General features: G+C 40.1%; 1 protein-coding gene and 1 pseudogene across 2 annotated transcripts; one reads left to right on the top strand and one right to left on the bottom strand.

Annotated features, from left to right (window-relative positions):
* ELOVL4 (ELOVL fatty acid elongase 4) lies at positions 48,965-81,156 on the bottom strand. 2 transcript variants are annotated; one of them, XM_021092097.1, is made up of 7 exons: positions 80,697-81,088; positions 77,154-77,174; positions 57,998-58,185; positions 56,330-56,410; positions 54,300-54,471; positions 53,122-53,249; positions 48,991-50,957 (listed from the first exon to the last, which is right to left on the bottom strand). In XM_021092097.1, the coding sequence occupies exons 1-7, from the start codon at positions 80,794-80,796 to the stop codon at positions 50,682-50,684; spliced, it is 966 nt and encodes a 321-aa protein (XP_020947756.1). In that variant the 5' UTR covers positions 80,797-81,088; the 3' UTR covers positions 48,991-50,681. The 2 variants fall into 2 exon arrangements, with proteins under 2 accessions (XP_020947766.1, XP_020947756.1); XM_021092107.1 differs by lacking the exon at positions 77,154-77,174 and having other exon boundaries at positions 48,965-50,957; positions 80,697-81,156.
* LOC110260711 lies at positions 114,837-116,998 on the top strand (annotated as a pseudogene).

Below are 117,376 nucleotides of genomic sequence, written 5' to 3'. Positions count from 1 at the left end.
TGAGCTAGGAGCTGTAAATACATTAATGAATATCAGTAAGTGGATACAAACCCTAGTCTCTTCTATTACATTCTTCTATTCATTTAGTCAAATTCATCTGTCTTTAAAATATTTTAATAAGGAGTCAAAATATACAAGTATAGAACTAAGAGCATGGGCTCTAGTCAGACAGATTTGAGTATGAGACTCAAGTTCATCATGGCAACTTGTGTGTTCATGGACTTTTTTTTTTTCATGGCATTGTTAAAATACAAAATTCGACTGAGTAAATGTCAAGATCGAATTGACTTTTTTCAGCAGTTCATGAATTGGGCAGCATCTCATCTAACAAATAGAAAGGAGTTCTGAAGAGCTGAACAAAATGGAAGAATTTTCTGTGCAGAAACCAGGGAAGAATAAGGAAAGAGCAGATCATTTCAGGCAAGGTCATTCTGTAGGGACAAAAGAGGTCTATCAGGTGGGTTTTCTCACTAGTGCTGACCAGGAAATTCCAGACTGATCAATTAAGATTACATACTTGGGGAAGGTTGCAACTGCAATAGTTTTGGTATTAAGTCTCAGTGTGGTGACATAGGCTTAGCACAAGTGATTCCATTTGGGGCCCATGACCATTTTTTAACCAATCATCTTTGATCAGACTCTTAGCTTAACTGAGTGATAGTGATAAAAATTTAAGGCGTTAGTACTCAGCTACTGCTCTGAAGTTCTTAAAGTCTTTGTTGATACTTTGTGTTGTATGCACATCTCATGACGTTTTTTGCTTAATCTCTGTGATAGTCACAGGCCATGACTTCAATTCACAATTTTTTTTCTATCACCACACCTGTGCATATGGATGTTCCCAGGCCAGGGGTCAAATCCAAGCTGCAGCTGTGGCCTACGCCACAGCAACACTGGATCCTTAACCCACTGAGCTACAGCGGGAACTCACAAGCTTATGATGTTTAAGTTGGGCATTCTTTTCATGATGTCTCAGTCTTAGGGAGATCATTTTCTTGGTGGTTAGTGGCTGTGAACATGCAATTAAAGTTTTTGAGAGAATATAGTGCATTAGGGAGATTACTATGAGTATTATAAGTGGGATAATTCCCAATGTCTGGAGTGCACTCTGGAGGCTTGGCCCCCAAGATCCAAGCCAATCAAAATCAAATGCATCAAAGGAAGACCCCATTGAAGGAGTCAACTTTTTAAACTCAGTGACTTGATCAGTGATCTTATGTAATAGAGTCTCAACTTCCCCAGAAGAATTCATCTATTGGCAGCAGCTTGTGTTGGCCAGAAAAGTAGGGTCCTGACAAAGGAAGCAAAATCCTGGATTATAAATGCCTCCTGACAATTCCCATTTGAATTTGTGGCTCAGGACTGGGAGGTTGCCAGTAAAATTTTAAGCATCTGTGGACCAGATAGGCCATTTTATTCTGTATACTCCTTATTTTGTGTCTTTTTTTTTTCTTTTTTGCATGGGATCTAGATGCAATGTTCCCCAAGTTTGGGGTTGTTAACTGGAGACAGGTAAATGGGCCAGGGATCTCCAGCAGCATGGACAGACATGGGTTTTTTGATGAGAGATCCAGCACTCTGAAAAGTCACTCCCCTAGCAATGGTTTGGGAGACACAAATGATGGCATTTTCAGGCCAAGGCCAGAGTCAAGAAAAGAGAGAGATTTAAGTTTAAAGTATAAAACTTCAATCCAGCATCTTTGGAGGATGCTGTCTACCTCGATGTTGATGACTTCTCTTCCTAGTCAATTCGATTTAGAGATCTCCAGCTGACCTATAGGACTTGATATGAGATACATATCTAAGGTTCAAGTCCCCAAAGTTTGGCCGTCACCTGGGTAGTGAAGAAGACCTGGTATAGTCCCTTCCAAAGGAGACTGAAGGGTAGTTTTTGTTCTTAGGGATTCCAAATCTTTTGGGAGAAAATTGGAAAGGTTAGTTTGGAGATAACAAAATAGCAAGATATTTAGGAAAACTAGAAGACTTATAGCAAGCTATTTGGGGAAACTAGAAGAATTCAGGACTCACTTCAGTTTCAAGTATATAACAAAACCTCAAAGACAATTGACAGGATTAAAATCTAATATAGACAAAGATAAAAATTTAATTTTTCTCTCTACAATTACCATCATTTTTTTAAACAAAAGATACTCATAGTAAAACTCATTTGTTGCATTGAAGTTGGTCTGATTATTTGTATGGGTACAATGAGAAGTGAATAACCATACAAAATTTTTTTAAAAAGACTACTTTGCTGGAACCTTATAAACAAGGTACCAGGTTGATTTTTCCAAGGGATTCCTTAAATAAGTCTGGTCATATCTACACCTCTCTCAAATAGGACATTTTAGGCAAAGTCTTGGTCAAAGCCAAGGTTTCCAGTTGTGTCCTGTTACAAGGAAAACAGACTCATATTGAAATTGTGATAGATAACTTAAAAGAAGCAATTTCCTTAAGTGTAGAAAAATAAAACATTAAGAAACCAACATTATTTCGCACCTATTAACCCCAAATTCCCAGTCCATCTCACTCCCTCCCCCTCCTCCTTGGCAACCACAAGTCTGTTCTCCAAGTCCATGAGTTTCTTGGACCTGTGGAAAGGTTCATTTGTGCCATATATTAGATTCCAGATATAAGTGGTATCTTATGGTATTTGTCTTTCTCGGTCATGTTGTTGTACAGTAGAAAATTGACAGAAACCAGCTATAATGGAAAAAAATAAAAATCATTAAAGTAAAAAATAATAAAAAAGAAACCAGCAATATTTCAAATAAAAGTCACAAAAATTATACTCATCCTCCTCAGTTCATTCAGTCCCAAAGTAACTTTTATTCTGCTCAAATCCAGTTTTTCCATTAGTTCTGGAAGTTCTAACCCAGTTTAGTTTTATAATCTTAAAGTTATCAGAAACTTATACTTGTCAAAGTCCTTTCTATGAATCTCCTTAAATAGGACACACTTTTACAGTAACACTTTTGCAAAAAGTGTCTAAGACAATGACCATCTGTAAATTACAAAGACTTCCTAAAGTGCCTGATTACAGTTCATTACCATGGAATTAATGAGGAAATTTGGTTATTTCATGATGCACAGCACTTTAAAATGGTTTCTGCTTCTTTGCAGAACAGATACTGACTCACAGACTTTGAAAAACTTATGGTCTCCAAAGGAGACAGTTTGGGGGGTGGGAGAATGCGCTGGGGTTGTGGGATGGAAATCCTATAAAATTGAATTGTGATGATCATTGCACAACTACAAATGTAATAAATTCATTGAGTAATAAAAAAGGAAAAAAATAAAATGGTTTCTGGAATTATGATGGTAACATTATACCAGGACATATCAGACTTTGGGAATTTTATACAACTCCTGGAACATTTAAAACATACAAATACAATGTAAAGAAGGCTTAATATTACTTCTTATTTGACAGTACATCCCATGTAATTTAAAATGTCAAATAAGTCTAATTTGTTTAACATCTCCCCTTCTATTAGGAGGGGAGAACAAATTTTTTGAAATGTTCCAGTGACCATTAGGAAAATCCCAGACTTAATTATAAGTCAAAAAGACTTCAGGGAGTTCCCTGGTGGCTTAGTAGTTTAAGGATCTGGCATTGTCACTGCTGTGGCTCGAGTTGCTGCTATGGCTCAGGTTTGTTCCCTGGCCCAGGAACTCCAAAACAAAACAAAAAAACAAAAACAAAAAAAAAACAAACAAAAAAAACCTTCATTTAGGATTTGAGTTGAGAAAGTTTGTCCAAAAAATAAAAGGTAATAGGATCATAGGTGCTATGAAAAAACATCTAATTATCCATCTAACCATTGTAACAATTAAAGACTTCACAGGCAAGTAAAGTTAAATAGTTGTTTTTTTTTTTTTAACTTAGCTCTTTAAATAGAGAATATTCATCTTTCTTAAGTAACCAAAGACCTGTTAAAGACAACACAGGAAATTAGTGTGACAAAACACAGAATTTTGTTTTTTAGGCAGATTATTTTAAAGGTAAAGATAAACTTTTACAATCTCTTATCAAGAGCAAATCAGTAGTCTAAGAAAACTTTATCCCTTTAACAGAAAGAAAACCAAATTCTAATTTTGCATGAGTTTACTTTTCATATTAAAACTCATTCACTCAGGAGTCCCTGTCATGGAGAAGCAGAAATGAATCCAACTGGGAACCATGAGGTTTTGGGTTCAATCCCTGGCCTTGCTTAGTGGGTCAAGGCTTCTGTGTTGCCGTGACCGGTGGTGTAGGTCGAAGATGTGGCTCTCAGATCTAGCGTTCCACGTGAATGTGGAGTAGGCCGACAGCTATGGTTCCAATTAGACCCCTAGCCTGGGAACTCCATATGCTGCAGGTGTGGCCCTAAAAAAAAAAAAAGGTAAAAAATCCCTCCCAAAAAACCTCATTCACTCAGTTAAACTCATTCCAATATTCGATAGTCCTGACCATGTATAAAATTCCTTACCAAAGATTCCTTTTCTACAACCTTAGTGGTTTAAATTACATATATTAGAAGTTTAACCCTCAAAAACCTTAATTCTGATAAAAATGAGGAAGTAAGCAATTATGAACTATTTCTTACATTCTGTGAATTTTGTTAATTACATTCACATTCGGTGAATTGGCAGACTTATAAATACTTTCTATAATTTCTGGAAATGTGGACTTTCTCATTGTAAATTTCTCAGCATGGCACAAATATGATTACTAATAGACTCAGATATATTTAGTTCTATATAAGAAAGCCAAAAGTGGATAAACCTATGTTCGGTAATTAATGTTGAATTTATCTTCTTTGGAAATGATCTAGATATTTAATGACTATCTATCATTTAATTTGACTTAGCAAAACTTTAAGGTTTCAGGTTACCAAAAAGAGTTGAGGAAACGTAAAAAAAATTCATCCAAAACCTTTTATCCCACTCACATGTATTTAATTCTCTTGTTTTCAAGAATTATGTTTAGATTACTTATGAAAATTGTATCATACCAAGTTATCTTGCAGACAAATTGTGTAGCAGACATGACATGAACTCATTTGAGTAGTAAACCCAGGTAGCATAAAAGTGGTGTGTTTGCATTTTTTTAATGTGAATAACTCTAAAGAGATGTCTGTTTTAATTAAATCAATGAACTTAAACTCGATCTTAATTATCAAATATTATCTCAGATCACATGACTTGAAAAGCATTTGGATTAATTTTTATGTCTAAGAATTTTATAAATAGGTGCTTAATTTTCTTTCAGCTAATTAAATAGAGCTCTTTTACAAATTATTTTTGATAATACTATCCAGAGGTAGAAATATCACATATCACACTTCTATTAGACAGAGAGAGATGGACAAAGATATAGCTTCCATTTAAAAATTACTGTCATGAGGAGTTCCCATCTTGGCACATCTGAAACGAATCCAACTAGGAACCATGAGGTTTCAGGTTAGATCCCTGGCCTTGCTCGGCGGGTTGATGATTCAGCATTGAGGTGAGCTGTGGTGTAGGTCGCAGATGAGGATCAGATCTGGGTGTCTCTGTGGTTGTGGCTGTGGCTCTGATTAGATCCCTAGTTTGGGAAACTCCATATGCCATGGGAGCAGCCCTAAAAACAAGGCAAAAAAAAAAAAAAATTACTGCCATGAAAATTAGCACAACACTGTAAATCAACTATAATCAAAAAATAAAATAAAAAATAAAAATTACTGCTGTGAATCAGGTACAGTAATACAAAACTCACTAGTTATAAAATAAATTGGATTTAAGTTGGTTTTTTTTTTTTTTGGTAGATTGAATAAGTTAATGTTACCTGCTCATACAGTTAAAGCTCTTCACTCATATTTGTGGAGGAGACATTTAAAAGATTTTTTTATTCACCTAAGTTTCAAATGGCCTTTCCTCTTCTAGTTTTCTTCTGATAAGAGTTACCTCCTGAAGTTTGTAGGGCTTTTACATTTCAAAGTTACAGAAAAAAAAAATTCAATTTCCTCCAAGAAGGACTTTGGTTTCCTAAGGCAGAATTTTCACAACGCTTGTAAGCCTTTTGAGATAAATAAATAGGGGAGGTTTGGGATTAATAAAAAGGAATACATAGATTATGGATTGCTTCTAGAGTTGCATTTCTAGTTTTGCAAAGATTTGTAAGATAAGGACAGTTGCTCTCAATTCCTTGAAGAATGGATTGCAGCCTAAATGATATCATAGGCTGATCCACCCATCCAACTACATTATCCTTAATTTGTTGTTGTTGTTGTTGTTGTTTTTAATATCAGGGAGATGTCTAACTGAGATAGAAATCAAAAGATTATCATGTTCTGAAAGTCCCTACTGTGGTTCAGTGGTAACCAACCCGACCTAGGATCCCGGAAGATACAGGTTCAATTCCTGGCCTCACTCAGTGGTTTCAAGGATCTGGCGTTGCTGTGGCTGTGACAAAGACTGGCAGCTGCAGCTCTGATTTGACCCCTTGCCTGGGAACTTCCACATGCCAAGGATGTGGCCCTAAAAAGCAAAAATAAATAAATAAATGAAAGTATCTATGTTCTGGATTTAGAGTTATTTGTCTTTGGAATGTTTTAGTAAATCCTTTCACAAAGGCTTTAGAAAGTTTTCCTTTCCCCCTGGGTACACAGGTTTATTTTAGCTTAGGAGAGGAAGCCTAAAAAAATTCCTATCAGGCTCTGAAGATCAGCTTCCAATTTCTGACCAACAGCTGACCACAGAGTTACTTAAAAAAAAAAAAATCCTTTTAAATATCTTGTCAGGTTTCAGCCAGGACAAACAATAAATATTTCTGGCAATATCGAACAGGCGTCCTCAAAGAGGGTGCAAAAGATATTTTATATTCCTTTCTCTACTAGCTACTACAGACAAAGATTTGGGAGAGCTGACCTTGGTAGGAATTTTCACCTTTAGCTAGCTTTTGTCAGGTTTCCCATCATCCCACTTCTGGAGCTCCCGTATCTACCAGAATATGGCAAGGTTTTCCAATTAATTTTAATTTTCATTTTTCTCCGACTGTTTAAAGGAATAACATAGCACTTTACCAGAAAATCCCACAGAGTCCCATCAACTTCGGGAGAGGCCCACACAGGAGTCCTCCTTCAAGGACAGAAAAGGGGGCATCTGCAACACCCCCAACTTGGTGAACTTTTGTTTACAGTTGTGTAATCTCTTCAGAGTGGGAAGACAGTTCAGACTGAGGATTGGTAGAATGAGAGTTAGTAGAACAAGTGCTCAAATAAAGGAGCACAGAGGGAAGCCGGAGGAGTTGCACTGGTCTTAGAGTCTTTTGCTTTAGGTACCTCTTATGTCTTAAATTGTTCATTAGCCTTTTTGCAAAGAATCTCTCAATGAAGCCACTTTGGAATCTTTTTTTGTTGTTGTTGTTAATCTTTTTAGGGCTGCACCCACAGCATATGGGGGTTCCTAGGCTAGGGATTGAATCAGAGCTACAACAGCCGGCCTACACCACAGCCACAGCAACTGGGGATCCAAGCTGTATCTGTGATCTACACCACAGGTCATGACAATGCTGGATCCTTAACCTACTGAGCAAGGCCAGGGATTGAACCTTCGTTCTCATGATGCTAGTCAGATTCGTTTCCACTGAGCCACGATAGGAACTCCTTACTTTGGAATCTTGAAGACTTGGGGGGGTCTCTGCATACCAATTAAAACATATATCTCATTCTATTTGTGTAATTTGGAAACTTACTTCAAGTGTACCTCTTTATTATTTTCTTTTTTGGCCATCTCATGGCATAAGGAGTTCCTGGGCCAGGGATCAGATCCAAGCTGCAGTTGCAACCTATGCTACAGTTGCAGCACCATCAAATCCTTTTAACCCACTGTGCTGTGACAGGGATCAAACCTGAGTCCTGGAGTTGCAGAGATACCACCAATCCCATTGAACCACAATGTAAACTCCTTAAGTGCACTTCTTAAATGAGTTTTTTTAGTTGGAACATTCCTCACCATAGCCATTGTAATTCCCTGAGAGAACTGGTAAGACCCCAGCTGCAAATGGAGTTCAGCCCACATTAATGATCAGCCATATCTGGAGGCCCCTGACTTGATAATTACTAAGCTAAGATCTCAAGGCCAAAATAACAATTTTGTCTAATGCCAGGGTTTTTACTATAGTAAGATTTTGCCATTTTATATCTAGAGCTTTCAGAAAGACATTTTAAAAATATCAAATAGGCAGGTGTGCTGGAAAATGACATGTTTAACCTTTTAGAATTTAAAAATCCTTTTTTTTTTTTTTTTTTTTTTTTTTTGCTTTTTTTTTTCTACGGCATATGGAGATTCCTAGGCTAGGGGTCGAATTGGAGCTACAGCTGCTGGCCTATAGATAGCACAGCCACAGCAATGTGGGATCTGAGCCATGTCTGCGACCTACAGCACAGCTCACGGCAACGCTGGATCCTTAACCCACTGAGTGAGGCCAGGGATCAAACTTGCAACTTCATGGTTCCTGGTCAGATTCATTTCTGCTGTGCCATAACAGGAACTCCAAACAAACAAACACCATTTCTTTTGGCTAAGTCTTTTGGGTCTCTTGGAGCCAGATTAATACCAAAAGAGGGATGTGGGGTTGACAACTTTGTGGTATCTTAAAATATGTCTCCTGGCATGGAAATTTTCTTGAGTTTGGAGTGTATTCTTGGTCAATCTAACCCATTCCATTATGAAATTATCCTAACACAGGAGTCTTTGGGGTAGGTGGCAAACACTCCAACAGCTTTTTTTTTTTTTTTTTTTTTTTTTTTTCCTGTCTTTTTAGGGCTGCAGCCATGGCATATTGAAGTTTCCAGGCTTGGGGTCAAATCAGAGCTGCAGCTGCCAGCCTACACCACAGCCACAGCAACTGGGGATCCAAACTGCATCTGTGAAACACAGCCATAGCAACGCCAGATCCGAGCTGAGTTTGAGACCTACACCACAGCTCACAGCAACATCAGATCCTTAACCCACTGAGCAAGGCCAGAAATTGAACCTGTGTCCTCATGGACACCATAAGAGTCATTTCTGCTGAGCCATGATGGGAACTTCCTCTAAGAGCTTTTAAATACTTGACTCATGTCCATTGGTTTTGCAGCTTTTTTGTTTTCAAGATTCCTATTAGCAATGACCTTTATTTACACAAATAAGACAAACAAATGTGCTCTGTAACATACCAGCAGTAACCAAGAGAGGTCACTGCAGCCTGTTCAAGAGAAGACCATCACCAATTCTCAATGAATGTGGAACTTGGACCTGGGGAAAATACTGAACCCTGAGAAAGCAACCCCCCCAAAAATGGGGACTGTGAACTGATTCCAAATGAATAGAATTGCAGCTGCCACCAGCAGGTCCCCATGTGGACTATGGGTACAGAACCAAGGACTGGGGTTTTCCAATAAAATGAGGAATTGTATACCTAACTATCAGCAGTTTCCAAAGTGCAACTAGGGATTCTAATCAAATGGGGAACTGACTGGAAAGTCATTATATCAGGAACTTGATGCAAAGAGAGTAAAGCTCAGAAGTGAGAGGAACTTACCCACAGCCATGGGAAATGGTAAGGAAGACAGAGAAACTCTAAAGGGTTCTCAGATAGCATATCTGTGTTTCCTCATTGTTCCTGAAACCATCAGAAATTCACTTTGAATCCTGACACTGCCATTAAATCTGTTAAAATACTGAATGCCTTTAAAGATCTAATTGGCTTTTTTTTTTTTTTTTTTGTCTTTTTGCCTTTTTCTAGGGCTGCTTCCTGTGGCATATGGAGGTTCCTAGGCTAGGGGTCTAATCAGAGCTGAGGCCACTGGCCTACACCAGAGCCACAGCAACACAAGATCCGAGCCATGTCTGCAACCTACACCACACCTCATGGCAATGCCGGATCCTTAACCCACTGAGCAAGGCCAGGAATCGAACCCGCAACCTCATGGTTCCTAGTCAGTTTCGTTAACCACTGTGCCACGACAGGAACTCCCTAATTGGCTTTCTTTAATGCTTCATGAATCAGGCAGCATTCCATCTAGCAAAAAGAAAAACCATTCAAGGAGCTGTATAAAATGGAAGACTTTATAAACAGAAAGGGAGGAAGGACAGGAAAGAACAGATCATTTCAGGAAATGTCACCTTCCTTTAGGAAAAAAAGGGGTCTATCAGCTGGATTACTTCAATAGCACTGACCAGGAAATTCCAAACTGATTAGTGATTAGATTCTTGGGGGAAGCTGAAGTTGCAATTAGGTTAGGTATCACATCTTAGTTTGGTGACATGGTTTTAGCACAAGTGACTCCGTTTTGGGCCTGTAGTCCCTTTATTTAACAATATGCATGTACTACTGGGCCTTCTAATCAGTACCCCTCCCCATAATGCTTATAAGTACTTGCCTCAGTTCATTGAGCTTAGCAACTGCTCAGAAAGTGGACACTCTTATTTTTTGTCTTTTTAGGGCTGCACCTGAGGCATATGGAAGTACCCAGGCCAGGGGTCGAATCATAGCTATAGCTGCCAGCCTATGCCACAGCCACAGCAATGCAGGATCTGATCCACATCTGTGACCTACACCACAGCTCATGGCAATGCTGGATCCTTAACCCAGAGAGTGGGGCCAGGGATCAAACATCATGGATACTAGTTGGGTTCGTTACCACTGAGCCATGAACAGAAATCCAGAAATTCTTATTAAGTAATAATTTGATTTTCCCATGCATGTATACACAGACTTAACTTGCCAGAAGCTGAGTCCTCCTTGAGCTATCAGCTGGGTTGAGCTTAAGAAAAAAATTTTTAGGAAGTTCATGTGTGGCACAGTGGGTTAAGGATCTGGAGTTGCCACAGGTGTGGTGTAAGATGCAACTGCAGTATGGGTTCAGTCCCTGGTTCAGAGAACTTCCACATGGCATTTGTGCCAGGAAAAAACAAACAAACAAACAAACAAACAAAAAAACTATGACATTTATAATGGATAAACAACAATGTTCTACTACATAGTACAGGGAACTAATCCAGTCTCCTGAGATAGATCATGATGGAAAAAAGCAATATTAAAAAAAAGAATGCATATATATGTATGTATAACTGAGTTGCTTTGCTGTACAGCAAAAATTGGCACAACATTGTAAAGCAACTATAATTTTAAAAAATTGACAAGAGTTGAAATTGATGTGTGACTCAAAATTGTTGAGTAACAAGCAGAGGATGTTAAAGTTAAGCTTTCTCGGAGTTCCCGTCATGGCTCAGTGGTTAATGAACTGGACTAGCATCCATGAGGACATAGGTTCAATCCCTGGCCTCACTCATTGGGTTAAGGATCTGGCATTGCCGTGAGCTGTGGTGTAGGTCACAGATGTGGCTCAGATCCTACATTGCTGTGGCTCTGGCATAGGCTGGCTACAACTCCAATTAGACTCCTAGCCTGGGAACTTACATATGCCTCAGGTGCGGCCCCAAAAGACAAAAAAGACAAAAAGACCAAAAAAAAAATATATATATATATATATATTTCTCTTGGGGAAGTTCCTGCTTTGGTGCAATAGGTAAGTATCCAATTGCTGTGGCTCAGGTCACTGGGAAGGTGCAGGTTCAAGCTCTGGCCCAGCACAGTGGGTTAAGGATCTGGCATTGAGTGTTTTGAGGGAATGAAAATATGTTAAACCTAAAATTGTTCTTTTTTGAACTAAAATATAAATTAACTATGTCTCATACTTGAAATTAAAAACTTCAATAAAATAGGAGTAAGTTTTTTTAAATTGGAAACTAATCACTAACAAAGTAATATATGCAGCACATTTTTCAAAATATTAGAATTTTAAAGCTATAAAATAATATTTAAAAGAGCAAGGAAAATAAAAATAGAAAAAAGTATAAAATATGAAAATTACTAAAGTGGACAACAAATAGCAGTTTTGATATTTTTTATAACTTGCAATAAATGGAAATGGATTAAAATATTTTATTAAAAATGAAAGGTTTTCTGACTGAATAAGAATACCAGATGTAAGTAAATGCCATTTCAAAAAGATATACTTAAAAACAATAATGTTCAAACATTTCAGGATGTGTGAAGAAAAATTAAAAAAGGAAAAGAAGATGTAGCAAAACCAGGTGGAGTTAATATAGGGTTCAACAATTAGAAAAGCTAAATAGGATTTAGAGGTAATAAACAAATGATAAACAAGGATTTATGTATTTATTTATTTATTTATTTTCCCACTGTACAGCAAGGGGGTCAGGTTATCCTTACATGTATACATTACAATTACAGTTTTTCCCCCACCCTTTCTTCTGTTGCAACATGAGTATCTAGACATAGTTGTCAATGCTATTCAGCAGGATCTCCTTGTAAATCTATTCTAAGTTGTGTCTGATAAGCCCAAGCTCCCGATCCCTCCCACTCCCTCCCCCGCCCATCAGGCAGCCAAAAGTCTCTTCTCCAAGTCCATGCTTTTCTTTTCTGAGGAGATGTTCATTTGTGCTGGATATTAGATTCCAGTTATAAGTGATATCATATGGTATTTGTCTTTGTCTTTCTGGCTCATTTCACTCAGGATGAGATTCTCTAGTTCCATCCATGTTGCTTCAAATGGCATTATGTCATTCTTTTTTATGGCTGAGTAGTATTCCATTGTGTATATATACCACATCTTCCAAATCCAATCATCTGTCGATGGACATTTAGGTTATTTCCATGTCCTGGCTATTGTGAATAGTGCTGCAATGAACATGCGGGTGCATGTGTCTCTTTTAAGTAGAGTTTTAAACAAGGATTTAAAAAATTTAAATAATATAATTAAAAGTCTGAATCTTTAATTTTATACTCTGGAGAAAGTACATAATTTTAATATAGCATAACAATTTTATAAAAAAAGTCCAATGCACAGAAGTTGCTTGGACCAGACTCTCTACGACAATTCAAAAAAGCAGAAGTTAATAACAAAACATTTAACAACAGCACAAAAACAGCCACTTCTAGGGATCTAAAATCACTCAAATTGCAGGTTGAAATAGAAGTTGTCACTACAATTGCATATTGTTGAGAAATTGGATATAATAAAAAATTCTAAATACTGCAGTAAGAGAACATGGTAAATGAGTAGAGAGAAACCAATTATTTTTTAGAGAGTTAATAAGGAGGGATTATGAGAAGTTCAGGCCAATATGGTAGAGTAGGAAGACTCTGGGCTCACCAACACTTACAGGCATAGCAAAATTACAACTATTTACAGAGCAACTATTGATGAGAAAGACAAGAATCTAGCAAAAAAGATCTTTTTGCAACTAAAGATATAAATAAGGAAGCATAAAGAGATGGGTCGGAAGGTCAGAGTCAAAGTGTGGTCAAGATAAACACCCTTGGGTAGGAGACCCACAAACAAAATGACTGCAGTTGCAGAGGTTCTCCCCAAGGAAGTGAGGAGTCTGAGCCTGACATCAGGCTCCCCAGCCCACAGGTCCTACACCAGGAAGACAAGCCCCCAGAATGCTTGTCTTTGAAGGCCAGTAGGACTTAATTTCAGGAGACCCAGAGGCCTATAGGAAATAGAGACTCTACTCTGCAAAGGAACAAAAAAAATCTCACATGCTTTGGGACCCAGGTCAGAAACAGTATTTGACAGGGGCCTGGCTCAGACCCACCTGCTGATTTTGGGGTACTTCCCAAAGAGACAGGAAGCAACTGGACCTCCTCCTGGGGACACTGACACTGGTGGAAGCCATTTGGGGGAGCTTATTCTACCATGTGGATGCTGGTGTTGGCAAGTGCCATTCTGGAGTCCTTCCTCTACGTTAGCACCAGGACCTGGCCCTGCCCACCAGCCTATTTGGCGCTGGTACCGCTATATCTTGGGTGGAGCAGCCAGCTGGGCAGGGACATATCCCCACTCACCAGTAGGCCTGCTGCCGTAAGACCCTTTGAACTCACAGCCACCTTGGGACATAGCCCTGTCTACCAGGGGCCCAGGACCTTGCCCCACATACCATCTTCAACATCTCCTGAGCCCCAGCTATACCCACCATCAGGCAGACACTAGCCCCCAGAACGTGTGGGCCTCGGCCACACCCTCCTGCAGACCAACACAGCTCTGAGACATATTGGGTCCCTCAGCCAGCAGCCCCAGCATCCAGCCCCACCCACCAACAGGCCAGCACCAGCATGAGATACCCCAGAAACCACAGCCAGCCATGTCAGGAATGGAGCTCACTCACCAACAGGCTGAAAGGAGATTCAAGAACCCTGGCCCTGCAATCACCAGAACCCAGCTTTGCCCAACAGTGGAGTCAGCACTAGCCCTGAAGATCCCCTGGGGTTCCTCAGCCAGCTACCAACCAGCAGCCTCCATGCAAGGCAGGGCCTGGCAACCAGCTGGACTGGGGGACAGCTATACTTACCAGACTGCCCACAATAGTCAGCCCATCACAACAGAAAGACCCATACAGACAACATAGGGAGGCATCCCTAGAAAGTATAGCCCTGGAAACCAGAGGGAGTGTGCTGCTGGAATATGCTCAGTATCAGAAAGAAACAGCCCAATTAAAAAATGGGCAGAAGAGGAGTTTCCATCATGGCTCAGTGGTAATGAACCCAACTAGGATCCATGAGGATGCAGTTTTGATCGCTGGCCTCACTCATGGGTTAAGGATCTGGCATTTCTGTGAGCTGTGGTGTATGTCGCAGACATGGCTTGGAGCTGGTATTGCCGGTGCTGTGGCGTAGGCTGGCAACTGTAGCTCTGATTCAACCCCGAGGCTGGGAACTTCCATATACTGCACGTGTGGCCCTAAAAAGAAAAAAAAAAAAGGATGAAGACATGAATAGACATTTTTCCAAAGAAGACACACAGATGGCCCGCAGGCCATGAAAAGATGCTTAACATCACTCATCACTCATCATCAGGGAGATGCAAATCAGAACCACAATGAAGTAGCACTTCACATCTGTCAGAACAGCCATCATTAAAAAGAACACAAACAACAAATGTTGGAGAGGATGCAGAGGAAAGGTACACTGTTGGTGGGAATGTAAATTGGTGCAGCCACTATGGGAAACAGTACGGAGGTTCTTCAACAAACTAAAATAGAGCTCTCAAATGACCTAGCAATTCCATGCTGAAGAAAACAAAAACATTAATTTGAAAACATACATGCACCGCAGTGTCCATATCAGCATTATTTACAACATCCAAGATATGGAAGCAACCTAAATGTCCATCAACAGATAAATGAATAAAGAAAATGTGATATATTTGTATGTATATTGGAATGGAATATTAGCCATAAAAAATTGCAATAACATGGACAGACCTAGAGGGTCTTTACTTAGTAAAGACTTTACTTTACTTACTTAGTAAAGTAAGTCAGGCAGAGAAAGCCAAATACTGTATGCTATCACTTGTAAGTGGAATCTAAAAAATAAAATAAACAAAACAGGGAAAAAAAAGATTCAAAAAGAGGGACTTGTACTACATGACACTGAACATTATAAACCCACAGTAATTAAATCAGCTTTCCTCTAACTCTCTTACACTGGATACCTAATCAGATTTGACCCTCCCTATTGCCCCAGGCATGTGAAAGTTATGGGCCAGGGATCAAACCTGCACCACAGCAGTGACCTGAGCCACAGCAATGACAACACCAGATCCTTTACTGCTAGGCTACCAGGGAACTCCCTCCTCTTTTTAATTTACCTCCTCAGTAGAAGCACTGGACTCCTTCCTGGATTCCTGATACCCTTAATCAGAACTGGTTTCCCCTGAAAGACTTGAAAGGTAATTGTGGAAGGATGGAATGAAGGAAAAATGATGATGGAAATGGCCAAATCTTTACAAGCTACAGTAAAGTTTCCTGGTCATAGGGTTTGACTCTCTAAACACATACTACTTAAAATGTAGTTTACTGACTGCAGGATCAACATCACCTGGAAGTTTGTCAAAAGTGCACATCCAGGGACTGCACCCAGACCTACTAAATCACTCCCTGGGGGTGGAGCCCAACATCTGTGTTCAACAATCTGTCTCTCTTTTGGGTGGGGGGGCTCACCCATGGCATATGGAAGTTCCCAGGCTAGGGGTTGAATTGGAGCTAGAGCTGCTGGCCTACAGCACAGCCACAGCAACACAGGATCCAAGCCACATCTGCAACCTACACCACAGCTCACAGCAACACTGGATCCTTAACCCACTGAGCAAGGCCAGGGATTGAACCAAGTCCTCATGGATACCAGTCAGGTTCATTTCTGCTGAGCCACGATGGGAATTCCCAACAATCTCTTCAGTTATGGTTACACCTGCTAAAGTTTTAAAACCACTGCTCTAGACCTTTCTTCCCTTTACAACTCAGCTTTATATGATACATAACCAAGTCAGTTTTTCACTAATGGGGCCAATATATTTTTTTAGATAATCCACAGTTTGGGGGTCTGGATGGCAGGCACAGGAAATGGGAGAGGTGGAGGTGAGGGGAACAGATGGAGGTCATAAGAGATAGGATTCCATGCTCATTCTAAGGAATAACATTTTCTCCATCCTGTCTCATATGAATGGAGATGCTAAACAATACTTTTAAACAAAATTTAAACCCAGCATTGAACTGGGTAACCAGGCAAAGGACAGAATCTCAGACAATGATCTCCCAATCGTACCTGGTGTTTCTGAGCTTCCCTTCCTCTTCTCCCCCTCGTTCTGGCATCTACCATTATCAACAGTGTATAATGGCTTAAATACTTCTTCCACAGGGTGACAATTTTCTTGCATTAGATTTCCAAGTTATCGGAGTTCGGCTCAGCAGATTAAGGATCCAGCATTGTCACTGCTGTGGCTCAGGTAACTGCTGTGGTGTAGGTTCCATCTCTGGCCGAGGAAAGTTTGCATGTCACGGATGTAGAAAAAAAAAAAACACCCCAAGTTCTGAGGAAGAGGAAAGTTTGAGATTGTCTGTTACACTGGGAATCCTCTATCCATATGTTATACAGGATTACCCATGTGAGCCTACCTTCTCAGAAAACAGATACTTTAAAGTAGTCTTGGGCAGGAGGGATAAATTAGGAATTTGGAACTAAAACTATTTCTGTATATACATTTTCAGATTCTTTTATAACTGAATCACTTTGCTATACACCTGAAATTGACACAATATTGCAAATCAATGGTACTTCAATAAAAATTTTTAAAAAAATAAATAATTTTTTAAAAGGGAGGGATAAATTAGGAGTTTGGCATTAAAACATACCCTCTACTGTATGTAAAGGAGATAACCAACAAGAACCTACTGTATAGCACAGGCAAATATACTTAAGATCTTGTTTTAATCTATAATGGAAAAGCATTTGGGAAAGAATATATATATATTTTTCAGATTCTTTTATATATATTCTTTCTCTCATGTGTATCTATATATGTATATATTTATATATGTATTTCTCATATACATATAGATCATAGATACAGATATATATGTATGACTGAATCACTTTTCTGCACACCAGAAATGAACACCACATTGTAAATCAACTATACTTTAATTAAAAAATAGTAAGTAATTAATTAATTAAAAAATGAGCAAAGGATTAGAATAGTCATTTTTATAAAAATGATATGTAAGTGGCCAATACGCATGTGAAAAGTACTCAACATCACTAATCATTAGAGAAATGCAAGTCAAAACTACAATGAGATATCACCTCATACCAATTAGGATGTCTACTATCAAAATATTAGAAAATATTTTTTAAAAGAAATTCAAAAGTCCAAGACAAATGTGTGTTGGTGAGAAGATGGAGAAATCAGAACGTTTTGTATACACGTATAACTGAATCACTTTGCTGTACACCTAAAACTAACACATTGTAAATTAACTGTATCTAAATAAAACTTTTTAAAATGAATAAAAAGTTTCCTGTCTCATGGGAACCCAACTAGTATCCATGAGCATGAGGGTTTGATCCCTGGCTTCACTCAGTGGGTTAAGGATCTGGCGTTGCTGTGAGCTATAGTGTAGGTTCCAGACACGACTTGAATCTGGTGTTGCTGTGGCTGTGGAGTAGGCCGGCAGCTACAGCTCCAGTTTTACTGCTAGCCCAAGAACTTCCCTATGCCACAGGAGCAGCCCTAAAAAAGGCAAGAAAGAAAGAAAGAAAGAAAGAAAGAAAGAAAGAAAGAAAGAAAGAAAGAAAGAAAGAAAGAAAGAAAGAAAGAAAAGGAAGGAAGGAAGGAAGGGAGAAAATAAAAATTTTAAAAGTAGTCTTATGTGAGTGCGTTTCCTGCAATAATATTCACCTTTAAAAATTCCCAACTCAGAGTTCCTGTCGTGGCTCAGTGGAAACAAATCTGACTAGCATTTATGAGGACGCAGTTTCAATCTCTGACCTCGCTCACAGGTTAAGGATCAGGAGTTGCCACAAGCAGTGGTGTAGGTTACAGATGCAGCTCAGATCCTGAATTGCTGTGGCTGTGGTGTAGTCCAGCAGCCACAGCTCTGATTCAACCCCTGGCCTGAGAACATCCATATGCCACGGGTGCGGCCCTAAAAAAGAAGAAAAAAATTCCCATCTCGAGACTGGAAAAGATGCACCCATCTTTTAAACTTTGGGGAGTATATGAGTCATTCAACTCAGGAGTAAGGATCCTAACATTTCCCTTCAAATGGCGTAGACCCACCCAGCAGGAATGAAGAGTTGTAGCTACTAATCTGTGACAAAACAATTCACATAGGATTCCTCATATTTTCATGAGGAGTAGCCAGGCTTTAGGAAATCCAACATTGCTAACGTGATGTAGTAATTTTGCTAGAGGCTTGGCATAATTATTTTGAACAGGTCACTAGAATTTAATTTGTCTTTTGGGTGGAGTCTAGCAGAAACCAGCCAAGTATTTACACAAGCAAGAAAAGAGTAGGAGAGCTTTTCAGCATGTGATAAATACTTTCATTCTCTTGGGATAGACTATGATGGAAGATAGTATGAAAAAAAAAATGTGTGTGCATATATGTGTGTGTGTGTGTATATAAAGAATGTATTTATATATATATATATATGACTGGGTCACTGTACAGCAGAAATTGGCCCAACACTGTAAATCAACTCTATTTAAGAAAAAAAAAAAAACAAACAAAACTGAGAACTATGTCTGGTCTTTTATGATGTAGCATGATAATGTGAGAAAAAAGAATGTATATTCATATGTGTGAATAGGTTACCTTGCTGTGGCCTCACTCAGTGGGTTAAGGATCTGGCATTGCCGTGAGCTGTGGTGTAGGCCACAAACGTGGCTCGGATGTGGGAGACCACTAAACTGCTAAACTCTGCAGAAAGCAAACTTGGTAGTGCAAAAGCAGGATAAGCCAAGGAATCCTTGTGATGGTGAAAGCCAGATAAGCATGTTTGCTGACGCAGAGTTCTAAAGTGCAGGGTCTCCTGTCAAAATAAAATAAGGGGCTTATACATTAACTATGTTGTTCTTTAGGCAACTGCCCTATATCCAAGATGTATATACCCAAGACTTTTATTGCTAGTAGTCTCCCTAAATCTCACTGAGATAGCTTCGACACTCCCCATGCCTGCTTTTGCTCACTAACCTAAACATGTCACATTCCCGGATAAAAGTCCTGTGGGCTAAAGCCTAGGGGCCTTTGTTCAGAGAAACAGAGTCCCTCCTGGTCCCCCACTTTTAAAATGTAAAAGAGTCTCCTGTGTTTTATATGCCTGGACGTCCCTCTTTCAGGATCTCCCGTTGACCTGCAGCATAGGATACAACACTCAGATCCTGCATTGCTGCGGCTGTGGTGTAGGTTGGCAGCTGTGGCTCCACTCGGACCCCCAGCCTGGGAACATCCATATGCCACAGGTGCAGCCCTAAAAGGAAAAAAAAAAGTCAGTGAGACTTCAGAAATGACTTTAGAGGACATGTAGATAATCTTGTTCCCTTAAAAATCATTGCTTACTATAAATGAAAGATGCTTTGCCTTTAATTTTTGAACTATTTGGGTGTTGTATACATGGTTCTTAAACCAAATTTTGGGTAGCTTACTCTTAACTTTTATAATTTTTTTCCATCTAAGACTATGTCCATACACATGCTCTCACCTGTCAGGCCATCAGAGCACATATTGTATTATGAAAGATCTAATAATTAGGCTGATGAGTCAGCTACAGCAATAAGGAATTGGGTAGAGCTTAGCAAAACTTTTAATTTCATGAGAATGAAGAAATTTAGAGAAGGAATTTAGTTTACTACCAAAAATAAAAAGAGCCTTTTCCAAGAGCTTTTCTTCAGTTTCTAAAATATATTCTTATATGAGTCATATCATTTGAATGTCAATTTTTTTTCAAAGATAGTTTATTTGTAAACATGAATGACTAGTTCTTACATCATGGTTTTCCTGTATTCATCCTTGCCTCTTTGTTAAGCTGGTGTCCATGCACAGACAAAACCAATGGAAATGAAAAAACCTGGTCAGCCTAACTCATTGTGATCATTTGTGTGGCCACGCCTCACAGTGGGAGCCTGGAAATGCCAGTTATGCTAGTCCTTGGCAAAATGATCCATGTCTCATGTCTCAGAAACAGAGCCTCTCGGAGTTCCTGTCATGGCTTCGTGATTAATGAATCTGACTAGGAACCATGAGGTTATGGATTCAATCCCTGGCCGCCCTCAGTGGGTTAAGGATCTGGCGTTGCTATGACCTGTGGTGTAGGTTGCAGACGCTGCTTGGCTCTGGCGTAGGCTGGCAGCTTCAGCTCTGATTAGACCCTCTAGCCTGGGAACCTCCATATGCTGAGGATGTGGCCCTAGAAAAGGACAAAAAAAAACCAAAAACAGAGACTCTCAATTTCCCATCTCTTTTCTCTCTCCTTGGCCACCTTGTATTTTCTTCTCTCATTAAGGATGTGAATCTGTCTCTCCTCTTCTAGAAGAACCTATTCTGATTCTACCCTGAATCTGATGCCCCCAAGATCTGAATTAGAGGAAGAGGAAGAGTTCAGAAATATAGGGGTAGGGAGTGGGAGGTAAAAAGTATTGGGTGTGGTGTAGGCTACAAGGATGTTCTGTGTACCATGGGGAATACAGCCTATATTCTCTAGTAACCATAAGTGGAGTGTAGCCTTGGAAAATTGTATAAAAAATAAAAAGAGGAGTTCCTGTTGTGACTCAGTGGGTTAGGAACCCGACTAGTATCCACAAGGATGCAGGTTCGATCTCTGGCCTTGCTCAGTGGGTTTAAGGATCTGGTGTTGCTGCTAGCTGTGTGGAACAGGAGTCACAGATGCGGCTTGGATCTTGCATTGTTGTGGCTATTGTGTAAGCCGGTAGCTGCAGCTCCAATTCTGTCCCTAGCCTAGGGACTTCCATATGCCAACAGATATGGCTCTAAAAAGAAAAAAATAAAATAATAAAATAAAATAAAATTAAAAAAGAGTGCAGGACATGGACCAGACTCAGCAGGCCATCTCTACCACTTTTATCCACCTGAAGAAGTGGAGAGGTATGAGGCCCTGCCCTCACTTTCTGCACCGTCAGAATGAGAGGGCTGGCCTTAACTATGGCTAAAATGTTCTAACGCTGAATCTTTTTTTTTTTTTTAATGGCTGTATCTGCAGCACATGGAGGTTCCCAGGCTAGGGGTAGAATCCGAGCTGCAGCTTCGACCTACATCACAGCTGTGGCAACACTGGAAATTTTAATGCACTGCACCCGCCAGGGATCAAACTGCACAGTGACCACTGCACAGTCAGACACTTAATCCACTGCACCCTGACAGGAACTCCAATGCTGGCTCTTCAGTTGATCACTTTCACATTGTCCCCAGCTCACTTCTTCAAGGGCTACATTATAGTTCACAAAGCTCTTTTATACCTTTATATTTTAAAACATGTTTTTTTCACTCTCTTGATCTCATTAGATCTTTGAGGGATAGACAAGGCAGATGTTAATACCTTCATTTGAGGGGTGAAGAAACTGAGGCCAGAGGAGGATTTTCAACTTGCTCCTTGGCTCACAGATTCTAAAGAGGGAAGCCAGGGCCAAGAGCCAGGCTTTGAGTGAAGAGTCCCTATTTCCTGCAACTACATATTATGGCATTCCAGTATATAACAGCTTAAATAAGTTTGGCCCCTTTACTTCTATTTCCAATAGCTGAAAACACAAATTCTAACCTGTTTGGTTTTTTTCGCTTCTGAAATATCTTCCCTTGTTCTGAAGCTTCAGAACCTTCAAAAATAAGGAATAGATTCAAAAATAATTAATGTACATGTGTTGAACAAGAATTGTTATCATAATTGATAGCAGGACCAGGACTAGGGTAAGGCAAGTGAGGTCTTTGCTTCTGGAACAAAATTTAGGAGGATGTGTTTTTAAAAACATAATCGAGAAGTTACATTGTGGCTCAGCAGTTAACAAACCCAATTAGCATCCATGAGGATGTGGATTCAATCCCTGGCCTCATCAGTGGGTTAAGGATCTGGTGTGGCCGTGAGCTGTGGTGTAGGTCGCAGATGTGGCTGGGATCTGCGTTGCTGTGGCTGTGGTGTAAGTTGGCAGTTGTAGCTCGGATTTGACCCTTCGCTTGGGAATTTCCACATGCCATGGGTGCGGCCCTAAACAAACAAACAAACAAACAAACAAACAAACAAAAAGATCCAGGTTGCCGTGAACTGTAGTGTAGTTTGCAGACGCAGCTAAGATTCCAGGTTGCTGTGGTTGTGGTGTAGGCCGGCAGCTATAGCTGGGATTCGACCCTTTGCCTGGGAAATTCCATATGCAGCAATAAGAAAAAAAAAGACAAAAAAAATTTTTTAATTAAATAAATATATAAATAAAAATGTTGATAACTTACGGGGATAATTTGAAATTGCTGGGATAAACAGAATAGTGAGGCAGTGTATGTGTGACTGGGTCACTTTGCTGTACAGTAGAAAATTGACAGAACACTGTAAACCAACTACAATGGAAAAAATAAAAATCATTAAAAAAACAAAAAAAGAATTACATGAATATATTCTTCAACCTGTTAAAAAATGACTAATGCACCAAATCTGTATTCTCTGCTTCTAGACTTCTGATTATGTAAGAAAAGAACAAAGTTATTAATTTAAACTATATTAATTGTGTTTCTTCTTACTTGGAGCCAAACATTTTTTTCCTGAATCAGCAGTTTTGAGTTTCACTGGCTGAACATACCAGTTTCCTAGGATAACATCCTATACCAATGACATGCACAATAAACATTTACTGATCTGAAATAAAATTTTATTTAATTGAGAATATTTATAAAATGCTGGGACTTCCAATTATGGCTCAGCGACTAACAAACCAGACTAGTATCCATGAGGATGTGGGTTCTAACCCTAGCCTTGCTCAGTGGGTTAAGGATCCAGCATTGTGTGGCTGTGGTGTAGATCTCTGATTTGACCCATTGCCTGGGAACTTCCATATGCCACAGGTGCAGCCCTAAGAAAAAAAAAGACAACAAAATTTTTTTAATTAAAAAAATAAATAAAAATGCTGATAACAGATAATTTGAAATTGCTGGGATCAACAGAATAGTGAGGCAGTGTTGAGAAGGCAATAATAGGTATTTAGTCAATAGAAGTAATAACAGCAGTTAGTGTTTAATAATAGTTAGTGATAGCAGTAATAATAATAATTATATTTCAGGGACAGTTGATTTTATTTCCAAGATCTGAAGCTTTCTAAAAATGGACACTGACTTTTTTTTTTTTCTTTTTTTTTTTTTTTTTTAGTCCATGGGTGTAGTCCAAGCTATTAGTTTACTCCTGGGGTGAATTATATATCAATGACTTTAGCCATTATTCGACAAATCACAGCAGCCATTTTTAGAAAGCTGCTCTTGCCAAACCCTAAGGCTTAAAACATCTTTTCAAAAACAGTAAGATACTGTCTCAGCCCTCAAAGGATTCCCAATCCAATAGGAAGCTTCTAAGCTAGGAAGGTGTTTATTTACCCTGGTCAATTTCCTCCCTGCTTTACCATCCCCTATACCCAGACCTTGACCTGTGATCATCCTGCTCTAAGTCAGCAGTGGTTTGGAGCTCTGTGGGTTCCTGGTTCCACTGTGGTGGGGATGTCGATTGTGGGACAGGCACCTCCAGTTAGAAGCCTCAAAGTCTTTTCCCAGAGAAATGCTGTTAATTTTCTTGATGGTTAAGTTTCAAATACAACTTTTCTTTGTTTCTTTCTTTTCTTTCTTCCTTTCTTTCTTTCTTCCTGGCCATGCCAGGGATTGGACCTGCATTACAGCAGTGACCCATGCCAAAGCAGGAACAATACCAGATATTTAACCTGCTGAGCCACCAGGTAACTCCTCAAGTACAATTTTTTTTTTCTTTTTTGGCCACCGCACCTGCAGCATATGGAAGTTCCCGGGCCAGGGATCAAATCTGAACTGCAGCTGCGACTACACCATAGGTGCGGCAATGCCAGATCCTTAACCCACTGTACCAGGCTGGGGATCAAACCTGTACCACCACAGAGTCAATGCCACCTCCTTAACCCACTGCATCATAGCAGGAACCCTAACTTTTAATTTCAGATGAATTTTAGATTCATTAGGCCTTGAGGGTAGGCCTGAAATTTAATACTTATTTATGACATTGATTCAGCTAGAGGGCCAAATAAATAAATGACCAACAAATTTTTGAAATACAACCCAAGGATAATTAGGAGACTACTGATATAGATGTTAGATACATTGCGTAATATCACTATGCCTGGGGAACATTCCCATAGTTTCAATTTAAACTAACAGCAATGAACCCAAACTTGCTTAGCAAGGCAAACTCTGTCATCATCCTTTATAAACACTTGGTTAGTTACTATTGCATAAATTAAAAATTACAACATAATCTTGTTCAACTTGGTAAAAACGAGTTCTTATTTTTAATATATTTAAATTTTTCCTTAATGTTCATGAGCATTTACTGCATATTCTCTTGCAGTGATATGCTGGCATTTGGCCATTTTTACCTCACCCACCTGCTAAAGGAATTAATGAAAATTTACATACTCCAGAACCACATCAAATATCTTATTTCTACAATGTTAACACTAGTAAACATTGTATTGTACTTGTTTTAAATATTTATTTAAATTGTACTGAGTTCTTACATTAAACCAGGACCTCATTATAAACTGAAAAAATACCTACTTCTTTGAGATTATTATTTTATCAGCCTTGTTCATATATACCAATTTTTTTATGTTAAAGATAAAAGTATGGACTAGGAAACAGGAAACATGGCTTCTAGCTCAGGTTCTGGCTGGCTACAGAACTTGGTCAAATTTTTCTAGTTTGTATCCTATTATTTACATATATAGTCAAATAGGTGATGTGTAATTTCAATATCCTCCCAGATTCATATTTCCATAAGCACATGTTTCAGTCAATGAATTTGTCAATCAGTTTATGAAGAAGTGGTATGTTCCATTTACACCATCAAGAGTTTTTCTAAGAGGCAGTAGGAAGAACCTGAACTCACCTTCTCCCACAGATACACCGAATCTACAGCTACACATGAACTAATCTCCTCTGAAAAAGATCTGAAAACTAGATGAATGGCACCTCCACAGCAAAGGAGTAAAGGGCAACAGCAAGACGGGTAGGATAAGTAGTGACATACTCTCTCCAAAACCTAACCCAGGCAAGGTGACCCACAATTGAAAGGAATCTCAAAAATGTGGAATTTTCACTGAGGAATTTGTGCCCCACATCAGGCATTCCAGCCCTTGGGTAGGGCAACATAGAAACAAGGCCCCCAAATACCTGGCTTTGAAAACTAATGGGATTACTTTCAGGAGAAACATCAAACTGTAGAGAATGGAGGACTCACTCTTAAAGGACTCATGTACAGACTTAACTTGCTCCAAGACTCAGTGCAAAAACAACAGGTTGAAAAGCACCTAAACTATTAAGTGAAGGAGACCCATGTGCTCATCTTAAATCATCTGCTGGAGAGACAGGAATGTGCTGGGACCTTTTCCAGGGATGGAGAAGCTGGTGGGCACCATTTTTGCAATCTCATCTTCCTTGCTAATGCTGCTGCTGGTGGATATCATTTTTGTTTTTTTCTTTTTTTTTTTAACTGTTCTTTCCCCAATACAATGTTTTTTCTACTGTACAGTATGGTGACCTAGTTACACATACATGTACACATTCTATTTTCTCACATTATCAAGCTCCATCATAAGTGACTAAACAGAGTTCCCAGTGCTACACAGCTGATTCCAGATACAAGTGATATCATATGGTACTTGTCTTTCTCGTTCTGACTTACTTCACTCAGTATGAGAGTCTCTAGTTCCATCCATGTTGCTGCAAATGGCATTATGTCATTCTTTTTTATGGCTGAGTAGTATTCCATTGTGCGTGTGTGAGTGTGTGTGTGTGTGTGTCTTAATTTATTATTAAAAACAAATACATCTTTATTATGGCTGAGTAGTATTCCATTGTGTATATATACCACATCTTCCAAATCCAATCATCTGTTGATGGACTTTTGGGTTGTTTCCATGTCTTGGCTATTGTGACTAGTGCTGCTGTGTCTTTTTTAAGGAAAGTTTTGTCTGGATATATGCCCAAGAGTGGGATTGCTGGGTCATGTGGTAGTTTTACGTATAGATTTCTAAGGTACCTCCATACTGTTCTCCATAGTGGCTGTACCAGTTTACATTCCTACCAACAGTGCACGAGGGTGTCCTTTTCTCCATACCCTCTCCAGCATTTGTTATTTCTGGACTTATTAATGATGGCCATTCTGACTGGTGTGAGGTGGTATCTCATGGTAGTTTTGATTTGCATTTCTCTAATAACCAGGGATGTTGAGCATTGTTTCATGTGCTTATTGGCCACCTGTATATCTTCCTTGGAGAACAATATATTCAGGTCTTTTTCCCATTTTTCCATTGGGTGGTTGGCTTTTTTGCTGTTGAATTGTATAAGTTGCTTGTATATTCTAGAGATTAAGCTCTTGTCAGTTGCATCATTTGAAACTATTTTCTCCCATTCTGTAAGCTGTCTTTTTGTTTTCTTTTTGGTTTCCTTTGCCGTGCAAAACCAAAGTACAACATCCATTCATGATAAAAACTCTTACCAAAGTGGTTATAGAGGGAACATACCTTAACATAATTAAAGCCATTCATGACAAACCCACAGCAAATGTAATACTCAATGGAGAAAAGCTGAAAGCCTTCCCACTAAAATTTGGAACAAGACAAGGACGCCCATGCTCACCACTCTTATTCAACGTAGTACTGGAAGTCCTAGCCACAGCAATCAGACAAACAAAAGAAATAAAAGGCATCCAAATAGGAAGAGAAGAGGTAAAACTGTCACTGTATGCAGATGACATGATACTATACATAGAAAACCCTAAGGACTCAAAACAAAAACTACCTGAACTGATCAACAAATTGAGGAAAGTAGCAGGATTTAAGATTAATAGTCAGAAATCAGTTGCGTTTCTGTATACTAACAATGAAATATTAGAAAAGGAATACAAAAATACAATACCTTTTCAAATTGCACCCCAAAAAATCAAATACCTGGGAATATACCTGACCAAGGAGGTAAAGGACTTATATGCCAAGAACTATAAAACTTTAATCAAGGAAATTAAAGAAGATGTAAAGAAATGGAAAGATATTCCACGCTCCTGGATTGGAAAAATTAATATTGTAAAAATGGCTATACTACCAAAGCAATCTACAGATTCAATGCAATCCCTATCAAATTACCCATGACATTCTTCACAGAACTAGAACAAACGATCCAAAAATTTATATGGAACCACAAAAGACCCAGAATTGCCAAAGCAATTCTGAGAAACAAAAACCAAGCAGGAAGCCTAACTCTCCCAGACTTCAGGCAATATTACAAAGCCACAGTCATCAAGACAGTATGGTACTGGTACCAAAACAGACAGACAGACCAATGTAACAGAATAGAGAACCCAGAAATGAACCCAGACACCTATGGTCAATTAATCTTTGACAAAGGAGGCAAGAGCATAAAATGGGAAAAGGAAAGTCTATTCAGCAAGAATTTCTGGGAAACCTGGACAGCTGCATGCAAATCAGTGAAACTAGAACACATCCTCACACCATGCATGAAAATAAACTCAAAATGGCTGAAAAACTTAAATATAAGACAAGACACCATCAAATTCCTAGAGGAGAACATAGGCAAAACATTCTCTGACATCAACCTTATGGGTATCATTTTGACACTCTCCTTCTAATCTGCTAGCACCAGTGGTTGTGATCTACCCAACCTGTGCCAGAGCCTGGCCACAACTCACTCACCCATACTGTAGCCGAAGTCCCTCCATGCCCAGCAGGCATGTGGAGCTCCTGACTCTAGTTTCTAGGGGGAAATGCACTTCTACATCCCTTGAACAAAGTCTTCACAAAAGGCTATTTCTCCAGACAAAAAATTGAAAGTGAGAGATGGAAGAAAATATTCCATGCAAACAGAAATCAAAAGAGAGCTGGAGTAGCAATACTCATATTAGACAAAATAGACCTTAAAGAATAGTACAAGAGACAAAGAAGGACATTACCTAATGATCAAAGGCCCAATCAAAGAAGATGTAGCAATTGTAAATTTATATGCACCCAACATGGAGTCACCTCAATATGTAAGGCAACTGCTAACAATCTTAAAAAGGAGAAATTTACAATAACACAATCATAGGAGGGGCGACTTGAACACCCCACTTACAGCAATGGTAGATTACCCATACTGAAAATCAAAAAGGAAACAAAGGCCTTAAATGATGCATTATACCAGAGAGACTTAACAGATATTTATGGACTATTCCATCCCAAAGTAGCAGAATACACATTCTTCTCAAGTGCACACAGAACATTCTCTAGGACAGATCATATTCTGGGCCACAAATCAAGTGTCAGTAAATTTAAGAAAACTGAAATCATATCAGGAATTCCTGTTGTTGCTCAGTGGTAGTGAACCTGACTAATATCCATGAGGACGTGGGTTTGATCCCTGGCCTTGCTCAGTGGGTCAAGGATCCAGCATTTCCATGAGTTGTGGTGTAGGTTGCAGATATGGCTTGGATCTGGTGTTGCTGTGGCTGTGGCATAGGCAGGCAGCTACAGCTCCAATTTGATTCCTATCCTGGGAACCTCCATATGCCTCAGGGTGTGGCCCTTAAAAGAAAAAAAAAGAAAAAAAGAAAAAGAAAGAAAGAAAAGAAAATCAAAATCATATCAAGCATCTTTTCCAACCACAATGCCATATGTCTGGAAATCAACGACAAGGAAAAAACTGCAAAAAAACACCAACATGTGGAGACTTAAGAACATGCTACTAAACAACCAATGGATCAATGAGGAAATCAAAGAGGAAATTAAAATATACCTAGAAGCAAATGGCAACAAAGACTCAACAATCCAAAATGTATGGGATGCGGCAAAAGCAGTTGTAAAAGGTAAGTTTATAGCAATACAAGCCTACCTCAGGAAACAAGAAAAATCTCAAATAAACAACCCAACTTTACACCTAAAGCAACTAGAGAAAGAAGAACAGACAAAACCTGAAATCAGCAGAAGGAAAAAAATCAGAAAGATCAGAGCAGAAATCAATGAAACAGAAATGAAGAAAGCCATAGAAAAGATCAATGAAACTAAAAACTGGTTCTTTGAAAAGATCAGGAGTTCCCGTCGTGGGGCAGTGGAAATGAATCCGACTAGGAACCATGAGGTTTCAAGTTTGATCCCTGGCCTCGCTCAGTGGGTTAAGGATCTGGCATTGCCGTGAACTATGGTGTAGGTCATAGACGTGGCTCGGATCTCGAGTTGCTGTGGCTGTGGTGTAGGCTGGCAGCTACAGCTCCAATTAGACCCCTTGCCTGGGAACCTCCATAGGCTGCGGGTGTGGCCCTAAAAAAGGACAAAGACAAAAATAAAAAAGGAGAAAAGAAAAAGAACAACAAAACTGATAAACCCTTAGCCACACTCATCAAGAAAAAAAGAGAGAGGACTCAAATCAATAAAATTAGAAGTTTTACTTCTTCCTTTCCAATTTGGGTTACTTTTATTTCTTTTATTGTCTAACTGCTGTGGCTAGGACTTCTAATTCTGTACCAAATAGAAGTGGCAATTGTCTTGTCTTATTCATGATCTTAGAGAAAAAGCTTTCAGTTTTGTGTGACATAAGGTATGGGTTTGTTATATATGACCTTTACTATGCTGAGATACCAATCCCTTTATACCTACTTTTCTGAGAGCTTTTTAACATAAATGGATATTGAATTTGGTCAAATGCTTTTTCTGCATCTATTGAGATGATCACATGATGATCATATGATTTTTATCCTTCATTTGTTAATACGGTGTATCATATTGATTGGCAGATACTGAACCATATTTGCATCCCTGGAATAAATCCAGGAAGAAGTAAAACTGTCATTATTTGCAGATGACATGATACTATTAATAGAAAATCCTAAAGATGTCACCAAAAAAATTGTTGGAACTAGTACATAAATTTAGTAAAATTATAGGATACAAAATTACAAAAATTTGCTGCATTTTGGAGTTCCCATTGTGGGCAGTGGGTTAAGGATCTGGCATTGTCACTGTGGTAGCTTGGGTCACTGCTGAAGCACAGGTTCGATCCTCGGCTCAGCACAGTGGGTTAAGGATTTGGCATTGCCACAGCTGTGGTGTAGTTTGCAGCTGTGGCTCAGATTCAATTCCTGGACCAGGAATTTCCATATGCTGTAGGAGCAGCCAAAAAAAGAAAAAAATCAGTTGCATTTCTATACAATTATAATAAAGTATCAGAAAGATGAATAAAAAAAACCCCATTTACAATTGCATCAAAAAGAACAAAATATCTAGGAGCAAATTTAACCAAAGAGGTGAAAGACCTATACACTGAAAACTGTAAGATATTGATGAAAGAAATTAAAGATACAAATAAATGGAAAAATGTTTTTTGCTTTTTTTTTAGGGCAGCACCTGTGGCATACAGAAGTTCCCAGGCTAGGGGTTGAATCAGAGCTGCAGCTGCCAGCCTATGCCATAGCCACAGCAAGCAATGCAGGATCTGAGCTCTGTCTGCGACCTACACCACAGCTTGCAGCAATGCCAGATCTTTAACCCACTGAGCGAGGCCAGGGATCAAACCTGCCTCCTCATGGATACTAGTCAGGTTCATTACTCACTGAGCCACAATAGGAACTCTGGAAAAATATTTTTTTACTCATGGATTGGAAGAATTTATATTGCTAAAAGTTTCCAATATATGCAATATACTACATATATTCAGTTCAATCTCTATCAAAATTCCAATGCCACTTTTCACAAAACTAGAACAAATAATACTCAAATTTGTATGGAACACAAAAGATTCCCAAATAGCCAAAGCAAACTTGAGAAAGAAGAACAAAGCCAGAGGTATCACAATACCTGATTTAAACTATAGTCCAGAGCTATATTAATCAAAACAGTAAGGTATTCCTATAAAAACAGGCACCTATGTCAGTGGAACAGAATAGAGAGCCCAAGAGTTCCTGTCATGGCTCAGCAGAAACGAATCCATCTGTGATAACATGAATGGACCTTGGAGGCATTATGCTAAGTAAAATGTCAGACAGAAAAATACAAATACTGTGTGATTTCACTTATATGTAGAATCTAAAAAACAAAGCAAATGAAACTAAACAGAACCCATCATAGACACAGAAAACAAAAAGTGGTGGCCAGGGGGGAGGAGGATAAATGGGATCAAGAGGTACAAACTTCTAGTTGTAAAATAAATCAGTTGCGGAGGTATAATGTACAGCATGGGAAATACAATCAATTACATCGTGTTGACTTTGTATGGTGACAGATGGTGACTAAACTTATTGTGGTGATATTCCACAGTACATGCAAATGTCAGATCACCATGTTTTACACATGAAACTAATATAATACTGTAGGTCAAAAATAGTTCAATTAAAGTTTCTGGTATATGTCATATCTAAGAGTACATTGGCCATCATAAATATTAAACACAAATCTATGCCTGTCTAGGTATGAAAATATTATTCAAAAAGCTCTTTGTAGATTAGAAGTGAGCTTTTGGATTTCCTTTGTGCTAGCACTTAAGGGCTTGGCATTGTCACTTCTGAGGTGTGGGTTCAATCCCAGGCCTGGAAAGTTTTAGTATGAGGTAGGCACAGTCCCCCCCCAAAAGAACATAATATTACAAAATAAAAAATAAAAAATAAATTAGAAGCAAGCTTTTTATGAAATGGTTCTAACTCTCTATTTCATCTTTGTCTGGACCTTGATTTTAGCACTTTTTATAATATAATTATTTGTTTTCTCTGCCTATCTTCTGCACAAGTCATTGGCTTCTTCAAAAGCTTAGATGGGGAATTCCCCTTGTGGCTCAGCATTAATGAACCCGACTAGTATCCATGAGGATACGGGTTTGATCCCTGGCCCTGTTCAGTGCATTAAGGACCTGGCATTGCTGTGGCTGTGGTGTAGGCCGCAGCTGAAGCTCCCATTCAGCCCCTAGCCTGATAATTTCCATATGCTGTGGGTGTGGCCCTAAAAAGACAGAAAAAAAAAAAGCTTAGGGTGTATAAGTTATTACCTTCCTTAGTCTAACACAATAATTGGCACATGTAAAGAATTAGCCAAATATTTGTCAAATGAGTATATTCAACAGTATTCTGAGAGTATAAAGTATGATTACCATAAAATCATAAGCAAAGCTATCTTTGTGTTATCTAAATTCTGACATTATCACACTACTTCTTGACTGGGAAATATCTTATTCCCATAACTACAGTACTGTCTTCCAAGTGTTCATATAAATTATGGTGACAATTAGGAAACCTCTGACTTAAAATCTGAATTAAAAAGGGTAAAGATTAAATAAATTGTTGAAATTGTTGGAATTTTAACCTTATCACAACCTTTACAACCTTTATAAATTGTGGTCATTTTAATCATCAATGGAGATGTTCAAAATTAAATTTTTGAAAGACAGTTAATTTCAGTTGGTAGTAATTCCATAGCCCTGTCGAGGTATCTTAAGAAGAACTTACACCTATTTTATTTTATTTTATTGTTTTTGGCTGTGCCCATGGCATATGGAAATTCTTTGGCTAGGAATAGAATCCAAGGTACAGCTGTGACCTGTGCTACAGCTGTGGCACTGCCAGATCCTTTAACCCAATGCCCAGGTATCTAACCTGTGCCTTAGCAGCAACCTGAGCCAGGGTGGGAAAAAATGCCAGATCCTTAACCTGCTGTGCCACATTGGAAAATCCACACCATAATTTTATATATACAAATAAATGAAACTTTCATATCAAGATTTATCTACATATAAACAAAACTGGTGGACAAAAATTAAAGCAATGCATTAATTTATACTAAATATTTAGTAATTTATGTAAATTTAGTAAATCATGAGAAAAATATTTTAAAATCTGCATATCTGCCTTATTTTTTCACTCTTCTCCATGTCACTCTTGACTCTTCACTCACCAGAAAATAGTTAATATTACACACCGACAATGATAAGAAGTCCCATTAGGTCATGGTGACCCACTTCCTACAAATCCATGAATAAGTAAATCTGACTTTCTTCTAGTTGCACATAATATGTTTTATTTATTTATTTGTTATAGCTGCACCTACAGGATATGGAAGTTCCTGGGCAAGGGGTTAAAAAGGAGCTGCAGCTGCAGCCTACACCACAGCCACAGCAATGCTGGATTCAAGCCACATGTGAGACCTACACCACAGCTTCCAGCAACAGTGGATCCTTAAGCTACTGAGTGAGGCCAGGGATCAAATCTGCATCCTCATGGATACTGTGTTATGTTCTTAACCCACTGAGCCACAATGGGAACTCCGACCTGCATGTAATATGTTTATTAATTGTTCCTGTTGCTACTGCCTAAAATATGCTCCCAGCCTAGTGTGTAATGAAGGCAATCACTTTCCTAGACTGAGCTGGTCACGTGGCATTGTGAAGTCCATAGCAGGTAAACGCTGCTTCTCAAGACTGTTGATAAATATAAATCAAAATGAGATGAGTTATTAGTCAAAATAACTATTATGTAATTACAACTATATGACAGGAACAATAAGATGCTATAATTACTTCAGTGGCAATAATATTATGGAAACCCTGTGATAATATTGACTCTTTACTGAACATTTAGTATGTACCATGCCCTAGGCTAAATGCTTTTCTCTCTAAAACTGAACCACTCAGTTGAGAGAGGATAGGATTTTTAAATATGCAGATAAATTATGGAATAGCTAAGCTATTTCAAATTCTTATTGGAAAAAAAGAATTCCTTCTTGGGAGTTCTGAAATGACTCAGTGGAAAAGAATCTGACTAGCATCCATGAGGATGCAGGTTTGATCCCTGGCCTTGCTCAGTGGGTTGAGGATCCCGCATTTCTGTGGCTGTGGTGTAGGCCGGTGGCCATAGCTCCAATTTGACCCCTGGCCTGGGAACTTCTGAATGCCATGGGTTTGGCCCTAAAGAAAAAAGAAGACCAAAAAAAAAAAAAAAAAGAATTCCTTCTTCCCCTTCCCGGGCCAGGGTATAGCACAGTGATGGCCAAAAAAAGTGGTGATTCATTCAAAAATATCTAAATGAAACTAACTGTATTAATGAGAAATATAAGTGATTAACTTTAAATGTCTCTGACTGATTATTCCAAGAAGCAAGTAGTGTTGCCTTCATAATAGCCTCTGACTCTTGGGACATAATATATTAAAAAAAAAATCAAAATTTATGTCTTAATAAGCAAGAATGAAATAACTCTGGAATTTGCTCCAATTTGTATGCCCTAAAGGATAAATTAATCCAAAAAATATGATTTATAAAGACAGCAGAAGACAAGACACAGACTAAGAGAAAATATCTGAAAAAAGACTGTTATCTAAAATATACAAAGCACTCCCGGAGTTCCTGGTGATCCAGTGGCTTAAGGACCCAGTGTTGTCACTGCTGTGGCTCAGGTCACTGCTGTGGTGTGGGTTCGATTCCTGCCTCAGGAACTTCTGCATGCCATGGCTGTGGCTCTCTCCCCCCAAAATAAGAATAAATAAAATAAAGTATACAAAGGACTCAATACTCAACAGTAGGAAAATAAACAACCCAATTTTAAAATGGACAAAAGACCTGAACAGACACTTCACCAAAGAAGACAGACAGGTAGCAAATAAGGACATGAAAATGTGCTCCACATCACATGTAAATTGGAAACAACAATGAAATAATACTACACACCTGTTAGAATGGCCGGACTCTAAAGCACTGACAAAACCAAATGCTGGCTGGGACTGAGCAGCAGGAACTTTCATTCATTGCTGGTAGGAATGCAAAATGGTAGAACCACTGTGGAAGAAGCTGGGTGGTTTCTTACACAAGCAAATATAACTCCTACCCATGAACCAGCAATTTGCTTCTGGGTATTTACGCAAAACAATTGGAAAATTATGTCCACACAAAACTTGGACACTGGATGTTTATAACAGCTTTATTCATAATCATGTTTTTTTTTTTTTCAAACTGTAGGAGACTTATTGATGTATACAGGGACAGATATGGCATTAGTAACGTCCCTTAATCCAGGAATCCATGGCAGGCCCCTCTGGATTTGAAGTCATTAATTTCTATTATTGTCACAGTGCCTGACCATGAGCCCTTAATCTGATTATCTCTCCTGCTATGCTAACCAGAGCTATCTCAGAACTGTCTTACAACAAGCGCAAATTAATTCCTAATATAAAACAATAAAAGCTAATATAGAAAGTTCTTGGAATTTATGGTGCTATCAAATAAACTTCAAAGTGCTTCAGTGCTTGATTAAGAAATCATGCTGTTTTCTTTCGTGATATTCTTTTGCCTGAATTCAAATTACAGTATATTAGTCCACAATGAACAATATCAGGATAGCAGAGATATAAATAACACCCCAATAAATTTTTAATTGGAAGATTTCCCTCTGCACTGAAGATTTTATTTCCATTTCAGTATAAATATTTCCTAAGGAGGTCTGAAATTCAGAGCATCATTATAACTGGTTTCTGATAAATCATAATATACTAGCTATGCTTTATAATTGTCAGTACACAGAATCCTTTACTAAGCAGTTAATATACACAGTGCATTGTATTATCTTTAAAATGCATAAATATAATCAATTCACAAGGAAGTTTTTACTAGTTTCTAACTACAGCAAAGTGATGTCAGAAGCAGGTTTTAAGCTATGAAGAAAAAATAAGAAAATCATGAATTGTCTTAAATAAGTAATGAATAGTTTCTTTGGAGGGAACAATTATTGCTTTTGGAGATGAACATAAAAACAGACTGTGGGTAAGCTGCAATTAGAAAAAAAAACCTAGGAGTTCCTGTTGTGGCTCAGCGGAAATGAATCTGACTAGGAACCATGAGGACGCAAGTTCCGTCCCTGGCCTTGCTCAGTGGGTTAAGGATCCGGCATTGCTGTGAGCTGTGGTGTAAATTGCAGGCGCAGCTCTTATCTGGCATTGCTGTGGCTGTGGTGTAGGCTGGTGGCTACAGGTCTGATTCGACCCCTAACTTGGGAATTTCCATATGCTGCAGGTGTGACCCTAAAAAAAAAAAAGAAAGAAAGAAAATGTCTAAGACCACAATACGGGGAGAATATGAAGGGGCTACAATATGTTGAGAGGCTCTAATAATTTTTTGGAAGATGGAAAGCAGGTGGTTAAATTATTGGAGCATGAGGCAGAGTAGAAACTGTCACCAAGTCACGGGGGGGCAGGGGGGGTAGGTGGCGATAGTGAAGGAGAGAGCTGTCTTCCCCTCCATAACCCCCAGAAAATGTCACACTGATGGAGGTTGGGTATGAAAAGTTGAGTTGAAAAAGGGGGGTTTGGAAAGCATATCTATGGAACAGTCAAAAACTCCATTCCCCTCTACCATGCTCATCCATAAAATTCATAATATTACAGCACCAACCTTCACTTCTTATGCCCTCATTGAAAAAAAGGAAAGTTTAGCTCCTGAAAAAAAAAATTTTGATGAGAACTAATACAGATAATACAGGTGTTGGTGCCTCAAAATACAGTCCTCCCCAATCTGGCATCGGAGGGTCCCCAGCAGAAGAGTCAGCTCCTATTCCAAGTATGGTTCCATATTACAGGGTTAGCGCTGGTCTCTGTCGTTGGCAGGTCGTGCACTCAGCAGTGGGCCTAGCCAGTTGAGCCTTGCTGAGAACTCCACCCTGTCTAAGTCCCCGTATAATTTTCCCTCCTATATGTATGGGTTTCCTGTGGATGCTGTAATGAATTACCACAGTATTATTTGCTTAAAACAACAGGAGTGTATTTTCTCAGTTCTAGAGGACAGAAGCCTGAAATCAAGGTGTCAGTGAGGCCATGTTCCCTCTGGAGTCTCTAGAAGGAATCTATTCCTGGCCTTTCCCAGCTTCTAGTGGTTGCCGGGATTCCAGACTGGCATGCCCCCAATCTCTGCCTGCATCTTCACAGCACATTCTCCCCTTCCTGTGCGTCACATCTCCCTGTTATCATAACACTTGTCATGGCATTTAAAGCCCACCTAGGTAATGCAGGGCTATTTCCTCACCTGCAGGTCCTTAACTTAATCACATCTACAAAGACCTTTTTCTCAAATAGGGTAATTTTATAGCTTCCAGGGATTCAGTCCTGATGTCTTTGGGGCCACCATTCAATTCATTACATTCCACCTTGCTTATTTTGTTTATGAATGAACTGAGCAAACATGGGGTGGCTAGGAAAAGAGGCTGACAATATCCATAGAACAGGTCCCCCCCCCCCGCCCCATCCCCCTGTGTATTAAGAGCCTCTTCTACAGTGGGTGCCTTTGGTAAACATTTCCATGAAACGCACATAAAGTCATACTCAGAACTCATCAGAATTTCTTGTCATCCATCCTCAATTTTATTCCTTACAAGTTCTTGAACATCTGGCCAAACCCTTATCAACTACCCCAAAGCCAATGTAAATTTATAATTCTGGTAATTTTTCCTTCTAGGAACAGTGGACTACTAGACATAATGCCCAAAGTCCTTTCATTTGGAGGGTTGTTCTTCCACACATCTTTCAGGGCCACTGCAAAGTAACATTGCCACTGTCCACTTCTGGCTTGTGTTTGCATACTTGTGGAATAGTTTGTAAACTGGGCTCCATTACTTTTTCTTTTTTTTTTTTTTCCAGTTTCTCAATCAGGGTTCCAGCATAAATTAAAATTTATCCAAGTTAGTTTAAGTGAGGAGCCTTTAATAAAGAGATTGCTTATATAGAGGTGAGTGGAGCAAAGGATGGTGAGGTACCCAGACACCAACAAGAATGTGATGCCATTATCACCCCTAGAAGCAAAGAAACAAGGGAAGAAAAGAGTGTTCCTGGAGCTCAATGAGAATTTCTGGAGTTCCATGGGTAAAAGGCTTCCCAGCAGGGCCTGCTGTTGTTGGGGGAGGTAGCTAGTCAGAGATGAAACACCCAAGTAGGGAGAACTCATGTCCTACCCACTCTACTCATCCACCTGCTGGTTTTCTCTTGATTAGACCCAGTTGGAAGCCAGCTGGCAAGGGAGCCAAGGTGATGCACTGTTCATATAGGACAGTCTCCTAGGACACAAAACAAGGCAGAATGGGTCAGAGGTGTGCAAACACCATCAGCCTACATTTCTTGGGAACTTTCAAGAGGTCAAACATGTGCGTTGATGGAAAAATGACAATGCAGCACGAGTGATGTGGTGGGAGTCTGAGACACCTGCACAGCCACTTACCTATGCCTATACAACCTTTTACTTAATGAAGGGATGCTGCTGTGCTGCCCCAGTTTATGACGTGGTGAGTTGGGTAAAACCCAGTCCCTGGCAGGCAGCTCAGCATACATATCATGTGGCAGTCCATGGTCAGATACACAAATTTTACCATGGTTCAGAAGTGGTCCAGGGTCTGTTGCTTAAAAGAAAAGTTATCTGGGAGTTCCCGTCGTGGCGCAGTGGTTAACGAATCCGACTAGGAACCATGAGGTTGCGGGGTCGGTCCCTGCCCTTGCTCAGTGGGTTAACGATCCGGCGTTGCCGTGAGCTGTGGTGTAGGTTGCAGACGTGGCTCGGATCCCGCATTGCTGTGGCTCTGGCGTAGGCCGGTGGCTACAGCTCCGATTCAACCCCTAGCCTGGGAATCTCCATATGCCGTGGGAGTGGCCCAAGAAATAGCAACAACAACAAAAGACAAAAGACAAAAGACAAAAAAAAAAAGAAAAGAAAAGTTATCTGGAGACTAGTTCGTGGCTTTGCCCTACAACCCTAAAAGACCGCACCGTCATTCTAAATCAAGGCTGGCCAGAGGCCCCCACAGGACTGCTTTCTGTCAGATTCTTCACCATTTAATCTATTGGATTTTTTAAAAAGTTTTATTGAAGTATATTTGATTCATAAGGTTGTGATGATTTCTGCTGTACAACAAAACAAATCTGTTATATATGCACACACATCCATTCTCTTTCAGATTTTTTACCCACATAGATTATCACAGAATATTGGGTAGAGTTCTCTGTGCTGTACAGCAGGTTAAGGTTCAAGTAGCAGACTACCTGGTATGGCAGTCCACAGTAGGAACAAAGCTATCTCTTACTCTGGCCCCTTTCCAGAACTGAAATGCAGCCTTATGGGTTACTTGATAAGTGGGTCAAAGTAGCACCCTCAAATGTGTACATTGTTCAAAAGTCCAATGGGGCGCTCCTTTTGTGGCACAACAGGATCAGTGGTGTCTCTGAAGAGGCAGGGATACGGGTTCAATCTCTGGCGTAACACAGTGGGTTAAGGATCCAGCATTACTGCAACTATGTCATGGATTGCAATTGCTGCTCAGACTCGATCCCTGGCCCCGGGGAACTCTATATACTGTGGGGCGAATAAAAAAAGTCCAATGAAAAAACCAGTCTCAGAAATTCACCTCTTTAACTTTTTGGGTGACAAAAGTATAAAAATTGTCTTTCACTGAGGAGAAAAAAATCTCAACCTGCTACAGGCCACTGGACTGCCCCAAACCACTGATGTCATGGCCATTGGATATACATGCTTTTCCCTCTCCCACCCCTGGGCACACATGCTCCTTACCAAAGAACCATGGTACTTTCTACCTCCTGCTCACCACATCCAGTCAGTATACTGGACCAAAGTAATATCTTTCTTTTTTTATTTTTTTACAGATTCACTTGTGGCATATGGAAGTCCCTGGGCTAGGAGTCGAACCAGAGCTTCAGCTGAGGCCCGCCCCACAGCCATGGCAACACCAGATCTGAGCCACATCTGTGACCTAGATGGCAGCTTGCGGCAACTCTGGATCCCCGCCCCCCTTTTTTTCTTTTTAGGGCTGCACCCATGGCATATGGAAGTTGCCAGGCTAGGGGTCCAATCAGAGCTGTAGCCACTAGCCTACACCTCAGCCACAGCAAGGCAGAATCTGAGCCACATCTGCGACCTACACCATAGATCATGGCAATACTGGATCCTTAACCCCCTGAGTGAGGCCAGGGTTCATACCTTCGTCCTCATGGTTACTTGCCAGATTCATTTCCTCTGAGCCATTATGGAAACTCCCAACTCTGGATCCTTAACCCACTGAGCAAGGCCAGGGATTGAACCTGCATCCTCAGAGAGACGACATCTGGTCCTTAACCTACTAAGCCACAATAGGAACTCCCAAAGCAATATCTTATGGCATGATGAGACAAAGAGTTTTCCTAGATTATCACAGAATACTGAATAATTGACATTATCTTACGAGTAAGACCACAAAGGAATACAGGTGAAAAACTACTTCTGTTATTGCTTTATCGCAAAGGAAAAGAAAAAGATTCATAGGTTGATTGCTAAATATCAAATGCCAAAATTACGCTGTTTTGCTTCAGTTAATTAACTACATTGGGAATAGCCACTGAACTTGGAATGGCATGATTAAATGAGTGATAATCCACTGTCATTCTCCATGACTCTCTAATTCATGGTCAGGTCCAACAGGAGAGTTAAATGCATGTTATGATACAAGTCATCACTCCTGAATCTCTCATGCCTTTGATGCAGGCGTGAACCTCTGACATTGACTCAGAAATGTGGCATTGCTTCCTGTCCATTGTTTCAAGAAGCAAGGAGTATTTTAGGAGCTTTGAAATGGGCTTTTGTGTTAGCCCTCATTCCGTGAGATAGGGAGCCGATGTCAAGACTGAGTTGGAGGTTGAGTATGTCTAACCCAATTATACAGTTAGGAACCAGAGAAGGTATGTTTGGGGTCCACTGTGAGTTGGACTCAGACCAAAACTACCTTTACCATCTAGCCTCCTCTAGCCCCCAATTTTGACTGATGACCACAGTAACAATTGGAGTGCCCGATGATCAGTATCAGCTCAGTATCTCAGTAGTCACCTCAAAGTTTGCTTATTTCCCTTCCCTTTTAGTGAGAGCTGGTAGAATTTACAGTATCTCCTTCTGACATTGTCACAAGGACTTTTCTCATGGGAACCCAAAATTCAATTAGGAAGCTTTGGGTCCATGAACTGACACAGGTACGGAAATTGGTGAGGGGGCTGTGTGTCTCTATCCTGGTGACTCAAGCCAGGCCTGTGTTCACCAACTTAAAGAGTCAGGAAGAGAAATAACATAGGCCTTTATTAGGTTGCCTGCCTATTTCAGTCCTAGGGACAGCATAACAAATTAGCTACCATAGACACTCGTGGACAAAGACATTCTAATTACTCTGACTCAGCTGCCAACTGCTGTAACCTTGTCCATTTTGTCTCTGGCATTTAAGTATTGGCATTTGGCCTCTGGCAATCTGTCATACCATCATTCCTACTGAAGTCTGGGGCATGCATTTCAGAGACAGCACCTTCCTCCCTCACCATCCTGGAGGGGATCAGAGTATGTCACCCCCAAAGGCGGCTCTGTTAAGGATTATTTTGAGCTGAAGACAACTGAGAAAAAGCCGACATAGGAAGAGCTCTCTGCCTTCCCTCTGCCTAATGGCAGGGCGTAAATTTCCCTTGTGAATCTGTCCTCCACTCCCACATCAGGAAAAGAATAGTCCATATCACTGAAAATGGACAAACCTTATAAAATACCCTTATCTATCACTAGTTTTCCCCATATGTTTCCAGTTGCTTTCCCACAATGCATCCGCCCTGGAAACCCAGATGCCCTTCCCTTTATCAAGTCATGCCTCCACAATTTATCATCTTTTGTTAAAGTGGTGTAGGAACCCCTAGTCTAACCACTTCTTTGGGTTTTTCACTTCTTTTACAGGAAGCATCTATGAATGTAAAATTAAAAGTATCAATACCAATAAAAGTTGTAAAACGTTTATCTTTTATCTGCTTCATTGTAGGTCTCAGTCACAAATCTAAGAGGGTAGAGGAAAAGGTTTCCTCCATATAACCTCCAACCTACAGAAAGCAGCCTCTATAGACATTTTCAAGGCCACCTCACCTGTGAACATTTACCAATGCATTTCTCAAGTACAGTGAGGTCAGTGGGCAGCACGTGATAAACCATCTCCAACGTCCCTAACTCCTAACTCCCTAAACCTTTGGATGCTCTTCTCCATGGCACTGCAATGAATTTTTAGCATATATTTCATTTTGAGGTGGGTCACTTATAATTCCAAGTTTTCTACACCTAAAGAATCATTAAAGCCACTCCTTACTGTTGAGCTATGTCCTCAAATTAAGAATTTCTTGTAAGTGCACCTATATTAAGGTATGTTATCTTCTGCTTTGCTCAGCACTCATAAATCTATTCTTACACATTTCTGCGGGGGTGGGGAGGAATTAGCCAAATTCTGTAATTCTAAGCTATCTCTTCCCAGGATAGATTCTTTACTTATCTCCCTGCAGCATGCTGTGATCTAATTCTTACAGACCTAATGGAATTGAAAGAATAGAAAGTAGACACAAGGATGAGCAGTAACCCTTTGGAAGGTAACTACTTTGATTGAGGTCATTACCAGATCTCCAGCAACAAAGGATTAATATCTAACAAGAAAGAAAGTTGCTTTCCTTGAACAGAAATTTTCAATGGGGTTTAGAGATTCAAGTTCTCAGATTCATCCAAATCCATCCAAATGCTCCCATTCCAATTCTTTGGGTCCCACTCTTTCCCTGTTCCTACCACAACTTTCACGTATTGAGGCTGTGAACTTCGGCTGTAATTCTGCAACCCACTTTGGATCAAACTTAGGATCTTGTTTTAAGACGTTTCAAAGTTGTAGCTACAAGAGAGAAAAGGCCTCTTAGGGCAGCCAAAAATGAGCTAATTTTCTTTCTGGAAGCTCTGCAGGGCAATCAAAAGCAGCCATCTCACTCAAATCTTCATATGCCCCATTTTCATCACAATGCTACAATGCAGCAGCCACTTGATCTGCCAGAGACTTAGCTTTCAATAGTTATTTCATTCTAGGTGGCCAAAGGGGAAAAGTCAACAATTTTCTATATGGAAAACAGTGTTGCCTTTCCCACTGGCCATGAAGATATTACTGCTTGTAAACTCAAAGAGATCAGATAACCAATTTCATATTCTTATCCTAGGCAGTTCATTTCCTGATTATATTTTGGTGCTAAATATTTAATTAGGTCAGGGGCACTGCATGAAATAGATACCACTCAAGGTAATGCCAGCAGAAAGAGCTTTAATTCAAAGGATTAGACGCTTGTTAAGATTACTGGTAACTTGGAGGAATGAAATTCCAGAGGCCACCTCCCAAGTCTTTGACTTCAAATTCACATGACCACATCTGCCACGATTGCTGTCACCATTACTACTGCCTACCTCCACAAAATTGGTACCAAGATAGTGGAACGAACATGTAGTTCAGCTTATGTTAACACTTTGGTCTGTAAGGAGTCTATTTATATAATTGCATTATTACAAAAGGATGGCATCCACCTCCCTTTTGCCTTTCAAAAATTTCATGAGTGCCTCACACCGACAAAACCTAAATTTAAGAGGGAGTCTGAGAAACATAATTTTTTTTTCTTCTTATAGCCACACCTGCAGCATATGGAAGTTCTCGGGCTAGGGGTCAAATCAGAGCTGGAGCTGTGGCATACACCACAAGCCACAGCAACACCAGATCCGAGCTGCATCTGTGACCTATGCTGCAGCTTGCAGCGACACCAGATCCTTAACCCACTTAGTGAGGCCAGGGATTGAACCCACATCCTCATAGAGACTATGTCAGGTTTGTAACCCACTGATCCACAATGGGAACTCCAAGAAACGTAATTTTTAGTCCTCAAGACTGTAATACCAGGAAAGGGAAGGAGGGAGAATATGTCAAGGAGTTAGGGATGGATTCAAAGGGCCCATCAACATCTAGCATACAAACCCAAAGATGGTTCTGGATTTCTGAAGTTGTTAACACATAGGGAAGACTCTAGGATGTAAACTCCAAATCTCAACTCCAAGGATAGATTAGAAATTCGTTCCCAAATTCATCTGCTTGTTCTTTGGCTTCATAAGCTCCCATACGTTTTTCCCCCTTTTGGCAAAAAGACCAGAGATCACTTTTACAAGGGATGGCAGTAACAATAGAAGCATAATGAAAACATGTAAATGTTTTTGAATCAATACAGCTTTGATGAGCTGTCATCTGTCCTTTTGTGACCATGTAACATCTTTATTCAATTTTCATTATGAGGAGTCCCCTGGTGGCTCAGCAGGTTAAGGATCTGGCATTGTCATGGCTGTGGCTCTGGTTACTGCTGTGGCACAGTTTTGCTCTCTGGCCCAGGAACTTCCTTATGCAGTCTGGACAAAAAAATAAGTAAGCAGACTGTGAAAAAAAAATTCACTATGAGAACAGAACTTGGAAAATATTTGAAATCCAGTGGTATGTGTATAGCTGATAACTTTTGCTTAGAAAAATTTGCCTAATCTGCTTAGAAAATATAATTTTCAATAATTTGCTTAAATCGTCTGCTTAGAACAATTTTAAAGCTGTATTTTATGCCTAGGTTTATTAGTGAAATCAGAACAACACAAGTCACATTCAAAGGTGAGGTGTGACTGTCACTAACATAATGCTACCTACTGTGCAAGTCTCGTAAGCTCCCCACCCTCTCATTACAAAATAGCTTGGTAATCATTATTCTTGAAAGACTGGTTCTGAGGAAAGCTTCCTCACGGGGAGCAAAAGCTCGGTTTAAACTTGCTGTCACCAATGGATGACAAAGAATTTCAACTGCTTTCCTTTCTCCCCATGGCAAATTCAAAGAAAAAAAATTTAAACAGAGGAAAAGCACCACCTAACCGGCTTCTCTAAAACTGCAGAAAGGACGGGAGTTGCCATCATCGCTTAGCACTAATGGACCCAACTAGCATCCATGAGGACGTGGGTTCCACCCCTGGCCTTGCTCAGTGGGTTAAGGATCCGGCATTGCCGTGAGCTGTGATGTAGATCACAGATGTGGCTCAGTCCAGCGTTGCTGTGGCTGTGATGTAGGCTGGCAGCTGCAGCTCCATTTTGACTCCTAGCTGGGAACCTCCACATGCCATGTGTTCAGCCCTAAAAAACAAATAAATAAAATTGCAGAAAAGAGATTCAAGGGTACAGGGAGACTGAGAGTATAAGGAACATGCCTGTGGATTGAAAGATACTCTTTAACACCCAGGTCTTGTATTTAAAGTGGGCTGGATACCCAATGATTTCAAGACCCTGTCTTTTTAGGAACGGCTGTATTATTTGAAACTTCAGAAATTTTTGAGTTGTAGAATGGCTTTTAATTTGGACTTATTCTTTGTGCAGATGTTGAATTACAACGTGACCTTCTCATAGCTGCATTAGATTAGGATAATTAGGTAGATAGATATCAAGCGATGTGTTTCAGCATGCATTTATTCTTAAAGGAAATAATTAAGGACACACTCCCTGGGGAAAACTAACCTATGAGAACGGGGGGAAAAAATCAAAAAGATTCTAGCAGAATTTCAATTTCAGACCAGCTAGATCTCCAAGGAACAAAGGTATGAAGGAGAATGTTGCTCACATGTGGACATGTAAACATGTCTTTAGGTGGTAAAATGAAAAAGACAAAGAGAAAAGGAGACCTAAGTTCTGAGCTTTAAAAAAAAAAAAAAAAAAACAGGTTGAAAAAGTTTAATTTCTCAAAGGATATAGCAAGATTGACTTATAATTTCTATAAGTCTAAAAGAATGCCAAGAGAGAACTCTGATCATCCCTTGCCACCTAAAATTCCTGATAAATAATCACCATCTAAACACAACTATTACAGGGAGTTCCTGTCATGGTGCAGTGAAAATGAATCTGACTAGGAACCATGAGGTAGTGGAGTCAAACCCTGACCTTGTTGAGTGGGTTAAGGATCTGGCGTTGCCGTGAGCTGTGGTGTAGGTCACAGACACGGTTTGCATCTGGCATTGCTATGGCTGTGGCATAGGCCAGTGGCTATAGCTCCGACTGGACCCCTAGCCTGGGAACCTCCATATGTTGCAGGTGTGGCCCTAAAAAAAGGGCAAAAATAAATAAATAAATAAGTAAATAAAATAAACCCAGCTATTACCACCTCTTCACATATCACAATGTTCTTTTACTGATCTATTCTAGCCTTCATCCAGTATTTGCTCTGTCAATTATAATTTTTAATTTAGACCTCTGAATCTCCTTCACGAATGTAGTTATGTTACATCCTTCTATTTTAAAAACTTAAAAAAAAAGCTATGCCTTTCAATTCATAGCTCTGCCTTCCCTCTGTAATTTGTATCAGAAAAACCAACTTTTAATACTTACATGATTTGTAGTGTTTTGAAACAAGGGATCTATTTCGACATCTCTCCCTATTCACAACTATTTCTTCTGGTTCAGATGTCATCTGCCTGAAATACCTAAGTTTAATTTAAGGATGGATTCTAAAATACACCATGAAGGACTTGCTTTCCAAGACTACCTGTCAAAATTGCTTGCATGCTGAGTGGCAGGTGACGAATGACAGATGACCAGTCATTAAGCTGGCTCAGATGCTCTGATGCATGTAGCCCAACATCTCGTGCTTCTTGGCTCTGGAACCCTGTTTACCATCCAGCATGATCCTAAGCCTGAGCCCCAGATCTGTGCTCAGCACCCTACTTTCATCCTGTACATCTGCAGTCATCTTCTCAGGAACAACAGCCTTATAAATTCAGCTGACTTGAGATTAAGGCTATATTGCGGAAAAGCTCAGTGTGATGTCACTTTGTACTGAAAGTGAGTTCTGCCCCCCTAGAGCCAATACATGATGCCTAAATTTATTATCAGATTGATATGACATTGAAGATCACCTCCCTGTCTGGGTTCTTTTTTTCCTTTCTTTTTAGGGCTGCGCCTGCAGCATTTGGAAGTTCTCAGGCTAGGGGTCAAATCAGGGCCGCAGCTGCCAGCCTACACAACAGTCACAGCAATGCTGGATCCTTAACCCACTGAGCGAGGCCAGGGATCGAACCTGCATCCTCACGGACCCTATGTTGGGTTCTTAACCTGCTGAACCACAACAACGGAAACTCTGGGTTCTCATTCTCATTTATGGGGTCTCTGAGTTGCATATATGGAGCACACTTGTAAATTAAAATATTCCTGGTAAACAACAAAACACTACTGGATTCCATGTTCTAAAATCTGAATAATCCATAGGAAAATATTTTTTCAAGCCTATAGTGTGTGTATGGAAAGGGAGAAAAAGAGAATGACTAAATGAATAATGCTAAAACTGAAACCAATCACCTGTCAGCAGCCACCGGCAAGACAGAGCCAACACAAAAAAGAGAAAAAAGAAGAGCCACAGTTATCGATGCTACTGGAAAATGCACTACTACATGCTCCAGCTATTTCTGCTCACTACACATATCTAATAAATTCTGTTTTCTACGTAAGAAAATGTTTCTTTCCTTAGTGACAAAGTTTTATCAAAAAGAGGGAGAATGCACTCCTCAACTGATTCCTATATATGAGGCATGAGTATTTAGTGTGATGATAGAGAAATTACGAAAGTTACCAGAAAAGACTGTATTTATCAAATCTTAAAATCATCTTTGGGGAGTTCCCTGGTGGCTCAGTGGGTTAAGGATCTGGCATTGTCAGTGCTGTGGTGTGGGTTAGATCCCTGGACTGGGAATCTTTGCATGCCACAGGTGTGGCTTAAAAAATTTTGCGGGGGCAGGAAAGAAACTTAGTATAGTAAGGACTGAATAATTTAAATATCAGAACATGAGAGCTTACCAACTTTATTTTTGGAACAAAAAAAAAAGGTACAGCCTTAAAAAGTGTCAAAGCTTACATCTGAAATGACAGACTTAAGAAGAATTTAGAAGAAAATGATGTGTTTTAGGTCTTGATCCAAAAGCTCTTCCAAAGGCAACTAATTTTTAAAGTAAAAATAGGCTACCATAAAAAAATAAGCTTTTTACCAGAAACTGTTGACACCCAACTTCTAGTTTCATATTGTTTCCAACATCAGAAATCGGCAGCCGGGAAAAATTTAGAATATTAACAATGGAATCAAATAAACAAACATGTAGCAGATAATTTACAGTATAGTAAACTGATTAACCAAAAAAAAAAAAAATCATCTTTTCTCACAGCAGTAGCATGTTTATTGTGATGAAATCAGGTGGCAGGGAATGAAGAGCTCTGGGGAACTATACAGAATGTTCACAAAGATTTACAAATCTCTAGTCAATACACACTGAGCAGCAAAAACAAAGGTACTGAATCCTCTTAGACAAAACTATTATATGCGTTGCAATTTTCTGTAAATCTCAGGACTGCACGCCTTGGGAGGAGTGTCATTTTGATACACAATGAATATTTTATAGTTTACAAAATATTCTGAAATAACCTGCACAAACAGCATTATATCCTGCACATGCAGTTCTGATGTGTTAAAGATGCTTAGAAATAGCCATGCTTTTTTTTTTTTTTTTTTTTTTTGTGGTCACATTGTCTCTTTCTCTAATGATCCCTGTACAATATCCTCTAGCAATTTAACCTATGTAATAAGACATGGTACCAGTTCTTTCCTAGTGAATTTCCAGGTTTTTTTTTTTTTTTTTTTTTACTAATGAAATACTTGTCTTTTCTTTTTTTCTCTTTTTTTTGTCTTCCTAGGCTGCATATGAAAGTGCCTGGACTAGGGGTTGAATGGGAGCTGTAGCTGCCGGCCTACACCACAGCCAGAGCAACACAGGATCCGTAACCCACTGAGCAAGGCCAGGGACGGAACCCAAATCCTCATGGACACTAGTCAGGTTTATTACTGATGAGCCATTACGGGAACTCCTGAAGTACTTCATTTGTAAAGAGCAAATTTAGCTTTCTCATTCTAGCTATTCTCACTTTTATTCCTTTCATGTCTTAGCAATTGACACCTTGTAACAAGCGAATTTAATGATCTTTAGCACCAAGGAGTCAAGAATATCACACCAAAATGGATTTTCACTTCAAATTTAGTTAAAAATAAGATCTTGCAATTTTGTCACAAGGAAAAGATCACTCCAAATGAAACACATTGAAAGAGAAGGATACTTGCACAGAAAAGTTTGGTGTATGATATTTGTAAAGAATACAAAACAATGCTAGTGAATTTGAAAGTTAATATTAAAATTTACATTAGAGGACTACTTGATTTTTTTTAAATTAAAATTTATTTCATTTTAAATGTTCTTTCCAACAGAAGAGGTAGGTATATTTCCACATATGAAAAATCAGTAATAGCCACAAATCAAAACAAGGAAAGCCTGATAAAAATTAACATACTCTCTTCTAACAGCACATAAGTGTTAACTATTTTAGGATGTTACTAATACAGACAGGAGTTGTTTCATGTTCCAATCAGACAACAATCTTAATTTTCATATTTTTCTGGTAGTAACAGGAGTATTGAAAGGCTGCCTTTTCATCACAAAAATTGTTCCCCACACTGATTTGTGAGCTTCCAGTTGCCAGAAAGAATTTTACTGTAATTCTTGTTTTCACTGACACCATCATCATCAAACCTCTAAGGGTCTACAAAGATCATCAGATTTTTAAAAATTTAATTACAACCAAAAAGGGTATTTTCAGACTAGAGGTGGAGAGATTTGACTATTCCAGCCAGCAAATGGATTCAAATGTGCACATTTTAAAGTCTCCACATTTCCAGCCTGGGGCCAGAAGATGTAAGGTAACTGGTTTTCATCAGTAGGTACTTAGCAATTTAGCTCCCCCCCACACCTCCCCGCCCCCCCCCAAGGCCCCAAATGTATAAAGACCGTGTTTCTGTGATCATCACAATGAAGAATGAAGATACATGAAAAATTGCATGCATCAGACACACAGATGTGAACAGAGGGAGGGAGGGAGCCTTCAAAGTCACGTGATGATTGCTTTGGTCTGACAATGTCAAGGCTAATAAAAAAAAATGTTGAAAATTAAAACATCATAAATAAAACATCTGGGTGTGGTATTTAACAGTTTACTCAATCTAAAGGTTACTAATACAGAGAGCACATTTGCCTTCTTCTCCCCAACCCCAAGCCCTCCTTTGCTTCTGTTTTCCCTGAAATCTTACATGAAATGGGAGCTTCCTCACTGTCAACAACAGTTAAGGCCCAGTTCTATTTACTCTCCTTTTGCTTTTCCATTTTTCTGCTTTTTTCCATTTTCTACCACTAGGTGTTTTTCCGATGTATTCACACCATTGGCCGAGACACCATTCACCGCCATTTTCCCAGTTTTTGCTTTCTTGGGCTCGTTGTATGTCCGAACATAGAAGTTGAGGAAGAGGAAGATGAAGCTGATGGCATAAGCGATGAGAGCCCAGTGCATCCATTTGGGGAAGGGGCAGTCGGTGTAAAGGGACAGTGCCGTGTGCCCGATGGTCACATGGAACTGAACCTGCAAAACAAACCAGCGCCGAGTACCTTTACTGCAAGGACCAGACAGCTGGGCACGACCTCAGCCTCCTCCCTCCCTAAGGCAGGCCCACACTCTGCCTTGCTGTCTAAGACTTAACAGTCCTCTGGCTCCTTCTCATTCAGGTTGCTGCCAGGGCCTCCTGCAGCCTGGGACTCAAGAGGTCCCTCAACCCTTTTACCCAAGGGCTTCTGTTTTGTGGTGGGGGGTGGGAGGGCATGGGAGGGGGGTTCCTTCAGACGAATTATGCCTTGTGCATCTGTTGGCTCTGGTTGTGCGTCTCTCCACCTGTGTACAACCCGAGGGTGGGGCTTGGCGCTGCTTCCCACGATTCCTGAGTCCTTGGCACAGGGTCTGGACTCAGTGAATTACTTTTTGGATCATGTTGAATGGGGTTATCTAATGAGAAGGAATATTGGTGGTCTAAGAGAGTAAAGCAAAAGTGCTCTAGGCTCTTCGAGTTTTGTCTTCCTCCCATGTTTTAGACTGACTGCTTTCCGCAAAGCTGCCAGCAAGTTGATAAATGTACTTTTTAAGAACGAACTTATCTGAACGGTTCATTATCTGTTTCATAAGAATACCAGACAGGGAAATATGCATTGGAACTAAAAACAGAGATTTCAGATGAAATTCAGTAGAGAATAAAATTTGGATAAAATGTATTTGGATAAAACTAATTTGAGAATAAGTGTAAAAAGAGGGACTAGGTCTCAATATAAGAATTCTGAATTCCATGGTATTAACAAGGGCTAACTTTTCACAAGATTAACTTCATGTGATTAACTGCTGTGAGAACGTCTGGCTTGGAAATGTGCTACCCTTCCCAAGGTGATCATCCTATTTGGAATGGGCAATTGTGGTTTCTCTTTTAAGGAGAGCATTATCAATATTAATTATTATATTAAATTTTATTAAAATAGTTTGTCCCATGTAAGCCCCAAACTTCTATCAGACTAAAAAACTTTGGAAGTCTTCCATGGCAAAGTCCAGATTTTAAGAACTTTTGATTTCACAATGGTTCTTAGAACCTGCATTCCTGAGAAAGGGTGTGTACATGGGTGGGACTGAGCAGCATCACTCAGGGAGAGTCAAGTGCAGCTCCAGAGATATGGATATAGAGTTCACTTGATTTTTGTCATCTCCTCATTTTCTCGAGACCATTTACTAATTACAGAGAGCCATGAATTACACAAACTGTGTAAACAGCTTATACAAAAATTGGCGGAAGCTCCCTGTAGCATTTTAGTCACATACGAATCCTTCACACCCAGCATTCCCCAAGAGTTGTGCTTCCTGTTTGGTTGGACAGCTGTTTAGCAACTTACAGCAGAGATGAATATTTCCAAATGTGATTCCACTGATAAAGCTTTGTACATGCTATGATTAAAGCAAATTATAATAAACTCCAAGGCGTGAGGAATGGCTACCAAGTTTGTTTTGGTTTTCCAGTTTGATTACTAGGCTAGGGCTCAGCTCTGAACAATGCACCAATGCACCCAGATGCTACAAGAAACGCAGGCGGGGTATGTGCTGCAAACTGGCTGCTATGACGACTAGCATTTGAAAACACAGAGCTGCTCTTCTTTAAGGACTGAATGTGAGAGGATTAGGACTCTGTCCTGTACCCTTCCTTTACCGCACCCCTTCCTTGGCTCTGTGCCTTCCCTATAATTTTTACATTCTAAATGTATGGGATCCATTAACAAGGACAGAAAATGGAATAGAAAACAGAAAAGGTAAGCAAGATCAGATGAAGAGACATAATAAGAACATTTTAAGTAAACATGAAAAGAACCTAAGAAGGAAGTTAGATGATGTCTCTGATCCAAATGAGTCTGTGTTCTTTGTGGTGTGTCTAACTCCATACTCAACCACTTCATGGATATGTTTAAAGGATACTTCCCTTAGAGAGGCAAGTGCTGTGTCTGGTCTTTTAAGGACATTTAAGGAGCAAGTAGCTGCGACCACCAGGTCTAAGAACAGGTAGCTCAGAGCTTTGAAACAGCCTCAACTCCCACAGCTGGAGCACAGGGAAGGTCAACTTGGTAACAGAAAATTGTTGAAAATGACTCAGCCTTTACAGCTAATAAGATCCAAACATTTTCAGCATTTCACCAGAAAAGAACTTTAGAAGCGTTTAACTCACCAGCTGCAACATGGTCAGGTATCGTTTCCACCAAAGATACTTCTGAATCCATGGCCCAAAGGCAGTTAGCCCATAGTATGAGTACATGATCACATGGATGAAGGAATTCAGCTGGGCTCCGAAAAATGCTTTAGAAAAACAGAGGTAGTTAGAAGACACACAAACCTTTATTAGGTGATAATCCATTTGGACATAAAGTAAATGAATCTACATTATTCCCTAACACTTAATCATGAATACAGATTAGGAATAAAAGTTATAAAATAGCTCTAATGGAAAAGACTTCTCTTCAGATCATGCTAAGAATTGTTAAAGTTTGGACTCTGGCTTTACCATGTAAATAAAAATGGGTGTTCTTCAAATGCAAAGGATTTTTAAAGTGGTGAGAGTGTCCAAAGGGGATTACCCCCATGGCTTAAGTAGGCTCTAATACAGAACTTTGCCAATATTACTTTTCATTCAATTATTCTTGGGGGAAAAAGTCATGGTATATACGGTTGTTTAGACAGATTTGTAAAGGTCTCATTATTGCCCTTACATGTGCCAATATGCATAGCTACAACAAAACAGTACTTATTTCTGAGGTTTCGAAATAGTCTGAATGGAAAGCAGCCAGGTGAACTGCACTATTATGTCTTGTATTCTGAATCCCCATCACTGGAATGGTTTGTTTCCAGCTCAGGGATGTGACTCATCTCCCATCTACAGGCATCTGAAAAGCTGGAGGCAGATCTTAGCCAAACTGTGAATTCAGATTCTCTTCAACATTAAGAAGGCTACATACAGGTTCCTTTGGTAACAACCAACAGATACATGTGGGCCTACTTGGAGCAGGAGGCGGCTCTGGGCTTGGACTGGAGACCCAGCCTTCAGACTGAGAAGTTAAATCCTGGCATCCTCTGGGTCAGAACCATTAGGATTGCTCCTCATCAAAGTATTATCTGCTACATTTACGACTGGTTTATGCTTATCTCTGGGGTCAATCTTCAATCTTGAGGTGTGAACATAGTCACAGATTAAAAAAAAGCTAACGCTTTACTTTCTCCAAATTCCTTTAAAATGAAATTAACACAGGAATAATTCACCATGAGAGTAAGTTAAATTACAGACCAAGCCAAACTCTCGCTACCTCCCACCTGACCCATTTATATGATCTAATACATCCTGTAAACACTCACCCTGTCCCCCTGGGACCCACTTAATTCCGATCCACCACAACGTAAACATTGTACAGTGATGATATACATGAAGGAAAGAGACTTGGTTGTTTTTCTTCCTCAGGATAAAAAACACCGTGTCTAAATACTCAATACCTTTAGATACGAAGTACCACCACAGAGCAGCTGCTATCTGCAAAAAGAAAGGAAAACCATGTCATAAACACCAAGATGACATTAGCACGTGGTTTTCTTCTAAGTCCTAAATAATCTTCACTGCACACAATGTACAAGGCATGCATGGGATCATTTTTGCCTAAATGGATGTGAAACCCAGGCACCTATTCGTGGGGAAAATACCAGGGGTGAAAAAGTCCAAATCCATTTCTGCACAGTGCCAACAATTCGGAGACAATTTTCAGTCTGTTCCACAGTGGATGTCACAGGTATCAAACTGCTAAATGCAGAGCTATAAACGCTTCCAAATTCCTATCAATCTGATAACTGAAAAAAGCAAAGGTATTTACTTTGTAAAGGTATTTTGGTTGTTCATGCCTGGCCTATATCATACCTCAGATATGCCTGATTGTGTAGCAACTGGTCTCTGTGTCTGTCTCTCACTTTAACATGTGCAACAAAATTATATCATCACAGGTAGCTTTTACTAGGCAGCAAAATCTTTAAAGTGATAAACTGAAACAAACAAAAACAACAAATATTTCCTAGGACAGAAATATAATCCTGCTTACATGAATAAGTACTTTCTTTTTCTGGGCCCTAATTAAGACACCAGATGGTGCTGAAAGATTACATTACATGCTGAGATTAAGGATCCAAGGATCCAAGGAGAGGTGACCTCTGCGTGAATGTTTTCAAATATTTTACAAGAATCCTTCTGTAATAGTAACTTGAGCTGATCTTTTTTTACACCAAGTATTTTCTAGGACACATGTCCAATGTACAGATGGCAAAGGTGACATTCTACAACTGAAACTGCTCATAACCCTCTGCAGACGCCATCACAGCTGGGCTTAGGTGTTCAAAGCAGACAGAGCTCTTCCTCATCTGAGATCTGCACCTGCTGGGTGTCGTGGGGTTTTGTTCGTTTGCATCTGGTTTTTTGCTTTTGATTGGTTATTATCTATAATAACCGGTATTTGAGAAACAACATTACAATCTCCTTTTTCTAGGCAAGGAAAAAAGAGAGAAGCCAAAGAGAAAATAATGTCTCGTATTTACAAAGTGAGAACTGTTTACTGAATTTGCTTCAGTCATGATAATGTCAAAAATGATAAAGTGGATTGTAAAGAGGCTTGAAATGGTTAACAATCACAGCCATACTTTATTTATTTATTTATTTTTGGGTCTTTTGTCTTTTTAGGGCCATACCCGCAGCATATGGAGGTTCCCAGGCCAGGGGTCTAATCAGAGCTGTTGCGGCCAGCCTACACCAGAGCCACGACAATGCCAGATCCGAGCCACATCTGCAACCTACACCATAGCTCACGGCAATGCTGGATCCTTAACCCACTGAGTGAGGCCAGGGATCGAACCTGCAACCTCGTGGTTCCTAGGTGGATTCATTTCAGCTGCGCCATGATGGGAACTCCCACACTATTTTTTATATTATTATGTTTAAAATAGAATATAACTTTATTTCACTTTAAAATAAAGTAGAACATTTTTGGTGCAGGAAACTTTAGAAAGGAAAAGAGAAAGATTCCCCAATCTGGGCCTGTAAATTAGCATGATTCATAAAGAGTAATAAGTAATTTTTGTGACAAAAACCCCAAAATCTATATCATCTTTATACTAAACATGGAACTTTTGTTTTTGAGTACTTCATTTTAGTAACCCAACACATATTCACTCCCACGTTACCAAATGAGAGAAGCTACTGGGAGGTATAGAAACAGATTTTCAATTATGTACTTTAAAAGAATAACACAAATCAATCCAGCACACTTTTACCACTAAGCATACTTTTCACAACTAGGGACTATAAAATTAAACCAACCACTACTGATTAACAGCATTTTAAATGTACTTACCCTGACTTCATGAACATTATCAGAATAATCCACACTCTGGCAAATATAGCTATATCCTGCATTATATGATCCCATGAATAACTGGAAAAAGGGAATAATATTTGAAGTAAAGTTTTAGTAGATATAGCAGCACTAAATGTAATAGGCATCCTTCCAAAATATTTTAAAAAGCAAAATTGGCCAAGAAAATTCAAATGCATTAAATATTTAATATATTGAAATTCCTAAAAGTTACTGTCTATTTATTTTAAAATTTAAGTCTAAATTTAAAATGACACGTACCATTTGGACTGAGACAGAGACTCCACATACCTCATAATATTAAGAGAAATGGTGATTAACCATGTCACAGATTTAAGAATGGTACTGATTTTCTAGTTTTGAACCAGAGCGGTTTGCAGCTAACAAATTAGGTAAAGTACCCAAATAGAGTTTTTTGTAAAGTTGAGCTTCTGTAGGCTGAGTTGTCTATTAAAAGAAGATTTTTTTTAAAGGAACATAACAGTTTATTTTCCTAGAATCACCAGTCCAGTTCTCTGGGTTCATAAGGAATCTTAATGAGGAGTCTCTTCTTCCTTTCACTCTTATAACTTAAAATATGGCTGTGTCACTTTAGCCTTTTGGATTTCCTTTCAAAATGTTACAGAGGGTATGTTGGTGCCCATGAAAGTACGATGATTAAGAAGCAACAGTTGTCTAACAGTTAATTCATTTTAGTTCCAACCTAAAATACAATTACATGTGAGTGCCTGCTGTGGCACAGTGGGTTGAGGACCTGATGCTGTCTCTGAAGTTTGATCCCCGCCCCTGTGCAGTGAGTTAAGGATCTGGTGTTGCTGTACTGGTGGCACAGGTTGCAGCTGCAGCTTAGGTTTGATTCCTGACTTGAGACCTTCCATATGCCATGGGTGCAGCCTAAATAAATAATAAAATAAAATAAAATAATGTAACAGAATTTAAACTTGAAATTGGTATTTAACATCTGCATATTTTCATCAGTTAGTAAACGTGAAACTGCTGAATAAGAATTCTAAATGAATAGCTACAACTATTTACTGAGTGCTTAATATGTTCTAAACACCATGCAAAAATTATGTCATTTATCTCTGATACCCTAGAAGATAGTGTAGGTATTATGCCCATTTTACAGATGGGGAAAATGAGTTTCAAAAAAGTTTAATAAGTAATCTTCCAATGTCAGCAAATCTAATAAGGGTTATTTTTAGACTCCTGCCTATATGCTTCAAAATTCCACTTGTTAAACAACTGTCTTACACTTTACTTACATTTCATATTTCTGTTATCCAAAAATGAAAACTGTCAACAATATAAAATGTACTTTAGAGTAGCTAAAAGTTAATCTGAGGGTACAAAATTACAATGATAGTTCTACACATTCTCACTTTTGTTTTTCTTTTAATTTTATGGCTGCACCCATGGCATATGGACATTCCTAGGCCAGGGACTGAATCTGAGCCACAGCTGTGACCTGTGCTGTGGCTACACTGGATCCTTAATCTACACACCAGGCCGGGGATTGAACCTTCACCTCACAGCGACATGAGCTGCTGCAGTCAGACTCTTCATCCTCTATACCACAGCAGGAACACCTATACATTCCCATTTTTAAATTTTCAATGGAACTGGGAAATTATAAAGTAAACCTACCTCTCTGAAGATAAAAAGGTTAAGCAAAACCATCCCAAAATTATAGATAATGAGCACTGAACGCATCTGGAAAGGTTCTCGGTCCTTCATCCATTTGGGACCCAGCCACACAAACAGGAGATAAAGAGTGCTTATACAAAGTGTAGTCCATGGAGAATGCATCAGAGGCCAATTCTCCACGCGTTTATCTACAGAAAGAACATGAAATCCATTAAAGTAATAAATATATTCATGTATTAGGAAGTATAACATTTCAACTTAGTTTTTCCTAATTTGATCAAACTGGGATTCTTGCAGTCCCAACAAAAATACACGATATAAAAACCAAAGAAACAAGACCAATTCCTGGGAGTAGCTTTTTGTTTTGTTCTGTTTTTCTTTTTCTTTTTTAGGACTGCACCTGCAGCATATGGAAGTTCCTCGGCTAGGAGCTGAATCGGAGCTGTAGCTGCAGGCCTACACCACAGCCACAGCAACATAGGATCCTAGCCGTGTCTGCAACCTACACCACTGCTCAGGGCAATCTCAGATCCTTAACCCACTGAGTGAGGCCAGGGATCAAACCAGCATCCTCATGGATACTAGTCAGGTTCATTATGGCTGAGCCTGGACAGGAACTCCCTGAAGTTTGTTACTTTTGAAAGTAACAATTAGGAGGAAAACTGGAACTGAAGGTGAGGAAAACTGAATCAAGAAACAGGCAGTGTCTGACTAACTTCACTTAGCATGATCTTTTCTAGGTCCATCCATCTTGCTGCAAATGCCATTATTTCATTCCTTTTGATGGCTGACAGTGAGACACCAATGTCATATGCTATCACTTACATGTGGAATCTAAAAAAAAAGGACACAATGAACTTCTTTGCAGAAAAGATACTGACTCACAGACTTTGAAAAACGTATGGTTTCCAAAGGAGACAGGTTGGGGTTTGGGAGTATGGGCTGGGGGTCCGGGATGAAAATGCTGTAAAATTAGGTTGTGATGATCGCTGTACAACTATAAATGTCATAAAATTCATTGAGTTTAAAAAGAAAGAAAGAAAAAAGAAAACAGGCAGATTTCCCGGCAGAGGGAACCGTTTCTCACAGCCACAGTCCCCGAACACATGCTCCCTCACGGGGCTTGTCGCATGGTCCTGTGACCTTTCTTAAACTGCCACCTCCCTGCAGACCATCTCCTCATTACAAGGCCACCGAGGACATCTACTTGATGACTAAGTGAGGAGTAGGTCTTTCTCCCATTAGCCCTTCATTCTCTATCCCTCCAGTGAAACCCAACAGTCCACCTAGTGAGAGTCCAGGCTTCTTCATCGTCCAGCAACCCTTCCCCATATGTTGGCCCCCAGCTCTAACCTTCACCCCAGGACTGAGGGGGTGCATGTGCACTCCATGGGGTTCATGGTGGACTTCAATGCTTTCTCCAGGGAAAATGCCCAACACCCTTGCTTCCTTGCCCAACGATGCAAGTCATGCCACTGAATAGAACCCTACTTTCAGCCTCTCAAAGGCCACATGTCACACTGTATCCTTCTTAAATTAGCCCTCCAGTGCACAGGGGTCAGGAGGCTCCCCCAAATTCCACCTCCAATGAGTACTACAGTAACTGTCAGCAACCTGAACACAGCATAAAAGCAACTGCCACCTGTGGTAATGGCGAGGACAAATTCTCCATGTCTCTGTGGTCATTTGCATCTTTCTGGATTTATGTGCATTTGTGTTTCCTTCAGGTCGACCTGACAAGATCTCCTTCCCTTCTCCACTACAGAGAAGGACTGAGTACATCACAATATTATAAAACAGTGCTACCAAAATTCACCACTACTGGAGTTCCTGTTGTGGTGCAGCAGAAATGAACCTGACTAGCATCCATGAGGACTCAGGTTTGATCCCTGGCCTCACTCAGTGGGTTAAGGATCCAGTGTTGCCTTGAGCTATGACATAGGTCACTGATGCAGCTCAGACCCCAAGCTGCTGTGGCTGTGGTGTAGGCTGGCAACTGCAGCTCTGATTCAACCCCCAGCCTGGGAATTTCTATATGCAGCAGGTGCAGCCCTAAAAAGGAAAAAGTAAAAAAAAAAAAAAAAAAAAAAACAACAAATCTCCATTACTAATAGTACCCCCAAGTCCTGAACCAAAACAAATGATGGGGGATCAGAACAGTAAATAAAAAGCATTGAGGTACCCGAAGCTTTACCCATTTTCTATAACGAATCATTTTATATAAATGATGAATTATCCAGCTTTCTATTAACTCAAATGTTTAAACAATATTTTTTATCTTACCTTTCTTCTTAGAAAGGTGTGTGTTTGCTTACTTTTTTTTCACTTTTTTTCCCCAGTTTTATTGAGAAATAACTGACATATATCACTGGATAAAGTTTAGGCATACAGCATGACGGTTTGATTTATATAGATTGTGAAAGGATAATCCCAACAGGTTCAGCTGACATCCATCTTCTTATAGAGACACAATAAAAAGAAAAGAAGAAAAGGAGGGACAAATTTTTTCTCCTTGTAATGAGAACTCTTGGATTGACTCTCTTAACAATTTTCCTAGGAGTTCCTGTCGTGGTTAACAAATTCCAACTGGTATCCATGAGGACTCAGGTTCAACCCCTGGCCTCGCTGAGTGGGTTAAGGATCTGGTGTAACTGTGAGCTGTGGCATAGGTCACAGATGCTGCTTGGATCCCGTGTTGTTGTGGCTGTGGTGTAGGCTGGTAGCTGTAACTCTGATTTGACCCCTAGCCTGGGAACCTCCATATGCAGTGAGTGTGGCCCTAAAAAGACAAAAAACAAAACAAAACAACTTTCCTAGATGCCACACAATGGTGTTAGCCATAGTCTTCATGTATACATCACATCCCTAGTGCTTATTTATCTCATAACTGGAAGGCTGTACCTACCTTCCTCCACTTCTCCACTCCCCACCACCCTCCACCTCTGGTAACCACAAGTCTGACCTCTTTTTCTGAGTTTGGTGTTAGTTTGTTTGTTTGAATAACCTTCTGAAGGTACCTTAAATCCTCTATTCATCTGAGATACACTGAATCCAAATTAAGATTATGCTTATTAGAGTAAAAGCAGATATATTTCTTGTTTCCTCAATGCCCTAATCTACATAGTTATGGGCAGGACTCCATACCATGAATTTGTTAGGGAAAAAATAAAGAAAACAAATTGTATCCTTCCTGCCACCGCTGAAGACAAATTCTACCATTAAGGAATACCAAGATTCAAAGGGGTTTTATGTAACATTGGGAGTTCTCTCTTTGAAAAGCTTATTGGGGGAAGGGGGTCAATATGGACTTAAGTTGATTTGCTTGTCAAATATAAATTGGACTTTAGTTGATTTGCTTGTCAAACTGTTTGTCTCATTTTTGTATTTTATATAATTAATATGTTAATATTTTTATGCCATTATGGGATTTTGTTCTTACTCTGAGACTATTTATTAACAGTCTTAAAAGCCTTTCACGTTGCATGTAAGCCTTGAACTAAACTAGATATGCACAAGTTTAGATTTAGAAATGGTCCCTTTATCTTAAAAAGGAGACTCAAAGAGGTTGAGACGTGCTGGAGAAGACAGGGCAAGAGACTTCCGTAGTCCAGGAACACTCAGTCACCACACCCATTCACTTAAAAAAAAATTTTTATTTTCTTTTTATTTTTGGCTGTGCCCATGGTATGTAGAAGTTCCCAGGCCAAGGACTGAACTCAAGCTACAGCAGTAACCCCAGACGCTGCAGTGAAAATGTCATATCCTTAATCCTCTGTGCCACCAGGGAACTCTACCCATTCCCTTTAAGGGAGAAATTTTCCCATCAGTTTCTTCCTAGGTTATAAATACAAAGTTTTGTTTTGTTTTGTTTTTTGGGTTTTTTGTTTTGTGTTTTTTTGTTTGTTTGTTTTGTTTTGCTTTTTTAGGGCCACACCCGAAGGCATATAGAAGTTCCCAGACAAGGGTTTGAATTGTAGCTACAGCTGCCAGCCTACACCACAGCCACAGCAATGCCAGATCTGAGCTGTGTCTGTGACTTATGCCACAGTTCACGGCAACACTGGATCCTTAAGCCACTGAGCGAGACCAGGGATCGAACCGGCATCCTTATGGATCCTAATCAGATTTGTTTCTGCTGTGCCACAGTGGGAACTCCCAAGAATATTTTCACACAGAATTGTGACTCTCAGCCATGTTCCTTCAAGGGAAAGAAAATAAGAGAGACCTACACAAGTTCCCTCTACAGAAAGAAGGACAAGAGATAAACCAACCAAGTCTTGTCCTGTCTCAGTTGCTGCACCTAGCAGACCTGGTCCAGGACCCCGATGCTCTGGAGACATGACACAGGCTGGTGGGGAAGGACCAGGATGTTAAGCTTGGAGAAAGGCTGAAAGAGAGATCAGAATTATTCTCTATTTCCAGAGCACCAGTGAGAATAACTCTGGGGAGGAAAACGACACCTAAATTCAGAAAATTAGGTTTTCCTTTCTTAAGTAGAAAGAGCTGCCTCCTTTGGTCATGAGTTCCCTATCCTAGTTTTAAATTCAAGTGAAGTGACCCTAAGGCTAAATACAGCAGCAAATAAAGTTCAGGAGCAAGAAACTTTATTAATTATTTTTTTTGGGGGGGGGCTTTTTAGGGCCACACCCATGGCACATGGAAATTCCCAGGCTTGGAGTTAAATCAGAGACATAGCTGCCCGCCTACACCACAGCCACAGCAACATGGGATCGGAGCTGCATCTGCAACCTACACCACAGCTCATGGCAATGCCTAATCCTTAACCCAATGATTGAGGCCAGGGATAGAACCCACACACTCATGGATACTAGGTAGGTTCCTTACCACTGAGCCACAACTGGAACTCTAAAACTTTAATAATAATAATTATTAAGACACATTACCTTAACCGTAAGGGTTAGCTCTTTCTCAGGAAGTCATTTCCATTTAGAACACTTTGACTGTTTCATAAAGTTCAGGCCAGGTGGGACTGATACATTGATAAACAGTGGTTTGGTTGGCAATCATACAGTTTTATCTATATTAAAAGGCCATGCAATGGTTACACAACTGTATGTGTTTGTCAGGATGCACAAACTGTTCAATGGAAAGAGTTAATTTTATTTTTATTTTTTATTTTTTTATTTTTTTATTTTTTTGTCTTTTTGCCTTTTCTAGGGCCGCTCCCTCGGCATATGGAGGTTCCCAGGCTAGGGGTCTAATCGGAGCTGTAGCCACCAGCCTACACCAGAGCCATAGCAATGCGGGATCCGAGCCGCGTCTGTGACCTACACCACAGCTCACGGCAACGCCGGATCCTTAACCCACTGAGCAAGGCCAGGGACCGAACCTGCAACCTCATGGTTCCTAGTCGGATTTGTTAACCACTGCGCCACGACGGGAACTCCCAAAGAATTAATTTTATTATATGTAAATGATACCTTCACGAAAAACGGGAGGGAAGAGTGGTCCATCTGAAGTAGGGCTTCCTTTAATATTCTCGACCAACAGTTTCCATTCTTAACCTGATTTGTGTCTTTCTCCTCACCCTTTTTGGCCATGCCTGCAGTATGCAGAGGTTCCCAGGCCAGGGACTAGGCCCACACCACAGCTGCAACCTGAGCCACAGCAGTGACAACACTGGATCCTTAACCAGCTGAGCCACCAGGGAACTCCCTGATTTGTATCTTAGAATCACACAGCATGGTAGACAAAACAGACTTTCAAGTCAGACCCCCAAACTTTCCGAGCTAAGTGACTTGGGGCAGGTGATTTGGTCCTTGACTTCTCAAAACTCATTATCTATTTGAGGAGGTGGACATGAAAAATTAATTGCTTTGCAGGATGATGGATGCAATGTCAGAGGCCAGTCTAACAGTGGTAGGACAGGAGAGTGGCAATGAGGTGAACATCCCAACTGTTTCTCAAAGAAAGAAGAGGACTCTGCCAGCTAGTCAGGGAGGGAGGAGGGCCTTCTTGCAGAGAGGAACAAATGAACCATATGTACTAAGAGCCCCAAAGCAAAAACTCAAATGCTTATTTTGTAAATGAAGCAGGCTTGGGGTAGAGAATACATACAAGCAAAGAGGGCAGGAAATGACTGAATTTATTGGTCAGAGTAGGCCTAAGAGGGCCTCACCAACTGTGCTGCAGAGGCTGGAGCTTATCCTGTAGACAATGGAGAGCTAGCCTGTGGGTTAGAAATTGGAGCTCACGTTTGGCTCTTAACAGATCAGTGGAGGCTGTGGGAGACATTCTGAAGGGGGAAGGCAGGGAACCCAGCTGGAGCAGCAGTTCTCAAGTATCTGGCTGTTGCTAGGCTGCCCACATAAGAGTCATCTGCTTGTTAACAATGCAGACTCCAGCCCCAACCCAAATCTACTCAACCAACATCCCTGGAGGACAGGAGCAGCACTACAATCTCAAAGTTCCCCTGGCGATGCTAATGGGCAGCCAGCCTCGGGGACCGCTACAATTCAAGAAATGAAGGAAACCTGGATTTGGGGGCTGCACTGTAATAGAAAAGGCAGGCAAATAGGAAAGGTGTAGGAGTGAAACCTGCAGACTTGGTGACTGATATGGATGTGAGAGGCGAGAGTGAAAGGCAAGTTCAGGATTATCCCCAGATTTCTGGCTTTGGCCGGTGGCAGAGATGGTGAAGCTGTGGACAGAGCACGAAAGCAGACTGGGAAAGAGATGATCAGGTGCACTGTGAGGCATCCTGTATCTGGAGCACTCATGAGACAGCCAGGTGGAGGTATCTCGTAGGCTCTGGAGCTGCAGGTGACGGCCAGGGCTGCACAACCATGGTGGTGGGGGAGTGTCACTGGCAATGACTCTCACATAATTTCAGGTCACAAGGGAAAGAGCACAGAGAATGAGAGAGCAAAATGAACAAAGTCAGAGCCCTGGGGAACACTTAAGGGAAGGGTGGGATAAATGGCAGAAAGAAAGGAAGAGAAGATTATGTGTGTGAGGACCGAGAGAGTGAGGTGTTTCCAAAATGATGGGGCAGGCAACAGACTCTGTAGATGGAGCATCAACTGGGCTTTCCTTCTCTTTTTAACAAGGAATAATCTCCATCTTACAGGGTGGATGCAAGATGGTTGAATGTTGCTCCTCCTACTGTACCCTGTACCTCTTCACGGCACAACACCTCCACACAGGGGTGTCCTGTGCCAAGGGTAACCTGAGCCCTGCCCACCGCAAGGCAAGCCTTTCCAAATCAGCCAGGCCTGATTTAGAACACAGAACATGAGCTCAATGTGCATCGGCATTGCCATTATTACTGACAATAATCAAACCAATAAACCCTCTTCTTGGAGTTCCCTGATGGCTCGATGGATTATGGATCTGGCACTGTCACTGCTGTGGCACAGGTTCGATCCCTGGCCCAAGACTTGAGCATGCTGCAGGCATGGCCAAAATATAAATAAGATAATAAATAAATTAATTAATAATTAATTCTCTCTTCCAAGAGAAGAGGTAAACCAAATTTAAAAAAAAAAATACCATCAGTAACTAATCTTAGGAGAAGAGTTTAAACTGAGAAAATAGAATATTTTATAACTTTTATACTGAGAATACAGCACCTTTTGTAATTTATTCAGGAGAGCACATGCATAACAGGTCTAAATTTAAATTTTTAATTTAGGGAAGTTTTTTTAAAATAAAAAACACCTCTTTTTTTGAGAAAATGTGAACTGGATTTTAACAAACAATTTTTTTTTTTATATGTTTGAGTCATTTGCATTTCTTTTCTTTCTTTTCTTTTCTTTTATTTTATTTTTATTTTATTTATTTTTTTATTTTTTTGTCTTTTTGCCATTTCTTGGGCCGCTCCCTCGGCATATGGAGGTTCCCAGGCTAGGGGTCGAATCGGAGCTGTAGCTGCCAGCCTACACCAGAGCCACGGCAACGCGGGATCCGAGCCGCGTCTGCAACCTACACCACAGCTCACGGCAGCGTCGGATCATTAACCCACTGAGCAAGGGCAGGGATCGAACCCGCAACCTCATGGTTCCTAGTCGGATTCGTTAACCACTGCACCACGACGGGAACTCCAAATTTTTTTTTTTTTTTTTTGTCTTTTTTGCGTTTTCTAGAGCCGCTCCCACAGCATACGGAGGTTCCTTCTCCATATGGGGTTGAATTGGAGCTGTAGCCACTGGCCTATGCCAGAGCCACAGCAACACGGGATCTGAGCCGTGTCTGCAACCCACACCACAGCTCACAGCAACTCCGGATCGTTAACCCACTGAGCAAGGCCAGGAATCGAACCTGCAACCTCATGGTTCCTAGTCAGATTCGTTAACCACTGCACCACGACGGGAACTCCTAAACAAAATATTTTTAATCCAAAAGTTTTGCAGTAACCCAAGTCCTTAGAAGCTTCTACTTATATATAAACAACTGTAAAAAAATTCTGACAACAAACTATCATATGAAAGCAACTTCCTTAAAAATCCCTAACTGGGAGTTCCCCCATCATGGAGCAGCAAAAATGAATCCGACTAGGAACCATGAGGTTGCAGGTTCAATCCCTGGCCTTGCTTAGTGGGTTAAAGATCCAGTGTTGCCTGAGCTGTGGTGTAGGTCACAGATGCGGCTAGGGTCTGATGTTGCTGTGGCTGTGGTGTAGACCAGCAGCTGCAGCTCTGATTAGACCCCTAGCCTGGGAACCTCCATATGCCACAGGTTCGGCCCTAAAAAGAAAAGAAAAAAAAAAAAATCCCTAATAGGCCTTCTCTTTCTTTGAAAGGCTGGTTTCTTTCAAAACATTTTCAAATTCAGGATTTGTACCAGTCATATGGAATCTTTTTCCCCAAGTAGCCTAAGCTGGTCATCATCTCCCAAAAGAAAAATTAGTAAAAATTAACATTTTTACAACACTCAAATTCCTAGAATGAACCAGAAAGGGCACAAGACCACAGAGGGAAATGATCCCAGTTGGGTGTTGGCTTTGGGAAGTCAGAGATGTAGAGGGAGTGTGGCACTAGGCAGGGGACAGGAATTGAATTACGACAACTAGATTCCAGATCTAGGTTGTTTTCTAGTGCCAGGACCGTGAATCTGAAACTCTGAGCCACAATTTCCTCCTCTGTAAAGTGGAGGTGATAATAAGATTGCCCAAGTCACAGAGTTGCTTTGAGGCTCAAATTGAAAACTCTCTACAGGAAAACTCTCCAACATTAACTCTCTTCGCACTTAAAAATATTAATATGTTTTTTTTTTAACTTTTTTAGGGCCACACCAGAGGCATATGGTAGCTCCCAGACTAGGGGTTAAATTGAAGCTACAGCTGCCAGCCGACACCACAGCCACAGCCATGTGGGATCCGAGCTGCATCTGTGATCTACACCACAGTATGGCAGCACCAGATCCTTCACCCACTGATTGAGGCCAGGGATCAAACCCGCAGCCTACTAGCCGGATTTGTTTCCGCTGAGCCACGATGGGAACTCCTTTTTAAACTTTTAAAGCACATTGTGATTGCCTGTCCTGTCACTGTCTGCTTAACTGTGTCCCACACCTGACAGAGAAGGGGCTTCGTCTCTACAGCCACAAAGGCTCTCACAGTAGATGCACCTAGCAAATGGCTGGGACCTACCTAGCATGCCATAGGCCCCAAAGTAGTTAGAAAATAACTACTATTATTGTGGCTACTGTTATTGCAAGAATAGTCATTCAAGACATTTCTAAACTTCCCCCCCCCCTTTTTTTTCTTTTTATTGCTGCTCCTGTGGCACATGGAAGCTCCCAGGTAGGGGTTGAATCAGGCCTGTGCCACAGCCACAGCAACATAGGGTCCAAGCGGAATCTGCAACCCACACTGCAGCTCATGGCAACGCCAGATCCTCAACCCAGTGGGCCAGGCCAGGAACTGAATCCAAATCCTCATGGATGCTACCTGGGTTCCTAATTGGCTGAGCACAATGGAAATTCCTAAACCGCCCTTTTGATTCAGATGAAATGAGTACCAGCTATTGTTCAATATTGTTCTAAAAGAAATACAAAGTTCCTGTTGGGGTCGAAATACAAAGTTCCTGTTGGGGTCAAAAAACAAAAGAAAATGAAATTGGAGTTCCCGCTGTGGCTCAGAGGAAACCAACGTGACTAGTATCCGTGAGGACATGGGTTCGATCCCTGGTCTCGCTCAGTGGGTTAAGGATCTGGTGTTGCCATGGATTGTGGTGTAGGTCACAGACATAGCTCAGATCTGGCATTGCTGTGGCTGTGGTGTAGACTGGCAGCTGTAGCTCCAATTCAACCCCTAGCCTGGAACTTCCATATTCCACCCCAAATGCCAAAAAACACAACAACAACAAAAAACCCAAACCCTAACTGTTCTATAAAAATCCATGCCACTGTTTACTTTTCTTAAATAAATTTTAAAATTGGTAGCTTAAGAATATTTTAACATTCTTCTTTTTTCATCATAGTACATAGTAGCAGATTACCAAGAACATTAAGAAAACCCCATTCCCTCTCTAAAGTGTGGTCCATGTACCACAGAAAAACACCTCTTGGAAGCTTATGTGAAATATAGAACCTGAGGCCTCATTCCAGACCTATTAAGCCAAAATCTGTATTTTAACTAGAGTTCCAGGTGATTAACACATTAAAGTCTAAGAAGAACTGCTCCAGTTTGCTCAGAAATGTGGGCCTACTTTATATAATATATAATCAGGTCATATAAATTTGATTTATTTGTTCTTAGTGCCTATCTGAATAAAACAGCCACTTCTTTTTCTTCTAACAACATCTACATATATTTTTAACTTGCCACAAACAAAAGAAAAACACAAGTCTGACAACCAACTAGAGATACTGAGTAGCTTCAGGAGTAGTCAAGATATCAAGAAGTATGGATTAGGAGTTCCCTGGCGGCACAGGAAGTTAAGGATCTGGCATTGTCACTGCAGCGGCTCGGGTTGCTGCTGTGCTGTGCGTTTTAATCCCTGGCCCAAGAACCTCCAAATACCAAGGGTGTGGCCGGCCAAAAAAGTATGGACTATATATTATTCACCCCTCTCTAACAAGTTAGGACCAACAGTTGCGAATCAACTCCATTTTTTTACACCTGGAAGCTAATCACAAATATTCAGGTGGTGCTGTTATAAATACATATGCTTTTATTGACTACACAGAAATAAGGGTTACTCCATGTCATGCTGCATGCTAAAAGCAGCCCAAAGAGAAAGTGCAGTGTCTTTCTTAAGGAAGTGGTCAATGTCTTCCTCCATTTATTATATGTATCATGGCAGCCAGGGCCACAGCCCTTATTCTTGGATGGACAGAGGGAGCTCTAGAACAATGCCTTCAAACATGTGGTGACAGAAGTTGTTCCTGAAAAACATAGATAATTGCTGTCAAGAAGAGTTTGAGAGAGATCTTATCTCCATGACAAGGATAAACTAAATAAGAGAACCTAACACCTCTTCTAGGTTCTGGTCTAAATTATGATGCTTTAATATATTCTCCAAGCCCAGGAAGAGCCGGACATCAGTGAGGTACAATGGCAGAAGCAGAGGAGAAGGGTCTTCATATAACTGAACAAAGGGGGCAAGAGACAATCTGGGATGTACTCCAGAAATGAAAGAGATTCTGAAGGTGGTGGAGGAAGGAGGGGTGAGTTCCCCACTGGGCCAGGGTGGCGCTTTAACCCCCATGAACTCGGGGAAGAGGGTGGTAGTTTGAGTTTGGAAGAATGCCTGATGAATGGAAGGAAAGGCCAGCTCTTGGAGAAATCTGATGTGGACCAGCAGAGGCTGAAGTGAAACAGATCAAAAGGTCAGAGTGCAATGGGAAGACAGGTGGGAGTGGAAGGAGCTGTGGGGTGTGAAGGAGCAAGGGGCCAGAGAATAGTTTTATCAACTCAGTTGTATAACAATCCTCCAAGGGCCTGAAAGAAGGGAGAGAGGAGTTGGAAAGTAGAAGAAAAAAATAATTTTGGTTCCAAGCTTACCTGAACAGAGAACATGATATAGAAAGTGAGAGAGATCAGAAAATTGGGGGTGGGAGTGGGGAAGGTTAGTTCTAGATGGATGAGATCCAGAAAGTCAGTAAATTCACTTGGAAAATGAGAATAGCAACAGTACCTAACCCAAAGGAGTGTGAGCATTAAATGTGACAGTACATACAAAGCACCGGACACAGCGCCTGGCACTCAGTAAGCATTCAAAAAATGCTCCCTGTGATGAATAGGCAATAAAACAGTCTTTGCTGGATGAGTAGGGCAGCTGCACTGCTTTATGCAATGGTCATTGATGTAGCAAGGTGAAAGATCTTGACTCCATCCCAGCTCTGTTACTTTCCAGATGTATTTAAAAAAAAAAAAAAAAGTCTATATCTTCATCGTAGAAGGGTTAAATCATACTTACCTTATAAGGACACTAATAAACATTAAATGACACAAGGTGCATAAAATTCATATCATAGCATTTTATAGTTCATAATGGTCCTATAACAGAAGCTCAATAAACAGCAGAGAGTTTTACCATGTGCAGGTGCTATCTATACTCATGCTTAAAAAAATGACACATTCATAAAAGCCAGGTCACAGGGAAGGGAAATAATGCCTAGGATGGAGTGGGGGGGAGGGGGGAGAGATGTAGGGTAATGAGAAGTGTGTGTATGTGCACACATTCATGTGCACGTGTGTGCGTGTGTAATATATACACATATATTTTAACCATAAATTGAGTTGTTATCTGCACATGGTGGAATCTCACTGCTATTTACCAAGCCTCTAGTATAGGATCATTATTTTTATACACCTTATGTTATTAATGTTCACAGCATCCTTATAAGGTAGTAACTATTTATCAATGCTCTATGATGAAGAAATAGACTCAAATATAGATAATTGACATAGAAGAATGATGCCTTGTCCTGGAAGCAAGAGAGAAGGCAGATAGTTTCCTTCTCATCCCATTTTCACATTTTGCTGGGCTTCTCAGAAAAAGCTGTCATAAAACTTTCCCTGTACTAACCTGGGAGTTCCACGTCCCTTTGTGCTGCCAATGTTCTCAAGGCTTTAAGAAAATCAAAATGGTTTCCCTTTAGCAAAAAAAGGTGAAAGATACTACTGGAGTAAGTGTGTGCAGTGTGTGTGCTTTAATGGGAACTCTGGCCAAAATCTTCTCTTGCTAACCGTTCTATAACTGAATATCCATGGTTGGTTCTGAATCAATAATTCCTTTTCACTAATTAACAATTGTTTCTGGTTCTTGTATTACGAACTTTGACAAACACTTTCACATTTCACTTTGAATATATCTTTTTTTTTTCAACAGTCCTAGCTGGTCCATAATTACAAGTCAACTTCACCTTCTCAGGCTAAATACTACTTTTTATATTTTAGGTTATATTCATATTATGGTATAAATATATAAATGTATATAAGTAAATATTACTTTTTAGTTTAATCTCATACAACAGCTCTTCAAGTACCATTAAGCATTCAGATGCTCTTCTTTAGATGACCTCTGGTGGTGTTACAAATTTGTTCAGATTTAGCATTCTAAATCCTAATACCATGTTGACAAGAGACAAGTATAAGATAAGGTAAAATAAGAGAAGAAATGTAGGTCAGAGGACTTTGCTCTTCTATTGGGCTAGTGCTATGGGAGGTAAGGACACCAGGCTGGGAGACAAAACAACCTATTTGGACCCATTTTCACTACAAACTTCTGATACTGGGGATGCCCAAATATAGGGAATAATGGCTGCCTGCCAGGCCTATTAACCTGAGTTGTTTCTACATTCTTGGCAACATTGTAAAGCAAAATACAAAAGCAAGGTTGCTATCCTTGTTATTTGCTACTTTCTAGCCATTTGGGTCCCCCCCCCACCCCCGGCCGGTTTTTTTCCTTTTTAGGGCTGCACCACCAGAGCATACATAAAGTAAGTTCCCTGGCTAAGGGCAGAATTGGAGCTACAGCTCCAGGCAATGCCAGATCCTTAACACACTTGAGAGAGGCCAGGAATTGGCCTCATGGATACTAGTGGGTTCCTTAAAGCCAAGTCACAATAGGAACACCCTACTTTTTTTTTTTTTTAAAGCAACAGCTACACATTCTCTTTTTAAAGCCATTTTAGCATACACTGAAAAAACAAAATAGAACAATCAACTCCTAAAAAGTATTGAACACTGAAGAGAGATCATTTCTAGAGGTACTACATTAATTTTATAACATGTGAAGTCTTTTTTTTTAAATTGTAGTAAAAAACACATAAACTCTATCACCTCATCCATTTTTAAGTATACATTTCATTAGTGTTACTTCATAAGTGCTACATATATCCACATTGTTGTGCAACCAATCTCCAGAACTTTCTCATCTTGCAAAACTGAAACTCTGGATCCATTAAATGACTCCCTAACTCCCCCTCTCTCTAGCCCCTGGCAACCACACTCTGCCCTCTGTTTCTATGAATTTAACCACTTTAGAGGCCTCACATAAGTGGAACCATCAGAATTTGTCTCTTGGTGACTGGCTTATTTTACTTAGCATAAAGTTCTCAAGATTCATCCACATTGTAGCTTGTGTCAGAATTCCTTCCTTTTTGGGGGTGAATAATATTCCACTATATGTAAATATCACATTTTGTTTAGCAACTCACCCATCAGTGGATATTTGGATTGCTTCCACCTCTTGGCTATTGTGACTAGTGCTGGCTATGGACATGGGTGTGTGGACAGAAACATGGAATTCTTTAATGATACATACCTGTGCCTAAGTTTTCATTTGATAAACAAATAAAATGAGAACAGAGAAGCCTATTCCTTCAAATACTCTAGTTCAAAATCACAAATGCCTTTATTTGATCACACTGGATAGTGAATAACTGATTCCTTCAGTGGATTAATGTGTTTGCCTTTCAAATTCCAATATTTTTTCTAATTAAATGTGATCACAAAATAAAAATGTAGCATATTGAGGCATAGGTTTAATACTGATAATATTACATGGAGAAAAATATACAACAAAAGATCTTTTTAATTAATATAAAAATCATTTAATTTCTTTTGTTTTCCCCATATGCTAAAACCTACATATTTGTAGCAATTTTACAAAAATTTTAAGCCATACTTCCAAATTTGTTAGAAATGCTCAAAGATAAAGTGCCTATAGTTGAAAAGCTTCTTTAATAATGTATAATAAAACCTGCATGTTCTATAGAAAAATATAAAGTAAGATTAAGTTTAGCTATCTAAGCCATTGCTTCAGGAGATACTATGAGGAGTCAATAAAATGGCCTTAGAGAGCATGTAGTTTGAAACTTTCCCATTGTACCCACAGAAATGTAAGACCAAACAATCAGAAATAACTTGTCCAAGACCACATAAAATGCCATCCTCAGAAAAATAAGCTTATTCTTTAATGTTACTGCTACTATTTTTGACAAAATACTTAACACCAGGTTGTTCAAGGAAAAGCTAGATAATTAAATAGGTAAAGTATGACAGCAACAAACACAGTGCCATGTCAAAACAGGTGCTTAAATATCTGTATTCCTTTGTTTTTCTACTTCCTTAGCTATTTCTTATGGAGCAGATAAGAGAAAGTAAAAAGGACTAAATATGAGTCTATTATTTCTACTACTTGGGCAGCACTAATAACAGTTTTCTTGGAAATGACTGGAGTTATTGCATAGAATGAGGTTTTTCAGGGATCAATATATGTTTATTTGAAATCGCTTTACTTATTTATAGAATTTTTTAAAAATTGCATCTATAGCCAGAATTTAAGAGCCAGATAAGACCTTAGAGATGACCTAATTCAGCTCAGTTTGCAAATAAAAAAGGTGAGTTGGAAAAGCAAAAGGTCAGTAAAAACTGTCTTAGCAAACAGCAGCAGACTAGGATAAATCTAAATCCCAGTCCAGCATTCTTCCCATTTCCTATACCAAGCCTTCCACATACACCACAATGCTTCAGCACAGACAATGAAGGCAGAGGAATAAGGATATCTGACTTTATCCCTTTTGAAAGTTAAGTGTTTTGTGCTAATAAATGATTTAAGAGTTTGATGCCTTCATTAAATATATTCAGCATGAATTGAACTGATGACTAACTAATGAGAAAGGTCATTTTTAAAACTTTCTGTAATTGAGGGTGGCCCCAAACCTTATCAGTATTTAGCAACCAGAATATATCACTCTTTGAAATTATGTGAGAGGGAGGGGGTCATATCAAATCAATAAAATGTATGGGCACTAAAATTGGGTAGAAAAAACAAGGTGAGATAAATATAATGAAGGTTAAAGCTGCAAGATGAGAGTCCCAGAAGGAACAGCACAAGGAAATATATGAGCATCACTGAGGGTGATGGATCAGATGGAGCAAGGAACCACTCTGGGTACCACAGCAAGAAAGGCTTTGTGTGGGAGGGAGACTGAGCCAGGTCTGCTGAAGGGTGTGTGGAGAGGCAGCCACAGGGAAGGGCAGCAGAGCCAAGGGGAAGAGCACAATAAGAGCATCAAGGAGGTTGTGCACACGTGTTAATCAAGGCTGAATGACCAACTTGGCTGGAGCTGCAGGTCTGTGGGTTGGGAAATGCTGACTGACCAGATTAGAAAGGAAAGATAGAAACTTGGTTTGAAAGGCCATGTACTTCCTCCCTTCTCTTTTCTAAAAGCCAAAACCCAGATGACTTTTTAAAACATATATTCTAATCCATTCTCATTCCAAGGGAAAATAAAACAACAGCACCTTAACAGGAAAAACGTCCCGAGAATGAAAAAAAAAAAAAAAAAAAGAGCCATCTGATATGAGAAAAAACAGATTCTGTTACCGAACTTGAAAATGATAAGTGACTCAGTACATCTAACCTAATACTTAGGTTAATAACATTAAATCATTCACTAATGACATTATCATATGACTTAAGAAAAAAATAAAACTTTGAATTGTAAAAGGAGGACCAACTTCTTTGGTGGCTCAAAAGCACTGTGTAATATAATTGTGTATGTAATTCTTTGACATCTTTTTTTAAAAAATTTAAAATTATAGTTGATTTACCGTGTTGTGTCAATTTCTGCTATACAGCAAAGTGACTCAGTCATGTGTACACACACACACACACACACACACACATACATTCTTTTTCTCATATTATCTTTCATCATGTTCCATCACAAGACAATGGGTATAGTTCCCTGTGCTCTATAGCAGAATATCATTGTTTGTTGTCTATGTAATCCTGAAAACCTTTTCTCCCTAAGCCAAAGAATCTAATTGTATACAACTGCGTCCTGACACTGGTTTTAGAATTTGCCTTGTTTCCGCTCCTAGAATTCCATCTGTGATTGGATTTCCATCACGTGCTGCTGAGGAATGGACAAGAGCATCAGACATTCAAGTCCAGAAGTCCGCCATCAAAACCAGTGGTGAAAAAACAAACAAAAAAACCAGTGGTGAGGGAAAAAGCAACAAGAATCAAACATGAGTTCCTGCTGTGGTGCAGTGGAAAAATGAACCCAACTAGGATCCATAAGGATGCAGGTTTGATCCCTGGCCTCACTCAGTGGGTTAAGGATCTGGCACTGCCACGAGCTGTGGTGTAGGTCACAGAAGCGGCTGGGATCCCACATTGCTGTGGCTGTGGTGTAGGCTGGCAGCTGCAGCTCCCGTTCCACTCCTAGCCTAGGAACTTCCACATGCCACAAATGAAGCCCTAAAAAAACAAAAAACAAAACAAAAAACAAAACAAAACAAAACCTGAAATGGTATTGACCTCGTAGAGGCTTCAGGGATATTATGAGGGTAGGGGAGGACTAGGACCTCATTAAAAACACTGGCAAAGGAAGACCCCACGTTAGAAGACGGAAACAGTCCACATGTTTGTCTTTAATTAACTGCCTAGAACTGAGAATGTCTTTTCTTAAAGGAACATTGAAAATGATAAGTGAGTTCCCAGGCTAGGCCAAACAAAACCTATTTTAGATAATAACATAGATTAAAAAAAAACCCCACACATTACCTGTGACAAATAATGAAACCAATGTAACTAACAGATAATGTTTAAGACCATGCTCCTCTGGGCCTAGCAATCCCTGGGATAGGCCTCAGCCTATCTGAGCTGAGATAATGTCCCCTGCCACAACCCCTCACCCCATTTCAGCAGACCAGGCTGACTTGCTGGCCCTTAAACACATTCCCAGTTTCCATGGACTGTTGGGTCTAATGCCCCTTGCCTTGGCCGACCTATCAAATTCCCTCCACCAGCTTCACATGGTGAAAGAATAGAGATCCTCTAAAGACAGCTCCCGTATCTTCCTCTCATGGCTCAAGACTGCAGGGCAAACAGAAGTGGAGACAGAAGAGTAGAGGAGGGCTTTCCTGACCTTCCCTGGGCCCAGCAAGGCCTGATTGACTCTGAGAACACAGCCTTCAGATCATGACACCAGGAAGGAGTGGCCGTGACCCCTGCACTGCCCTGGGACAGGGACCAGGCATTCTGGTTCTCTCCCCAGGGCCCAGCCCCTCGCCTGCCCATGGCACATGATGAGCTAAGAAGAGAGGAGTATAGAAGCCTAGCTTCCAAAGTTCACCATCACCCCGCAGGAGTCCTCCCTTCTGCCTTTCGCCCTGCAAAGGGAGGGGAAAGCAGCCAGACTGGGCTTTCAGGCTCTAGCTTGAACTCCCAGGCAGACACAAGTTTTTCACCGCCTCCTCCCAACACACACACATGGGCATGCATATTCCATGAAGGATGGCTCTTTTTTTAAAAAACGCATGGCCAAAAAGAAATACTGAAGCTCAAGAGACATGTGGCCTTATTGTGGGAATGTGGGCTATTACCATTCTGGGATGCTTCTATGTCACTGTCAGCTATACGAAATGCTACCAATGAATATTTATTAAAATAATACATGCAACTTGTGATGGAACATGATGGAGGATAATGTGAGAAAAAGAATGCATATATACATATGTATATATATACACACACATACATATATTTGTATGACTGGGTCACCTTGCTGTACAGCAGAAATTGACAGAGCATTGTAAATCAACTGTGATTAAGAAATAAAAATCTTTAAAAAAATTAAAAGATGAAAATAAATAAAAAGTAAAATGATACATGCAATGGATAATGTAAACAATCAGGGCATTTGTAAGTTGAGGGATATTAAGACTCACCAGTTTTCCACTGTAAACCAACTATAATGGAAAAAACAAAAATCATTAAAAAATAAAAAATAAAAATAAAAGGGAAAAAAAGACAATAGTTTTCAAACTTTATATACAATGTTTCTTGATTAGATATATATCCTTGAGCCTAGGATCCCAGCCTTAATAATTTTTAATGGACTCATAAAATGAAAGAATAGAAGGAAAAACACACAACATCGGAGTACCTACTCTTAGGCCACCAAGTGGTATAAAAAAGTCCTGTATCCAGTCTGTTCTGTAGCTATCTAGATTTTTAAATTATGCATTTATTTCCATGTATATGTCCCTATAGAAAACACACATCATTTTTTGTGAGTACTTTTTGTTTCGTTCTGTTTAACATAAAAGTTATCCTAGTAAACGTTAAAAAAAAAAGTCCTGTATCAATCTATACCTTCCTATATATCCTAAACCAAGATTCACTTACTTATTCAAAACATCAAAAAATATAATAGAAGGGAAAAATTATTTTCGCTGTTTTTCTAAAAGTACAGCTCTTTCAAAGTTTCAGTTCTATTGTGTAAAGTGTGGATGATCTAGTACAAGGAACATTTTCTGTGTTCATATAATATATGGGACATAGTCTGCATTTGTTGGATCTGTTTCGGAAAAGCCCAGCTTTGCTACATTGCTTTGGACATGTTTTATTAAATCACACCATTTTCTATAACAGCACAAAAATGACATTTTCCCAGAAACTGCCCTAGGGCAAAAATCTTTGGGACTGTCAAATACACTCTACAAATCTGTAACTACGCCCGTTAGGACAGACCAAAGTAGCTCTAGTTAGGAAAAAACTTCAGCGCAGAGAAATACTTAGTGAACTGATAGAATAGAAAGAAGCACACAACTAATAGTGGAGATGGAAGCACTCAGGGCACAGAGACTTGGCCCATTTTCTGCTCCCTGAATGATTTGTTTCCTCTGACCACACTCATCATTATTTCTCAAGACCATCTTTCTCTCTGCCCAGTTTTATTTCTCCCCTTTCCAAACATCTGACTCATCAATTTTTACTTCAGCTTCATCTAATAATCTACATTTCCACTCTGAAACTCCTTCACACAAATTTTGATGAAATTACAGGAAGGAGATCCTTAGTGTGAATGAACCAGAGAGGAGGGCAGAGCTTGCCAGGGAGGCGGGTGGTGTGAAAGGAAATGGAGCACCATAGGGTTCACGCCTATTCTGCCTGAGTCTGAAATATTCCTCCTCACACAGCTGCAAGGCAGAACAGAATCTAGCCCACTCAGCCTCTCAGTTGGTTAAGAAATACTATCTCTACCTACATTAGGTAGCTCATTACTGAAAATGAGGAAGCAATCTCAGGTTTCTTAAGTGGATAGCCAGAGCATGAGCGAATACCTACCCCCTGGCCTGCTAGTGAGAGGTCATCTGTGTTTCAGTGGCTACTCTCACTTCTCAGGCCTGGCCCATGATATTACATCATTTTATTTGCCCTTCACAGGCTAGTAGAAAGTTTTCACATGAGGCACAAAGTTCCCTATTTCATTTGTGACTTATTTAACACCAGCATCATTAGGAAGGAATTAACCATCACAGAAAGGTGTATTCTACCTTTGGCCTCCATTATTCCTCCTGAGGCTCCAGAGGTGGGAAAGCTGTGAGGGAAGACAGATAGGAATGAGAATTCCCGGGTGTGGCTGGCTATATGGAGATTGGAGGACCTTGACAATGTCTGAATTCTTAAGTATGCAAAATGCAGTTTATTATCTGCTGAAGAATTTGTCTGATGTTCAGCTCTGCACAGTTGTGTAATGGGAAACCTTGATGCAATGTTTAAATAACCAAAATCACAGAGAGAAGGGAAGCATACATATCTTTCCCAGTTTTTGTAGGTACCACATAACCTCGGCGTACACTCCATAGAAGAAAGACTTAAAAAGGAACCACTCCATTAGAAACTGCCTTTTAACTACCTTCTCTTTCTTTCTTTCTTTCCTTTTTTGTCTTTTTAGGGCAGAACCTGAGGCATATGGAAGTTCCCAGGCTAGGGGTCGAATGGGAGCCTCAGCTGTCGGCCTATACCACAGCCACAGCAACACTAGATCCGAGCCTCCTCTGTGACCTACACCACAGCTCACCTCAAGGTGGGATCCTTAACCCACTGAGCAAGGCCAGGGATCTAACCCGAGTCCTCATGGATACTAATCGGGTTCATTTCCGCTGAGCAGTGATGGGAACTCCAACCTTTTAGCCACTTTTTTCAAGTGCAAAGGCTTAATTAGCTTATTTCTCAGTGTCAAACTTGAGATCCTCTGAAAAAGAAGACACTTTTCTAAAGAAGTTAAAGCCATAGCAATGCCAAAGAATCCTTTTGTCTCACACAGAAATAATTCCAGTACATATTTTTTTCCACAACCTCTATCCCATGTATCGTACTGTATACATGCTGTCATCATGGTCCCATTTACTCTTAACAAACACAAAACTATAGAAATATATTTCCATTTCTGAGGAAGGGAAACACAGTCATAACGTGTAAATGTTAATCTCCTCCCGTGCTAGGATGCAAGGCAAAAGGACCAGAAAAGGGTAAATCATAAAATCAAATTCCTGTTAACTAATTGTTTATCTCAAAAAAGTGTAAAGGCTTTGACCCAAAGTAACTAAAGCAAATGAAGAAAACAAACGGTACCATATAAAAATAGTATCACATTGCTACCCCTGAGAAGAGCTGCAGAACTCAACCAATTGACCATCCCTGTCCAACTGCAAAGGCTAAAGGGAAAAGTTTGCCCATTTAAGAAAACTGCTCACATGTAGGTTTCTGGGACAACCTCTAGGTGATGCTGTAGAGACCCCCTTCCCAAAGACTCCCCATTTCTTTCCCGGTGTTTTAGCCTCCCCCCTCCCCACGACTGCACTGCACTGCGCAAAGCCATCACAATCACTTCAAACATACTGGCTGTTGAAAAAAGCCTCAGAAACTAAGCTTCTCCAAGGTTCCAGGAGCCAAACAATGGCTTTTTACTTTTCATTCCAAATCATACTACAGATAGATGAGCTACACAAGAAAATACTAGCAGGTGCGGCAAAGCAACCAGGAGGCCAAAGAAGCTAAAGGACAGCGACCCCTGGGCCCTTTTCCCTCCCCGAGCCACTGTAGGGAACATTACTAAAGGTTAAAACCCATCCCAGTGCGTAAGTTAGAACTGTCAGATGAGCTCGGGAGATGTGGGACTACAGGGTGGGGCGGGCCCGCGACTAGCTCTCAGCAGCAGCACAGGCTCCATCTGGCATGTCAGCTCCTGCATCCGAGAATCTGATCGGAGATGGTGGAAGCGCAGGGGAAAACCGTGCAAGCGTCGGGGGGAGGGGGAAGCCTTAACGTTCGGATCCGATTAACCAGCTCCCGATCATGGTCCCCGCGCCCGGCACCTCTTCCGACTCGCAGCATCCCAACAGCCGCAGGAGGCAGGGGGCTGCCGGGCCGGGTGCTCCTGTCTCCCGCAGGGCCGGGCGAGGATGGGAAGCCAGCGGCTTTACCTGCGATGGACCAGGTCCAGCGGTAGAACTCCACAGTGTCGTTGAGAGCCGTGGACACTACGTTCAGGACGCTGCACGGCTCCGAGTCCAGGAGCCCCATCGCTGCGGCCAGCGGGCGCCGGCGGCGTTGGGAGGAGGGAGTGGAGACCCCGCTGGAGGGTGATCTCGGAGGCGCCGGTCGACCGACCGAGCGGCAGCCGGGGACCCCTCTAACGGTGGAGGCCCAGCTGCGTCTTCCCCTCCTCCTCTGCGCGCCGCGGTGCTGGGGGATGCGGCGGCGGCGGCGGCGAGCCGGGCAGAGGAGAAGGTACCGTCAAAGCTCCAGAAGGAGGAGCAGGAGGGGGGTGGGGGGAGTGGCGGAGGAGGAGGAAGAGATCCCTCCGTGAGCGCCAGGCGCTGCACCAGTCTGCCGCCGCGCGCCGCCGCCGCTCCAATCTCCTCCGCCGGCGTCACGTGGCCGCGCGCGCGGGGCGGAGGGCCGGCGCGCCCCTCCTCCCGCCCGCGTGCGGGGACTCTTGCGCAGGGATGCTGCAGCTTGGGGAACAGGGGGCGGAGGTAGGGGGGCGACGGGAGCCAGGGCTGCGCAGGCGCAGGCCGCCCCGCACCCTTCTTCCTGATCCACCTCTGCTTTCGCGGGAGCGCAGATCGAGACCCGGCGACTGCCCCTTGTCGTCTCCCCCGGGTCACCCCAGGCCCCTTCCCCGCCCCCCTCTCCCAGCAGGCCCCTGCGGAGGAACCCGCCGCTTTCCCACGGGTGACCTCGCATCCGCCTGGGATGCGTCCTAGGGAACTGGACAGGAAAAGGTGTTTTGTGGGCCAGAAGAGGGTAGCGACGTGCTTTGGGCCTTACCTGTAGTTCACGTCAATTTTCCTTGGGTTCTGCCTCCTTCCATTACACCTGCAAGGGCTTGTCACCATGAAAGGAAGTAACACAAGTCATCCCTTAAAATTGGTAAGGGGATATTTATTTTCAAGCAACAGTGATGGAGAATGGACTTTGGGGTCCACTCATTTACAAATTAGCAAATAATTTGATGAATGTTGCATGAGTTCAGCAGCCCCTGTTAAGGTGGAAAATAGTCAAAGCCATGTTTGTTAAATGAGTTTATAATAGTTAAATAAAGTCATTAGGAGTTCAAAGAAGAGAGAGGCCTTACAGTTAAAGTCTGCTTGCACCTGAAGGGGTTGTGGTGAATCTGACATTATCTGCTCAGGAAACGAGATACGCTAGGCGAAAGAGGGGAAAATATTTTTTTAATTAAAAAAAAAGTGTTTGAGAGTTCCCGTCGTGGATCAGCGGTACAGAATCCTACTAGTGTCCGTGAGGACTCGGGTTCTATCCCTGGCCTCACTCAGTGGGTTGCTTGAGCTGTGGTGTGGTGAGTTGTGTTTTAGTTTTCAGAAGCGCTCAGATTCTGTGTTGCTCTGGCTGTGGCACAGGCCAGCGTCTGCAGCTGGGGTTTAACCCCTAGCCCGGGAACTTCCGTGTCCCCAGGTGTGGCCTTAAAAAGACAAAAAAAAGGAAAAAAAAAAGGTATTTGGATAGTAATAAGAGGAGGGGAAGCAGCAAGATAATCCTACCCTTGAAAAGTGGATCCTGAAAAGTAGCAAAACTACACTAGGCTACAAACGGTTCATAATTTGATAGTTTCTGACATAGAGCAAGAGCTTTGAGAACAGCCCAATAACATTTTGCCTACTTGTATTTAAGCATGTCACCTACTTTTTGCGTAACCTTTTATCCAATTGTTGGTTTAGGATGCTCCATTTAAAGGCCAGGAAGTGCAGGTTGATTTCTTCTGCTCTTTGACACTCTTAAGATAATTCGTCATAGTTATTTATTTATTTTCCAGTTGACTGGTTATATGTTCTTTGACTTTATTTCCTAGGGGAAGCATCCTAGAGGATAAGAATTATTTTGGGTTCTTTGTTGAGGACCTACCCCAGTGCTATAAATAATAATTGATAAATATCTATCATGATGTCAAAAGGATAACATTTTTGAGAGCATTAAAAAAGGGCTATTATAAATGGCAGACACTTTACAGAAAGAAGAGATAATTAAAAGTAACTGATTTATTTGATCACAAGTAACCAGAGTCTTTATTAAATGCTCTATTTTCTTTGAAATTAACCAAATACAATGTTATTTATCAAATATATTTACTAGCTTAAAGGCTTTTTGGATTGAAATTATAGTTTCTCAAGTCTCAACCCAAAGTTATGTGTATCAGTCATATTCTAAAAGCTATTAACTATATTTTAAAAAAATCTAGTCAAGTGTCTATATTTGGAGAGCAGGTAATGATTATGCACTTGAGTAGATGGCCTAGCCAAGGATCAGATTAGTTTGAACTTCATCTAGCAAATTGATTACTACTTATATATTGTGAGACCCGGGATGCTTTTTATGTAGAACAAATCCCCACCCTCACTCCCATTCACACACACAAAACCTTCGCATCTTTACTTGTTTAATGTAATGTGAAATTCTTAAAACCATTACTGAGAGTATTTCCCCAGCTGCTCTTTTATAGCGAGGCCAACTGAGGTCCATCTGTTCACTAGGGGGCGCCTGTCACATATAAGAAAATCCTAGACAAGTGATGGCAAGTATGTCAGGAGTGGCACTTGAGTTTCCTCCCCACCCTACTGGATAGAATAGTATGTTTGCATTTAGGGGCTGTCCAGACCTACGCCAAGAACCAGAGCGCTAGAACTTACTATTACCCAGCATGGAAACTGACCTGCCAGTTCTCAGTTCACAAGTGGTTTACAAACTCCATTGGCTGACCACAAACAAAGCCTACATACTCAGTTTCTGCAAAGGAAAGGAGACCTGCATGTCCACTCACCTAGAGTGACAGCTGTCTCACCAAGATCATGATGGCATTGTGACAGAACAGAATCAAATACAAGCATCCATGGTATGTGCAAAGTTTTGAGAACAGAGTTCTTAGTTGGGGATTGAATACAACTGCAATACAGTTACCTATAAAAAGTAAAGAAGAGGATATGACTATAATAAAAATAGCAACTTTTTTTGTTATGTCTGGCTGCCCATACAGAGTTAACAACATAAATCAAACTATCCATTTTTTTCCCTGATGTTTTCACCTTTCTATGTTGTCCATCTTGTCAGCAGCCTATGCTTTCAAAGAAAGGTAAGCCTAGGAATCTGTTGAATGAGGAGTGAAAGGAAATAGTTTGATCAAGAAGAGCTGTAGAGAGACCCTAAATGTTATAGAAGTAAATTTTGCCAAGTGGATAATACTTACAGAGAATGGAGAAAAATCAATGGTAATACAAAGGGCTGTCTATTAGTTCCAGTCTTCTGTTTTATTTTGCTCACTATTCCTACTCCATAAAGATAAAAAGTAGTACCCATGGCATAATACAGGTTCTTAATCAATTTGGAATTGCAGTCTTTGCCTTTAAGGCATCTTTCATTTAAAAAATTTTTGGAGTTCCCTTGTGGCACAGCAGGTTAAGGACCTGGTGCTGTCACTGAAGTGGCTTGGGCTGCTGCTGTGGTGTGGGTTCCATTTCCAACCTGGGAACTTCCACATGTTGTGGGCATGGCCAAATAAATAAATAAATAATAAAATAAAAATTTTAAAATGTTTACTTTTTGTTACTTTGTATACAATTATTTTTAGTACATTTAGTGGGTATAGATTCTCCTAATAATTCATGAGTACTGAAAAAAACAATACAGTGAAGTGAAAATCCCTCATAATCCCATCTCTTTATTTTTCCAGATTTTTACATGCCTGTATAAACTCTTTTTTTTACATAAATGTTATCTATTATAATGGTATTCTATAATCTGCTTTCTAAAAACTTAACAATAGATCAGGAGCACTTTTTAATGTGAAAATATCAACTACTTAATATTCCATTTATGGCAATATCCTTATTTAGCCACCACAATTTAGATTTTTTCTAATTTGAGCTATTATGTCAATTTGATTATTAGTATCCCTGTATACACAATTTTGTGGACTTCTCTGATTATTCTCTTAGCATACATTTCTACAAGGGAAATCTCTGGGTCAAGGAGCTTTAATTTAAACATTTTGATACATGATGACTGATTTCCTCCTAGAAATGTATCAGTTCACAGTTCCTCCAAAACTTATGAAACTGTGCTCATTTTCCCACACCCTCTTCTTAGTGAGTCTAATTCCACTTTGTAATCATTACCAATCTGAAAGATAATGATATTTATTATTGCTTAATGGCTTATCACGTTTATTGGCCTTTCAGCTTCTTTCTTTTGAGAATTGCCTCTTTGTATTCCTTGCACTATTAGTTGTGTCTATTTTTCTTATTGATTTATGAGATTTTATGTAATGAAGTTATTAAAGTTTGCTATGTATGTTGCAAATGTATTTTCCCAGTCTATTTGTGTTTCACTGGATTTATTATAATAATTTTTAACTGCATATATTGTAGGCTGGGGATAAGTTAGGCTCACTCATGACCACCTCCACCAGAATGGCCTTTTTATAAAAAAAATTATAATTAATTCATAATATTTTATTTGTTTCAAGTATACAGCAAAGTAATTCAATTGTATGTATACATATATTCTTTTTCAGATTCTTTTCCATTATAAGATGTTGAGTATATAGCTCCCTGAGCTATACAATAGGTCTTTGTTGTTTACCTATTTTATACATGTGTGTATATGTTAATCCCAAACTCCAGATTTATCTCTCCTCCACTATCCCCTTTGGTTTCCATAAGTTTGTTTTCTATACCAGTGAGTCTATTTCTGTTTTGTAAATAAATTCATTTGTATCATTTTTTTAGATTCCACATGCAGTTGATATCATATGATATCTGTCTTTGTCTGACTTCACTCATGTTGCCACACATGCATTATTTCATTCTTTTTAATGGCTAATATTCCATTGTGTATATATACCACAACTTCTTTATCCATTCATCCATCAGTGGACATTTAGGTTGCTTCCATGTCTTGGCTACAGAATAGTGTTTTTCAAACTGTAACCTGATCTACACTTCTAGGAGAACATACTAGGAGTTCCTGCTATGGCGCAATGGGTTAAGAATCCCACTGTAGCATCTCAGGTCACTGTAGAGGTGCAGGTTTGACCCCAGGCCCAGCAGAGTGGGTTAAAGGATATTTTGTTGCCACAGCATACCTGATTCAATATCTGGCCCAGGAACTTCCATATGCCATAGGTTCGGCCATAAAAAAAGAAGAAAAGCACTAAAATGTGTGGGGTGCAGCTAAGCAGCCTTTAGAGGAAAATAAATAACTTAAAATACTTTTGCTAGACAAGAGGAAAGATTTACAATTAATGTTCTAAGCTTCTAACTTAAAGAGCTGGAGAGAAAACATAAATTGAAAGAAAGTAAAAGAAGTAAAATAATGGAGAGTTTAAAAGGAAATAGAAAATAGCCATTTGAGAAAATAAGCATGGACAACAGTATATTCTTTGAAAAGATTAAGAAAACTGATAAACCCTGAGTTAACCAATCAAAAAAAATTAGAGAATGAAAGAAGGATATTATCATAGGACCTGCAGTCAATAAAGGGATAATAAGGAAATATTATGAATAACTTTATGCTATAAGATTTAATAAATTAGATTCAGTGTACTTCCTTGAAAAGTGTAACTTATCAAAATCAAAACAAGAAGAAATGTAAATTTTGAATAGCCCTAAAATTATGAAAGAAATTAAGTTTACAATTTTAAAACGACCCAATAAGCTCCAGGCCTAGATAGCATCTTTGCCAAATTCTATGAAACATTTAAGAATGAAATAATACCAATTTTACACAGTTTTTTTTCAGAATATAAAGAAGATAACTCTTCCCAATTCATTATGTGATATCAGCATAACTCATATCAAAATCGAAAACTTGTGAGAAATGAAATTTATAGTCCAACATTCTTCATGAACAATGATGAAAAATCCTTTTAAAATTTATGAAATCAGGAAGTATCATGCACCCTGATTTCAAACTGTACTAGAAAGCTACAATAATCAAAATAGTATGGTACTAGTACAAAAACAGACACACTGATCAATGAAACAGAATAGAGAGCCCAGAAATGAACCTATGCTTATATGGTCAGTTAATCTATGACAAGAAGGCAAGAATATACAATGGGGGAAAAACAGCCTCTTCAATAAATGGTGTTGGGAAAACTGGACAGCCACATGCAAAGGAACCAAACTGGACTACTCTACTTCACCACAAACAAAATAAACCAAAAACAGATTAAAACTTAAATGTAAGGCCTAGAAGAAAACATAGCCAGTACACTCTTTGACATTGGTCTTAGCAATATTTTTTTGAATCTGTTTCCTCAGACATGGACATGAAAGCAAAAATAAATAAATGGGACTACCTCAAAGTAAAAAGCTTTTGCACAGCAAAGGAAACACAACAAAATGAAAGGCCACCCTACTGAGTGAGCTAGGGCATTTGCAAAGGATATATCTGATAAGGAGTTAATAGCCAAAATATACAAAGAACTCAAAAACAAACAAACAACCTGATTTAAAAATGGGCACTTTCGATGCTGAAGCCCAGGTTTGACCTTTAACCTGAGAACTGATATCCCACATTAAGCCACTGCAAACACACACGCACACAAATCAAAATTTTTTTAAAGTATGTGTTTAAAAAAAAAAGGCAAACAACCTGGGAGTTGCCTGGTGGTCTAGCTCTTGAGATTTGGCATTTGCACTATTGCAGGCTGTGTTTGGTCTCTGATCTGGGAACTGAGATCGCACATCAAGCCTCTGCAAGCTACAGCCAAAAACAATAATAACAATAAAATAAAAAATGGCCAGAGGACCTGAATAGATTTCTTTCCAAAGGACATGTGCAGATGGCCAACAGGCACATGAAAAAAAAGCTCAACATCATCGTTAGGGAAATGCAAATGAAAACTACAATGAGATATCACCTCACATATGCCAAAATGGCTATTACCAAAGAGACAAGAAATAACAAGTGTTGGCAAGGATGTGGAGAAAACAGAACACTTTTGCGCTGTTGGTGGGAATTTAAACTGGTGCAGCAACTTGGATCTCATTTAAATGAGGTCAGCCACCTAAAGTAGTATAAATATTCATTGAATTTTGGTTGCTACAGTTCCGGTAATTATTGAATCTGACTCTGACTCAGGTGCCATTCTCAAAAAATTGACAGGGTAGTAGAGAGATAAGTAAAAAGTGAGTATAATAAAGGTAGCAAGTGATGACAAATGACTCTTTCCTTACTATGTGACTTTGGAAGATGAGTTAGTTAATCTCACTGCTTCAGCCTTCGATGAATTAGATTCAGCAACATTTCTTATTTTACAATTAAGTAAATATAGTAATAATGATGATATTAATCTCAACAATAGCAACATTGGTGACAGATTAAGACAAGTATGGTGAGGTGCAGTGGAAACGGGAGCATCTCAACTGGGGATGTCAGTGGCTTATTAGAAACGGTAATAGCTAAAACATATGTCACCAATAAACTCATTCATGTGTTCATTCCAAAAACATTCAATGAGTTTTTACAAGGACTATCTCAACATTTTTTGAGATTCAAATCAAAAGTTACTTTCCTATCACATTTTTGCCTTCTATATCTTTTCTTTTTCTTTTAAATAATTGACATCATTCAATTTCATATCTGGAGCCAATGGGCATTCTTTTCTTTTTTTGGGGGGGGCCACGCCTGCCGCATATGGAAGTCCCCAGGCTAGGGGTCATATTGGAGCTCCAGCTGCTGGCCACAGCCACAGCCACGGGAATACAGGATCCAAGCTGTGTCTGTGATCTGCACCACAGCTCACAGCAATGCCAGATCCCTAACCCAGGGAGGGAGGCCAGAGATTGAACCTGTGTCCTCATGGAATCCAGTTGGGCTCATTACTGCTGAGCCACAATGAGAACTCCTCTAATGGGTATGCTCAAAATAAAAACGTCTTTGTGAATTGCAGTGTTGTCCTGGCCAGAGCATATACAGAATTAAATTGCAGGAGTTTGGGAGTGAATAGGACCCAAATGATCATAAAATTATCCCTAGTTATGAAGTCAAAATAGAAAGTGACAGAAATATTGTGCTCTTATGCCCTACTGAAAAGATCAGTTTACCAAAAAACTAAATCATGTCTATAAATAATGAGGCCTGTCTGGTAGAGCACAAACTGACAAATTTTAGTTGCCAAAGATGAGTTAGATTCAGCAACATTTCTTATTTTATGATTAAGACTTTGATCCCCAATAATATAAAAGATTTGCAAATAAAGGATGATATATGGATTAGTACTGGGCACAAAATCCACAAAACTGTGAGATATCTGGCTTCTTGGTAAATTTCTGGTGGTATGCATTTATTTATTCTTTTTTTTTCTTTTTTTTTTTTTTGGCCTGGAATAAATAAGAATAAAACCAAAGGAAAGCAATGTAATTTGAGCACATTTTCTTAGATTCTAACTTAGTAGCTTGCTCTTTTATTGATAGGATTTTCCTTAGGCACTTTGTCAGCCACAGATCATAGATGTTAAAAGCAATTAGGAAGAAAGTATGTTATAATAAAAAGCATCCTGGTCCAGGAATCAGGAGGCCTCAGTTCTGTTTGTATCTCTGGACCTAAGATGTGATGGCATGAGCAAGTCATTAGTCTCTTTTAGGTTCCCCTGATCTGATAAATGAAGATAATGCATTTCCTATCTTCTTCATTTAATTGTTGTGTGGATCAAATGAGATAATGGATATTAAAATATAGGTAAAGCATGGCATTTTTACCACTGAAATTTTTACCAGTAAATTTAAAGAGAGTAGGTTCTGAAGTTCCTACTGTGGCACAGTGGGTTAAGAATCTGATCTCTGGCCCAGTGGGTAAAAGGATCCGGTGTTGCTGAGCTGCAGTATAGGTTGCAGCTGTGGCCTGGATTCAGTCACTGGTTGGGAACTTCCTCATACCTTGGGTCATTAAAAAAAAAAAAGTGTTAAGTTCTTCGATGTAAATTGAAAAGTTTTTTGTCTTTTTTTTTTTTTTTCTGTCTTTTTTGCCTTTTCTAGGGCTGCATCTGAGGAATATGGTGGTTCCCAAGCTAGGGGTCTAATGGGAGCTGTAGCCGCTGGCCTACTCCAGAGCCACAGCAACGCAGGATCCGAGCCGCGTCTGTGACCTACACCACAGCTCATAGCGCTGGATCCTTAAACCACTGAGCGAGGCCAGGGATTGAACTGGCAACCTCATGGTTCCTAGTTGGATTCGTTAACCACTGCGCCACGACGGGAACTCCCTGAAAAGATTTTTTAAAAGCTATGTGGGAAGGAGCTCCCGTCGTGGCTCAGTGGTTAATGAATCTGACTAGGAACCATGAGGTTGTGGGTTCGGTCCCTGCCCTTGCTCAGTGGGTTAACGATCCGGTGTTGCTGTGAGCTGTGGTGTAGGTCACAGACGCGGCTCGGATCCTGCGTTGCCTTGGCTCTGGCGTAGGCCAGCGGCTACAGGTCCGATTAGGCCCCTAGCTGGGAACCTCCATATGCCGGGGGCATGGCCTTAGAAAAGACAAAAACAAACAAACAAACAAACAAAAAACAAAACTATTGTGGGAATACCTTGGTGGTATGGCAAGTTAAGGATCTGGTGTTGTCACTGCTTTGGCACAGGTTTGATCCTGAGCCCAGGAACTGGGAACTTCCACATGTCACAAGTGCAACTAAAACAATTTTAAAAACTATTGTGATATATCTCTCTTCATTAATAGTTGAATTGTGTTCTAAATTGTCTAAGCTGCACTTTAAGTACAAAAAAGAAAACACCATTGCTATTTCTTCCCATGGCAAAAAATTAGAGCGCTCTGGGTATTCTATAGTATATTCTCATGTTGGAAAAGCATACCCCAGTACCACAATACCAGGATAATTTAAATGGAATTTATAGATTTGGTCACAACAAATGTAATTTAGATAACTTAGGATTGTTCATTATTTTTATTGTTCTTAAAAAGAATAACATGAGCCATAACCTTTGATTAGATATGTAAACATTATTTTCTCTCTCACAGAGATCTTGAGGGATATACAAGGAAAAGAGAATATACGTTTTCTTTAGAATTTTTATCTGTTCCCTCACAACAAATACTTTTCTCTCTTGCCTCTATTTCTTGTATATCCAGTCACTTCATAGCAGATGAGAGAAACATACAATTCCTCCTACAAGTAGTCTTAAAAGGAGTGGCCCAATTAACATATACACACTACTATAAATAAAAAAGAAAAAAGGACCCTTGGTATAGCTCAGCACTATACTTAATCTTCTGTAATAAACTACATGGGAAAAGAATCTGAAAAGGAAAGGATATATGTATGTGTATCACTGATTCACTTTGCTGTACACCTGAAATTAATACAGCGTTGTAAGTGAAGTATACTCCAATATAAGACAAAAATTAAATTTGAAAAAAAGGAGAGGCCAAGAAGTGCTAGACAGTAATTCTCAGCCTTCTGGAAGAAGCAGACATGGATAACAGTCCTCAAAAGAGCTTTGGGGAGTTCCCTTGTGGCTTAGTCAGTTAAGGATCCAGCAATGTCACTGCTGTGGCTCTGGTGACAGGTGTGATTAGGGTTCGATCCCCAGCCTGGAAACTTCTGCAGGCCTTGGGTGTGGCCAAAATTTTTTTTTAATTAAAAAAAAAAAAGAGCAATCCTGAGAAACAAAAACCAAGCAGGAGGCATAACTTTCCCAGACTTCAAGAAATACTACAAAGCCACAGTCATCAAAACAGTGTGGTACTGGTATCAAAACAGACAGACAGACAGTCCAATGGAACAGAATAGAGAACCCAGAAATAAACCCTGACACCTATGGTCAATTAATCTTTGACAAGGGAGGCAAGAACATAAAATGGGAAAAAGAAAGTCTATTCAGCAAGCATTGCTGGGAAACCTGGACAGCTGCATGCAAAGCAATGAAATTAGAACACACCCTCACAACATGCACAAAAATAAACTCAAAATGGCTGAAAGACTTAAATATAAGGACATCATAAAACTCCTAGAAGAGAACATAGGCAAAACACTTTCTGACATCAACCTCATGAATATTTTCTCAGCTCAGTCTTCCAAAGCAATAGAAATAAGAGCAAAAATAAACCCATGGGACCTAATCAAACTGAAAATCTTTTGCACAGCAAAGGAAAGCAAAAGAAACCAAAAAGACAACTTTCAGAATGGGAGAAAATAGTTTCAAATAATGCAACAGACAAGGGCTTAATCTCTAGAATAAATAAGCAACTTATACAACTCAAGAGCAAAAAAGCCAATCAACCAATGGAAAAATGGGCAAAAGACCTGAATAGACATTTCTCCAAGGAAGATATACAGATGGCCAACAAACACATGAAACAATGCTCAACATCGCTGATTATAAGGAAATGCAAATCAAAACTACCATGAGATATCACCTCACACCAGTCAGAATGGCCATCATTAATAAATCCACAAATAACAAGTGCTGGAGGGGCTGTGGAGAAAAGGGAACCCTCCTGCACTGCTGGTGGGAATGTAAACTGGTACAGCCACCATGGAGAACAGTTTGGAGATACCTTAGAAATCTATACATAGACCTTCCATATGACCCAGCAATCCCACTCTTGGGCATCTATCTGGACAAAACTCTCCTTAAAAGAGACACATGCACCTGCATGTTCATTGCAGCACTATTCACAATAGCCAGGACATGGAAACAACCCAAATGTCCATCGACAGATGACTGGATTAGGAAGATGTGGTATGTGTATACACACACACACACACACACACACACACACACACAATGGAATACTACTCAGCCATAAAAAAGAATGCCATGATGCCATTTGCAGCAACATGGATGGAACTAGAGACTCTCATACTGAGTGAAATGAGTCAGAAAGACAAAGACAAATACAATATGATATCACTTACAACTGGAATCTAATATCCAGCACAAATGAACATCTCCTCAGAAAAGAAAATCATGGACTTGGAGAATAGACTTGTAGCTGCCCAATGGGAGAGGGAGGGAGTGGGAGGGATGGGGAGCTTGGAGTTACCAGATACAGCTTAGAATAGATTTACAAGGAGATCCTGCTGAGTAACATTGAGAACTATGTCTAGGAGTTCCCGTCGTGGCGCAGTGGTTAACGAATCCGACTAGGAACCATGAGGTTGCGGGTTCCGTCCCTGGCCTTGCTCAGTGGGTTAAGGATCCGGCGTTGCCGTGAGCTGTGGTGTAGGTTGCAGACGCGGCTCGGATCCCGCGTTGCTGCGGCTCTGGTGTAGGCTGGTGGCTACAGCACCAATTGGACCCCGCCTGGGAACCTCCATATGCCGCAAGAGCGGCCCAAGAAATGGCAAAAAGACAAAAAAAAAAAAAAAAAAAAAAAAAAAGAACTATGTCTAGATACTCATATTGCAACAGAACAAAGGGTGAGTGAAAAATGTATACACATAAGAATAACTTGATCCCCATGCTGTACAGCGGGGGAGAAAAAAAGAGCCTTGATTTGCAGCTGCATTGAGGAAGATAACACAAGCAGGTATTGCGTTCTAGAGGAAATAACTGGGAAAGCAAGGAGGAGGGCCTTAGAGAAGGATTGATTCTTATACAATAATGAGAATTATTTAAGGGTAGGTATGTGGTAGTAAGAACAGTGCCTGACTGCAAGGAGATTGTCAGTGTAGATGGCGAATGTTGAATGAGTGGATGAATGAATAGAAGGTATAAGAAATTTATCTAGAAAATATAGACTAAAGCAATATATTACAATCTCTTTTGGATTTGTTAATTTGGCAGGCTTGAGGATGGGGGCACGAATAACAGCTTGCCACTTGTGCGCGCGCGCACGCACACACACACACACCCCTATCTCTTGTCTGATTACCCGTAACAGTCTCCACTCCCGATAGTCATTTGGCAAAAATAAATAAGCCCAATGCACCATGGAGATTATTCACAATGCACTGAGCTTTACTGACTAGCTAGGAAGTAAAAGATTATAGCATATAAATATTTATAAAAATCTCTATTCACCATACTTAATACTTAAGCATTTTCTTCCAAATCCTGTAGCATTACAGATGTAACAAGAAGACATGTCCTTGGAGTAGGAATGTGGGGGCTGCAAAGTAAAGTTGAACAAAAACAAAGTCAGTAAGAATAAGAAGGAAAAAAGTAGAGTTCTTGTTGTGGCTCAGTGAGTTAAGAACACGACATTAAGTCCATGAGAATGTGGATTTGATCTCTCACCTACCTCAGTGGATTAAGGATCCAGCACTGCCACAAGCTGTGGCATAGGTCACAGATGTGGCTCAGATCTGGTGTTGCTGTGGCTGTGGTGTAGGCTTGCAGCTGCGGCTCAAATTCAACCCCTAGCCTGGGAACTTCCATATGCCTCAAGTTCGACCCTAAAAAAAAAAAAAAAAAAAAAAAGAAAAGAAAAAAAAGAAAGAAAGAAATATGATAACCAAACAACCAGAAGCAAGCAATGACTGCTTAAAATGTGTCAAGTCTGAAATATCCTTTATATGCCCTGACTGAATATGAATAACATAGCATCTGTTCTCATTTATATTATGCAGAAGAAATTGTGGGTATCCTGTAAAACTGCAGTTGAGTAGCAAGGAAATAAGCAGCTATGACAACATACCCATTCTTTTGTGATTTCTAATGTGACACTTCCTATTCCACAGGCTTTAAACTAAATTACATATAAGGAGATATGAGTGAAGGTAGCTTACATCAGAGGTAGCAAAATGTAATTCCTACAACTTTGATAAAAGAAAGGTAATTGAGTGACATTTTTGCGTCTTTTGACATAAATGCTCACCAATGAATGAAGGAATGAAAGGGGTAGAAAAGCCATAATTTTCCAACTGCCGTAGTAATAATTGATGCTGGCTAGATTATCCATGGATGCTAAAATTTATAGTTTAAAGAATTCTTAAGGAGCAGATTGGTCACAGACCTCGTCAGTTACAAAGGGAAAAACTAGCAGGTAGTACCTTCGCAAAAGGATCACATTAACATGCCCAATAAAGGGATGGACGGATGCCATGTGCCTTCGGCTTGGGGCACTGAAAAGGCCACCACCTGTGTAACATCATATGGCACCAGGTCTCTGAAAAGACAAGCAGAAAGCGGCTCTGGAGCTCCTCTTCCCAAGGCTCTCAGGGAAGCTACTAGGTTGACTCATAAAATGAAATGTGGGTGAAAGTTTTAGGAGTCATTCTGAGCAAAATGTATTGACAGCAAGTATTGCAGGGAGGCTGTATGTCCTCTCAGAAAACCACTCTGCACGTGGAAACAGTTCTCAGCTACTTGAGGAGCAGTAGTGTAACATTTTTGCACAGGGCCCTGGGCAAAAATTTCCATGGGCTTTGGGGCCAATTCAAACCTCTATGTGCCATTGCGACCAGAGTCCATACCCTCAGATGCTCATGCTTCACTGTCATGTCTTTCCTGGACGCTTTGACTGTGACACCACTTCTTGGTAAAAGAAATGTATCCTGGGCCAGTGCTTCTCAAACTTAAATGTGCATGCAAACCCTCTGGGGATCTTGTAGACTGCTGATTCCAATTTCGTTTGCCTAGTATGGCACCTGAGATTCTGCATTTCTAACACGTTCCTAGGTGATGCTAATGTTATTGGTCTGCAGAGCATCATTTTGAGGGTCCTTACACATCCTGTTTCTGCCTCCACAAAGTGATTACCTGTTATCATACAACAGGACTGATTTAGCTAAATTTTATGTATTGGCATGAAATTAAAGATATTCTGGCTAAAAGCCTCATGTTCAAGTTTTCTTGAATAGCATTTGTACCTGTATAACTTAAGTTAAACTGATTTTATGCCTATCAGTAATGAATATGCATGTAATTCTGTAACAGTCTCCTGTATGGCTGATCTTTTTTTCCAAATTAGATTGAGGATTTTGTTTTGAAAATGGCAGATGGTGCAAAACATTAGCATTCTGAATTCTTTCAGGATCAATCTGGACCACTTAGCAATGCAGCAAAAATTGGGCTTCTGCTAAAATACTAATTTTAGCATTTACTTTTCATTTGAGCCAGGGTTTGCAAACTGATAGCTCTTGGGCCCAATTCAGTCTATAGATGTGTTTTGTGTGGCATATATATTTGTTGTTATTTGTTGTTGTTGTTTGTTGGTTTGACATAGTATTTGACAATTAGGACCTCATCCATAAAAATACTTTGAAAATAGTAACCTTCCCTTGATCTGTTAACATGCTTAACTTTTTTTACTACAGAAAAAATTTTAAAGCACTAAAACATTGACTCTATATAATTCTTATGATTATATTGTTAAATGATTACATTAGGTGAAATCCAGAAGTAGAATAATGTAAGAAAAGAAATAACAGTGCTGTTTTTTTTTTTAAAAAAATCTATGAATTCAATGAAATGCAAATGCTAAGTATGGAAAGTAAAATCCATGCACTGAGGTTGATGATATCTTTAATTGATATTTAATTTCCAAAATATGCTCCCATTCTAAAAATTATTTATGAAAATGATACATTACAGTTTTCAATGATCTTGTGTTAGATGCCACATGAATGCCCCATGAATCATTCTTCCCAATATCCATGCTCTGGTGTGTCCCCTTCCAAAATGACTATGGCTTTGGCCTTGTGTCAGCGTTGGCCAAGGAGAACATCAAACATGATGCATCAAACAGATGCTTGATAAGTGTTTGCATGCTGAGGCTTTATATCAGCAAATAGCCCAATTTACTGCAATGTCACAAATATCTCCAAGTGCTAAGTCAGAACAATAATAATAATAACCACTAAGAGAGTCTGCATCTTTGTATCTAGATATTTCGCTACTCAAGGAAATCAGAAAATTAGTAACACTTAACGGAGTATGAGCCTTCCAAGTCAGGGCAGTCAGCAACCAAACCAATGCACTCCTTAGACCTGGCCTTGCCACGCTTAGAATCCTTAGAATGCTACTATGCTCACACAAAGGGGCCCATTTAACTTCCTTTAAGATGAAAGAAAGAAAGAAAGAAAGAAAGAAAGAAAGAAAGAAAGAAAGAAAGAAAGAAAGAAAGAAAGAAAGAAAGAAAGAAAGAAAGAAAATGGATAAAAAAATCCATTGTAGCTCAGGGGATTAAGGACCTGACCGTGCAGCAAGCTCTGACATGGGTTGCTGATGTGACCCAGTGATGCTGTGGCTGTGGCATAGGCTGGCAGCAGTAGCTCCGATTTGACCCCTAGCCTGGGAGCTTCCATGTGCCTCAGGTGCGTCCCTAAAAAGAAAAAAAAGTGTGATCTGTAATCATAAAGATTCACTCTTGTTTCTAACCCCATTCAGGCCACAAGTCTTCGGGACGTGCTTCTCCAAACTTTTACTCCATGACCTTTGAAACAAAAGGCACCTGAAGCCGTGAAGTTTTGTGGGTTGTGCAACTACCAACACTGGAAGTGGACACAGATTTAGAGGATAAGGGTGGTAGAAGTGTTGGCGTAAAAGAAGGACAAATTGGTTAACATGGCAAGTCTTCTCTTAACATCCTTCCCAGGGGTGTGTCTTTCTCCTGATTTATTTCACTTAGTATAACACTCTCGAGGAGTGGATGGCTAGTTTAATTTTTATGAAAATGTCTAATAACATTTAATTAAATTTAAAAAAATGAAGTCAACATTATTTAAATAAGTTTGATTTAAAATCTTCACATGTATTAATTAGAGTTTGTATTTTGACTTTTTTCTTTTTCAGCATATGGAAGTTCCCACGCTAGGGATAGAATCCAAGCCAGAGCTGCAACCTATACCACAGCTGCAGCAATGCGGATCCCTAACCCATTGTGGTGGGCCAGGGATTGAACTTGTGTCTCCACAGAGACAAGCTGGATCATTAACCCACTCTGCCACAGCAGGAACTCCAACTTTTAATTTTAATATATCATTTGAATATTTTGGAAAGGATAACTTGGAGAAGTATATGTAAAATAATTTTAATTTTATGTTTTTTACTGAAAATATATTCATTTTTTACTCCCTGAGTATAGTTACAAATAATTTTTAAATCTTTAGCTCTTTACTGTCAATAGAGCACAAATTATGTAAAAATCTTTTTTTTTTTTTTGTCTTTTTAGGGCTGCACCCGTGGCATATGGAGGTTCCCAGGCCAGGGGTCTAATTGGAGCTGTAGCCGCTGGCCTTCGCCAGAGCCACAGCAACTCGGGATCCAAGCCACATCTGTGACCTACACCACAGCTCACAGCAACGCCGGATCCTTAACCCATTGAGCAAGGCCAGGGACTGAACCCGCAGCCTCATAGTTTCTAGTCGGATTCATTAACCACTGAGCCATGACGGGAACTCCCAGATAATGTAAAAATCTTAATTAAAATCATTATAATGTGTCATCTTTTTCTAAGGAAAATGAGAACACTGGGGAGTTCCCATTGTGGTTCAGTGGGTTACAAACCCAACTACTATCCATGAGAACGTGGGTTTGATCCCTGGCCTCACTCAGCAGGTTAAGGATCTGCCTTTGCCATGAGCTGTGGTGTAGATTGCAGACTTGGCTCAGATCCCAAGTTGCTGTGGCTGTGGTGTAGACCAGCAGCTGCAGCTCTGATTTGACCCCTAGCCTGGGAACTTCCATATGCCTCAGGTGGTGCCCTAAAAAGAAAAAAAAAATCCAAACCAAAACACAATATAAACATGGATTTTGCCTTTGTTATTATGATGGATGCGCTGTTGGTTGCTATTGCAGTAGGAGGAAAGAATACATTTCATTTACAGCTTGTTAGGCTGACCTATACCATTTAAATATTTAGATAGATGACATGTGGGCCTCTATTTGTACTCTTGCTCTTTACCTTTTCTGATCTTAAAGAGGACCTGGTAACCAGAAAGTTCTAGGTGAAACAGGGTGTTCTCCATGGAACTGCACCACATATGGAGTTTCCACAATTTCTAGGGATCCTGAAAATATTCCATGGCCCTCTCAAGATCTATGTGACCCAAGCAGAGACTGTAGTCAGAATCATCTGCACATTTGCTCTTGGGTCTGGATGGAAAGGGATGGACCTAGGAAGCAGGTAGGGAAGAGAATGAACATGACAGTGTCCTGGCATATGTGCTTCCCTACTCCTGCCCTTTCTAGAGGCACTAACATCACCTGGTTGAAATTCGCTGAGGCAAGCTGAAAGCAAACTCAAACTTCTGCACTGTATGCCATCTAACAGCTGTGGTTCCAACTGTTGGTAGAAACTGGGTCAAAGGGTGGGGTAGATGGAAGTTGGGTTAGTATGCTAAGCCATCGGCCGGTGAACCATGTCTGAGGAGTGAGGCTCTTGGCGAACCCAAGGAAAGGTGGGAGCTCAGTTGTTTACTTGGCTCACGTGTTATTTAAATAGTACGTGGAAAGGAACAACCACAAACTGTATCAATCCAATAAAAATAAAGACTGCAGATTATGCCTACCTGTGGACAAGCCTGATTCAACTCTGGAAATGAATGGCTGTTCTCAGTGACAGAAACTGCAGATCTATGAATGATCATTTCATCAGAAATAAAAATAAACTAGAAAGGGAGTTCCCTGCTGGCTCAGAAGGTTGAAGATCCGGCAGTGTCACTGCTGTGGCTCTGGTTACAGCTGTGGTGAGGAGTCCATCTCTGGCCTAGGAATTTCCACATGCTGCCAGAGCAGCCCAAATAAATAAATAAATAAACTGGGAAGCAAAAACCAGGGTCCTCCTCCTAGTTTTGCTATTTCCCAGAGTCTAACCTAGAGCAAATCATCACACTGGTCTAAGCTTCCATCCTCTGCCTGCAAATGATGGGAAAAAAATTTGTGCTGCCTTTTTCTTAAACTGACGTGAGGATTAAATGAGATCATTTAAATGAAAGCACTTCTAAAATTATTATTTACACATATGTTTCACTGGCTATTTCCTTCAGGAAGTTAAGATCAACTGCTGTTATTACCCTTATCATTTTATATCAGTATAGGTTTATTTGATGTGATTATGTAGTAGGCTACGTTTCTTTCCCAAATGACAATTCAGAATTTGAAATTAGCAGCTATTAAATATCCAATTTCATTAAAATACCATTGATGTAATTTGATAGTGCTGAAGTACATTTTATAGTGTTAAAGTACAGAGAAATTTACATCTACTAGCATAAGGGTCCTATGTTATATCTGTCCCCTTGAATTCCTATTTTTCTTTCTCTCTCCATTTTTAAAAATCAGATGATGTGTTTTCCATAAGATTCCTATGTTGTCAAAGCAACTTTACCATTCTAGCAATGCCTCCTTTTCTTCCTCCTGTCTCTCCTCCCTATACTCATCTATAAACTTATTGGGGAAGTTGCCTCTTAATTTTCTCATTTTGACTCATTTTAGAGGAAAGGGACCCTTCTTGCTCCCTTCTCTGGCTCTCAGGCATCTGTGACAGAACTAGTTGGATGGCTGGCCCACCATTGTGCAACCTTGTCCTATCAGGCAGAGCTGGGAGTGAGCCTCTGCCAGGTGCTGTTGTCACCATCCTGGATGACCCGGGTGCAGGTGGCACTTTAATCAGACCAGTGTACACACGTGGTTGGGCAAGAGGCTGTGGGTGGGTAACTTTATCCTTGCCCTAGGTGAATGCCTTGCCACATCTGAGTGCTCAGAGTGAGCTAAATCCTTAAGAAGCTTTGAAATAAAAGAGAACAATATGAAAACCACTAAGATATTGCTCCTAGCTAAAAGATATGCATTTACTTACTTAAGAACTGTTTTACATATATTAGAGGATTTCCCATTGTGGCTCAGTGGTTAAGAATTTGTCGTAGTGTCTGTAGGATGCGGGTTTGATCCCTGGCCTTGCTCATGGGTTAAGGATCCAGCATCACTGCAATCAGTGTTGTAGGTCACAGGTGCAGCTTGGATCCAGTGTTGCCATGGCTGTGGCATTAGCCGGCAGCTGCAGCTCTGATTGTACTTCCAGCCCGGGAACTTCCATATGCCACAGTTGAGGCTGTAAAAAGAAAAAGAAAAAGAAAAAGAAAAAGAAATATATATTAGAATAAACTTATATTATAATAAAATAATTATTAGAATATTCTAAATTATTAGCATAAACAGGTTTTATTAGAATAAAATAATGTGTTAAACTTTTTTCTTAACTGCGGGAAGGTTTTGAGCTACTTTATATATTCAGATGATAAATTAATTCAGGCCCCTCATAGGAGATACAATTAGAAGATAATTTTTTTATTGTTGTCCACACCCACCGCATGTGGATGTTCCCAGGACAGGAATGGAACCTGAGTGCCAAGTCTTTCACCACTAGGCTACCAGGGCACTTCCAGAAAGTAATTGAAAATAGGATAAATAAGTAAATTGGAAAAGACTTTAACCATTCCATGCTTTATATTTAATCTGCAGAAATCGCTTTAGGATTACAAAGGGCTTATTATGTTTAGCATCATGGTGCTGTGTTACAAAGTTAATTGTATGTGCTTGAGTTGTTATCAAGGTTCTCTAGGAATTCAGGTTGATGGCTTTTTTGGGAATTATTTATTCTAAATAGGTGACCAGTCCCTCAGTATTTCCTTGCTTCCAAGGCAAGAGGTGGGAGGACCCTGAGAGGAGCTGGTTTCTTTCTGCAGGCGGTTAGAAGCCTGGCCCTTCCACACTCTCAGCCCAGCTGATGATTCCAGGACCTCAAATAGGGACCAAAGCAGCAGAGCCTCTGAAAATGACTTTACACTTCAACAGGAACCACTGTGAACAAATGATCTGTAAGTGGGCATCTCCAGAGCCTCAAAGGTACTCAGGACACAAGGTACAGCCTTGAGTGGGCGGAGCCTCCGCTATTAAGGAATGTCTTCCCAGCATGTAAGAAAGGGTTGTGCTGTTGGATTTCAGGTGACTTAGAGATTCTTGACTTTTGAGTTTGTGACCTGAGCTCCTGCTGTTCTTTGTCATGGCTTTTAACATACACGTTCACAAACTGAACAAGGGATTAGAGAGACTTAAATGTGAATTCTTTGTTTGAACAAAAGGTTATTGTGCTGATGATCTTAGTTAGGCTCACAGATATATAAGGAGAGCAACCTTCAGTTTGATTTCCTGTCCTTTCATCATGAAAACAAAAACTACGCATTATTCAGAAAAAGCAGCATGATTCCATCCAGAGAACAACCATTTTAATGCTGTGTATATAGTCTCCCAGTCAATGTATTTATATATTAACAAGGAACTGGCGGTCCCCAGTGTGAGGAGTGACATGGAAGAATTTCCACAGTTGTTCAAAGCTCAAATTCCTTCCTGCTCTTGGTGGAATATTGTGTGTCATGTTTGGCTCCTTGTTCCCTTTGGTGGCCTTTAATTGTTCTTGCATGGTGTTCCTGCTGTGGCTCTATGGCTTAAGAACCTGACATAGTGTCTGTGAGATGTGGGTTTGATACCTGGTCTCACTTAGTGGCCTAAGGATCCAGCATTGCCACAAGCTGCAGTGTAGATCACAGACATGGCTCGGATCCCATGTTGCTGTGGTTGTGGTGTAGCTGGCAGCGCAGTTCCAATTCAACCCCTACCCTGGGAAATTCCATATGCGCAGGTGCGGCTATAAAGAGAAAAAAAAATTATTAAATTGCACTTGCTGACACATCACGGCCTCTGCTGCTGCGGGCTGACTTTATTGCCAAGGGTGTGGGGTGGCTTGATGTGATTTGAAGGTTTGTCACAGCTGAGTTGATGAAGATTTTCTTGTGCATCAGGATAGCAAACCTGGGCTGCAGCTAATGCAGGTTCAGGCCTGTCCGAGCACATCTAGGAACTTCAGGCCTATTTTCCTGGGGCCTGACAAGCCTATGGGAAAGAGCGTGAGCACCCTTTCCTGCTTGGGTGTAGGCATTTGGGGAAAACTGGGAAATGCTCTGAGAGAAGTTAGATTGAAGGCAGGCTGTAGAATCTTCTTGGAGAGAACTTATCAAAGGGCAGGAGGAGGGAGGCACAAGGAACTGAGTCATCAGAGGAAAGAGAGTCTGTGTATGTACAGCTTTGTGACTGTCACATCTCTTCCCAGCCCAGTCCCATACAGTCACATCTGGGGCCTGGACCAAGTGAGAGTTCTCAGTAAAAACTTAAAGAGCACACTGAACATTCCATAAAACACTGAGGCACACACACCTACTGCATTGTTTCTGAAAGTTACAAAGGGGATGGGTTCCCACAGTGGCACAGTGGGTTAAGGATCTGGCATTGCTGCAGCTGTGGTGTAGGTTGCAACTGTGCTTGGATTCAGTCCCTGGCCTGGAAATTTCCATATGCCATGGGTGTGGCCCCCTCCCCCAAAAAGTTACAAAGGGGAAACAGGTAACCCCAATTTGCCAGAGATCACCAAGTTTTGGTGCTGCAAAATTTAAGAACCTCAGAGCATGTGGTAAAGTCCTTTGTGCCCAGTGGAGTAGCCACTGGGCTGCTCAAGAATGAGATGCTTGGAGCAGCAGGATCTTGGAGAGCAGTGGTGACCCTTGAAGGAGAAATATGGTCCTCAGTAAGGCTAGATGTGTTTCCGATGACACTAAGACAACCCATGTGACTTTCAGAAATAACAAAGGGAACATCTCAGGGGATGAGGACAGCATTAGGCAGCTAGGGGTGATGAGTCCTAGATATGAGTGGTCTTCAGGTGACCTTGAATGCACCTGCCAGCTGATGGGTTTCCTTCAGATCTAGGTGCTGGTCACATACTCACAGATGGAAGATGCTGCTTTAGATACTACTCTCTGGTCAAGAAAGAGACCTAGCCTCATAAGTTTGTTTTTTTGTTGTTGTTGTTTTTTGTTTTTGTTTTGTTTTTTTGCTGCACCTGTAGCATGTGGAAGCTCCTGGGCCAGAGATCAAACCCGTGCCACAGCAGCAACCCAAGCCACAGCAGTGACAATGCCAGAGCCTTAACCCACTGAGCCACCAGGGAATTCCTAGCCTCTTAGGTTTTTAATGGACTTATTATTTTTCTTTCATTTTTACTCAGCACACTTTCATTAAGCACATCCTCTACCTGTGGAGATATAGTAAATAGTAAGCAAGCCCCCCCCCTTTTCTGCTTTTTAGGGTCACATCTGCGGCATATGGAAGTTCCCAGGCTAGGAGTCAAACCAGAGCTGCAGCTGCAGACCTGCACCACAGCTCACAGCAACACCAGATCCTTAACCCACAGTGCTGGGCTGGGGAATCAGACCCAACCTCTGCAATGACCTAAGTCATTGCACAGAAAATACCAGATCCTAAACCCACTGCACTACAGTGGGAACTCCTAATTTCTAACAGCACTCTCCCTAGTTCCCAAGAGCTTATATTTCCTTAGAGTTGGTTCTGAGAAAATGTCAAGTGGCACAGATCTTGATTTGCCACAAAACTCATGCTTGACATTAATATGTGATACCTCTGCATTGACTCAAATAGCTTAGTTCCTGCCTATCCCAGGGGCCGTAAATGGGACCCTCCCTGAGACACCTCGGTTGGTTTGGTTTCCTCCTCTCTGCTGAAGAATTTCCATACCAAGATGAGCTATCTAGCAACTACCTCTTCCAGGAGGTTCCTGGAGGCCAAACTTCTACTGGCCTACTTTTCACATTAGAATAGCCCTATGTCGAGGGATTTGGCACACATATAAAGCCGATCCCTGATTTAATAGTCTCAGGAATAGAGATGCAGCAGGGGAAATGGCAGAGGTGTCCTGCAACCCAAATAGGACCTGGGAAGGCTGGTTTTAGTAGATAAAGGAAGACAGTTACAATCCTCTGTAGTTGCTGCATGTTCTTGTCCATGAAAACTCAAGGGACTTGGAGTTCTCCTGCGGTGCAGTGGGTTGAGAATCCAGTGTTGTCATTGCAGCAGCTTTGCTGGCTGCTGTGGCACAGGTTTGGTCCCTGCCCTGGAAAATTCCGCATGCCATGGGTGTGACCAAAAAAAAAAAAAAAAAAAAAAAAAAGAGAGAGAGAGAGAGAGTGTGAGAAAGAAATAAGAAAATTCAAGAGAGTTTCTGAAATATTGGAGGAATGTACACTTTTCAAAGAAACAGAAAATTGCACTAGCAGTTTGGGAAGAGTGTGTCACAAATAGGCTAAAATACAGAACAGCATTCCATTTTCAAAATATCCTCTCAACATTTTCAACAATGTTTGGGGCTTTTGGATGAGATTAATCATTTGTGTTTATTTGTCTTTTATCTATTTACCCACCATTTAAAAAAATGTATATGCTTCCATTGTTTTTATTCACTCATATGAGTCACTATATATACTCACATGTATATCTATATATATTACAATGATTACACGCTGAATGTTTGTGTACCCCCACATTCTTTTTTTTTTTTTTTTGTCTTTTTAGCATATGGAGGTTCCCAGGCTAGGGGTTGAATTGAAGCTACAGCTGTCAGCCTACACCACAGCCACAGCCACACAGGATCTGAACTGCGTCAGCAACCTACACCACAGCTCATGGCAACACTGGATCCTTAAGCCACTGAGCGAGGCCAGGGATCAAACCTGTGTCCTCATGGGGTACTAGTCAGATTTGTTTCCACTAAGCCACGTTGGGAACTCCACTAGATTCATATGTTGAAATCCTAACCACCAGTGTGATTTGTCCTTATAAGCAGAGAAGAGGCATCCAGAGGTTTTTCCTCGCCTGCGCACAGAGGAAAGGCCACGTGCAGACACTGAAAAGGTGGCATCTGCTAGCTAAGCAGAGAGGGTGCACCCAAAACCAACCCTGCTGGCACCTTGATCTCTGACTTCCAGCCTCCAGAACCATGGAAAATAAATTTCTGTTATTTAAACCAGTCAATGGTATTTTGTTATGAAGTCCAAGCAGATTAATGCAGATTTTAGCACCATGAAGTAGAATGCTGACATAACATATATCTTAAAATGTGGAAATGGGAGTTCCCTTGTAGCCTTGTGGCTAAAGGATCCATAGATGTCACTGACATGGCTTACATCACTGCTGTAGTGCATGTTTGGTCCCTGGGCTGAGAACTTCTGCGTGCCATGGGCATAGCCAATAAATAAGTAAGGTGGGTTTTTTTGGCCTTTTTTTTTAAGGGCCACACTCACGGCATATGGAGGTTCCCAGGCTAGGGGTTGAATTAGAGCTACAGTTGCCAGCCTGCGCCACAGCCACAGCAATGCAGGATCTGAGCTGTGTCTGCGACCTACACCACAGCTCACGGCAACGCTGGATCCTTAACCCACTGAGTGAGGATAAGGATCGGACCCACAACCTCACAGTTACTAGTTGGGTTCATTTCCACTGTGCCACAATGGGAGCTCCCTAAATAAATATTTTTTAAATGTGGAAATGGCTTTGATGGATAAGGCTAGACGAGTTTTGAGATGCACACAAGAAAAATCCTAAATTACTTTGAAGGGGATGTTGGTAGAAACATGGATGTTAAAGAATGATTGTGAAGAGAACTGAGAAAGAAAAGAAGAAAAATTCAGAACTTGGAGGAGGTGAAGGTGCAGCCTGGTTTCTCTTTATTGCTAATAGTTAAATGCAAGGCTGGAGTTCCTGCTGTGGCACAGTAGGTTAAGGATCTGGCATTGTCTCTGTGGCGGCCCGGGTTCGATCCCCAGCCTGATGCTGTAGGTAAGGGATCTAGTGTTGCCACAGTGTGGTGTAGGTTGCAGCTATTGCTTAGATTCAGTCTCTGGCCTGGGAACTTCCATATGCCACAGGTGCCGCCATTTTAAAAAAAGAAGAACAGAGTTCCTGTCATGGCGCAGTGGTTAACGAATCCCACTAGGAACCATGAGGTTGCAGGTTTGATCCCTGGCTTTGCTCAGTGGTTTAAGGATCCTGCGTTGCTGTGGCTGTGGTGTAGGCCGGTGGCTACAGCTGCAATTAGACCCCTACCCTGGGAACCTCCATATGCTGCGGGAGGCGGCCTTAGAAAAGGCAAAAAGACAAAAAAATAAAAAATAAATTAAAAAAAGAATACGTACATCACAGGAAAAAGATGTTGGTAGAAAAAAGAACATTGGGGTGCTTCTGGTGAGATTTCAGACAGAAACAAGGAACATTTTACTGGAAACTGCAGGAAAGACAATCCTTGTTACAAAATGACAACACATTGAAACGTGTCTTGTGCAAGGCTGAACTTGCTAGGGATGACCTTGAGCAGAGGAGATTTCTAAGCAAATTTTGAAGGTGAAGCCTGGTTCCTTCTTCTTGCTTATAGCAACACGCAAGAGGAGAGAAATAAATTGAGGGAATTAGTAAGCCAAAAGGAATCAGAACTTGAAGATTTGGGAAATTCTTGCCCATCCATACTGCAAAAAATGAGAAAGCATGTTTGGAAAAGAACACCATGCATGTAGCAGGACAATCATTCCAGACAGAGCTTACTCACAGCTTTAATTAGCCATCTCTGTCAAAGAAGGATGAGATTCTACCAGCAGAAACACCGTCAGCTGAAGCAGAGACAGGGAAGATGGGATAAAATGAAGAAAGGCTGTTAGGCTTCCAGGATTCTACAGAACAAAAACTAGAGCTATTCAGCTGTGCACACGTACTATGCTTCAAGAAAAGGAAAGAAAGACCCATTCAGAGATCACCAGTCTGCCACTCCCACCACAGGCCTAGGCAAAGCTTTATCCCCCTTCAGCAGTTACCAACTCTGCTGGCATCTTCATGTGGTACGTCCAGCCTCCAGCGCTATGAGAAAATAAACTTCTGTTGTTTAAGCCACTCAGCATCTTGCTATAGCAGCCCAAGCTGACTAATACACATTTTTGTTTGTTTGTTTGTTTGTTTGTTTGTTTTTTTGGGGGGGCTGCTGCCCCTGGCCTCAGGGCAGCCAGGGATCAGATCCAAGCTGCAGTTGAGACTTAGTGGCAGCTGAAGCAATACCAGATCCTTAACCCACTGGGCTAGGGATTGAACCTGCGTCCCAGTCCTCCCGAGAGGCCACCAGTCCTGTTGTGCCACAGCGGAACTCCTGAATAATACACATTTCTACCCTGAAGACACTTCTTCATATTCATTTGGTTCCTCTGAAGTTTGGATCACTTTAGGTCAACCCAGAGAGCTGTCATCTTAGTTCTTAACAGAGTACTTCACAGGAGAGTGTTATACATGTTGATTTTCCTTTCTCTTTTGATTTACCTCCTCTTCTCCTCTCTGGATCAGTGACCTGAGTTCGTAGTGAATGGTAGTGGGGCTGGGTAGTTAAATGATTCCAATGGTAAAGCAAATTATTCCAATGAAATCCCATTTCTCATCCGGAAGTTTTGGCAGAGACATTTTAGTTGCTAGTGACTCTGAACTGTTTTAATAAATTTTAGTTGCTAGTGACTCTGAACTGTTTTAATAAATTTTGTGTTCAGTGTCTTGCTATGATGTGTGTCAAAAATGAGCTGTGGTGTAGGTCGCAGACACGGCTTGGATCCTATGTGGCTGTGGCTATGGTGTAGGCTGGCAGCTATGACTCAACCATCAGAGAGGAACAGTGCCTGCTTTCACAGCTGTCCAAATACTTGGGATGTAGAACCTGGAACTGGACTTTAAAGCATATGATCTAGACTTCCAGTGGACACTCTTACTTCTAACAAGTCTCCTTTCTGGATTCATGTCTGAGGACACTTTCAAAACAGATCTTACGGACCCTCCATCCTGTTCTCCGTAGTGGCTGCACCAATTTACACTCCCACCAACTGCGTAGGAGTGTTCCCTTTTCTCTACACCCTCTTCAGCATTTCTTGTTTGTAGAGTTTTTGATGATGGCCATTCTGACTGGTGTGAGGTGAGACCTCAAGTAGTTTTGACTTGCGTTTCTCTAATAATTAGTGATGTTGAGCAGACAGAGAAAGACAAACACCAAATTATATCAACTATATGTGGAATCTAATAAAATGATGCAAAAGAACTTATTTTTAAAACAGAAACAAACTCAAAAGATTTCAGAACCAATCTGGTGGTTATCATAGGTGAAACTGTGGGGAGGGTTGGAATAATATATACATACTACTGTATAAAGTAGATGATTAAGGAGAACCTACTGTATAACAGAAAAATTTACTCAGTAGTTTGTAATAACCTATATGGGAAAAAAGAATGGAGATATTTATATGTATGACTGGTTCCCTTTGCTGTACACCTGAAACTAATACAACTAATACAATTTTATGGGAGTATACAATTTTATACTCCCATAAAATTAAATTTAAAAGAAAACAAAACAAAACATATCTTAGATCAGAGATCAAAGACCATTTACCTAGATGATCAAAAACTCTTAGGTCTGTTTTAACAGACCTCTATCACATTAGATCTTTCTGGTTCTGTATTTAGCAGTGTTGGCATGGTATATATATATATATATATATATATATATATATATATATACTATATAGGTATATATATATATACCTATATAGGTATATATTTTTAACTTTTATACCTTTTTTTTTTACTTTTATCCTTCGTAGTTAAAGTGGGTTTATCATAGGCAGCAGATAATTGTGATATGCTTCTTTGTTCAATATGAAAATCTCTACCTTTTTCAGGGGCTGTTTTGATTATGTACTCTTAATTGTATATTGACATAGTGGATTTAATTCTACTATTTTTTTCTTTTTTTCCTATTTCTTCATCTGTTTTTTTCTTTCGTTCCTGATTTTCTGCTTCCCTTTGGGTTAATTGAATATCTTCATTTTTCTTCTTTTGTTCACTGATTAGCCATAAATTTTGTTTTTATTTATTTGCTTCTTTAGTTTTGTTTGATGTTTAGCTTTTTACTGATTTTAGAATTTTTTACTGCTTTAAAGTTTCGAGAAACACTCTGATAGATATAAAATGTCAGCTACATATATAATTTATACTTTTTCTAACAGCCATTTAAATAAAAAAATAAAGTTAAAAGAAGCAGGCAAAATTAATTTTAATTTTTAAAAATTTAATGCAATATACCCAAATTATCATTTTAACCTATAACAGTATTAAAATCTTAATGAGAAATTTTATATTATTTTTTCCATTATGTCTTTGAAATCTGATGTGCGTTTTACACTTGTAGGCTATTTCCTTTCAAATTAGTCACATTTCAAGTGCTTGAGAGCTACTTGTGGCTAGGAGCTACAACAGCAGACAGTGGAGTTTTATAGAATGCATCTTTAACTTATCACAAGTCATATTATGCCACTTTACATAAAGTAGAAAAACCTTAAACTTGCATTTCTCTCCTCTTGGCCTTAATGCTGTTAGTATCATATGCTTTACTTTTGTATGTTATAAACTTAACAATAAATTGTTATTACTGTTATTATTTTTTGTTTTGTTACATTGTAAAGAGATTTTTAAACTATGAAAAATGTCTTGTATATGTACTCAGATTAACCATTTTCTTTTAAGGTAGATTCAGAATATTTTCAGCTTAAAGGACTTCCTTTAGTATTTCTTGAAGTAGAAATAAATCTACTGGTGATTAATTCTTCCAACTTTTGGGTATCTAAAAACATCTTTATTTTTCCTTCATAGTGAAAAATATATTCACAGCATATAAAACTGTAGGTTGATCATTGTTTTTCTCTTCAGTACAGGCATACCTCATTTTATTGCACTTTGTAGATATTATAGACATTGTGTTTTTTACAAGTTGAAGATATGTGGCCAACCTGCATTAATAAAGTCCGTTGACACTATTTTTCCAAAGGAAATTGCTCAGTTCACCTGTGTCACATTTTGGTAATTCTCACGATATTTCAAACTTTTTCACTATTATTTGTTATGGCAATCTGTGACCAGAGATCTTTTTTTAATTTATTTTTTATTAAAGTATAGTTGATTTACAATGTTGTGCCAATTTCTGCTGTACAGAAAAGTGACCCAGTCATATATATATATATACATGACTTTTTTCCATATATTATGTGATATGTGATCTTTGACATTATTCTAATAGTTTTGGGGCACCATGCACTGCACACATATAAGATAGAAAATTTAATTGCTAACTGTGTGTGTTCTGACAGCTCCACCAACCCTTCTCTTATCTCTCTCTCTCCTTGGACCTCCCTATTACCTGAGGCACAACAATTTTGAAATTAGGGAGTTCCCTGGTGGTGCAGTGGCCAAGGTTCTGGCACTGTCACTGCTGTGGCTTAGGTTGCAGCTGTGGCACAACCATGGGTTGATGGTTTGATCCCATGGCAGAATTTCTGCATCCCATGGCATGGCCAAAACAAACAAACAATAAAATGGAAAAACATTTTAAAATAAAAAATTAAAAACAATATTAAAATTAGTGTAATTAGTAACTCTACAATGGCCTCTAAATGTTCAAGTGAAAGGAAGAATTGCTTTGTCTCTCACTTTAAGCAAGAGCAAGAAATGTTTAAACTTAATGGAGAAGGCATGTCAAAAGCCAAGACAGGCCAAGATCTAGGCCTTTTGCATCAAAGAATTGGACAAGTTTTGAATGCAAATGAAGAGGTCTTAAAGGAAATTACAAGGGCTGCTCTAGTGAAAGCATGAATGGTAAGACAGTGGTAAGAAAGCAAAACAACCTTATTGCTATTATGAAGAAAGTCTGAGAGGTCCGGATAAAACAAGCCCTTAAACCAAAGCCTCATCCAAAGCAAGGCCCTCTCTTCATTTCTAACAAGGCTGAGAGGTGTGGAAACTGCAGGAAAAAAAAGTCTGAAGCTAGCAGAAGGTGGGTCATGAGGTTTAAGGAAAGAAACGGTCTCCATAATATCAAAGTGCAAGGAGTTCCCATTGTGGCTTGGTGATAATGAACCTGACTAGCATCCATGAGGATGTGGGTTCAATGTCTGGCATCCCTCAGTGGGTTAAGGATCAGGCGTTGCCATGAGCTGTAAGTTGCAGAAGCGGCTTGGATTCTGAGTTGCTGTGGCTATGGCCAGTAGCTGTAGCTCTGATTTGACCCCTAACCTGGGAACTTCCATATGTCACAGGTCCAGCCCTAAAAAGCCAAAAAAACCAAGAAGAATTATGCTAAATTGACTCTGCCTACTCTATATTTGGAACAGCAAAGCCTGAAAGATAGCACATCTGTTTATAGCATAGTTTATTGAATATCTTAAACCCACTGTTGTAATCTATTGGAAAAAAAAAAAAGGTTCCTTTTAAAGGTTACTGCTCATTGACAATACACCTGGTCACCCAAGACCTCTGATGGAGATGTAAGATTCATGGTTTTCATGCCTGCTAACCCAACATCCATTCTGCAGCCTATGAATCAAGGTGTAATTTTGACTTTTAAGTCTTATTATTTAAGGAATATATCTTTCATATATTATAAAAAATATATACAGTCTCTTTTTAGGGCCACACCCACAGCATATGGAAGTTCCCAGGCTAGGGGTTGAATCGGAGCTGTAGCCACTGGCCTACACCACAGCTCACAGCAATGCCAGATCCTTAACCCACTGAGTGAGGCCAGGGGTGGAACCTGCATCCTCATGGATGCTAGTCAGATTTGTTTCCACTGAGCCATGATGGGAACTCCAAGAAATATATTTTGTAAGGCTGTAGTTACCATAAATATGGATTCCTCTGATGGATCTGGGCAAAGTAAATTTAAAACATTCTGGGAAGGAGTCTCACTGTTCTAGATGGCGGGAAGAAAATTCATGATTCATTGGAAGAGGTGAAAATATCAACATTAACAGTAGTTTGGAAGAAGTCGATTCCAACCCTAATGGAAGTGGTTCAAGACTTAAGTGGAAGCAGATGTGATGGAAATAGTAAGAGAACTAGAATTCAAAATGAAGCCTGAAGATGTGACTGAACTGGTCCAATTTCATGATAAAACTTGAATGGATGAAGACTTGCTTTTTGGGGATGAGTAAAGAAAGTGGTTTCTTGGAGTTTCCATTGTGGCTCAGCGGAAATGAACCCGACTAGTATCCATGAGGATACGGGTTCGATCCCTGGCCCCACTCAGCCGGTTAAGGATCCAGTGTTGGTGAAAGCTGTGGTGTGGGTTGCAGACACAGCTTGGATGTGGTGTTGCTGTGGCTGTGGCATAGGCAGGCAGCTGTAGCTCTGATTTAATCCTTGGCCAGGGAACTTCCATATGCCAAAGGCACAGCCCTAAAAAGCGAAAAAAAAAGCAAAAAAAAAAAAAAAAAAAAAAGGAAGAAAAAACAAAAGAAATGGTTTCTTGATGGACTCTACTTCTGGTGAAGGTGCTATGAAGTTTTTGAAACCACAAGAGTTTAAGAGTTTAATATATTTTGTGAACTTATTTGATAAAGCAGCTGCAGGGCTTGAGAAGACTGACTTCTATTTTGAAAGAAGTTCTGTGCATATAATGCTATCAAACAGCATTGAATGCGACAGAGAATGCAGAGAACAGAGAAATAATTTGTGAAAGGAAGAGTCAACTGATTTAAGAGATAGACATTGCTTTTTAGACATAATGCTATTGCACACCACACTTAATAGATTATAATTTAGTGTAAACATAGATAAACTTTATATAAACTGGAAATCAAAAAATTACGTGACTCATTTTATTGCAATATTTGCTTCATTGCAGTCGTCTGGAACCAAGTCTGCAATATCTCTCAGGTATGCCTTATCTTAAGGATATTACTCCACTATCTCTGGGCTTACATTGTTTCTGACAAGAAGTCTTCTGTAGCCTTGTGATGCATCCTCTTTCTTTGTAAGGTGTCTTTTTTCTCTGGTTGCTTTTTAAGACTTTATCACTGGCAATTCAATTACGTGCCTACATGTAATTTTTATAGTTTCTTGTGCTTGGGATTTCTTGAGTTTCTTCAATCTGTTGGTTTATAGCTTTTACCAGATTTGGACAATTTTGGGCCATCTTTCCTTCTAATATATTCTCTAGCTCTCTTTCCCTTCCTTTGAAAATTCCATATTTTAGGAAATTTTAAAATTTTGGAGTAATTTTTGTCTTTTTTTGTCATTTTAGCATGCAGCATATGGAGGTTGCTAGGTCAAATCGGAGCTATAGCCGCTGGCCTATGCCACAGCCACAGCAACATGGGATCTGAGCCATGTCTGCGACCTACACCACAACTCACAGCAATGCCAGACTCTTAACCCGCTGATCGAGGCCAGGGATTGAAGCTGGATCCTCATGGATACTAGTCAGATTTGTTTCCACTGAGTCATAACAGGAACTCCTGGAGTAATTTTTGGTTACACAGGGGTTGCGAAGGTAGTACAGTGTTGATGTGCACTCCTCTCTCAATTTTCCTTATTGTAAAGATCTTAATATACTGCGGTACATTTGTCAAAATTACATTAACCAGACCATGATTCCTTTGGAAAAGCCGGCCAGCCAAGGTCTGAGCTTGCTGCTCTGGCCACCACCCCAGCCCACCGGTTGCTGACAGAGATTGGCAGCAGGGTGCCCACCAAGCCCTTCCAGGACAGCTACAGCTTAAGTCCAGGTCAGGAGATGGGCAGGGGGAAATTTGCAGTGGTGAGGAAATGTATAAAGAAAGACTCTGGAAAAGAATTTGTGGCAAGGTTCATGAGAGAAAGAAGAAAAGGCCAAGACTGTCAGATGGAAGTAATTCACAACATTGCTGTACTTGAACTAGCATAGGACAATCCTTGGGTCATTGACTTGCATGAAGTCTATGAAACTCCATCAGAAATGATTTTAGTTCTGTAATATGCCCCTGGGGCTGAAATCTTTGACCAGCATGTTGCAGACAGAGAAGCCTTTAAGGAAAAAGAAATTCAGAGACTCATGAGGCAGATCTTCGAAGGTGCTCGCTTTTTACACACTCATGATGCAGTTCATCTTGATCTGAAGTGTCAGAACATTCTGCTGACAAGTGAATCTCCATTGAGTGACATCAAGTTAGTTGATTTTGGTCTATGAAGAATAATGAAGAACAGGAGTTCCTGCTGTGGTGCAGTGGAAACAATCCAACTAGTATTCATGAGGATGCAGGTTTGATCCCTGGCCTCTCTCAGTGGGTTAAGGATCTGGCATTGCTGTGAGGTGTGGTGTAGGTAGCAGTTGAGGCTTGGATCCCGCATTGTGGTGGCTGTGGTGTAGGCTGGCAGCTGGAGCTCTGATTTGATCCCTAGCCTGGGAACGAACTTCCATATTGCGCCCCCCCCCCCCAAAAAAAGGAATAATGAAGAACAGTTAAGAGCTCAGAAGAGCTCGGGAGATCATGAGCACTGCTGAGTATGTGGCTCCAGAAATTCTTAGTTATGATCCTATCAGCATGACAACAGATATGTGAGGCATTGGAGAGTTAACATATGTCCTGCTGACAGGAATATCACCTTTCTTAGGTGATAATAAACAAGAAACGTTCCTCAGCATCTCACAGATGAATGAATTTAAATTATTCTGAGGAGGAATCTGGTGTGTTGTGTCTGAGTCAGCTACTGACTTCATCAAGACACCTTTAGTTAAGAAACCCGAGGATCGAGCCACTGATGAAAAGTGTCTGAAATACCCCTGGCTGGCACAGAGCAGGGCTCAGGAAAGCTTCCTTCGAGCTGAAAGGGGGCATCTAAAGAAGCCCAGGTCCTCCAGGAAGGCGATTCTGTGCCCGAGAGTAATTCAGATGCTCAGAAACTGGAAACCAGTTGTAACAGAGGGGTTAATTGTAGTTTTTTCATATACTTTAGGACAATGCAGACAGTCTGAAAAAGAGAAAAATGGAGTAGAAGGCCATTTCCAAATGATTTAAATTTGAGGAAACTTTTCTACAAGAAATTCCAGGAGATTTTATCTACTGAGCAGTATTTCCCTTCAGAAATTTAAAGATTTCTCTCCTGGGACTACTATTTATGAATTTCTGGCTGAATGGCACAGGTACTGAAAGTAGATGACCAGGTATCACTGATAGAAACTAAAATGACTTTGTCAGACTTGTGGAATTTGAGAAATCAAGCCAGATCTATTAAAGTTGCCAACCGGAAGGTTTGACAGGTAAAGTCATCTGTTTCAATGTTCTTTTTAAGAAGGGAGATGCTTGAACCTTTTATTTCTGCATCCTGCTTCTCCAGAATGAGAATTTGTCTGCTAAGATATCTATATTTACTTTCCTTAAAAATTCAAGTAAAAGTGCCAAAAAAACAGCTTTGTAAATCTATTTTGCATTATTCATATGTGTATCTATATCTACATATTTGTTGCTATCTTTACTAAAATTAGTACTTTTTCCCTTTGGATTTTTGGACGAAGTAAGATTTTAATTTAAAAATACATTTTCCAAATTTTTGAGACCTAGGATAACATCCACTATAGTTTAATAATGTCTTATTTTTATATTTTATTACTGCTTTATGTTGACTTGATTTGGCTTCTGTCTCTGTTGTTTCCTAAAACTTATTGCCTATCAGTGAAAGACCCTGGCTAATCTTTTTCTTCTTCAACATCACTAGTAAGAGCCGTGGTAATTCCTTACCTCTGAAATTGCTCTGGTTTTCAAAGTCAAGGTTAAGTAATTCTGTGATAGTAAAGGAATGTGGGCTCCCAGCTCTCCATCACATTTTCCATGTCTACCCTCTTCCACTGGCTATACCCCTGCCACCTCCCCACAGGCTTGTCACTTAACTCTGGTCTCTTCTGAGTGTCAGTGTGATCTAATCAACATGGCAGTGCTTTGGTTGGTGAGAAGATGCTATTGTTTTTGTTGATGAAATCTCTTGGATTCAGGGAAGAAATAATAAAGCATATTCATGCTGGCCATCGAGCCTTTACTTCTGTTGAGTTTTGTATCAGCCTCCAAGCTATGCTAGGAAGAGTTAAAAAATGCTGGAATATTTATAAACCTTTACTTTGTTCATAAACAATTTGACATTGGGAACTTTGTCATTAGGGAGGTAAGTCTTGTCCCAAAAGAGTTCTAAGAATATTCTTAGTACCATTTAATTTGTTTAGGATTGAACACTTCAGTTGTATACGGACACCGCAGAGAATAGTGAATTCCTATTTAAAAAAATGGAAATGTAAGTGTACGCTGCATAACTGAAAGATACTAAATATTGTTCTTACACATTCACACACACACACACACACACACACACACAAATTACATTAACCAAACCTCAAGTTACTTATTACCTGAATTTCATCAGTTTTTCCACTAATGTCCATGGAGACAATCCATGATACCACATTGCTTTTATTTGTCAAGTCTCCTTAGTCTTCTCTGATCTGTGACTAGGGATGTTAACTTTAATAATACATTTTAACACAATCTATCAAAACATCATTTTAAACTATAATCAGTATTTTTAAAATTATTGATAATATATTTTATAGGAGTTCCCTTGTGGCACATGGGTTAAGGATCTGGTGTTGTCACCACAGTGGCTTAGGTTCCTGCTGTGGTGTGGATTCAATTTCTGGCCCAGGAACTTACATATGCCACAGGCGTGGCTAAAAAAAAAAATATATATATATATATATATATATATTTTCATACTAAATCTTCAAAACAAAATGTGTATTTATACTTATAGCACATATTAAACACTTTCATCGGAAAAGTAGTTAATGCGTTTAGATGTCACAAAATTTACAGTTGGAAAAGTAGATTCACATTCTCATGTTGTTCCAAATAGACTTAAAGTCTTCCACTAATTGTGCTGAGTATGTTTTTTAATTTAAATTAGT

Source organism: Sus scrofa, chromosome 1, assembly GCF_000003025.6.
Source record: "Sus scrofa isolate TJ Tabasco breed Duroc chromosome 1, Sscrofa11.1, whole genome shotgun sequence".
Taxonomy (NCBI): Eukaryota; Metazoa; Chordata; class Mammalia; order Artiodactyla; family Suidae; genus Sus; species Sus scrofa.
The sequence above is the reverse complement of the archived record's forward strand: the minus strand, read 5'-3'. Positions and strand labels throughout refer to the sequence as shown.

Coding starts and splice junctions, on each gene's coding strand:
- ELOVL4 (XM_021092097.1), bottom strand. CDS start 80,796: ATGGGGCTCCTGGACTCGGAGCCGTGCAGCGTCCTGAACGTAGTGTCC. Junction 77,175..80,696: donor CTGGACCTGGTCCATCGCAG/GTAAAGCCGCTG, acceptor TTTCCATTATAG/TTGGTTTACAGTGGAAAACT. Junction 56,411..57,997: donor ACCTTTTTATCTTCAGAGAG/GTAGGTTTACTT, acceptor CCCTTTTTCCAG/TTATTCATGGGATCATATAA.